At 50.7% G+C, this 115842-nt stretch overlaps 8 protein-coding genes and 2 pseudogenes across 25 annotated transcripts; 8 read left to right on the plus strand and 2 right to left on the minus strand.

Moving 5' to 3' along the window:
- Window positions 1-5275: 5275 nt before the first annotated feature.
- LOC144601102 (uncharacterized) lies at window positions 5276-12257 on the minus strand. 4 transcript variants are annotated; one of them, XM_078413045.1, is made up of 2 exons: window positions 8867-11063; window positions 5276-6128 (listed from the first exon to the last, which is right to left on the minus strand). In XM_078413045.1, exons 1-2 carry the CDS (start codon window positions 10046-10048, stop codon window positions 5364-5366), a joined length of 1947 nt encoding a protein of 648 aa, XP_078269171.1. In that variant the 5' UTR covers window positions 10049-11063; the 3' UTR covers window positions 5276-5363. The 4 variants fall into 4 exon arrangements, with proteins under 4 accessions (XP_078269171.1, XP_078269170.1, XP_078269169.1 ...); XM_078413044.1 differs by lacking the exon at window positions 8867-11063 and adding an exon at window positions 7529-7554 and having other exon boundaries at window positions 5276-6355; XM_078413043.1 differs by lacking the exon at window positions 8867-11063 and adding an exon at window positions 7051-7498 and having other exon boundaries at window positions 5276-6355.
- A 3031-nt stretch (window positions 12258-15288) lies between these two features.
- Window positions 15289-20410, minus strand: LOC144601133 (uncharacterized). Its single transcript, XM_078413085.1, has 3 exons — window positions 20366-20410; window positions 19333-19445; window positions 15289-16925 (listed from the first exon to the last, which is right to left on the minus strand). The coding sequence occupies exon 3, from the start codon at window positions 16907-16909 to the stop codon at window positions 16286-16288; it is 624 nt and encodes a 207-aa protein (XP_078269211.1). The 5' UTR covers window positions 16910-16925; window positions 19333-19445; window positions 20366-20410; the 3' UTR covers window positions 15289-16285.
- Window positions 20411-23361: 2951 nt separating this feature from the next.
- On the plus strand, window positions 23362-34945 carry LOC144601397 (uncharacterized). Its single transcript, XM_078413472.1, has 8 exons — window positions 23362-23569; window positions 24699-24765; window positions 25914-27008; window positions 27956-28172; window positions 30126-30222; window positions 32175-32309; window positions 32698-32817; window positions 33289-34945. Exons 1-8 carry the CDS (start codon window positions 23506-23508, stop codon window positions 34431-34433), a joined length of 2940 nt encoding a protein of 979 aa, XP_078269598.1. The 5' UTR covers window positions 23362-23505; the 3' UTR covers window positions 34434-34945.
- On the plus strand, window positions 26889-31805 carry LOC144601112 (uncharacterized). 6 transcript variants are annotated; one of them, XM_078413061.1, is made up of 2 exons: window positions 26889-27022; window positions 30126-31805. In XM_078413061.1, exon 2 carries the CDS (start codon window positions 30230-30232, stop codon window positions 31340-31342), a length of 1113 nt encoding a protein of 370 aa, XP_078269187.1. In that variant the 5' UTR covers window positions 26889-27022; window positions 30126-30229; the 3' UTR covers window positions 31343-31805. The 6 variants fall into 6 exon arrangements, with proteins under 6 accessions (XP_078269187.1, XP_078269189.1, XP_078269183.1 ...); XM_078413063.1 differs by lacking the exon at window positions 26889-27022 and adding an exon at window positions 28078-28172; XM_078413057.1 differs by lacking the exon at window positions 26889-27022 and adding an exon at window positions 28174-28276.
- Window positions 34946-35976: 1031 nt separating the features above from the next.
- LOC144601084 (uncharacterized) lies at window positions 35977-62688 on the plus strand. 4 transcript variants are annotated; one of them, XM_078413014.1, is made up of 4 exons: window positions 35977-36056; window positions 43366-43606; window positions 49298-49392; window positions 58762-62688. In XM_078413014.1, the coding sequence occupies exon 4, from the start codon at window positions 58884-58886 to the stop codon at window positions 62322-62324; it is 3441 nt and encodes a 1146-aa protein (XP_078269140.1). In that variant the 5' UTR covers window positions 35977-36056; window positions 43366-43606; window positions 49298-49392; window positions 58762-58883; the 3' UTR covers window positions 62325-62688. The 4 variants fall into 4 exon arrangements, with proteins under 4 accessions (XP_078269140.1, XP_078269141.1, XP_078269139.1 ...); XM_078413015.1 differs by lacking the exons at window positions 35977-36056; window positions 43366-43606 and having other exon boundaries at window positions 48410-49392; XM_078413013.1 differs by lacking the exons at window positions 35977-36056; window positions 43366-43606; window positions 49298-49392 and adding an exon at window positions 57050-57179.
- Window positions 62689-64792: 2104 nt separating this feature from the next.
- On the plus strand, window positions 64793-68059 carry LOC144601127 (uncharacterized; annotated as a pseudogene). Its single transcript, XR_013548244.1, has 2 exons — window positions 64793-64939; window positions 65961-68059. The product of XR_013548244.1 is annotated as an uncharacterized LOC144601127 (transcript).
- Window positions 68060-68918: 859 nt separating this feature from the next.
- LOC144601402 (uncharacterized) lies at window positions 68919-70222 on the plus strand (annotated as a pseudogene).
- Window positions 70223-79910: 9688 nt separating this feature from the next.
- LOC144601403 (uncharacterized) lies at window positions 79911-86669 on the plus strand. The gene is made up of 3 exons (XM_078413494.1): window positions 79911-79950; window positions 82939-86056; window positions 86156-86669. Exons 2-3 carry the CDS (start codon window positions 83061-83063, stop codon window positions 86667-86669), a joined length of 3510 nt encoding a protein of 1169 aa, XP_078269620.1. The 5' UTR covers window positions 79911-79950; window positions 82939-83060.
- Window positions 86670-90099: 3430 nt separating this feature from the next.
- Window positions 90100-93746, plus strand: LOC144601128 (uncharacterized). Its single transcript, XM_078413082.1, has 2 exons — window positions 90100-91509; window positions 92406-93746. Exon 2 carries the CDS (start codon window positions 92528-92530, stop codon window positions 93236-93238), a length of 711 nt encoding a protein of 236 aa, XP_078269208.1. The 5' UTR covers window positions 90100-91509; window positions 92406-92527; the 3' UTR covers window positions 93239-93746.
- Window positions 93747-97350: 3604 nt separating this feature from the next.
- LOC144601083 (uncharacterized) lies at window positions 97351-111317 on the plus strand. Of its 6 annotated transcripts, none has more exons than XM_078413009.1 (2): window positions 97351-97450; window positions 107105-111317. In XM_078413009.1, exon 2 carries the CDS (start codon window positions 107227-107229, stop codon window positions 110917-110919), a length of 3693 nt encoding a protein of 1230 aa, XP_078269135.1. In that variant the 5' UTR covers window positions 97351-97450; window positions 107105-107226; the 3' UTR covers window positions 110920-111317. The 6 variants fall into 6 exon arrangements, with proteins under 6 accessions (XP_078269135.1, XP_078269138.1, XP_078269132.1 ...); XM_078413012.1 differs by having other exon boundaries at window positions 97428-97450; window positions 107110-111317; XM_078413006.1 differs by lacking the exon at window positions 97351-97450 and adding an exon at window positions 105417-105548.
- The last annotated feature ends 4525 nt before the right edge of the window (window positions 111318-115842 follow it).

The raw sequence follows: 115842 nt of genomic DNA on the forward strand, positions 1-115842 counted from the left end.
CATGAACACTGCTTCTCACCCCACCCAGATGCTGCCCGACCCGCTGAGTGTTTGTGGAGTCCGTGGATTCCTGAGTGATCCACTGTCGGTTGGTGAAGAAAACGATCCCGTTATTTGGCTGCGAGAACAGAAACGCAGGACGTTGATGAGGAAAAGCAGAGATGAGGGAGTCCTTGCGTGTGGACGACAGAACGTGTGTAGGTTTTTAAAGTTTAGTTTAGAAATACAGCACAGAAACAGGCTCTTGCGGCCCACCGGGTCCGTGCCGACCAGCAATCCCCACACTATCCTACACCCACTAGACTGACAACTTTTACATTTGCCCAGCCAAATAACCTACAAACCAGCAGGCCTTTGGAGTGTGGGAGGAAACCGAAGATCTCGGAGAAAACCCATGCAGGTCACGGGGAGAACGTACAAACTCCGTACAGACAGCACCCGTAGTCGGGATCGAACCCGGGTCTCCGGCGCTGCATTCGCTGTAAGGCAGCAACTCTACCGCTGCGCCATTGTGCCGCCCTAATAATGAACCCTCATTTTTACAGATCTTTTTATAACGGATTTCGGTCATAGTGGACTGACCTTGTCAAGTGATTGAATGGCAGAGTAGACTCGATGGGCCGAATGGCCCAATTCTACACCTATAACTTGTGAACCAGCAGTTGCAGTTGTTTGTCCCCACTACTTATATGCAATGATAATCCTTTACTCGGTTATACCAGACGTAGCAATAATGGCCTTCCCACCCCCCTTCATCATCATCATCAGTGGTCACTCGAAACGAGTATGACTGTCCTCTTCATAGGGGTGGATTCCCTTTGTGGGAGGACGCCTGTGCGTGACTTTGTGTAAAGTGGGGAGACTGGTGCACAGACAGCCATCACACGGCCCTTGACAGATCTGGGTCAGGATCCAGTGGCATGGAGTCCCAAGACGACCGGGGACCCTTTTCTGCTGCAGCCTTCATCCGCCCTTCCCAGCCGTTGCGACGCTCCACTAAAGTCAGCCATTATCCTCCGCCTGTCCCACCGTTGAGGTCTTGGTTGGGTTGCTCTTTGTCAGGGACCTCCCCCTTGACCGTACCGCCATGGGTGACCCTACCAGGGGCATAGCTCCAGAACGACATCGCTCTCAGGACCACACAAGCTTCTCCGCCACGACAAGGTGACAATCCACCCCCCCCTGATGGTCTGTTATGATAAGGGTTTATGTATTGAATATCAGCACTCTTGCTCGTTTCAGAACACTTAACCCATGATCCCTGCAACCCAGTTGCTGTACATTGGCAGCAGAAAACAAGGCCTAGAGTGGACGTGGAGAGGATGTTTCCACCAGTAAGAGAGTCTAGGACCAGAGGGCACAGCCTCAGAATTGAAAGACCTACCTTTAGAAAGATGAGAAGTAATTTCTTTAGTTAGAGGGTGGTGAATCTGTGGGACTCACTGCCACAGAAGGCTGTGAAGGCCAAGTCAATGGATAATTTGAAGGCGGAGATTTTCAGATTTTTGACTAGTGCGGGCGTCAGGGGTTACGGGGAGAAGGCAGGAGAATGGGGTTGAAGGGGATACATCAGCCGTGGTTGAATGGCCGAGTAGACTAGATGGGCCGATGGGCCTTATTCTGCTCCTAGAACCTACGAACATACCAGACAGTCAAATCCTGGTGCAAATGAAGCTTTATTCTCACATATACAGTTTAGTTTAGTTAAGAGATACAGCGCGGGAACAGGCCCTTTTAACACTATCGCCGACCAGCGATCCCCGCACATTAACACTATCCTATACCCACTAGGGACAATTTTTATATTTACCAAGCCAATTAATTTACAAACCTGTGTGCCTTTGGAGTTAATCATGCAAGTTAACTTGAGCTCTTGCTCTCCGTGCGAGACCCGGTCACCATTGGCCTGAGACCCGGTCACCATCGGTCTGAATCCCGGTCACCATCAGGTTGAGTCCTTGCCAGTCACGGGCGAGACCCTAGAGTGATAACAGTGTGGAAACAGGCCCTTTGGCCCAACTTGCCCACACCGGCCAATAATGTCCCAGCTTCCCTAGTGCCACTTGGCTGCACTTGGTCCATAACCCTCCGATCCATGTATGTGTCCAACAGTTTATTAAACGTTGGGATAGTTCCAGTCTCAACTACCTCCTCTGGCAGCTTGTTCCACACACCCACCACTCTCTATGTGAAAAAGTTACCCCTTCAGATTCCTATTAAATCTTTTCCCCTTCACCTTGAACCTATGGCCTCTGGTCCTCGATTCCCCTACTCTGAGTAAAAGACTGTGCATCTACCAGATCTATTCCTCTCATGATTTTGTACATCTCCCCTCCAAGGCTCCATGGAACAGAGACCCAGCCTACTCTACCTCTCCCTGTAGCTCACATCCTCTCATCCTGGCAACATCCTCGTAAATATTTTCTGAACCCATTCAAGCTTGTGGGCTTAATGGGCTCCAGGGGGTTGGGGCCCTCAGCACTTTACGTAGGGTGGTCTCCTACCTCTGGTGGCAATGTGACCATTCTCACTCCCTTCGCCCGTCACCGGCTGCGGTCCTCGCCGGCCGCTGCCATGGTTCTGCACTGCCGACTGCCAGGCGGAGTCACCACTACTCTGGCCTTCCGGAAACTTCTCTCGGCCTGCCCAGTTGGATGACGAGGTGGGAGGGTCAGCAGTTGTCACTTCAAAGGTCAATACGTTTGGGCAAGGCTTTGAAAGCAATCCTCCAGATGAGATAGGGGCCGTAAACAGAGGGGCAAGCTCCATTATTTCTGTGTGTCTGTTGTCTCCCTTTCCTCGTACTGACATTTATGTTGGTTAATCACTGCACTGACATTTACAGTTAAAACATTATGACCCGATGAGGCAAAACATTATGACCACCTGCCTAATATGCTGTTGGTCCTCAGTGTGCAGCCCCACGCAGCAGGGTGTGATGCACTGTGTACTGTGACACATTCCTCCCTTGACCACTATTAAAATTTTCTGTGACTTGTGCCACAATAGACCATCTGTCGGTTCGGACCAGACGGGATAGCCTTCGTTGCCCTCGCGCATCGATGAGCCTTGGGCGCCCAACACCCTGTTGCCGGTTATTGGTTTGTTCCTCCTCGGACCACTGTTGGTAGGTACTCACCGCTGCTGACCGGGAGCACCCCACAAGCCTTGCCGGTTCAGAGATGCTCTGACCCAGTCGTCTGGCCATAACAATTTGGCCTTTGTCAAAGTCGCACAGGTCTTTACTCCTGCCCATTTCTCCTGCATCCAACACAACTTCAAGAACTGACTGTTCACTTGCTACCTAATATATCTCACCCCTTGACAGGTGCCATTGTAACAAGATAATCAATGTTATTCACTTCACCCGTCAGTGGTCATAATGTTTTGACTGATCGGCGCATATTTTTTAATCAATCAGTCTCCAGAGAAAGGAGAGAATAGCGACCAAAAATTAGCGTTAGTTTTTGGGGTGAAGGCAGGAGGATGGCGTTTGAGAGGGAACGGTAGATCGGCCATGATTGAATGGCGGAGTATACTTGATGGGCCGAATGGCCTAATTCAGCTCCTTGGCCTATGAACAAATGTACTGCAGATGCTGGTTTCCACCAAAGATAGGCCCAAAAATGCTGGAGTAACTCAGCGGGTCGGGCAGCATCGCTGTAGAGGAGTAGGTGAAGTTTCTGGTTGGGACACTACTTCAAACTGAAAGCAGAGGTGGGATGGGGATAAACTGGAGGCGAGAAAAAGGCCTCTCACCCTCAGGATGAGCTCCACGCTTCCCAAGTTGTGTAGACAGACCCCATCAGTCTGAAGAAGGGTCTCGACCCGAAACATCACCCATTCCTTCTCTCCTAGATGCTGCCTAACCTGCTGAGTTACTCCAGCATTTTGTGATATCCACACTTCCCAAGGTCACCTGTTGCTGGCCACGATTAGTTCTGGCCTTTTCTTGCCTCTAGTTTATTTATCCCCCCCCCCCCCCCCCACCCCAACCTCTGCTTTCAGTCTGAAGAAGGGTTCCGACCCAAAATATCATCTACTCCTTCTCTCTAGAGATGCTGCCTGACCTGTTGAGTTACTCCAGCACTTTGTGCCTATCTTAAATTGTTAATGTATGGGAATCGCTGGTCGGCGTGGATTCTGGTCCGAAGGGCCTGTTTCAGCGCTGTATCTCTAAAACTAAATAAACTGTATTTAAAGGTGCTTTCAACCCAGGATGTATCTTAAATGTATTTAAGATACATCCTGGGTTGAAAGCACCTTTAAATACAGTTTATTTAGTTTTAGAGATACAGCGCTGAAACAGGCCCTTCGGCCCAGAATCCACGCCGACCAGCGATTCCCATACATTAACAATATCCTACACACACTGAGGGAAAATTAACATTTTCTCCTGAATTTACACCTCCTGAAACACTGATTAACAAGCAAGTCTCTGAAAATGGCTTTAGGTTGTAGGCCTTGCTGCTGCTGTACGTACCCAAGGCTGAAGTCAAAGTACCCTGGAGATTTGAACTGGAGAACAACGGATCAGGTGGGACAACAGACGAGGCCCAAGACAAGGCCAAGATTTCACTGGGGAATAGACCTCGATATGGACCGTCGAGGCTGTTTGATTTGTTGTCATTTTCTCCTGATCCGATTCTCTCCTCAGGCTCTCCCAACCAACCGACTCCTCTCCACTCCTTGCCCAGAGACCAGGATCCAGTTCTAGGTGTGACGAACATCAGCACTACCCGCTGCGGCCAACACCTGCGGTCGCTTATGGACTGGATTCCGCGACGGTGATGGTCTGGCTTGGATTAGTTTAGAGATACCGTGCGGAAACAGGCCCTTCGGCCCAACAGGTCCGCGCCGACCAGCGATCCCCCCCACACCAACACTATCCTGCACCCACTGGGGACCATTTTTACATTTACCGAAGCCAATTAACCTACAAACCTGCACGTGTTTGGAGTGTGGGAGGAAACCGAAGATCTCGGAGAAAACCCACGCTGGTCACGGGGAGAACGTACAAACTCCGTACAGACAGCACCCCGTGGTCGGGATCGAACACGGGTCTCCGGCGCTGCATTCGCTGCGCCACTACCGCTGCGCCACCGTGAGAGTTAAGCTGAACAGACAAGCTTATTTAAACGTAGACACAAATTGCTGGAGCAACTCAGTGGGTCAGGCAGCATCTCGGGAGAGAAGGAATGAGTGACGTTTCCATCGGTCTGAAGAAGGGGCTCGACCCGAAACGTCACCCATTCCTTCTCTCCTGAGACGCTGCCTGACCCGCTGAGTTGCTAAAGCATTTTGTGCCCACCATCGATTTAAACCAGCATCTTTAGTTTTTTTTCCTTGCACACTGAGCTTATTTAAAGCTCATCCTCAGGGTGAACCTGTTGGTGCATCAGTAGCTGGGACGAGCGGGTGAAGCCCTTCCCGCACACGGTGCAGGTGAATGGCCTCTCCCCGGTGTGGGTGCGCCGGTGGGTCAACAGCTCCGACGACTGCGTGAACCCCTTGCCACACTCGGGGCAGCTGAAGGGCCTGACGCCGGTGTGGATCCGCTGGTGCGCCCTGAGGTTGGGCAGCAGGGTGAAGCCCTTCCCGCAGTCGGTGCATGTGAAGGGCCTCTCGCCAGTGTGGACCCGCTGGTGGGTGATCAGGTTGGACGACTGGGTGAACCGCTTCCCACACTCGCCGCAGCAGAACGGCCTCTCGCCCGTGTGCACCCGCTGGTGGATCAGCAGCTGGGACGTCCGTGTGAAGCCCTTCCCGCACTCGGGGCAGGTGAAGGGCCTCTCCCCGGTGTGGACCCGCTGGTGGGTCAGCAGCTCCGACGACTGAATGAACCCCTTCCCACACAGGGAGCAGCTGAAGGGTCTCTCCCCGGTGTGAATCCGCCGGTGGGTCCTCAGGTTGGACAGGAGAGTGAATCCCCGCCCACAGTCGGCACAGGTGAAGGGCCTCTCGCCGGTGTGCACCCGCTGGTGCGTGATCAGGTTGGACGACTGGGTGAACCTCTTCCCGCACTCGCCACAGGTGAACGGCCGCTCCCCCGTGTGTACCCGCTGGTGGATCAGCAGCTGGGACGTCCGAGCAAAGGCCTTCCCACAGTCGGAGCAGATGAATAATTTCTCCACGCCGCGGACTCTCCGGCGGGTCAACGCATCAGGAGGCGGGGAGAACCCCTCCCACGCTGGGACCGGCCCGTGTCCAGCCTCCTGCACCAGCGACGTGCTGGCGTGTCCCTCCTCCATGCTCAACGATCGATGACATTCAGGCACCAGAGAGCCCACGGACGCCGCAGATCCGATGGGAAGTTCCGGACATTCACGTACACAAATCCTCTGCTCGCTCTTCCCTGTAAAAGGAGTTCATAAAACACATTGAGGAGAGGCACAACTCTGTGGGTCACGCAGCATCTCTGGACAAAAGGAATAGGTGACATTTTAGGTTAAGGCCCTTCTTCTGTGAGTCTGGAGGGAAATTGGAGGCACGAGGAGGTACAAAAAAGAACAAAACGTAAGAAAAGAACAAATCAAGGCCAGCAAGGATGATCAAGGAAAGATAGAGACCATATTGGTCCATTGTTGTGTAAAAAGGAACTGCAGATGCTGGTTAAAACCAAAGGTAGACACAAAAAGCTGGAGTAACTCAGCGGGACAGGCAACATCTCTGGATAGAAGGAATGGGTGACATTTCGGGTCGAGACCCTTCCTCAGACACAAGAAATTGCAGATGCTGGAACCTTGAGCCAAGCACAAAGTGCTGGAGTAACTCAGCGGGCTAAAGGCAGCATCCCTGGGGAACATGGATGGGCATCGTTTCGGGTTGAGGTCCTTCTTGAGACTGATCAATAGTTATTGGAGCAGAATTCGGGAGGCAGAATAACGTTGAGAAAGAAAGATACATAGACAACATGTGCAGGAGAAGGCCATTTGGCCCTTCGAGCCATTCATTGTGATCATGACTGATCATCCACAATCAGCACCCGATCCCTTTTTTGCTCCCTATACCCCTTGATTCCGCGAGCCCTAAGAGCTCTATCTAACTCACTTGTGAATGCATCCAGTGAATCGGCCTCCACTGCCTTCTGAGGCAGAGAATTCCACAAATTCCCAACTCCCAGGGTGAGTTGCCTTGATTGAATGGCGGAGCAGACTTGATGGGCAGAATGGCTGAATTCCGCTCCTGTGACGTTATGATCAGTCCCAACAAGGATCTCATAGAGAAAAAAAAACAAATAGAAAATAGGTGCAGGAGGAGGCCATTTGGCCCTTCGAGCCAGCACCGCCCAACCCGGAATGTTGCCTGGCTATCCATGTTCCCCAGAGACGCTGCCTTTGGCCCGCTGAGTCTCTCCAACACTTGGCCCACTGTGAGCCGCATGGTGTTTCTGTGGTGGGACATTGCGGTCCCGGGGCCCGGAGGGGGAAGGACCGGCACCGTCCCCAGGTGGCGGGTCACCGTGTCACCGAGGGCCGCAGCCGGGGGGCCGCTCTCCTGACCCCGCGCCCCGGCTCACCGCTCCTACCTGCCGCAGATCCTCCGGAGCCTTTAGTCCGCGGACCGCATCACTACCGGGGCTCTCCGCGCCTGCGCGCTTGGCATCGCCTGCAACATAGGGCGAGTTCTGGGGCGCTGAGGTTTCTGGGTAAAGAGGACGCCATGGACATGACCTGAAATCACCGCCTCTGCGTTCCCCAATGGACAGCAGCCACTTGGTCCTTGTATCTGGAGAACAGTGACCTCTCGCAACCGACGTAGTCGTTTAGTTGTGAACATCATTACATTTACAAGTGTCGAAATTCAGACTTATCCATTAACCATTTTACCCTCCTGGAATTCAGAAATTCAGATTTATCCATTAACCATTTTACCCTCATGGAATAAACGGGCAAATGACTAACAAGAACATTCCGAAGAATGTTCCCAAAAAAAAGGCTGGCAGTGACTAGATGCACCAAAAGGCCTGCCTAGGTATATTGTATGCAGAGAGAGGCACAGAGGTTTACAACAGAACTTTATTTGTCACATATCCAAGACATTAAAGTCCAGCCCGGTTATATGAAGTGCTAACAACATTAGAACAAACCCCAAATGTAACCAAAAGTAGCCCTGGTTGTGATGAACATCAGGATTAACCACAGAGTCAAAAAATACAGTGCCTTGTGGACATGCGAGATATGTTAAACACAGAACTAAGATCTAATTTAAACCGTCTCCGAGTGTGATTGACCTTGTGTGCCATTACCTCAGATAATCAAGTGAAACTCTTCCCACACACTAAACAGGTGAATGCCCTTTCCCTAATGTGAATTCTCTGGTGGGTCACTAGGTTAGATTTACCAGTGAAACCCGACCCTCAGCTGGGAGAGGCAAATATTTTCTACACGGCAGGAACTCGCTGTTGGGTCTTCAGCTGCACAAGTTGTGTGAATCTCTTCTCACACTAAGAACAGATGAGCGGCCTCTCCCTGGTGCAAATTCTCTGGTGTGCCATGAATGCAGATGACTGAGTGAATTCTTAGTCAAACTCCACCCAAACTCAAACCCCCAACCGTGCCCAGTGAACCGTATTCAGTCCTCGATGTGATGAGCAGCAGCAGGCACCACAGACTCCAACACCAGCAGCCACTTGTGGACTTGCAACCAGATTCAGCAACTGTGAACAGAGCTTAGTTAAACAGCAAACGGATTCAGCAACTGTGATGGTTAACCCCCCAGTGTGAACTCACTCATGTGTCACTCGGTTGGAAGACTGAGTGAAACACTTCCCACACACAGAACAGGTGAACGGCCTCTACTCAGTGAGAATTTGCTGGTTGGTCACCACATCATCAGTGTTGACCTGCCCACAGTTGGGAGAGGCAAATGGTTTCCTCACAGCGTGAATTCGCTGGTGGGTCTTTAGCTGGGAAGACTGAATGAATCTCTTCCCACACTCAGAGCAGTTGTACGGCCTCTCTCCAGTGTGAATTCTCTGATGTCTCTGTAATGCACCTATGTTAGTAAACCCCTTCCCACACACAGAACAAATGAATGGCCTCTCCCCAGTGTGAATTCGCTGGTGTATTTGTAGCCCGTGTAATGTCCCAAACCCCTTGTCACACACAGAACAAGTGAACCGCTTTTCCCCAGTGTGAATCAGCTGGTGTGTCTGTAGGTGGGAAGGCTGTATAAATCCCTTCCCACACTCAGAGCAGGTGAACGGCCTCTCTCCAGTGTGAATCCGCTGGTGTGACTTTAGGTGAGATGGCTGTATAAATCCCTTCCCACACTCAGAGCAGGTGAATGGCCGCTCCCCGCTGTGCATCTGCTGGTGTCTCTGTAGCCCAGATACGTCAATAAATCCCTTTCCACACTCAGAACAAGTGAATGGCCTCTCTCCAGTGTGAATCCGCTGGTGTGTCTGTAGGTGAGATGACTGCGTAAATCCCTTCCCACACTCAGAGCAAGTGAACGGCCTCTCTCTAGTGTGAATCCGCTGGTGTAACTGTAGATGAGATGACCGCATAAATCGCTTCCCACACTCAGAGCAGGTGAACGGCTTCTCCCCGGTGTGAATTTGATAGTGTGTCCTGAGGTCTGCCAATCGAACAAATCCCTTCCCACACACAGAACAGGTGAACGGCTTCTCCCCAGTGTGAATCCGCTGGTGTGACTGTAGGTGAGATGACTGCATAAATCCCTTCCCACACTCAGAGCAGGTGAACGGCCTCTCCCCAGTGTGAATCCGCTGGTGTGTCTGTAGCCCAGATGATGCAGTAAATCCCTTGCCACACGCAGAGCAGGTGAATGGCTTATCCACTGTGTGAATTCTCTGGTGTCTCTTCAGTTTGTAGGCCTGAGAGAATAACTTCCCACAATCAGGACAGGGAAATGGTTTCTCTTCAGCGTGAACTCGCTGTTGGTGTTTCTTCAGATTCTTTGCTTGAATGAATTCCTTCCGACAATCGGGACAAGGAAATGGTTTCTCCAAAGTGTGGACTTGCTGCTGGGAAGATTGAGTGAGCCCCAGCTTACTCTCAGGGGTAATGAATAGTGTCTCCATGCTGCGGAATTTATGGCGCCTCGTCGGCTCGACTGACACAGTGAATCCCTCCCACGCGCTCAGGTGCTGGTTAACTGAAGGAGTTTGAGATTCCCAAGCATCAATCCTCTGCTTGTTCTATCCTGTAAAGAAAGGTTTACACTAAATTAACAGGCAAAGATCAGTGTTTCAGACAAGGTGATTTTAGTCTCCATGGGGAACTGGGACATGAAACCGTGACAGCGAGGCTGAAAGTAAACCGGCCAAGTGCTGAAATAATTCAGTGGGTCGGGCAACATCTCTCGGGAATGTGGCTAGGTGATACTTTGATTCAGGGCCCTTCAGATCTGGTGCGTTACGATAACACGATGAGTATATTTTTGTAAACAAGCACCCGTAGTTTCTTGCATCTACTGATCAGACTCCTTGGTGAGCACCATAGACCCATGCTTGTGTTTCCAAACACACTCAGCGGTTCAGCAGCAAAGCTGAAGGGATTAAAAGTACCATTAGCAAATTTGCAGATGATACAATGCTGGATGGTAGTGTGAACTGTGAGGAAGATGCTATGAGGTTGCAGGGTGACTTGGACAGGTTGTGTGTGTGGGCAGATGCATGGCAGATGCAGTTTAATATGGATAAGTGTGAGGTTATCCACTTTGGTGGTAAGAATAGGAAGGCAGAGTATTATCTGAATGGTGTCAAGTTAGGAAAAGGGGACGTACAACGAGATCTGCATGTCCTGGTGCATCAGTCACTGAAAGGAAGCATGCAGGTACAGCAGGCAGTGAAGAAATCCAATGGAATGTTGGCCTTCATAACAAGAGGAGTTGAGTATAGGAGCAAAGAGGTCCTTCTGCAGTTGTACAGGGCCCTAGTGAGACCGCACCTGGAGTACTGTGTGCAGTTTTGGTCTCCAAATTTGAGGATATTCTTGTTATTGAGGGCGTGCAGCGTAGGTTTACTAGGTTAATTCCCGGAATGGCGGGACTATCATATGTTGAAAGACTGGAGCGACTAGGCTTGTATACACTCGAATTTAGAAGGATGAGAGGGGATCTTATCGAAACGTATAAGATTATTAAGGGGTTGGACACGTTAGAGGCAAGAAACATGTTCCCAATGTTGGGGGAGTCCAGAACCAGTGGCCACAGTTTAAGAATAAGGGGTAGGCCATTTAGAATTGAGATGAGGAAAAACATTTTCAGTCAGAGAGTTGTGAATCTGTGGAATTCTCTGCCTCAGAAGGCAGTGGAGACCAATTCTCTGAATGCATTCAAGAGAGAGCTAGATAGAGCTCTTAAGGATAGCGGAGTCAGGGGGTATGGGGAGAAGGCAGGAACGGTCGGGGTACTGATTGAGAATGATCAGCCATGATCACATTGAATGGTGGTGCTGGCTCGAAGGGCTGAATGGCCTACTCCTGCACCTATCGTCTATAAATCGCTGGTGTGTTATCCATGGCCGCCATTTTCCCCACAACCCCCCGCGAGCCAGAAACAGGTCTATCCATCATGATGCAATCGATGCGCATGCGTCCACATGCTGCCAGCACCGACACTGACCGGAGGGAGAGGGGGAAGGACCGGCACCCTCCCCCCCACCAGAATCAGTCCCAACCCGAAACATGCTCCCCGACCCACTGAGTTGCGTCGATCTTTGGAATAAACTTGCATCTGCGCTTCCTTTGTATTATATTTATTATATCAAATCCCGGTGACGCAGCGGTAGAGCTACTGCCTTCCAGCGGTAGAGTTGCTACCTTACACCGCATTCAGCGCCGGAGACTCGGTTCGACCCCGACTGAGGGTTTCTTCCCACACACCAAAGACGCACAGGTTTGTAGGTTAATTGGCTTGGTGTAAATGTACATAAACTGTCCCTCGTGTGTGTAGGGTCGTGTTAACGTGCGGGGATCTTTCGAGTCAAGACCCTTTTTTTCTGACGGGCTGCGTTACTCCAGCGCTTTGTGTCCTTTTTTGTGAAGCCGCATCCGCAGTTCCCTGTGTCTACTGACCAGACTATCTAGGGGGCAGGGAATCCATGTTTGCGCTTCCAAACGCGCTGTGCGGATCGGAAGTAACTCTCCGGTGTGTTACCCATGGCCGCACCGTCCCCAGGTGGCGGGCCACCGTGTCCCCGAGGGCCGCACCGATTGTCCCCGCAGCCGGGGACGCTCCTCAGGCCGGACCTCGGTGCTGACTGACCCCGTGCCCGGCTCCCCGCTCCTACCTGCCGCCGATCCTCCGGAGTCTTTAGTCCGCGGACCGCATGCGCGCCTTGGCCGCACCCCACTTCCGAGGGGCTCTCCGCGCCTGCGCGCTTGGTATCGCCTGCAACATAGGGCGAGTTCTGTGGCGCGGAGGTTTCTGGGTAAAGAGGGCGCCATGGAAATGCATGGAAACATCGATACGTTGACAATAGGTGCAGGAGAAGGAGGCCATTCGGCCCTTCGAGCCAGCACCGCCATTCATCGTGATCATGGCTGATCATCCACAATCAGTGTAAGAAAATAACTGCAGATGCTGGTACAAATCGAAGGTATTTATTCACAAAATGCTAGAGTAACTCAGCAGGCCTGGCAGCATCTCAGGAGAGAAGGGTCTCGACCCGAAACGTCGCCCATTCATTCTCTCCCGAGATGCTGCCTGACCTGCTGAGTTACTCCAGCATTTTGTGTATAAAATCCACAATCAGTAATTCTCTGCCTCAGAAAGCAGTGGAGGCCAATTCTCTGGATGCTTTCAAGAGAGACCTGGACAGAGCTCTTAAAGATAGCGGAGTCAGGGGGTATGGGGAGAAGGCAGGAACAGGGTACTGATGAATGATCAGCCATGATCACATTGAATGGTGGTGCTGGCTTGAACGGCTGAATGGCCTACTCCTGCATCTATTGTCTATTGTAACCGTTCCTGCCTTCTCCCCATATCCCTTGATTCCACTAGCCCCTCGAGCTCTATTTAACTCTCTCTTGAAAGCATCCAGTGAATCGGCCTCCACTGCCTTCTGAGGCAGAGAATTCCACAAATTCACAACCCACTGGGTAAAAAAGTTCTTCCTCATCTCAGTTCTAAATGGCCTACCCCTTATTCTTAAACTGTGGCCCCTGGTTCTGGACTCCTCCAACATCAGGAACATGTTTCCTTCGTCTAGCCTGTCCAATCCCTTAATAATTTAATATGTTTCTATAAGATCCCCTCTCATCCTTCTAATTTCCAGTGAATACAAGCCCAGTCGCTCCATTCTTTCAACATATAACAGTCCCACCATCCCGGGGTTTAACCTGGTGAACCTACGATGCACTCCCTCAATAGCAAGAATGTCCTTCCTTGATCTGAAATCACCGGCTCGGTGTTTCCCAACTGTACTTGGGTACATGTGACAATAATGTGCCATCAAATATACTGCGGAATATTGGTGGTAGATCAAGGAAGGAGTGTAAAGAGTGGTCTCGATCCCAAACGTCACCTGTCCATGTCCTCCAGAGATGCTGCCTGACCCGCTCAGTTACTCCAGTATTTTGGAACGGAATCAAAGGGATATGGGGAGAAAGCAGGAACGGGGTACTGGCTTTGGATGATCAGCCATGATCATATTGAATGGCAGTGCTGGCTCGAAGGGCCAAATGGCCTACTCCTGCAACTTTTTTCTATGTTTGTGTTTCTTCTCCTTGTCTACTGTGTCTGCTTGTTTAATCCTTGAAATGCAACAGGTCCCGCTGGATCTCCCGATTGCTAACCATTTTAATTCCCTCCCCCCCCTCCTTTCCCACACTGATCTTTATATCCTGGGACTCAACCTTTGCCAGAATGAGATCATATGCAAACTGGAGAAAGAGCACCTCCTCTTAAACATAGAAAACATTGTGATCATGGCTAATCATCCACAATCAGTAACCCGTGCCTGCCCTATCGCCAAATCCCTTGGTTCCGCTAGCCCCCAAGAGCTCCATCTAACTCTCTTTCAAATTCGTCCAGTGAATTGAATCCGAAGGGCCTGTTTCCGTGCTGTGTCTCTAAACTGAACTAAACATGTACTGAGATACAGTGACATTCTTTTTTTCTGCCTATGGTTCAGTAAATTATTCCCATTCGCAAGCACACACCTAGATTAAGTACAAGGTGAATAGAAATAGCACACCAGAGCAGCGTGGGTCTAAATGCGGGGCTAGTGTGGAATAGACAATAGACAATAGGTGCAGGAGGAGGCCATTCAGCCCTTCGAGCCAGCACCGCCATTCAATGCGATCATGGCTGATCACTCTCAATCAGTACCCCGTTCCTGCCTTCTCCCCATACCCCCTCACTCCGCTATCCTTAAGAGCTCTATCCAGCTCTCTCTTGAAAGCATCCAACGAACTGGCCTCCACTGCCTTCTGAGGAAGAGAATTCCACACCTTCACCACTCTCTGACTGAAAAAGTTCTTCCTCATCTCCGTTCTAAATGGAACCTTTCTATGTTTCCTATGACTGATCCCGGCTCTCGGCTCCTACCTGTCACCGATCCTCCGGAGTCTTCTGCCTGCGCGCTTGGTATCGCCTGCAACACAGGGCGAATTCTGGAGCGCGGACGTTTCTGGGTAAAGTGAGCGCCTTGGAAATGATCCGAAATGAGCGTCTCATTGTCCGCCATTCAAACCCCCCCCCCCCACTTGGACTGACCATCGGAGCCGCTTCCTTTTCGCGGCCTGTGGACTTAAACATCGAGGAGCTCGCCGTCTCGGATGGAGACTGACGTCGGGAAGCTCCAAAGTCGCAGGCGCCGCCTTAGCGACTCTACCGCTGCGCCACCGTGCCAGCTTGGCGCGGAGTCGGTGGGGTAAAGGGCTTGTTTCCACGCCGAATCTTTCAATTGTATCGAGATGAACAACAAGGCGCGCGTTCAATGGGAAACCGAGGGAAAGGACGTGCAAGAATATTCCAACCGAGTGATAGGATCAACTCTCAAGGACCGGATGGGCTGAATGGCCTCCTCGTGCACATTGCATGCAGAGAGAGACACACGGGGTTCACAACAGAACAGATTTATTTGTCACAAACCCAGAATATTAAAGTCCAGCCCTGTTATAGGAATTACTAACAACAGCAGAACAAACTCCAAGCCTGCCCAGCGACCAGGGTCTTGCCCTGGGAGTGATGGGCATCAACAGTAACTGCAGAGACCAACACCAGCAGTCACTTGTGGGCTAGCAACTGGACTCAGCAACTACAATGTTTAAACACAGAACCAAAAACGTATTTAAACTATCCCCCCCCCCCACCCCCAGTGTGAACGAGCTGGTGTGTCAATAGCTGAGCTATTCGAGTAAATCCCAGCCCACGCACTGAACAGGTGAATGGCTTCTCCCCAGTGTGAATTCTCCAGTGGGTCACAGAGTTAGATTTACCAGTTTAGTTTAGAGAAACAGAGGTACAGCGCGGAAACAGGCCCTTTCGGCCCACCGGTTCCACGCCGCCCAGCGATCCCCGCACACTAATACCATCCTACACCCACGAGGGACAATTTTCACATTTGCCCAGCCAATTAACCTACAAACCTGCACGTCTTTGGAGTGTGAGAGGAAACCGAAGATCTCGGAGTAAACCCACGCGGGTCACGGGGAGAACGTACAAACTCCGTACAGACGGCGCCCGTGGTCCCAGTAAGGCAGCAACTCTACCAGCTGCACCACCGTGACCGCCCCTACCAGTGAAACCCGACCCACAGCTGGGAGAGGCAGATGTTTTCTCCACAGCGTTATTATTAAGGGATCGGACACGTTAGAGGCAGGAAACATGTTCCCGATGTTGGGGGAGTTCAGAACCAGGGGCCACACAGTCTAAGAATAAGGGGTAGGCCATTTTGAACGGAGATGAGGAAAAACCTTTTCAGACAGAGAGTTGTGAATCTGTGGAATTCTCTGCCTCAGAAGGCAGTGGAGGCCAATTCTATGAATGCATTCAAGGGAGAGTTCGATGGAGCTCTTAAAGATAACGGAGTCAGGGGGGTATGGGGGGGGGGGAGGGGAGGGACGGGGTACTGATTGAGAATGATCAGCCATGATCACATTGAATGGCGGTGCTGGCTCGAAGGGCCGAATGTCCTCCTCCTGCACCTATTGTCTATTGAATCCCTTTACCACACCCGGAGCAGGTGAAAGGCCTCTCCCCGGCGTGGGCTCTCTCGTGTGGTGGGAGAAATGAGTGAATTCCTTCCCGCACTCAAAAGCAGGTGAACCGACGGTCCCTGGTGTGAATCTGCCGGCCGGTCGGTGCCTGGTCAGGTTGCACCCTCAGGTGAACCGCTTCCTGCACACGGGGCAGGCGGAGGGCCGCTCACGGTGTGGACCAGCCGGTGCCTCCCCAGCTGGGCCGACCTGGAGAATCCCTTCCCGCAATCGGGGCAGGGAAAGGGTTTCTCCAGAGTGTGGACCCGCCGGTGGGTGACAAGGTGGGAGGATTGGGTGAATCCCCGCCCGCACACGGCGCAGGTGAACGGCCGCTCCCCGGTGTGGACCCGCCGGTGCGTTAACACGTTGGACCAGCGCGTGAACCCCCTCCCGCACACGGGGCAGGTGAAGGGCCGCTCCCCGGTGTGGACCCGCTGGTGCCTCAGCAGCTCGGACGACTCGATGAACGTCCTCCCGCAGTCCGAGCAGGTGAACGGCCGCTCCCCGCTGTGAATCTTCTGGTGCCTCCTCAGGTTGTACGCGTGGGTGAAACCCTTCCCACAGTCGGCACAGGTGAATGGTTTCCCCACAGCGTGAACTGGCTGGCCGGAGCCGGAGCACAACGTCTCCATACCGACCGTGACTCCCTCCCCCGCCTTCAGGTGCTGGTCAACCAAAGGACACTGCAGATCCGGTGGCTTGAGTTGGATGGAGATTCCCGTGCGCGCATCCATAGCCTGTTCCACCCCCCTGTTTAAAAAAAGAAAAAAGAGTTTACAATAAGCCCCGATTTTCCGTCTGGGCTCAACATCAAGTTCGCTGAAGACCGGATAGTTATATAGACTATAGACAATAGGCGCAGGAGGAGGCCATTCGGCCCTTCGAGCCAGCACCGCCATTCAATGTGATCATGGCTGATCATTCTCAATCAGTACCCCGTTCCTGCCTTCTCCCCATACCCCCTGACTCCGCTATCCTTAAGAGCTCTATCTAGCTCTCTCTTGAATGCATTCAGAGAATTGGCCTCCACTGCCTTCTGAGGCAGAGAATTCCACAGATTCACAACTCTCTGACTGAAAAAGTTTTTCCTCATCTCAGATCTAAATGGCCAACCCCTTATTCTTAAACTGTGGCCCCTTGTTCTGGACTCCCCCAACATTGGGAACATGTTTCCTGCCTCTAACGTGTCCAACCCCTTAAGAATCTTATACGTTTCGATAAGATCTCCTCTCATCCTTCTAAATTCCAGTGTATACAGTGTATTCCAGTGTATTGTTTCGGAGGTAGACTCAAAATGCCGGAGTAACGCAGGCAGCGGCGGGTCAGGCAGCATCTCTGGAAGACACGGATAGTTATTGTTTCGGAGGTAGACACAAAATGCTGGAGTAACTCAGCGGGACAGGCAGCATCTCTGGAGAGAAGGGATGGGTGACGTTTCAGGTCGAGACCCTTCTTCAGATTGCTTCTACCTTTGATTTGTGTCTACCTTCGATTTCAACCAGCATCTGCAGTTCCTTCCTATCCCAAGGGTCGGGACCCTTCTTCTGATCGGCTGCATTACTCCAGCACGTTGTCTATTTTTGTCAACCCGCATCTGCAGTTCCTTGTACCCACTGAACAGCCTCTCCGGGGGTTGGGGGGAGGGGGGGGGGGGGGTAGGGGATCCAGATCTGCGCTTCCAAACAAACACGCTCAGGGGACTCCCCCAACATTGGAAACATATTTCCTGCCTCTAACGTGTTCAACCCCTTAATAATCTTATACGTTTCGATAAGATCTCCACTCATCCTTCTAAATTCCAGTGTATACAAGCCCAGTCGCTCCAGTCTTTCAACATATGACAGTCCTGCCATTCCGGGAATTAACCTAGTAAACCTACGCTGCACGCCCTCAATAGCAAGAATTGCCCATCTTTCATACAGCCGGAACAACAGACCAGGAACTCGATTAAACCAACCCTTGAGTTATATCCAGACCAACAAAGACTGTTTCCGCTACTCGCTGTACCCCAGAACATATCCCTGTTTGGAATCCTTTGCCACCGCGTGTAAAATCTGCTGCTGATAGTAAATCTTTTGAACTGTTGCTTGCAAACACTAAATTTTACATCTGCAACTGCATGCATGCGGGACTGGAGTTGAAAGACTGGAGCGACTAGGCTTGTATACACCGGAATTTAGAAGGATGAGAGGGGGTCTTATCGAAACGTATAAGATTATTAAGGGGTTGGACACGTTAGAGGCAGGAAACATGTTCCCAATGTTGGGGGAGTCCAGAACCAGGGGCCACAGTTTAAGAATAAGGGGTAGGCCATTTAGAACAGAGATGAGGAAAAACTTTTTCAATCAGAGAGTTGTGAATCTGTGGAATTCTCTGCCTCAGAAGGCAGTGGAGGCCAATTCTCTGAATGCATTCGAGAGAGAGCTAGATAGAGCTCTTAAGGATAGCGGAGTCAGGGGGTATGGGGAGAAGGCAGGAACGGTCCCGGGTACTGATTGAGAATGATCAGCCGTGATCACATTGAATGGCGGTGCTGGCTCGAAGGGCCGATTGGCCTCCTCCTGCACCTATTGTCTATTTTCTATTGACTGCACGTTTATAGCCCAACAGCGGTGGCTGGTGCCGTATCAACAAGACTAGACCCCTATTCCAACTGATTGTACGGGGAGGGGGTGGGGGGTGGGAAGGAACGCGGTGAGAGAGGGTGGCCGGTAGCAACAGCTGAACCCGGGCGAAAAAGAAACAGCGTGAGCCCAAAAAGGATAAAGGGTTGCGACTTGTGTACCTTGTGGGCAGAATACACAAAAAGTTGTAAATGGTGAAGGAATATAGTGGAGGCAAACCAGTGCAAGGATTGCTAGTGTCAGGGGATAAATAAGGTGGGGGGGTGGGATGAGTGTAAGAGGAAAGAAAATGGATGGGGGTTGGGGGAGAAAGGGAGGGTACATTGGACTCGCTGAACGTCCCTATCCAGCTGTCCAACAAGCTAAACAATTGATCCAATAAAGACCAGTAGAGACGAGCTGTCGTTTGATGCTTTACTGTATTCAAATGTGAAACTGTAACGTTTAGGCACAAAAAGAAATAACATAGGGTTCAGTTACACTGTACGTTTAGTATAGGAACATATAAAGACGATGTCAATAAACATAATTACCTACTGACTCTACAGTCTAACAAACTCTGTGAGGAAGGATAGCGGCAGATTTCACCGTCTCCACCATGAGGTGATCCCTTTCTGAGCTGCACTGCCTTGTTTGTGACAACTTCCTGTCGATTAGGGAATGAAACTTAAAGCTGGTGTACCAGAACTTCCAGCAGGCGGCAAGAATGCATTTAAACAAAATACAGTCCGGTACAGAGGGGAATGATTCTTTTTTGTGGGAGTCACCCATAATTGGAGAATTCAACGAATATTGACAACAGACAATAGGTGCAGGAGGAGGCCATTTGGTCCTTCGAGCCTGTACGCACCGCCATTCAATGTGATCATGGCTGATCACTCTCAATCAGTACCCCGTTCCTGCCTTCTCCCCATACCCCCTGACTCCGCTATCCTTAAGAGCTCTATCTAGCTCTCTCTTGAATGCATTCAGAGAATTGGCCTCCACCTCCTTCTGAGGCAGAGAATTCCACAGATTCACAACTCTCTGACTGAAACAGTTTTTCCACATCTCCGTTCTAAATGGCCTACCCCTTATTCTTAAACTGTGGCCCCTGGTTCCGGACTCCCCCAACATTGGGAACATGTTTCCTGCCTCTAACGTGTCCAACCCCTTAATAATCTTATATGTTTCGATAAGATCCCCTCTCATCCTTCTAAATTCCAGCGTATACAAGCCTAGCCACTCCAGTCTTTCAACATATAACAGTCCCGCCATTCCGGGAATTGACCTAGTAAACCTATGCTGCACGCCCTCAATAGCAAGAATATCCTTCCTCAAATTTGGAGACCAAAACTGGACACAGTACTCCAGGTGCGGCCTCACTAGCGCCCTGTACAACTGCAGAAGGACCTCTTTGCTCCTATACTCAACTCCTCTTGTTATGAAGGCCAACATTCCATTGGCTTTCTTCACTGCCTGCTGTACCTGCATGCTTCCTTTCAGTAACTGATGCACTCGGACACCCAGATCTCGTTGTACGTCCCCTTTTCCTAACTTGACACCATTCTGCCTTCTTATTCTTACCACCAAAGTGGATAACCTTGTAATGTCCGCTGTAACACCCTGTTGTGACTAGCACAATGTATATATGCCCGACATCTTGTGAGAAGATTTTAATAACGATCCTTCACCAAGAAACTTCTAGAAGGTCACCTGACCTCAGTCACGAGGCACGAGCACATTTGCCAGCTTCTGCTCTTGGCCTTAAAGGGGCACTGGCATTTATATTACATATACATCACATCTCCCCCTTCAACGTTGGGGTCAAAACTAATAACTTGAAGCTTTAATCAATTTAATGTGGATGAAACACCACAAATAAAACAATGCCCTTCCAACTACAAAACTATCAATTTTACATAACAAGCCGTGCCGGGGGGTTTGACAATCGGCCACTTCTCGTGCAAGTCGTATCTCCAACCCGTTCTGCGTCGTATTTATGTTGTATGCAAGTGTGGCCTGGCGCACTTTGAGCCGGTTCCCCCACCACTGGCCCTTGCGATGCGGCCTGTGATAGTCCTCTTGAAACTGGGAGACCAGCTCCTTCTGGGAGAAGGGGGTCCTCCGTCTGGTTGACTCTCCGTCTCGTCTGGGAGACTAGCTCCTTCTGGGAGAGTTGTGGGAGAGTGCTCGCGCTCGTCTGCTGCTTGTCGCCAGGGCAATGCTCAGCTGCTTCGTGTGCAGGCCGTATGTCCTTCCTGTCTCTGCGGAACTCAGCATCGCTCGATGTAGAGATGACCTAGCTCCGAGGGGGAAAGGTTTTACGACAGTCCCGCCATTCCGGGAATTAAACTAGTAGACCTACGCCTACCTATGATGATGATGATGATGATGATTATTATTATTATTATTATTATTATTATTATTATTATTATTATTATTATTATTATTATTATTATTATTATTATTATTATTATTATTATTATTATTATTATTATTATTATTATTATTATTATTATTATTATTATTATTATTCTCCAGAGATGCTGCCTGTCCCGCTGAGGTACGCATTTAGTGTCTATCTTTTGGCAAAAATACAACTTAGGCAGATAATTTCTATTGCAAGGTACTAGTGTATGTTTGGAATAAGTGCTGGGGGATTCCACTTCTGTGTCTGTCGGACGCAAGCAGGTGGGGCTGGTGCAGATGGGCAGAAGGGCCTGCTTCCATACTGAATAGAATAGAATTGAATAAATGTTATTAGCCAAGTAGAAGGTATCACAAAATGCTGGAGTAACTCAACAGGTCAGGCAGCATCTCTGGAGAGAAGGGATGGGTGACTTTTCTGGTCAAGACCCTTCTTCAAGACTTAAATAGCGGCCGTTCCGCTCCGTTGAGTACTACACTTCAATAGACAATAGATAATAGGTGCAGGAGGAGGCCATTCGGCCCTTCGAGCCAGCACCGCCATTCAATGTGATCGTGGCTGATCATTCACAATCAGTACCCCGTTCCTGCCTTCTCCCCATATCCCCTGACTCCGCTATCTTTAAGAGTATCTAACTCTCTCTTGAAAACATTCCAGAGAATTGGCCTCCACTGCCTTCTGAGGCAGAGAATTTCACAGATTTACAAGTCTCTGAGTGAAAAAGTTCTTCCTCATCTCCGTTCTAAATGGCCTAAATTTTCCTGGTAGAATTATCAGTTGAGGTCCTTTATAAAAGAGATTGCCACAAAATTTTAATTCTATTCCAACAGGCATCAATTGATAAGTAAAATTAAACACCCAGATGAATCTTAATCTCACTTGAGTACACGGGATTTCGCAGGAGTGGTCTATCTTGCTCCTCTGTTATCTTTGCCTTGCAGTGCACAGTTCGTCAGTGGGGAGGATGGTTGCAGCCAACAACCTTTTCAGCTGATCGAACGATGCGCTGCAGCCTCCGGATGTCAGACTGTCTATCTCAGAACTCTTTAGTCCGAGTTCTGGGGCGTGAAATCTTTCAGGTGAAGAGGACGCCATGGAAATGATTTGAAACCAGCACTAGGTATCATTGCGAAAATATCAATTGAAGCCATGATCACAATGAATGGCGGTGCTGGCTCGAAGGGCCCAATGGCCTCCTCCTGCACCTATTTTTTATGTTTCTATGATTCTTGTTCATTCCAGTGGCTTCCCACGGTGAAACAGTTTTATTTCAGAGGTTGTGTATGGCGCATATCAAATCCTACACAAGCACGAACCAGGACCTTCTACAGTTTGGTGACCACCTCAACGTATCAAGGGGAGGGGGAGGGGGGGGGGGGTGCAATCTTGCTGGCTCTCCACTCCACTTTGAAGTCAGGGTGTTGTTCATCTTCGCACAGATGGCCTCCTCCTGAAACTATTTTCTATGTGCCCTCTGGTCCTGGACTCTCCCACTAGTGGAAAAATACAACCCCCTGTAGGAAAAAATGTTATTGCGAGTCATGTCCTCTCCAATCCTACTTTCCCCATCGATGCAATCTATATACTAAAACTCTCGTTTGTTTGTTTGTTCGTTCCTGAACTACAGCCAAAACGGTACACGATAGCGCGACAATGGTGCTGATGGAAGAAGTTTCTTTGAAATCGGTGTTGTTTTTAAAGTTATTCACATTTTAAAGTTAAGTTCGAAACGTCACCCATTCCTTCCCTCCCTAGATGCTGCCTGACACGCTGAGTTACTCCAGCATTGTGTGTCTACCTTCAATTTGAACCAGCATCTGCAGTTTATGTTCCTACACACTTGTGTTAGTGTACAGGTCGGCGCAAACTCAGTGGTCCGAAGGACCTTTTATCCGCGGCTGTATCTAAAAAAACAAAACGAAAAACTGACACGTTTGCTGTCAAATTGGGGAATATTGTAGCCGGTGATTTCAGGTCGTGTCCAATGGCGCCCTCTTTACCCAGAAACCTCCGCGCCTCAGAACTCGCCCTATGTTGCAGGCGATACCAAGCGCGCATGCGCGGAGAGCCCGCCGGAAGTTGTGCGGCCAAGGCGGTCCGCAGACAAAAGACTCCGGAGGATCGGTGGCAGGTAGGAGCGGGATCAGTCAGTACCGAGGCCCGGCCCCCACCCCGGCTGCGGGGGCCCTCGGGGGGACTCCTGTACCTCGGCCAGACCGAGCTGAACACCTTCGCTCAGCTCTGGTTCAGCTTCTGCTTCTGGTTCTGGTTGATTACTGCGCAAACACCTCATCAGATGCAATACCTGTCCCTTTACCTCCCCCCTCAACTCCATCCATGGACCCAAACAGTCTTTCCAGGTGAGACAGAGGTTCACCTGCACCTCCTCCAACCTCGTCTATTGTATCCGCTGCTCGAGATGTCAACTTCTCTACATCGGCGAAACCATATGCAGGCTCGGCGATCGTTTCGCTCAACACCTACGCTCAGTCCGCGTTAACCAATCTGATCTCCCGGTGGCTGAGCACTTCAACTCCCCCTCCCACTCCCAGTCTGACCTTTCTGTCATGGGCCTCCTCCAGTGCCATAGTGAGGCCCACCGGAAATTGCAGGAACAGTACCTCATATTTCGCCTGGGCAGCTTGCAGCCCAGCGGTATGAACATCGACTTCTCCAACTTTAGATAGTTCCTCTGTCCCTCTCTTCCCCTCCCTCTTCCCAGTTCTTCCTCTATCTTCCTGTCTCCTATATCCTTCCTTTGTCCCGCCCCCTGACATCAGTCTAAAGAAGGGTCTTGACCCGAAACGTCACCCATTCCTTCTCTCCTGAGATGCTGCCTGACCCGCTGAGTTACTCCAGCATTTTGTGAAATAAATACCTTTGATTTGTTCCAGCATCTGCAGTTATTTTCTTACACCATCAGTGAGTGGTCATCTCGCACAGGTCGGAATGAGTAGAGCAGTGATTAAATTTCAATGTGGGACCTTTTTGACCAGGTTGAGGGGATCTAGTTGCTCAATCCCCTTTTTTAATTGACTCAACATCGGGTGTGTTGGTTGGTTGGTAACATATTCCATTCCCTTATCGTCAATAGACAATAGGTGCAGGATTAGGCCATTTGGCCCTTCGAGCCAGCACCGCCATTCAATGTGATCATGGCTGATCATTCTCAATCAGTACCCCGTCCCTCCCGTCCCTGCCTTCTCCCCATACCCCCTGACTCCGCTATCCTTAAGAGCTCTATCTATCATCCTTGGGTAAAGGGAATATTGGTAGCAAAGTTTATTGAAATTCAGCGAGTTGACGATGTAGGGACCTGTATTGTATTTTGTCTTGTTTCATGGCGGTTGGTGCTCTGGGATGACGGAAGATTTGATGGTGTGATTTTGTGAAGAAGCATCCTGATCAAACTATCACCTGTCCATGTTCTCGAGAGATGTTGCCTGACCCGATGACTTACTTCAGAACTTTGTGGTTTTTCATCACCAGAGTATGATCACCTACCTGGCACCTCCAATGGAATTGCCATCGTCAGGTTCACCACCATCACCTATGGGTGAGTCGCCCGTGACCATAGTGTTTGCCAGACCCAGCCACGGAAATGCTGTGTTGCTCATAGTGGGGATGTGGGACCTGCGGGACCTGCCCAACGGGTGAGGAGTGAAAGGAATAGACAATAGACAATAGGTGCAGGAGGAGGCCATTCGGCCCTTCGAGCCAGCACCGCCATTCAATGTGATCATGGCTGATCATTCTCAATCAGTACCCCGTTCCTGCCTTCTCCCCATACCCCCTGACTCCGCTATCCTTAAGAGCTCTATCCAGCTCTCTCTTGAATGCATTCAGAGAATTGGCCTCCACTGCCTTCGGAGGCAGAGAATTCCACAGATTCACAACTCTCTGACTGAAAAGGTTTTTCCTCATCTCAGTTCTAAATGGCCTACCCCTTATTCTTAAACTGTGGCCCCTTGTTCTGGACTCCCCCAACATTGGGCACATGTTTCCTGCCTCTAACGTGTCCAACCCCTTAATAATCTTATACGTTTCGATAAGATCTCCTCTCATCCTTCTAAATTCCAGTGTATACAAGCCTAGTCGCCCCAGTCTTTCAACATATGATAGTCCCGCCATTCCGGGAATTAACGTAGTAAACCTACGCTGCACGCCTGGGCCAAAACCTGGGCCAAATCACTGCTGGGAGGAGTGGCACAAATGGCCCACTTCATTGCAGACAGAAAGAAAGTTGGTGACTTTGATGTTGAGCCCAAACAGACGATGAGGACTTAGTTTAGTTTAGCTTAGAGATGCAGCGCGGAAACAGGCCCTTTCGGCCCACCGGGTCCGCGCCAACCAACGATCTCCGCACATTATCACTATCCTATACCCACTAGGGACAATTTTTACATTTACCAAGCCAATTATCCTACAAACCCGCACGTCTTTGGAGTGTGGGAGGAAACCAAACATCTCGGAGAAAACCCACGCAGGTCACGGGGTAAAATGTACAAACTCCATACAGACAGGACCCATAGTGGGGATCGAACCCGGGTCTCCGGCGCTGCATTCGCTGTAAGGCAGCAGCTCCACCTCTGCGCCACCATGACCACCCAAGGACTTGTTCCCCCAGCTCACCTTCAGCCTCGATGTTAGTGTGAAATATTGATCTTTAGCTGTTAATGTTTATCGTGCTCTCTTTTTTTACAGGGGCGGGCAAGCAGAGGATATGTGTATTGGAATCTCAAACGTGCTGAGTTCACCAGCACCAGCACCTGTCCGTGAGAGATTCACTGTGTCAGCTGAGGCCCACTTGACCAACAGGATGACGCTTCAGCGAGTTCACAGTGGGGAGAGGCCCTTCGACTGTACTGAGTGTGGGAAGCGATTTGCTGTGTCATCTGCGTTACTGAGACACCAGAGGCTTCACTCTGGGGAGAGGCCCTTCACTTGCCATGAGTGCGGGAAGAGGTTCACTCAAAAATCTGTGTTACTGGAGCACCAGCGAGTTCACACTGGGGACAGGCCGTTCACCTGCACTGAGTGTGGGAAGGGATTTCCTCGTTCGTCTCCATTACTGAGGCACCAGAGAACGCACACCGGGGAGAGGCCGTTCGCCTGCTCCGAGTGTGGGAAGGGGTTCAGCCAATCTTCCCACCTGGTGTCCCACCAGCGGGTTCACAGCGTGGAGAGGCCGTTTGCCTGTCCCGATTGCGGGAAGGGATTCACGCAAGCGAGCAACCTGAAGACGCACCAGCGCATCCACACCGGGGACAGGCCGTTCACCTGCCCCGAGTGCGGGAAGGGGTTCACTCAATCAGCTGCCCTACAAAGGCATCTCGGCGTCCACACCGGGGAGAGGCCGTTCACCTGCCCCGAGTGCGGGAAGGACTTCACTCAGCTGTCTGCGTTACTGGGGCACCAGAGAATTCACACGGGGGTGAGGCCGTTCACCTGCTCCGACTGTGGCAAGGGCTTCACTCATTTCGCCAGCATGGTAACGCACCAGCGAGTTCACACCGGAGAGAAGCCGTTCAGCTGCGGCGAGTGTGGGAAGAGATTCACTCTGTCTTCCGCATTGCTGAAACACCAGAGGATTCACTCCGGGGAGAGGCCGTTCACCTGCTCCGAGTGCGGGAAGGGGTTCACTCAAAAGTCTGTGCTACTGGAACACCAGAGGATTCACACGGGGGAGAGGCCGTTCACCTGCTCCGAGTGTGGGAAGGGATTCACTCAATCTTCTCACCTGAAGACCCACCAGCGACTTCACGCCGTGGAGAAACCTTTTTCCTCTCCCAGCCATGGGTAGGGTTTCCCTGGTAAGTCTAACCAGGTGACCCACCAGAGAGTCCGCGCTGGGAAGAGGGGATTCACCTGTTCAGTGCGTGGGCTGGGATTTACTCGAATATCTGAGCTATTGACACGCCAGGGCGGTCACGGCGGCGCAGCGGTAGAGTTGTTGCCTTGCAGCGAATGCAGCGCCGGAGACCCAGCTACGATCCTGACAACGGGGTGCTGTCTGCACGGAATTTGCACGTTCTCCCCGTGACCAGCGTGGGTTTTCTCCGAGATCTTCTGTTTCCTCCCACACTCCAAAGACGTATAGGTTTGTAGGTTAATTGGCTTGGCAAATGTTAAAAAGCTAAAAAAAATTGACCCTAGTGGGTATAGGATAGTGTTAGTGTGCGGGGATCGTTGGTCAGCGTGGACCTGGTGGGCTGAAAGGGCCTGTTTCCGCGCTGTATCTCTGAACTAAAACTAAAAATAAACCAGCTCGTTCAAAAGTTTAAATGTTTTTGGTTTGGTGTTTAATTAAATTGAATTGAATAAATTGTATTAGCCAAGTATGTATACATACAAGGAATTTGCCTTATTTGTCAAATCCTGTTGTGTCCACAAGTGACTGCTGGTGTCTGTGGTTACTACTGATATACTACTACACATATCTTGGATATGTGACAAATAAATGAGTTCTGTTGTGAACCCCTTGTCTCCGCATGCCATGTAGGCCGCTCGGCCCATCTGGACCCTGCCAGTCTTTCTCTTCTAATGACTCTTTTGGAATGTTCTTGTATTCTCGTATCTCCTCTGTTTACTCTGGGGGAGGGAGGGTGAAAAACTGTCATCGTTTAACGAGTGACATAGTTGGAATTTCCCCCACTTGCATGTGTAGTGGTTTTCACAAGTAATCGCTCGCGTCGTTTGTGAGAGGTCGCTGCGGTTCAATTGACTGCACACCCTCCACATGCAAGGACCAAGTGGCCGCCGTTGTCCATTGGGGAGCGCCGAGCCGGCGATTTCAGGTCGTGTGTCCAATGGCGCCCTCTTTACCCAGAAACCTCCGCGCCCCAGAACTCGCCCTATGTTGCGGGCGGCGCCAAGCGCGCAGGCGCGGAGAGCCCCCGGAAGTGGTGCGGCCAAGGCGCGCAAGCGGTCCGCGGACAAAAGGCTCCGGAGGATCGGCGGGAGGTAGGAGTGGGGAGCCGGGCGCGGGATCAGTCAGCACCGAGGAGCGGCCCCCCGGCTGCGGGGACAATCGGTGCGGCCCTCGGACACACGGTATTTTGGCAAACGTGTGTAGGTCACGTTTCGTGTTAAGATCCTTCTTGAGACTGATTACGTTCATATGTTCTAGGAGCAGAATATGGCCATGCTGCCTAACAAGTCGTCATCATAATCATAACTTTATTAGCCAAGTATGTTTTGCAACATATGAGGAATTTCAGTTGCCATACAAGAAGACTTGAGGCTGTAATCGCTGCCCAAAGGTGCCTCAACAAAGTACTGAGTAAAGGGTCTGAATGTGATATTTCAGTTGTTTTTTAATTACTTTGCAAAAAATTCTAAACGCCTGTTATCGTTTTTTTTTCATCATTGGGTATTGTGTGTAGATTGATGATTTTTTAAAAAAGAATTTAATCCATTTTAAAATAAGGCTGTAACATAGCAAAATGTGGAAAAAGTGAAGGGGTCTGGATAGATTTTTTTTAGATATAGAGATACAGCGCGGAAACAGGCCCTTCGACCCACCGAGTCCGCGCTGCCCAGCGATCCCCGCACATTAACACTATCCTACACACACTAGGGACAATTTTTACATTTACTCAGTCAATTAATCTACATACCTATATGTCTTTGGAGGGTGGGAGGAAACCGAAGATCTCGGAGAAAACCCACGCAGGTCACGGGGAGAACGTACAAACTCCGTACAGACGGCGCCCGTAGTCAGGATCGAACCTGAGTCTCTGGCGCTGCATTCGCTGCAAGGCAGCAACTCTACCACTGCGCCACCGTGCTGCCCTAGTTTCTGAATGCACTGAATAGTTTCTGAATGCACTGTACCCCCTTGGTATCACCTCTCCCACAGCCAACAATTGGTCACGGACTTTTCCTTGATCATCCTTGCTGGCCTTGATTTGTTCTTTTAATACCATTCATTCTTTTGTTCTTAGTAGCTCCTCGTGCCTCCAATTAAGCTCTCCCGACTCAGTCAGATGACGGGTCTCAAGTTAGTCAAGTTTATTTGTCACATACCCATCCAAGATGTGCAGTGAAATGAAAGTGGCAATGCCTGTGGATTGTGCAAAAGAACTTACAATTGCAGCATAAAAATTAAAATTAATACAGAAAAAAAATGTAGTCTGTGGAGTTATAATAGTTAACAGTCCTGATGGCCTGTGGGAAGAAACTCCGTCTCATCCTCTCCGTTTCCACAGCATGACAGCGGAGGCGTTTGCCTGCCGTAGCAGCTGGAACAGTCCGTTGCTGGGGTGGTAGTGGTCCCCCATAATGTTGCTGGCTCTTGATCTGCACCTCCTGATGTATAGGTCCTGCAGGGGGGCGAGTGTAGTTCCCATGGTGCGTTCAGCCGAACGCATTACTCTCTGCAGGGCCTTCCTGTCCTGGGCAGAGCTGTTCCCAAACCAGACTGTGATGTTGCCGGACAGGATGCTCTCTACAGCCCCAGAGTAGAACTATTGAAGGATCCTCAGAGACACTGAATTTCTTCAGCTGTCTGAGGTGTTAAAGGCGTTGCCTTCCCTTACCCACCAGTACGGCAATGTGTGTTGTCCATGTCAGATCCTCTTTGATGTGGACTCCCAGGTATTTAAAGCTGCTCACCCTATCCACAGTAGACCCATTTATTTCCATTGGCGAGTACGTCCTCGGATGTTGAGCCCTTCTAAAGTCCACATTTAGCTCCTTAGTTTTTTTGACATTCAAGAGAAGGCTATTGTCCCGACACCAGAGTGCCAGATCAGCCACCTCCTCCCAGTAGGCCTTCTCCTCGTTGTCGGCGATCCGGCCCACCACCACGACTCGAAACATTACCTATTCCTTTTGTCCAGAGATGCTGCGTGACCCACAGAGTTACTCCGGCATGTTGTGTCTTTCGTCAATGTGTTTTGTGAACTTTTACAGGGAAGAGCGAGCGGAGGATTTGTGTACGGGAATGACAGGAACATCCCATCGGATCTGCGGCGTCCGTGGGCTCTCTGGTGCCTGAATGTCATCGATCGTTGAGCATGGAGGAGGGACACGCCAATACGTCGCTGGTGCAGGAGGCCGGACACGGGCCGGTCCCAGCTTGCGAGGGATTCTCCGCCTCTCCTGATGCTTTGACCCGCGGGAGAGTCCGCGGCGTGGAGAAATTATTTATCTGCTCCGACTGTGGGAAGGCGTTTGCGCGAACCTCCCTGCTGATCCACCAGCGGATCCACTCCGGGGAGGGGCCCTTCACCTGCTCCGAGTGCGGGAAGAGATTCCGCCATGCTTCCCGCCTGGCTACCCACCAGCAAGTTCACGCTGGGGAGAAACCAAATGCCTGTCCCGATTGTGGGAAGGGATTCCCTGAAGCAGGCCAGCTGAAGAGGCACCAGCATATTCACACTGGGGAGAGGCCGTTTGTCTGCTCAGAGTGCAGGAAGGGGTTCATTCAATCGAGTGAGCTGCTGAGACACCAGAGAATTCACACAGGGGAGAGGCCGTACACCTGTACCGAGTGCGGGAAGGCATTCACTCAGTCGCATTCGTTAAAGGCGCACCAGAGAGTTCACAGTGGGGAGAGGCCGTACCCCTGCTCTGTGTGTGGGAAGGCATTTACTCAGTCGTCCGTGTTACTGACACACCAGCGGATTCACACCGGGGAGAGGCCCTACACTTGCACTGAGTGTGGGAAGGGATTCACCAATTCATCAGCATTGGCAAGTCACCAGAGAATTCACACCGGGCAGAGGCCATTCACCTGTAGTGAGTGTGGGAAGGAATTTGCTCATTCATCAGCGTTGGCAAGACACCGGAGGATTCACACCGGGCAGAGGCCATTCACCTGTAGTGAGTGTGGGAAGGAATTTGCTCATTCATCAGCGTTGGCAAGACACCGGAGGATTCACACCGGGCAGAGGCCATTCACCTGTAGTGAGTGTGGGAAGGAATTTGCTCATTCATCAGCGTTGGCAAGACACCGGAGGATTCACACCGGGCAGAGGCCATTCACCTGTAGTGAGTGTGGGAAGGAATTTGCTCATTCATCAGCGTTGGCAAGACACCGGAGGATTCACACCGGGGAGAAGATGTCGCCCGGTTCTGGCGTGCAGAGGGGCTCAGCGAGCTGCGCAGGGCAGAAGGAATCGCGGTGAGCCGCCCGCCCGCGGCTGGCAGAACTAGAGCGGCACGGTGGCGCAGAGGTAGAGTTGCTGCCTTACAACGAAGGCAGCGCTGGAGACCCGGGGTTCGATCCCGACTACGGGTGCTGTCTGTACAGAGTTTGTATGTGCTCCCCTTGACCAGCACGGGTTTCCTCCGAGAACTTCGGTTTCCTCCCACACTCCAAAGACGTGCAGGTTTGTAGGTTAATTGGCTTGGTGAAATGTTTTAAAAAAATTGACCCTAGTGGGTATAGGATAGTGTTAATGTGCAGGGATCGCTGGTCTGCGTGGGAAATGTTCACATGTCACATTGCACCAGGCAATCATTGTAATACAATAGTGGCTTCTGTATCTGCAGTGCACTAGACTCCCAGAAAAAGACCTCTACTGGGGACCTTTGTGTTGCTGTTGTTTGTGATTCCTGGAACTGCCTGGAATTTAATATCTTGGATCTGTGACAAATAAATGAGTTCTGTTATAAACCCTGTGTATCTTTTGCATGCAATGTATATATAGAGGCCATTCGGCCACCTGGGGTGACTCCAATAGAATGTTCTTAATAATGCATTTTTTAAATTTATTCTTGTACTTCCTCTTCCTCTGTTTGCTCCGGGAAAGGTGGGTGGGTGAAACTTGTCATTGTTTTATGAGTCTGACAGTTCCAATATTCGGCACTTGTAAGTGTAATGATTTTCGCAAGTGATCGACCAGAGAGCTCGCTTGTACGTGGACTCTCCACAAACAAGGACCAAGTGGCTGCTGTCCATTGGGGAACGCTGAGCCGGTGATTTCAGGTCGTGTCCATGGCGCCCTCTGTACCCAGGAACCTCCGCGCCCCAGAACTCGCCCTATGTTGCGGGCGATACCCAAGCGCGCAGGCGCGGAGAGCCCCTGGAAGTGGTGCGGCCAAGGCGCGCATGCGGTCCGCGGACAAAAGACTCTGGAGGATCGGCGGCAGGTAGGAGCGGGGAGCCGGGGCGCGGGGTCAGTCAGCACCGAGGCCCGGCCTGAGGAGCGGCCCCCCGGCTGCGGGGAGATCGGTGCGGCCCTCGGTGACACGGTGACCCGCCACCTGGGGACGGTGCCGGTCCTTCCCCCTCCGGGCCCCGGGACCGCAATGTCCCCCCGTGGACCCACCACAGAAACACCATGCGGCTCACAGTGGGCCAAGTGTTGGAGAGACTCAGCGGGCCAAAGGCAGCGTCTCTGGGGAACATGGATAGCCAGGCAACATTTCGGGTTGAGCTGTGCTGGCTCGAAGGGCCAAATGGCCTCCTCCTGCACCTATTTTCTATTTGTTTTTTTTCTCTATGAGATCCTTGTTGAGACTGATCATAACGTCACAGGAGCGGAATTCAGCCATTCTGCCCATCAAGTCTGCTCCGCCATTCAATCAAGGCAACTCACCCTGGGAGTTGGGAATTTGTGGAATTCTCTGCCTCAGAAGGCGGTGGATGCATTCACAAGTGAGTTAGATAGAGCTCTTAGGGCTCGCGGTATCAAGGGTTCTTTTCATACCTTTTGTTCTTTTTTTTGTACCTTCTCATGCCTCCAATTTCCCTCCAGACTCACCGAAGAAGGGCCTCGACCCAAAATGACCCAGAACTGAGATGAGGAAAAACTTTTTCAGTCAGAGAGTTGTGAATCTGCGGAATTCTCTGCCTCGGAAGGCAGTGGAGGCCAATTCTCTGAATGCATTAGAGAGAGAGCTGGATAGAGGTCTTAAGGATAGCGGAGTCAGGGGGTATGGGGAGAAGGCAGGAACGGGGTACTGATTGAGAATGATCAGCCATGATCACATTGAATGGCGGTGCTGGCTCGAAGAGCCGAATGGCCTCCTCCTGCACCTATTGTCACCTATTCCTTTTGTCCAGAGATGCTGCGTGACCCACAGAGTTGTGCCTCTCCTCAATGTGTTTTATGAACTCTTTTTACAGGGAAGAGCGAGCAGAGTACGGGAATGTCAGGAACTTCCCATCAGATCTGCGGCGTCTGTGGGCTCACTGTGGCGCCTGAATGTCATCGATCGTTGAGCATGGAGGAGGGACACGCCAGCACGTCGCTGGTGCAGGAGGCCGGACACGGGCCGGTCCCAGCGGGGGAGGGGTTCTCCCCGCCTCCTGATGCGTTGACCTGCCGGAGAGTCCGCGGCGTGGAGAAATCATTCACCTGCTCCGACTGTGGGAAGGCCTTTGCTCGGACGTCCCAGCGGGTGCACACGGGGGAGCGGCCCTTCACCTGTGGCGAGTGCGGGAAGAGGTTCCGCCATGCTTCCCGCCTGCTGACCCAGCAGCAAGTTCACTCTGGGGAGAAACCAATTGCCTGTCCTGATTGTGCGAAGGGATTCCCTGAAGCAGGCCAGCTGAAGAGGCACCAGCATGTTCACACCGGGGAGAGGCCGTACTCCTGCTCTGAGTGCGGGAAGGGGTTCATTAGATCGTGTGCGCTGCTGACACACCGGAGAATGCACACAGGGGAGAGGCCATTCCCCTGTATTGAGTGTGGGAAGGCATTCACTCAGATGCATTCGTTAAAGGCGCACCAGAGGGTTCACAGCGGGGAGAAGCCGTACACCTGTGGTGAGTGCGGGGAGGCGTTCCCTCAGTCGTCTGCGTTACTGAAGCACCGGAGACTCCACACCGGGGAGAGGCCGTACACCTGCTCTGAGTGCGGGAAGGGGTTCATTGGATCAAGTGAGCTGCTGAGACACCGGAGAATCCACACAGGGGAGAGGCCGTTCCCCTGTACTGAGTGTGGGAAGGCATTCACGCAGTTGTCGGCGTTACTGACGCACCAGAGGATTCACAGCGGGGAGAAGCCGTACCCCTGTACTGAGTGCGGGAAGGCGTTCATTAGGTCGTCTGCGTTACTGACGCACTGGAGAATCCACACAGGGGAGAGGCCGTTCCACTGCTCTGTGTGCGGGAAGGCATTCGCGCAGTCGTCGACATTAACGACACACCAGCGGATTCACACCGGGGAGAGGCCCTACACCTGCACGGAGTGTGGGAAGGGATTCGCTTATGCAACTTCGTTACTGAAACACCAGAGGACTCACACCAGGCAGAGGCTGTTCAGCTGAGACGACACCAGCGAGTGCACACTGGGGAGAACCCGTTTGTCTGTCCCAATTGTGGCAAGGGATTCACTCAAGCAGGCAATCTGACGAAGTACCAGAAAATTCACACCGGGTAGAAGACGTCGCCCGGTTCTGGCGTGCAGAGGGGCTCAGCGAGCTGTGCAGGGCAAAAGGTATCGCGGTGAGCCGCCCGCGCGCGGCTGGCAGAACTAGGGCGGCACGGTGGCGCAGAGGTAGAGTTGCTGCCTTACAGCGAATGCAGCGCCGGAGACACGGGTTCGATCCTGACTACGGGCGCCGTCTGTACGGAGTTTGTACGTTCTCCCCGTGACCAGCACGGGTTTCCTCCGAGATCTTCGCTTTCCTCCCACGCTCCAAAGACGTGCACATATGTAGGTTAATTGGCTTGGTAAAATGTTTTTTTTAAACTGACTAGGTGTTGCACTCTAGCGGACAGGCCCTTTGGCACAGAGCCACCTGGATGTGATAGAGCCACCCAGGTTCTGTCCTGGGTGTGATAGATCCAGTTTATACCGGCTCTGCGCCAAGGGGCCTGTCCGCTACAGTGCAGCACCTAGTTAGTTTAAAGCGTGGATACAGGCGCTTTCGACCCACCTGGACCGCGCCGATCAGCGATCCCTGAATATTAACACTATCCTATACCCACCAAGGACAATTTTTTAAAAACATTTTACCAAGCCAATATGTTCAAATTTGTTATGCTATTTTTTTCCTTACTTTTTATCCTCCCAAGGACATTACTCAATAATTGCATATTACAGTTTACCAGAAGGTACAAAAACGTTCAAATGTCACATTGTATCAAGCAATCATTGTAATACAATAGTGGCTTCTGTATCTGCAATGCACTCGACTCCCTGAAAGAGACCTCCACTGGGGAACTTTGTGATGCTGTTGTTTGTAATTCCTGTAACTGCCTGGAATTTAATATCTTGGATCTGTGACAAATATATGAGTTCTGTTGTAAACCCTGCGTATCTTTTGCATGCAATGTATATACAGAGGGCATTCGGCCACATGGGGTGACTCCAATAGAATGTTCTTGTACTTCCTCTTCCTCTGTTTGCTCCGGGGAGGGTGAGAGGGTGAAACTTGTCTTTGGTTCTTGAGTCTGACAGTTCCAATATTCGGCATTTGTAAGTGTAATGATTTTCACAAGTGATCGACCAGAGAGGTCGCTTGTACGTGGACTCTCCACAAACAGGACCAAGTGGCTGCTGCCCATTTGGGAAGGCTGAGCCGGTGATTTCAGGTCATGTCCATGGCGCCCTCTTTACCCAGAAGCCTCCGCGACCCAGAACTCGCCCTATGTTGCAGGCGATACCAAGCGCGCAGAGCCCCCAATGCTGCCAAGGCGCGCATGCGGTCCGCGGACAAAAGACTCCGGAGGATCGGCGGCAGGTAGGAGCGGGGAGCCGGGCGCGGGGTCAGTCAGCACCGAGGAGCGGCCCCCGGCTGCGGGGACAATCGGTGCGGCCCTCGGGGACACTGTGGCCCGCCACCTGGGGACGGTGCGGCCATGGGTAACACACCGGAGAGTTACTTCCGATCCGCAGAGCCCGTTTGGAAGCGCAAACATGGATTCCCTGCCCCCTAGATAGTCTGGTCAGTAGACACAGGGAACTGCGGATGCGGCTTCACAAAAAAGGACACAAAGCGCTGGAGTAACGCAGCCGGTCAGAAAAAAAAGAGTCACGACTCGAAAGATCCCCGCACGTTAACACGACCCGACACACACGAGGGACAGTTTATGTACATTTACATCAGGTCAATTAACCTGCACACCTGTACGTCTTTGCTGTGTTGAAAGAAACCCTCAGTGGGGGTGGAATCCGAGTCTCCGGCGCTGAATGCGGTGTAAGGTAGCAACTCTACCGCTGGAAGGCAGTAGCTCTACCGCTGCGTCACCGGGATTCTATATAATAAATATAATACAAAGGAAGCGCAGATGCAAGTCTATTCCGAAGATCGACGCAACTCAGTGGGTCGGGGAGCATGTTTCGGGTTGGGACTGATTCTGGTGGGGGGAGGGTGCCGGTCCTTCCCCCTCTCCCTCCGGTCAGTGCAGGTGCTGGCAGCATGTGAACGCATGCGCATCGATTGCACCGTGATGGATAGACCTGTTTCTGGCTCGCGGGGGGTTGTGGGTAAAAGGCGGCCATGGGGAACACACGAGCGCTTTACTGCTGAACCGCTGAGCGTATTTGGAAACACAAGCATGGGTCACTGCCCACCAAGGAGTCTGATCAGTAGATGCAAGAAACTACGGGTGCTGGTTTACAAAAATATGCACATCGTGTTATCGTAAAGCATCAGATCTGAAGGGCCCTGAATCAAAGTATAACCTATCCACGTTCCTGAGGGATGCTGCCTGACCCACTGAGGTATATCAGCACTTGGCCAGTTTACTTTCAGCCTCGCTGTCACGGTTTGACGTTTTATAGAGTTCATCATGGAGACTCATGTTGTCGACGGTTATTGGTTCATAAGTCTGAATTGCGACACTTGTAAACGTAATGGTTTTCACAACTAAACGACTAGGTCGTTTGTGAGAGGTCACTTGTTCTCCAGATACAAGGACCAAGTGTCTGTTGTCCATTGGGGAAGGCTGAGCCGGTGATTTCAGGTCCATGTCCATGGCGCCCGCTTTACCCAGAAACCTCCGCGCCCCAGAACCCGCCCTATGTTGCAGGCGATACCAGGCGCGGAGAGCCCCCCGGAAGTGGTGCGGCGCTTACGGTCTGCGGACAAAAGACTCCGGAGTGTGAGAGAGAGGTAAAAAGGGATAATTGATTTAGACTAAGGACCCTGAGAAATAGCTGACCCGACTGTGCTCGGCTAGATAAGAACCGCAAGAACAAATGGTGACATTCCAAGGATAAGGGCAAGATAACCAAAGAACTAGGAGATAGGCAATAGACAATAGACAATAGGTGCAGGAGTAGGCCATTCAGCCCTTTGAGCCAGCACCGCCATTCAATGCGATCATGGCTGATCACTCTCAATCAGTACCCCGTTCCTGCCTTCTCCCCATACCCCCTCACTCCGCTATCCTTAAGAGCTCTATCCAGCTCTCTCTTGAAAGCATCCAACGAACTGGCCTCCACTGCCTTCTGAGGCAGAGAATTCCACACCTTCACCACACTCATGACCGAAAAAGTACTTCATCATCTCCGTTCTAAAAAAATTTCTTCCTCATCTCCGTTCTAAGTCCAGTTTATACCGGCTCTGCGCCAAGGGGCCTGTCCGCTACAGTGCAGCACCTAGTTAGTTTAAAGCGTGGATACAGGCGCTCTCGGCCCACCTGGACCGCGCCGATCAGCGATCCCTGAATATTAACACTATCCAATACCCACCAAGGACAATTTTAAAAAAACATTTTACCAAGCCAATATGTTCAAATTTGTTATGCTATTTTGTTTCCTTACTTTTTATCCTCCCAAGGACATTACTCAATAATTGCATATTACAGTTTACCAGAAGGTACAAAAACGTTCAAATGTCACATTGTATCAGGCAATCATTGTAATACAATAGTGGCTTCTGTATCTGCAATGCACTCGACTCCCTGAAAGAGACCTCCACTGGGGAACTTTGTGATGCTGTTGTTTGTAATTCCTGTAACTGCCTGGAATTTAATATCTTGGATCTGTGACAAATAAATGAGTTCTGTTGTAAACCCTGCGTATCTTTTGCATGCAATGTATATACAGAGGGCATTCGGCCACATGGGGTGACTCCAATAGAATGTTCTTGTACTTCCTCTTCCTCTGTTTGCTCCGGGGAGGGTGAGAGGGTGAAACTTGTCTTTGGTTCTTGAGTCTGACAGTTCCAATATTCGGCATTTGTAAGTGTAATGATTTTCACAAGTGATCGACCAGAGAGGTCGCTTGTACGTGGACTCTCCACAAACAAGGACCAAGTGGCTGCTGCCCATTGGGGAAGGCTGAGCCGGTGATTTCAGGTCATGTCCATGGCGCCCTCTTTACCCAGAAGCCTCCGCGACCCAGAACTCGCCCTATGTTGCAGGCGATACCAGGCGCGGAGAGCCCCCGGAAGTGGTGCTGCCAAGGCGCGCATGCGGTCCGCGGACAAAAGACTCCGGAGGATCGGCGGCAGGTAGGAGTGGGGAGCCGGGCACGGGGTCAGTCAGCACCGAGGAGCGGCCCCCGGCTGCGGGGACAATCGGTGCGGCCCTCGGGGACACTGTGGCCCGCCACCTGGGGACGGTGCGGCCATGGGTAACACACCGGAGAGTTACTTCCGATCCGCACAGCGCGTTTGGAAGCGCAAACATGGATTCCCTGCCCCCTAGATAGTCTGGTCAGTAGACACAGGGAACTGCGGATGCGGCTTCTCAAAAAAGGACACAAAGCGCTGGAGTAACGCAGCCCGTCAGAAAAAAAGGGCCCCGGCTCGAAAGATCCCCGCACGTTAACACGACCCGACACACACGAGGGACAGTTTATGTACATTTACACCGTCAATTAACCTACGTCTTTGCTGTGTTGAAAGAAACCGTCAGTGGGTGTGGAATCCGAGTCTCCGGCGCTGAACTAGTACGGTTGGGGGGAGGGACTCAAACACAGATAGCTAATAGGCAGTGTGTGAGGCAGGAGGCAGAAAAGGGAAACACTCAGACCCAATATGTAGGAGAGAAAGAAGGGAAAAGAAATAAACTGAGAATAAGAAATGATGGGTCCCTTAAATGTGTATATTTTAATGCTAGGAGCATTGTAAGAAAGGTGGATGAGCTTAGAGCCTGGATTGACATCTGGAAGTATGATGTTGTGGCGATCAGTGAAACATGGTTGCAGGAGGGTTGCGATTGGCAATTAAATATTCCAGGATTTCATTGTTTCAGATGTGATAGAATCGGAGGGGCAAGAGGTGGGGGTGTTGCATTGCTTGTCAGGGAGGATATCACAGCAGTGCTTTGGCAGGACAGACTAGAAGGCTCGATTAAGGAGGCTGTTTGGGTGGAACTCAGAAATGAGAAAGGTTTAGCAACACTTATAGGGGTGTATTATAGACCGCCAAATAGGGAACGAGAATTGGAAGAGCAAATATGTAAGGAGATAGCAGATATTAGTAGTAAGCACAGAGTAGCGATTGTGGGTGATTTCAATTTTCCGTATATAGACTGGGAATCACATTCTGTTAAAGGGCTGGATGGTTTGCAGTTTGTAAAATGTGTGCAGGATAGTTTTTTGCAGCAATACGTAGAGGTGCCTACCAGAGATGGGGCAGTGTTGGACCTCCTGTTGGGAAATGAGACGGGTCAGGTGACGGAGGTATGTGTTGAGGAGCACTTTGGGTCTAGTGATCACAATGCCATTAGTTTCAATATAATTATGGAGAAGGTCAAATCTGGACCAAGGGTTGAGATTTTGGATTGGAGAAAGGCTAATTTTGAGGAGATGACAAAGGATTTAAAAGGAGTGAAATGGGACATTTTGTTTTATGAGAAGGATATAATAGAGAAATGGAGGATATTTAAAGGTGAAATTTTGAGAGTACAGAGTCTTTATGTCCCTGTTCGGTGGAAAGGAAAGAATAATAATTTGAAAGAGCCGTGGTTTTCCAGGGAAATTGGACACTTGGTTCGGAAAAAGAGGGAGATATACAATAAATATAAGCGGCAGGGAGTAAATTAGGTTCTTGAGGAATATAAAGAATGTAAAAGGAATCTTAAGAAGGAAATTAGAAAAGCGAAAAAAAGATATGAGGTTGCTTTGGCAAGTAATGTAAAAGTAAACCCCAAGGGGTTCTACAGATATGTCAATAGCAAAAGGATAGCGAGGGTTAAAATTGGTCCATTAGAGAGTCAGAGTGGACAGCTATGTGCTGAGCCGGAAGAAATGGGGGAGATATTAAACAATTTCTTTTCTTCGGTATTCACCGAGGTTAAGTGTGGTAAGCGAAACAAGTAGAGTAGTGATGGAAATTATGAGGATTAAAGAAGAGGAGGTACGGACACTTTTGAAAAATATAAAAGTGGATAAGTCTCCAGGTCCTGATACGATATTCCCTAGGACATTGAGGGAAGTTAGTGCAGAAATAGCAGGGGCTATGACGGAAATATTTCAAACGTCATTAGAAACGGGGATGGTGCCGGAAGATTGGCGCATTGCGCATGTTGTGCCTTTGTTTAAAAAAGGTTCTAAAAGTAAACCTAGCAATTATAGACCTGTTAGTTTGACGTCTGTGGTGGGAAAATTAATGGAAAAGATACTTAGGGACAATATATATAATTATATGGATAAACAAGGCCTGATTAGAAACAGTCAACATGGATTTGTGCCTGGAAGGTCATGTTTGACTAATCTTCTTGAATTTTTTGAAGAGGTTACCAGGGAAATTGATAAGGGCAAGGCTGTGGATGTTGTCTATATGGACTTCAGTAAGGCATTTGACAAGGTTCCACATGGTAGGTTGATTAAGAAGGTTAAATCGTTGGGTATTAATAGTGAGGTTGCAAGATGGATTCAACAATGGCTGAATGGGAGATACCAGAGGGTAATGGTTGACAACCGTATGTCAGGTTGGCGGCCAGTGTCTAGTGGAGTACCCCAAGGATCTGTGTTGGGTCCACTGTTGTTTGTCATTTACATTAATGATCTGGATGATGGTGTGGCAAATTGGATTAGTAAATATGCAGATGATACTAAGATAGGTGGTGTAGTTAATAATGAAGTAGAGTTTCAAAGTCTACAGAGAGACTTGGGCCTTTTGGAAGGGTGGGCTGAAAGATGGCAGATGGAGTTTAATGCTGATAAGTGTGAGGTGCTGCATTTTGGTAGGACAAATCAAAATAGGACGTACAGGGTAAATGGGAGGGAATTGAGGAATGCAGTGGAACAGAGGGATCTGGGAATAACTGTGCATTGTTCCCTGAAGGTGGAATCTCATGTGGATAGGGTGGTGAAGAAGGCGTTTGGTATGCTTGCCTTTATAAATCAGAGCATCGAATATAGAAGTTGGGATGTAATGTTAAAATTGTACAGGGCATTGGTGAGGCCGAATCTGGAGTATGGTGTGCAGTTTTGGTCGCCAAATTATAGGAAGGATGTCGACAAAATGGAGAGGGTACAGAGAAGATTTACTAGAATGTTGCCTGGGTTTCAGCACTTAAGCTACAGAGAAAGGTTGAACAGGTTGGGTCTTTATTCTTTGGAGCGTAGAAGGTTGAGGGGGGACTTGATAGATGTTTTTTAAATTTTAAGAGGGACGGACAGAGTTGACGTGGGTAGGCTTTTCCCCTTGAGAGTGGGGAAGATTCCAACAAGGGGACATAACTTTAGAATTGAGGGACAAAAGTTTAGGGGTAACATGAGGGGTAATTTCTTTACTCAGAGGGTGGTGGCTGTGTGGAATGAGCTTCCGGTGGAAGTGGTGGAGGCAGGCTCGATTTTATTATTTAAGAGTAAATTTTATTATTTAAGAGTAAATTGGATAGGTATATGGATGAGATGTTTCCGTGCTGTAGTTGTTATATGGTTTATATGGTTATATGAATGCGGTGTAAGGTAGCAACTCTACCGCTGGAAGGCAGTAGCTCTACCGCTGCGTCACCGGGATTCTATATAATAAATATAATACAAAGGAAGCGCAGATGCAAGTCTATTCCGAAGATCGACGCAACTCAGTGGGTCGGGGAGCATGTTTCGGGTTGGGACTGATTCTGGTGGGGGGAGGGTGCCGGTCCTTCCCCCTCTCCCTCCGGTCAGTGTAGGTGCTGGCAGCATGTGAACGCATGCGCATCGATTGCACCGTGATGGATAGACCTGTTTCTGGCTCGCGGGGGGTTGTGGGTAAAAGGCGGCCATGGGGAACACACGAGCGCTTTGCTGCTGAACCGCTGAGCGTATTTGGAAACACAAGCATGGGTCACTGCCCACCAAGGAGTCTGATCAGTAGATGCAAGAAACTACGGGTGCTGGTTTACAAAAATATGCACATCGTGTTATCGTAAAGCATCAGATCTGAAGGGCCCTGAATCAAAGTATAACCTATCCACGTTCCTGAGGGATGCTGCCTGACCCACTGAGGTATATCAGCACTTGGCCAGTTTACTTTCAGCCTCGCTGTCACGGTTTGACGTTTTATGGAGTTCATCATGGAGACTCATGTTGTCGACGGTTATTGGTTCATAAGTCTGAATTGCGACACTTGTAAACGTAATGGTTTTCACAACTAAACGACTAGGTCGTTTGCGAGAGGTCACTGTTGTTCTCCAGATACAAGGACCAAGTGTCTGTTGTCCATTGGGGAAGGCTGAGCCGGTGATTTCAGGTCCATGTCCATGGCGCCCTCTTTACCCAGAAACCTCCGCGCCCCAGAACCCGCCCTATGTTGCAGGCGATACCAGGCGCGGAGAGCCCCCCGGAAGTGGTGCGGCGCTTACGGTCCGCGGACAAAAGACCGGAGTGTGAGAGAGAGGTAAAAAGGGATAATTGATTTAGACTAAGGACCCTGAGAAATAGCTGACCCGACTGTGCTCGGCTAGATAACAACCGCAAGAACAAATGGTGACATTCCAAGGATAAGGGCAAGATATCCAAAGAACTAGGAGAGAGGGCAAGATAGCCAGAGAACAAGGGGGAAGGGCATGAACTACTCTGTACTGCGCCTGCCTAATAAGATAAATGAATATTGCAAAAACGCCCAGCATGACAAGATGCCTAATTTAAATGCACATGGGATGTATGATGTGGGAGGCAACAGGGGCGGTGTCGGTAGATTGGGCACCTCAGTGCTCCGATTGGAAGGAGCCCAAAGGGGAGGAATTAAAGGTGTGACAATTGTAAATTGATGTGAATAAAAAGAAGGGATTTTCCCGACCTCGGTGTGTCTCGACAGGGGAGGCACCCAACTCTGCAGACTTGCAAATAAAATATACTTGTTTCTCTAGATTTGCCTCGAGCATCGTGATTGTGAGCACTCACATTTGCATCTCACAAGCTTGGGGGCTCGTCCGGGATCGCCACTCCGGCCGGCTGACGGGAGTATACGGAAGAAAGGACGGTGCACCCCCGCTGAGTTCAGCGGTCTCAGACTCCTTGCTTGCCGTCAGCGGTTTGAGCGAGAAACAAGTGGGAGTAGCAGGAAATCGCGAGGAGCCAAATCGAGTGATTCTTGTGCACAGGACCCGGGTAAGAAAACTGACTATTAAGTACTACTCGGGCGATTACAGCTAAGATCGGAGGGGAATTCCGATCGGGAGCATAAAAGATCGGAGGGGAATTCCGATCGGGAGGATGGGCAGTGAAAACGGAAAGCCCAAAAGGGAGGGGAAGGGCGGTAAGTCCAACCCCCGCATTCCGCCTGATAGTCCGTTGGGGCGAATGCTGAGCCATTGGGGGCAGGGAAAAACCCAGGGATTGGAGAAGACAAAAATGATTCAATTCTGTTATTTTGAGTGGCAGAAATACCCGATCAAAGGGAGTTCAGTCTGGTGGCCACGACTGGGCTCCGATGAGGATTGAGTACGGCAGGCATTAAATGTGTTTGTTAATTCAAAAGCTTCCCCTAATCTGGAGGAAAGTTGTTATGCTTGTAAGGGGAAAGCGAAGAATAAATCCTGAAAGAATCGCGGGAATCACAGGCTTGCCGATGCCTCGGAATAAATATTCAAGGAATATAGTAGAACTATAGAAGATAGAAATGGCGTAATAGGTAGCACAGTGACTATAGAGACGGAACGGAGTGAGAACAAGGACTGCATTTAAACTGACTGACCAAGTGCACTAACATAAGACAAAGAGTGGGGATAAATGGGTCCCTTTCAGAATGGCAGGCAGTGACTAGTGGGGTACCGCAAGGCTCGGTGTTGGGACCGCAGCTATTTACAATATACATCAATGACTTGGATGAAGGGATTAAAAGTACCATTAGCAAATTTGCCGATGATACAAAGCTAGGTGGCAGTGTGAACTGAGGAAGATGCTATGAGGTTGCAGGGTGACTTGGACAAGTTGTGTGAGTGGGCGGATGCATGGCAGATGCAGTTTAATGTGGATAAGTGTGAGGTTATCCACTTTGGTGGTAAGAATGGGAAGGCAGATTATTATTTGAATGGTGTCAAGTTAGGAAAAGGGGACGTACAACGTGATCTGGGTGTCTTAGTGCATCAGTCACTGAAAGGAAGCATGCAGGTACAGCAGGCACTGAAGAAAGCCAATGGAATGTTGGCCTTCATAACAAGAGGAGTTGAGTATAGGAGCAAAGAGGTCCTTCTGCAGTTGTACAGGGCCCGAGTGAGACCGCACCTGTAGTACTGTGTGCAGTTTTGGTCTCCAAATTTGAGGAAGGATATTCTTGCTATTGAGGGCATGCAGCGTAGGTTTACTAGGTTAATTCCCGGAATGGCGGGACTGTCATATGTTGAAAGACTGGAGCGACTAGGTTTGTATACACTGGAATTTAGAAGGATGAGAGGGGATCTTATCGAAACGTATAAGATTATTAAGGGGTTGGACATGTTAGAGGCAGGAAACATGTTCCCAATGTTGGGGGAGTCCAGAACCAGGGGCCACAGTTTAAGAATAAGGGGTAGGCCATTTAGAACAGAGATGAGGAAAAACTTTTTTAGTCAGAGAGTTGTGAATCTGTGGAATTCTCTGCCTCAGAGGGCAGTGGAGGCCAATTCTCTGAATACATTCAAGAGAGAGCTAGATAGAGCTCTTAAGGATAGCGGAGTCAGGGGGTATGGGGAGAAGGCGGGAACGGGGTACTGATTGAGAATGATCAGCCATGATCACATTGAATGGCGGTGCTGGCTCGAAGGGCTGAATGGCCTCCTCCTGCACCTATTGTCTATTAAGACGAATACAATGAATAAAATAACTGCAGTTGAACTACTAAGTAGGAAGTTCCCCGTATCCAAAGAGGATATTAAAAAAACACTGAGAAATGGGAAAAAAGGACAAAAAATTGGTTACGAAATGGCCCACGGAATGATATAAATATGATATAAATTTTGATATATTTATATTTTGATATAAATATGTGTGATGAAATGGGAGTGTTAATTAAGAACTATAAGTCTAAGGATAAATCAGAAACCCGAGTTAAAAAAAAAAGAACTGGACGTACTTAAATTGTTTAGAATAGGAGAAAGGCTGCAGGACCTCAGGGACCTCAGGGACAGAAAGATTTATGGGCCCCGTCAGGCAGCAAATGAGGAGTATGAGGGAGACAGCAACACAGAAACACAGGCGAGTAATCAGCAGGCATCAGAGAGAAGGCAAAACTGTGAGAATGAAGCAGAATTAGAAAGTGATGGGGAAAGAACAAGGGAGTGTAGAAGGGAAATAGAGGCATCCATAAAGTGCTTAGAGATAGAGATAAGGGAGGTGGAAAAAGATATGGAAAGAAAAATAAAGGAAAGCCAGGGGTACGCCCAGAGAAGAATGAGGTGGGAAAGTATACAGATAGAACCACAACAGGAGATGGAGAAGGATACGGCAGGGGCCGGGGAAATACGGGTACGGGACAAGGTTGGAGGACAGGGCCTTCAAGATGTTATTTTTGTAATAAGGAAGGACACTTCAAAAGGGAGTGCCCTGAGCTTGTAGCGGAGTCCCGCACGTACAGTATGATGGAAAATGAATAGGGGGGTCAGGGGTTCCTGTCCTTGGGGTCGAGAGACTATAGAAGGGAGCCCCTGGTAAATGTAAAAATAGGACCCCAAGGAGAAGATACGGTGTTCATGGTAGATTCAGGAGCGGAGCGATCAAGTGTGACCAAAGTACCAACAGGTACGGAGGAAGGACAAGGGAGAGTAAAAATAACCGGGGTAGGGGGAACTGTGATGGTAGCTCCCGAGATAGGAGGAGTGAATGTAAGGTATGGAAACCGGGAGGCGGTAGAGGACCTGATCTTAGTACCCCAGGCTGGCGTAAATTTAATGGGCAGAGATTTACAAATACAATTGGGAATAGATTTACGGACAAAAAGTAGAGAAGACTTGGAAGAACAGCCTCTGGCTGAGGGCAGCCGGTGGTTTATAGACGGGTCCTCCAGATGTATAGATGGAAAAAGACATAGTGGATATGGTATAGTGAATGGGGAAACTATGGAGGAAATTGAAAGTGGCAATCTGCCTGGTAGTTGGTCAGCCCAATCTTGTGAATTATACGCATTAATGAGAGCTTTGGAACTATTGGAGGGAAAGGAAGGAACAGTGTATACCGACTCAAAATACACCTTTGGGGTAGTACACACCTTTGGGAAGATCTGGAAAGAGCGAGGAATGATAACAGCTCGGGGGGGGGGGAAAGAATTAGCGCATGAGCAATTGATAGGACAGACACTGGAGGCCTTGCAGAAACCAGAACGGGTAGCCATAGCACATATCATATCATATATATACAGCCGGAAACAGGCCTTTTCGGCCCTCCAAGTCCGTGCCGCCCAGCGATCCCCGTACATTAACACTATCCTACACCCACTAGGGACAATTTTTACATTTACCCAGCCAATTAACCTACATACCTGTACGTCTTTGGAGTGTGGGAGGAAACCGAAGATCTCGGAGAAAACCCACGCAGGTCACGGGGAGAACGTACAAACTCCTTACAGTGCAGCACCCGTAGTCAGGATCGAACCTGAGTCTCCGGCGCTGCATTCGCTGTAAAGCAGCAACTCTACCGCTGCGCAGTGAATCAGAAGGGTAACACCCTGGAAGCCCGAGGAAATAGGGCAGCGGATGAGGTGGCAAAGAGAGCGGCCACAGATCAGACGGTAGAAATGATGTCACTGAGACCTTTAAGGGAACCAGAGGAAAAGATACCTATCTTTGGTGAAAAAGAACAGGAACACATGAGAGAAATGGGAGCCCAGCGTACCCCAAATGGGAAATGGTGGACACCGGATGGAAAGCAGCTATTGAGCAAAGAAATTATAAGTGAGTTATTAGGGAGGCTGCATGGGCAAAGCCATTGGGGAACCCAAGCCCTCTGTGATACCATCCTCAGGACCTACGCTTGCCATGGGATGTATACCATGGCCAAACAAGTCATAGGGGGTTGTGTAATATGTCAGCGAATCAACAAGAAAATCATGAGAGCAGTCCCAGGAGGAGGACAACCATTGGCAATAAGGCCCTTCCAAAGAATACAGATAGACTTCACCGAGTTGCTCCGACTACAGAGATGGAAATACCTGTTAGTGGTAGTGGACCATTTCACTAGATGGGTAGAGGCATTCCCTACAGCAACTGCCACCTCACAGTCGGTAGCCAAGGTATTATTGGAGCAAATTATACCCAGATATGGGATTGTGGAAACAATAGACTCGGATAGAGGGACCCATTTTGCCTCCGAAACACATAAAATGATATGTGAAGCATTAGGAATTGAATGGAAATTGCATACACCATGGCATCCCCAGAGTTTCGGAAAGGTGGAAAGAATGAATGGCACCTTGAAGACCCAAATCACCAAGTTAGTAGAGGAAACGAGACTCCCCTGGACCGTGCCTTCCGATAGCCTTGTTAAGAATCCGAACGGCACCTCGGAAAGACATAGGGGTATCACCATATGAGATGTTATTCGGGCTCCCGTACTTAGGAAAGATAGAAGGGGTCCCAACAATACCAGGGAACGACGTGTTCCTAAGGAACTATTTACTGGCAGTATCCCAATCTCTTGCAGAACTAAAAAACTAAAGGATTACGGACCCAGAGCCCGCTACTGGATTTTCCGATTCACTCAGTCGAGGCTGGAGACTGGGTACTAATAAAAATGTGGACTGGATCAACTACCTATACTACAATCAACTACACTTTATAAATTACACTCGAGATGCGGTTGAAGGATTAGCGGAACAACTGACAGCTACCAGCCTAATGGCCTGGCAAAATCGCATGGCCTTGGACATGCTACTGGATGAGAAAGGGGGGGTGTGTGTGATGTTTGGGGAACAATGTTGCACCTACATCCCCAACAACACTGCTCCTGATGGGTCCGTGTCAAGGGCCCTAGCAAGTCTCACCTCCCTGTCTATCGAATTGACCGAGAACTCTGGAGTAGACACCTCCTGGACCGGGTTTCTAGACTCCTGGTTTGGGAAATGGAAGCACATCTTTACATCAGCCCTAACATCAGTGGTAGTTGTGATGGGTTGATGTGTCTATTCGGATGTTGTATCATTCCCTGCATACGGGGGTTGTCTCAGCGATTGATAGAGACAGCCCTGACAAAGAACGACATCGCCATGATGGCCTGTAGAATACAGTATGACCAGCAGGAGGAATATAGAGAGGCAAAGACTCTGCTGCTAGCACTAGAAAAGGAGGAAATAGTATAAATCAAAGTAGCGTGGCATAAGAAAAAGGGTGGATTGTGAGAGAGAGGTAAAAAGGGATCATTGATTTAGACTAAGGACCCTGAGAAATAGCTGACTCGACTGTGCTCGGCTAGATAACAACCGCAAGAACAAATGGTGACATTCCAAGGATAAGGGCAAGATATCCAAAGAACTAGGAGAGAGGGCAAGATAACCAGAGAACAAGGGGGAAGGGCATGAACTACTCTGTACTGCGCCTGCCTAATAAGATAAATGAATATTGCAAAAACGCCCAGCATGACAAGATGCCTAATTTAAATGCACATGCGATGTATGATGTGGGAGGCAACAGGGGCGGTGTCGGTAGATTGGGCACCTCAGTGCTCCGATTGGAAGGAGCCCAAAGGGGAGGAATTAAAGGTGTGACAATTGTAAATTGATGTTAATAAAAAGAAGGGATTTTCCCGACCTCGGTGTGTCTCGAGAGGGGAGGCACCCAACTCTGCAGACTTGCAAATAAAATATACTTCTTTCTCTACATTTGCAACTCACAGGAGGATCGGCGGCAGGTAGGAGCGGGGTGCCGGGCGCGGGGCCAGTCAACACTGAGGAACGGCCCGAGATAAATGGTTATCTCGCACAGGTCGGAGTGAGTCGTGTAGTTATTAAATTTTGAAGTGATTCTTAGTACCTGAACTGATGTACAGCACTTTGGTCAACGTGGGTTGTTTTTAAATGTGATATCTATCTTCTATCTTATACTATTAAAACTCAGATCTTGTGAATGTGTGTTATGTATATTTGTTTCATATTTATATCTGTGATTTCGCTGATTTCGGCAAAACGGTGAACCGTAGCGCCACGATTTTTGCACCGCCTTAATCACCACGCGGTTCGCTGCTGGAAAATGATATTTTTATTTAATTCGGTCGCATATTTTTAAAGTTACAGAGGTTTTAAAGCGCTGCACCCCCCCCCCTTTTCAGGGGGGCGCTGTGGTGCGGATTTAGTCTTCAGCGTGTGACGTCACAATGCCCCTGTGAGATGAGCTCGAGCTGACCCCCCTTCCCCCCCCCCCCCCCCCCCGCGGCATTCAGCGTGTGACGTCACAATGGACAAGCAGCTGCTATTGGGTGTCTACTCTTTACAGAGGTTTTAAATTTAAATATTTTTATTTCTAACCTTTATTTTCAAGGTCTTCAGCTTGTGACCTCACAATGCTTGTGTGAGATGGGTGCTACATTGTTTCGAAAAGCACTTACATATCGCCGTGAGAAGCACTAAGTAACCGCGAATGTTTCAAAAAAAGCACTAATTGTTTTAAAGTAGTGTTTTTTGTCATTGCAAGTCACTTAACATACACAGATCAGCATGGGGCGGTTGGAGCAGCGTCCGGGCGGTAGGTTTAAAAACCCAGCGCGGGGCTTGTTCACACAGAGGCCCAGGAGCTGTTGGAGGCGGTTGGAGCAGCGTCCGGGCGGTAGGTTTAAAAACCCAGCGCGGGGCTTTGTTCACCCAGAGGCCCAGTTGGAGCGTTGGCGTAAAAACGTTCCCACACACTTTAAAAGAAGTGTTCTGGAGGAAGCCGCTGATTGGTGGAAGCGGACTAGAGGAAGCAGCTGATTGGGCGTTGTAATTCTGCTTTTTATTCGTACTTTTAGTTAAGGGTTCGGTGAGTTCAGGGTTCAGGAAGTTAAGGGTTCAGTGAGTTAAGGGTTCAGTGCTTTTTAGTAAAGGTACAGTTTAAAAGATTAAGAGGGATTTGATTTAATTTGGGGGTAAGACATGTCAGATGAGATCGGCCCCGTGGAATGCTCATCCTGCAACATGTGGGAGATCAAGGATATTGTCGGTGTCCCTGATGACTACGTGTGCAGGAAGTGTGTCCAGCTGCAGCTCCTGGCAAACCGCATTGAACGGTTGGAGCTGCGGTTGGACTCATTCTGGAGCATCCACGATGCTGAGAAGGTCGTGGATCGCACGTATAGTGAGTTGGCCACACCACAAGTAAAAGATAAGAGGACAGAAAGGAAACGGGTGGCCACTAGCCAGCGTAGCAGTAGGCAGGTAATGCAGGAGTCCCCTGCGGTCATCTCCCTCCTAAACAGATATGCCATTTTGGATACTGTTGGGGGAGATGCCTCATCAGGGGAAGGCAGCAGCAGCCAAGTTCATGGGACCATGGGTGGCTCTGCGGCAAAAGAGGTGAGGAAAAAGAGTGGAAGTGATAGGGGATTCAATTGTAAGGGGAATAGATAGGCGTTTCTGCGGCCGCAAACGAGACTCCAGGATGGTATGTTGCCTCCCTGGTGCAAGGGTCAGGGATATCTCTGAGCGGCTGCAGGACATTCTGAAGGGGGAGGGTGAGCAGCCAGTTGTCGTGGTGCACGTTGGCACCAACGATTTAGGTAAAAAGCGGGATGAGGTCCTACAAGGTGAATTTAGAGAGCTAAGAGATAAACTAAAAAGTAGGACCTCAAAGGTAATAATCTCTGGATTACTACCAGTGCCACGTGCTAGTCAGAGTAGGAATAGGAGGATATTTCATATGAATACGTGGCTTGAAAAATGGTGCAAGGGGGAGGGATTGAAAATTTTAGGACATTGGAACCAGTTCTGGGAGAGGTGGGACCAGTACAAACAGGACGGTCTGCACCTGAGCTGGAATGGAACCAATGTCCTAGGGGGAGTGTTTGCTAGTGCTGTCGGGGAGAATTTAAACTAATGTGGCAGGGGGATGGGAGCTGGAGCAGAGAGATAGAGGGGAGTAAAATGAGGGTAGAAGCAACAGGTAGCAAGGTGAAAAGTAAAAGTGGCAGGCAGACAAATCCAGGGCAAAAATCAAAAAGGGCCACTTTTCAACATAATGGTACAAGGGGTAAGAGAGTTGTAAAAACAAGCCTGAAGGTTTTGTGTCTCAATGCAAGGAGTATACGTAATAAGGTGGATGAATTAAATGTGGAGATAGTTATTAATGATTATGATATAGTTGGGATTACGGAGACATGGCTCCAGGGTGACCAAGGCTGGGAGCTCAACATCCAGGGATATTCTATATTCAGGCGGGATAGACAGAAAGGAAAAGGAGGTGGGGTAGCGTTACTGGTTAGAGAGGAGATTAAAGCAGTGGAAAGGAAGGACATTAGCTTGGAGGAAGTGGAATCGATATGGGTAGAGCTACGAAACACTAAGGGGCAGAAAACGCCAGTGGGAGTTGTGTACAGGCCACCTAACAGCAGTAGGGAGGTTGGGGATGGCATCAAGCAGGAAATTAGAAATGCATGCACTAAAGGCGCAGCAGTTATAATGGGTGACTTCAATCTACATATAGATTGGTTGAACCAAACTGGCAGGGGTGCTGAGGAAGAGGATTTCTTGGAATGTTTGAGAGATGGTTTTCTAAACCAACATGTCGAGGAACCAACGAGAGAACAGGCCATTCTAGACTGGGTATTGAGTAATGAGGAAGGGTTAGTTAGCAGTCTTGTTGTGCGAGGCCCCTTGGGCAAGAGTGATCATAATATGGTAGAGTTCTTCATTAGGATGGAGAGTGACAAAGTCGATACAGAAACAAGTGTTCTGAACTTAAAGAAAGGTAACTTTGAGGGTATGAGGCGTGAATTGTCCAAGATAGACTGGCGATTGATGCTGAAAGGGTTGACGGTGGACATGCAATGGAAGGCATTTAAAGGTCGCATGGATGAACTACAACAAGTGTTCATCCCAGTTTGGCAAAAAAACAAACCAGGAAAGGTAGTGCATCCGTGGCTAACAAGGGAAATCAAGGATAGTATTAAAACAAAAGAAGAAGCATACAGATTAGCCAGAAAAAAGTAGCATACCAGAGGACTGGGAGAAATTCAGAGTCCAGCAGAGGAGGACAAACGGCTTAATTAGGAAAGGGAAAATAGATTATGAGGGAAAACTGGCAAGGAACATAAAAACAGACTGCAAAAGCTTTTATAGATATGTCAAGAGAAAAAGATTAGTTAAGGCAAATGTAGGTCCCTTGCAGTCGGAAACAGGTGAATTGATCATAGGGAACAAGGAGATGGCAGACAAATTGAACAAATACTTTGGTTCTGTCTTCACTAAGGATGACATAAACCGTCTGCCGGAAATAGCAGGGGACCGGGGGTCTAAAGAGATGGAGGAACTGAGGGAAATCCAGGTTAGTCGGGAAGTGGTGTTAGGTAAATTAAATGGATTAAAGGCAGATAAATCCCCAGGGCCAGATAGGCTGCATCCCAGAGTGCTTAAGGAAATAGCCTCAGAAATAGTGGATGCATTAGTGATAATTTTTCAAAACTCTTTAGATTCTGGAGTAGTTCCTGAGGACTGGAGGGTAGCTAATGTAACCCCACTTTTTAAAAAGGGAGGGAGAGAGAAAACGGGGAATTATAGACCAGTTAGCCTAACATCGGTAGTGAGGAAAATGCTAGAGTCAGTTATTAAAGATGTGATTGCATTACATTTGGAAAGTGGTGAAATCATCGGACAAAGTCAGCATGGATTTACCAAAGGCAAATCATGTCTGACGAATCTTATAGAATTTTTCGAGGATGTAACTAGTAGAGTGGATAAGGGAAAACCAGTCGATGTGTTATATCTGGACTTTCAGAAGGCCTTCGACAAGGTCCCACATAGGAGATTGGTGTACAAACTTAAAGCACACGGTATTGAGGGTTCAGTGTTGAGGTGGATAGAAAATTGGTTGGCGGACAGGAAGCAAAGAGTAGGAATAAACGGGACCTTTTCGGAATGGCAGGCAGTGACTAGTGGGATACCGCAAGGCTCAGTGCTGGGACCCCAGTTATTTACAGTGTATATTAATGATTTGGACGAGGGAATTGAATGCAACATCTCTAAGTTTGCGGATGACACGAAGCTGGGTGGCAGTGTTAGCTGCGAGGAGGATGCTAGGAGGCTGCAGAGTGACTTGGATAGATTAGGCGAGTGGGCAAATGCATGGCAGATGCAATATAATGTGGATAAATGTGAGGTTATCCACTTTGGCGGCAAGAACAGGAAAGCAGAGTATTACCTGAATGGTGACCGATTGGGAGAAGGGGAGATGCAACGTGACCTGGGTGTCATGGTGCACCAGTCATTGAAAGCAAGCATGCAGGTGCAGCAGGCAGTGAAGAAAGCGAATGGTATGTTGGCATTCATAGCAAGAGGATTTGAGTTTAGGAGCAGGGAGGTTCTGCTGCAGTTGTACAGGGCCTTGGTGAGACCGCACCTGGAGTATTGTGTGCAGTTTTGGTCTCCTAACCTGAGGAAAGACGTTCTTGCCTTAGAGGGAGTACAGAGAAGGTTCACCAGATTGATCCCTGGGATGGCGGGACTTACATATGAGGAAAGACTAGATAGACTGGGCTTGTACTCGCTGGAATTTAGAAGACTGAGGGAGGATCTTATAGAAACATATAAAATTCTTAAGGGGTTGGAGAGGCTAGATGCGGGAAGATTGTTCCCGATGTTGGGGGAGTCCAGAACCAGGGATCACAGCTTAAGGATAAGGGGGAAGTCTTTTAGGACCGAGATGAGAAAACATTTTTTCACACAGAGAGTGGTGAGTCTGTGGAATTCTCTGCCACAGAAGGTAGTTGAGGCCAGTTCATTGGCTATATTTAAGAGGGAGTTAGATGTGGCCCTTTTTGCTAAAGGGATCAGGGGGTATGGAGAGAAGGCAGGTACAGGTTACTGAGCTGGATGATCAGCCATGATCATATTGAATGGCGGTGCAGGCTCGAAGGGCCGAATGGCCTACTCCTGCACCTATTTTCTATGTTTCTATGGGGCCCCTATGCTCGTGGGCCACCGGGGCAAGTGTTTCGAAAAAAGCACTTAGAGTGTGTCTGGGGAGAGAGAGAATGGGGGGTCTGAGAATGGGGACGGGAGGGGGACAACAGGGGTCGTTGTGGAGGGGGCTTGGTGGTGGGAAAAGAGGGGTACTGGGAAAAGAGGAGGTCCCCCTTCCCCCCTCAACCCCTTCCTCCCCCCTCCTTCCCACCTCCATCCCCACTCCCTCCTCCCCCTCCCTCCCCAACTCCCTCCCCACCTCCCTCACCCCTCCCCCCCCTAACTCCCCCCTCCCCTACTCCCTCCCCCCCTCCCTTCACCCATCCCTCTCCCCCTCCCCCCTCCTTCCACCCTCCCTCCCCCCCCCTCCCGGGGAGGTCCCCCTCCCTCCCCCTTCCCCCTCCCCCTTCCCCCCTCCCCTCCTCCCTCCACACCTCCCTCCCTCCCCCTTCCCTCCCTCCGCTCCTCCCGGTTACAATGGAAACCCTACGAGGATGGGCCCAACGGGGAAAGAGGGGTACTGGGAAAAGGGGAGGTCCCCCTCCCTCCCCCCTACCCTTCCCCCCCTCCCCTCCCCCCTCCCTCCCCCTCCCCTCCTCCCTCCACACCTCCCTCCTCCCTCCCTCCCCCTTCCCTCCCTCCCCTCCTCCCGGTTACAATGGAAACCCTACGAGGACGGGCCCAACGGGGAAAGAGAGGTACTGGGAAAAGGGGAGGTCTTCCCCCCTCCCCCTACTCCCTCCCCCCTACCCCCCCTCCCCCCATACCCCTCTCCCCTTCCCCCCTCCCTCCCCCTCCCCTCCACACCTCCCTCCTCCCTCCCTCCCCCTTCCCTGCCCCCCACTCCCCTCCCGGTTACAATGGAAACCCTACGAGGACGGGCCCAATGGGCACACTTGTGCTAGTATACAAATAAAGTTGACTTGACTTTTTGATCAAGTCGTGGAGATCTAGTTTGTGTCTTCACATGATTTTTTAAAAAAAATCAAAATAGGCTTTATTCGAGAAATAAATATATACAATGCCTGATCTTTACAAAACTCCGTCCGGCGGCTACACGTACATTCAATACTGCTTACACAAATCACACAATGTTTACCCCACACCCTTACCACTCACGATTCACGCTGTGGAGAAACCGTTTGCCTGTCTCCATTGTGGGAAGAGATTCGTTGAATCATCTGCGTTACAGGTACACCAGAGAATTCACACTGGGCAGAGGCCATTCACCGGCTCTGAGTGTGAGAAGGGATTCAACTGAGCTTTCCAACTGGTGACCCACTAGCAAGTTCATGCTGTGAAAGAAACATTTCTCTGCCCCGATTGTGGGAAGGGGTAAACTCAGGCAGACAGCCTGGAGAAACACCAGCTTATTCACAACGAAGGAGAGGCCACTCACCTGCACTGTGGGAAGGGATTCACTCATTCATCTGCGTTACAAATACACTGGAGAATTCACACTGGGGAGAGGCCGTTCGTCTGTTCAGAGTGTAGGACAGGATGCAAACAATCTTCTCACTGAACAGACACCAGCTCCCTAGTAGTGCAGGCCGAATGGTGTTAAAAGCACTGGAGAAGTAGTAAAAACATGACTCTCACAATGCTTCCCGGCTTCCCTGATGATTCCAATGGAATGTTCTAGTACTCCCTCTTCCTCTGTTTAGTCCGGGGAGGGTGAGTGGGTGAAACTTGTATCTGGTTCATGAGTCTGACAGTTTCAATATTCGGCAATAGACAATAGGTGCAGGAGTAGGCCATTCTGAAAAAATTACTTATAACTTAAGGAACAAATATGATACGTTTTAAAATATTTGGCGCCCTTATTTACAAAAAATGGGTCTATACACATAGAAGAGTTGCTGATATTCTCGTTGGTCCTTTTGGGGGAGAAGTACATATACATAAATAGTTTATTCTGATTGGAACTCCACGGAGCGTGTTCAGAACTTCCACCACCCAGGCAATCTTTCTGTTTTCTTTATCTTTCCTTTCTTTTTCTTATTAAGGATTAATACAAGGGGAGGGATCTGGGAGGGGGGTTGGGAGGGATGACTTGTTTAAAAAAGTTCTGCAAAACTTAAAATAAAATATTTTAAAAACATTTTTTTTTAAAGGAGTAGGCCATTCAATGTGATCATGGCTTATCATTCTCAATCAGTATCCCGTTCCTGCCTTCTCCCCAAACCCCCTGACTCCGCTCTCCTTAAGAGCTCTATCTAGCTCTCTCTTGAATGCATTCAGAGAATTAGCCTCCACTGCCTTCTGAGGCACTTGTAAGTGTAATCATTTTCACAAGTGATCGACCAGACTCTCCACATACAAGGACCAAGTGGCTGCTGTCCATTGGGGAGCGGTGATTTCAGGTCATGTCCATGGCGCCCTCTTTACCCAGAAACCTCCGCGCCCCAGAACTCGCCCTATGTTGCAGGCGATACCAAGCGCGTAGGCGCGGAGAGCCCCCGGAAGCGATGCTGTCCGCGGACAAAAGACTCCGGAGGATCGGCGGCAGGGAGGAGCGGGGAGCCGGGCGCGGGGGTCAGTCAGCACTGAGGAGCGGCCCCCCGGCTGCGGGGACGATCGGTGCGGCCCTCGGGGACACGGTGGGAGCGCATTGAATGCACGGACAGAGCGGTGAGAGGAAGCGTCCCGACCCGGACCACGACCCGCGCACCTTCCCCACCCACCCATGAGTCTGTAGGAAGGGTCTCGACCCGAAATGTCACCCGCCCCTTCTCTCCAGAGATGCTGCCTGACCCAGGGCCGTCTTTACAGCATTATGGGCCCCGGGCAAAGCAGTGTACTGGGGCCCCTCCTCCTCCTCCTCCCACTCTCCCCGTCGCCCCCACCGTTACTCTCCCCCACCCCCCTTTCCCTACCAGCCCCCCCTGTCGTGCCGGCGAAAAGCACTTACCGGAAAGCACTTAGGGATGGACTTAGGGTGCTACATTGTGGTGAAAAGCACTTACAGATCGCTGTGAGAAGCACTTAGGTATGGAAAAGCAAAGCACTTAGGGAGCTAATTGTTGCGAAACAGATCGCTGTGAGAAGCACTTAGGGATGGAAAATGTTGCGAAAAAAAACACTTATTGAACCTACATTTTTAAAGTAGTATTTATTTATTGCAAGTCTCTTAACATACACAGATCAGCATGAGGCCCCTATGCTCGTGGGGCCCCGGGCAAGTGCCCATCAGGCCCATGCGTTAAGACGGCCCTGTCTGAGGGGTCGCTACTTGTGACGTTCAATGACATTGCCGTTGTCATGTTCACCACCGACAAGCCACACTGGGACAGGGCCACCAAGGACCAGAATGTCCACTAGACCAGCCACAGATACACCGTGTTGCTCATTGTGGGGACATGGGACTTGCCCAACAGGTGAGGAGTGAAAACCTGGGCCAAATCCCGGATGGAGGAGTGGCTGAAATGGACCGCTGTGGTGCAGACAGAAAGAAATTTGGCAGCTGGACACAAAATGCTGGAGGAACTCAGCTGGACAGACATCATCTCTGGATAGAAGGAAAGGTGTGACAGTTTGGGTCGAGACCGTCCTTCAGGCTGAGAGTCAGGGGAGATGGAGATGAGGAAGTGTAAGGTGTGTGAACGAGGCAAAGGTAATGGAGATCTAGGAAAATGTAGAATAGATCATTGTTAGCTAGGAGTAGGTCACAACAAAGCAAACATAGATAAAATGTAATCGGGGACAGTCAGACTGGTCAGAGAACAGGGAAAGGGGCGGGTTGTTGAAAGAGGGAAAAGCAAGGGTGACTTGAAGATAAAGAAGTCAATATTCATAATGGCAAAAGTCAGCCAATTTGCTGTTGAGCCCAGACAGAAAATGGGGGCTTGTTCCTCCACCTTACTTTCAGGCTCACTGTCACAGTGTGATGTCACAGTTCACCTCAGATATAGAAGTTGTCTGAAACACTGATCTTTACCTGTTAATCGTTTACCTGTCCGGGGTATGACTGCGGATGGTCATACAGCCCTGAAGTGAACAAAGAGAAAGATGATTGAACCTTATTACTTTCCATCTCAGTGAGGAATATGGAATCTGCTGTGGTGGATGTTTATGTTAAATTTTATGTGCATGCAGTCTTGTTGCTTTTCACTTAGTATGGCTGTATGGTAACTCAAATTTCACTGTACCTTAATTGGTACATGTGATAATAAATTGATCTTGAAATCTAATTTACTCTAAACTCTTTTTCCAGGGTAGAAGAAGCAGAGGATTGATGTCCGGGAATCTCAAACTCATTCATTTCACCGGCACCTGAATGCGTGGGAGGGATTCGCTGTGTCAGTTGATCCGACCAGAGGCCAGAGAGTTCACAGCATGGAGAAATTACGCGCCGGCTCTGAGTGTGAGCACGGATTACAACAATCTTCCCACCTCGTGACCCAACGGCAAGTTCACACCGTGGAGAAGCCATTTACCTGCCCCGATTGTGGGAAGGGATTCCCTGAAGCGGACAGCCTGAGGAGGCACCAACAAATCCACACTGGGGAGAGGCCGTTTGTCTGCTCCATGTGTGGAAAGGGATTCGCTCGTTCATTTTCGTTGTTGATGCACCAGCGAATTCACACCGGCGAGAGGCCGTTTATCTGCTCTGAGTGTGGGAAGGGGTTCAAACAAGCCTGCCACCTGGTGGTCCACTGGCAAGTTCACGCTGTGAAGAAACCATTTCCCTGTCCGGCTTGCGGGAAGGGATTCACTCAGGCAGTCAACCTGGAGCGGCACCAGCTTATTCACACCAAGGAGAGGCCACACACCTGCGCTGAATGTGGGAAGGGTTTTTTAAATTTGTCTGCGTTGCAGATCCACCGGAGAACTCACACCGGCGAGAGGCCCTTCGTCTGCTCCGAGTGTGGGAAGGGATTCAGCCAATCTTCTCACCTGAAGGGACACCACCGGCAAGTTCACGCTGTGGAGAAACCGTTTGCCTGTCCCGATTGTGGGAAGGGATTCTCTCGAGCGACCCAGCTGACGTGGCACCAGCAGATTCACACCGGCCAGAGGCCGTTCGCCTGCCTCGAGTGCGGAAAGGGGTTCATTGAATCGTCTCAGTTGCTGATCCACCAGAGAATTCACACGGGGGAGAAGCCGTTCGTCTGCTCTGAGTGCGGGAAGAGATTCATTGAATCAGCTGCGTTAGAGATACACCAGAAAATTCACACCGGAGAGAGGCCGCTCACCTGCTCTGAGCGCGGGAAGGGGTTCAACCAAGCTTCCCACCTAGTGACCCACCAGCAGGTTCACGCTGTGGACAAACCACTTGCCTGTCCCGATTGTGGGAAGGGATTCCCTGAAGCGGAGAGCCTGAGGAGGCACCAACAAATCCACACTGGGGAGAGGCCGTTTGTCTGCTCCGTGTGTGGAAAGGGATTCGCTCGTTCGTTTTCGTTGTTGATGCACCAGCGAATTCACACCGGCCAGAGGCCGTTCATCTGCTCTGAGTGTGGGAAGGGGTTCAACCAAGCCTCCCACCTGGTGGTCCACCGGCAAGTTCACGCTGTGAAGAAACCATTTCCCTGTCCGGCTTGCGGGAAGGGATTCACTCAGGCAGTCAACCTGGAGAGGCATCAGCTTATTCACACCAAGGAGAGGCCACACACCTGCGCTGAATGTGGGAAGGTTTTTTTTCATTCGTCTGAGTTGCAGATCCACCGGAGAACTCACACCGGGGAGAGGCCCTTCATCTGCTCTGAGTGCGGGAAGGGATTTACTAGTTTCTCTGTCATGACAACACACCAGAGAGTTCACACTGGGGAGAGGCCATTCACCTGTAGTGAGTGTGGGAAGGGATTCGCTCATTCATCGACGTTGGCAAGACACCAGAGTATTCACACCAGGCAGATGCCGTACAGCTGCTCTGAGTGTGCGAAGGGCTTTGCTCACTTTGATCAGCTGAGAATCCACCAGCGCGTGCACACTGGAGAGAAACCGTTTGCCTGTCCCGATTGTGGCAAGAGATTCACTCAAGCGGGCAGTCTGAAGAAGCACCAGCGAATTCACACCGGCGAGAGGCCGTTCATCTGCTCTGAGTGCGGGAAGGGGTTCAACCAAGCTTCCCACCTAGTGACCCACCAGCAACTTCACGCTGTGGACAAACCACTTGCCTGCCCCGATTGTGGGAAGGGATTCCCTGAAGCGGACAGCCTGAGGAGGCACCAACAAATCCACACTGGGGAGAGGCCGTTTGTCTGCTCCGTGTGTGGAAAGGGATTCGCTCGTTCATTTACGTTGTTGAGGCACCAGCGAATTCACACCGGCGAGAGGCCGTTCATCTGCTCTGAGTGTGGGAAGGGGTTCAAACAAGCCTGCACCCTGGTGGTCCACCGGCAAGTTCACGCTGTGAAGAAACCATTTCCCTGTCCGGCTTGTGGGAAAGGATTCACTCAGGCAGTCAACCTGGAGAGGCACCAGCTTATTCACACCAAGGAGAGGCCACTCACCTGTGCTGAATGTGGGAAGGGTTTTTTTAAATCGTCTGAGTTGCAGATCCACCGGAGAACTCACACCGGGGAGAGGCCCTTCGTCTGCCCCGAGTGTGGGAAAGGATTCAGCCAATCTTCTCACCTGAAGGTACACCACCGGCAAGTTCACGCTGGGGAGAAACCGTTTGCCTGTCCCGATTGTGGGAAGGAGTTCATTGGATCGTCTCAGTTGCTGATCCACCAGAGAATTCACACGGGGGAGAAGCCGTTCGTCTGCTCTGGGTGCGGGAAGAGATTCATTGGATCAGCTGCGTTAGAGATACACCAGAGAATTCACACCGGAGAGAGGCCACACACCTGTGCTGAATGTGGGAAGGGTTTTTTTTATTCGTCTCAGTTGCAGATCCACCAGAGAATTCACACCGGAGAGAGGCCACACACCTGCGCTGAGTGCGGGAAGAGATTTACTCGTTTGTCTGACATGACAACACACCAGAGAGTTCACACTGGTGAGAGGCCGTTCACTTGTAGTGTGTGTGGGAAGGGATTCGCTCATTCATCGTCGTTGGCAAGACACCAGAGTATTCACACCGGGCAGAAGCCACACACCTGCGCTGAATGTGGAGGAGGTTTTTTTCATTCGTCTGAGTTGCAGATCCACCGGAGAACTCACACCGGGGAGAGGCCCTTCGTCTGCCCAGAGTGTGGGAAGGGATTTATTAGTTTGTCTGTCATGACAACACACCAGAGAGTTCACACTGGGGAGAGGCCATTCACCTGTAGTGAGTGTGGGAAGGGATTCGCTCATTCATCGACGTTGGTAAGACACCAGAGTATTCACACCGGGCAGAAGCCGTACAGCTGCTCTGAGTGTGCGAAGGGCTTTGCTCACTTTGATAATCTGAGAATCCACCAGCGCGTGCACACTGGAGAGAAACCGTTTGCCTGTCCCGATTGTGGCAAGAGATTCACTCGAGTGGGCATTATGAAGAAGCACCGGCAAATTCACACCGAGGAGAGGCCGTTAACCGGTTCTGGGTGTGTGGAGGGGCTCAGCGAGCCGCGCACGGCAGAAGGGATCGTGGTGAGGCGGGGGCGCGTCCCGCAGAAACGGAAACCCGCCTGGGCAGGGAGCTCGCGCCGGGCGCCGCACAGCCTCGCTGCAGCAGACCCGGTCACAGATGCAGAGCCGGTCAAGTCCGGACCCCGTTGCCGGTCGCCACGAACAAAGACGGGCGCGGCAGCCAGAGAGACCACCCAGGACGAGCACGGCTGCCAAAGAGACCACCTGTCGTTGGAGTCTGCAGTTACCACTGCTGTTCATCACACCCAGGACTGAGCCCATATTCTCAATTAGTTTGGTTTAGTTTTTAGTTTAGAGAAACAGTGCAGAAAACGGCCCTTTTTGGCCCACCTGGTCGCTGTAAGGCAGCAACTCTGCCACTGCGCACAAGGATTGTATTATAGTTATTTAAAAATTCAGTGTCTTAGATAATTTGGTACAATTGTATTGTGGTGGGTGCGTTACCACGGTTTTGATTTGTAAGTATTATTTTGTATCGTAGTCGAATAGATTATTTTTGATTTTTTAAACCTGGTCACTGGCCACTGTTGGAGTTTGTTTTGTTGTTGTGAGTATCTATAGTATCATTTTACTGTTTGGAACTTCATGTCTTGGATATGTGACAAATAAATTAGGTCTGTTGTGAACCCTGTGTTTCTCTTGCATGCAATGTATATTTGGCCACCTGGGATGACTCCAATAAAATGATCTTGTATTTCCTCTCCTCTGTGCGCTCCGGGAAGGGAGGGGGGGATGACACCTGTCAATGCTGCACGAGTTCAAATATTCGGCACTTGTAAGTGTAGTGATTTCCACGAAGGAAGACATAAACCGTCTGCCGGAAATAGCGGGGGACCGGGGGTCTAATGAGATGGAGGAACTGAGGGAAATCCAGGTTAGTCGGGAAGTGGTGTTAGGTAAATTAAATGGATTAAGGAAGTAGCCTCAGAGTGCTTAAGGAAGTAGCCTCAGAAATAGTGGATGCATTAGTGATAATTTTTCAAAACTCCTTAGATTCTGGAGTAGTTCCTGAGGACTGGAGGGTAGCTAATGTAACCCCACTTTTCAAAAAGGGAGGGAGAGAGAAAACGGGGAATTATAGACCAGTTAGCCTAACATCGGTAGTGGGGAAAATGCTAGAGTCAGTTATTAAAGATGTGATTGCATTACATTTGTAAAGTGGTGAAATCATCGGACAAAGTCAGCATGGATTTACAAAAGGCAAATCGTGTCTGACGAATCTTATAGAATTTTTCGAGGATGTAACTAGTAGAGTGGATAAGGGAGAACCAGTCGATGTGTTATATCTGGACTTTCAGAAGGCCTTCGACAAGGTCCCACATAGGAGATTGGTGTACAAACTTAAAGCACACGGTATTGAGGGTTCAGTGTTAAGGTGGATAGAAAATTGGTTGGCGGACAGGAAACAAAGAGTAGGAATAAACGGGTCCTTTTCGGAATGGCAGGCAGTGACTAGTGGGGTACCGCAAGGCTCAGTTATTTACAGTGTATATTAATGATTTGGACGAGGGAATTGAATGCAACATCTCTAAGTTTGCGGATGACACGAAGCTGGGTGGCAGTGTTAGCTGCGAGGAGGATGCTAGGAGGCTGCAGAGTGACTTGGATAGATTAGGCGAGTGGGCAAATGCATGGCAGATGCAATATAATGTGGATAAATGTGAGGTTATCCACTTTGGCGGCAAGAACAGGAAAGCAGAGTATTACCTGAATGGTGAACGATTAGGAGAAGGGGAGATGCAACATGACCTGGGTGTCATGGTGCACCAGTCATTGAAAGCAAGCGTGCAGGTGCAGCAGGCAGTGAAGAAAGCGAATGGTATGTTGGCATTCATAGCAAGAGGATTTGAGTTTAGGAGCAGGGAGGTTCTACTGTAGTTGTCCAGGGCCTTGGTGAGACCGCACCTGGAGTATTGTGTGCAGTTTTGGTCTCCTAATCTGAGGAAAGACGTTCTTGCCTTAGAGGGAGTACAGAGAAGGTTCACTAGATTGATCCCTGGGATGGCGGGACTTTCATATGAAGAAAGACTGGATAGACTAGGCTTGTACTTGCTGGAATTTAGAAGACTGAGGGGGGATCTTATAGAAACATATAAAATTCTTAAGGGGTTAGAGAGGCAAGATGCGGGAAGATTGTTCCCGATGTTGGGGGAGTCCAGAACCAGGGGTCACAGCTTAAGGATAAGGGGGAAGTCTTTTAGGACCGAGATGAGCAAACATTTCTTCACACAGAGAGTGGTGAGTCTGTGGAATTCTCTGCCACAGAAGGTAGTTGAGGCCAGTTCCTTGGCTATATTTAAGAGGGAGTTAGATGTGGCCCTTTTTGCTAAAGGGATCAGGGGGTATGGAGAGAAGGCAGGTACAGGTTACTGAGCTGGATGATCAGCCATGATCATATTGAATGGCGGTGCAGGCTCGAAGGGCCGAATGGCCTACTCCTGCACCTATTTTCTATGTTTCTATGATCAGAGAGGTCGTTGTGTTAAATCGACTGCAGACTCTCCACCCAAAAGGACAAAGTGGATCTTATCCATTGGGGAACGCTGAGCCGGTGATTTCAGGTCATGTCCATGGCGCTCTCTTTACCCAGAAACCTTCGCGACCCAGAATTCGCCCTATGTTGCAGGCGATACCTAGAGGGCAGGCGCGAAGAGCGCAGGATGTGGTGAGGTCAAGGCGCGCATGCGGTCCGCGGACTAAAGACTCCGGAGGATCGGCGGCAGGTAGGAGCGGGGAGCCGGCCCTCGGGGACACGGTGGCCCGCCACCTGGGGACGGTGCGGCCATGGGTAACACACCGGAGAGTTACTTCCGATCCGCAGAGCGCGTTTGGAAGCGCAAACATGGATTCCCTGCCCCCTAGATAGTCTGGTCAGTAGACACAGGGAACTGCGGATGCGGCTTCTCAAAAAAAGGACACAAAGCGCTGGAGTAACGCAGCCGGTCAGAAAAAAAGGGTCCTGACTCGAAAGATCCCCGCACGTTAACACGACCCGACACACAGTTTGTGTACATTTGCACCAAGTCAATTAACCTGCACACCTGTACGTCTTTGGTGTGTGGGAAGAAACCCTCAGTGGGGGTGCAATCCGAGTCTCCGGCGCTGAATGCGGTGTAAGGTAGCAACTCTACCGCTGGAAGGCAGTAGCTCTACCGGGATTTGATATAATAAATATAATACAAAGGAAGCGCAGATGCAAGTTTATTCCAAAGATCGACGCAACTCAGTGGGTCGGGGAGCATGTTTCGGGTTGGGACTGATTCTGATGGGGGGGAGGGTGCCGGTCCTTCCCCCTCCCTCCGTTCAGTGTAGGTGCTGGCAGCATGTGGACGCATGCGCATCGATTGCACCGTGATGGATAGACCTGTTTCTAGTTAGGTGGGGGGTTGTGGGTAAAAGGGTGGGCATGGGGAACACACGAGCGCTTTGCTGCTGAACCGCTGGACGTATTTGGAAACACAAGCAGGGGTTCCTGCCCACCAAGGAGTCTGATCAGTAGATGCAAGAAACTACGGGTGCTGGTTTACAAAAATATTCACATCGTGTTATCGTAAAGCATCAGATCTGAAGGGCCCTGAATCAAAGTATCACCTATCCACGTTCCTGAGGGATGCTGCCTGACCCACTGAGGTATATCAGCACTTGGCCAGTTTACTTTCAGCCTCGCTGTCACGGTTTGACGTCTTAGTTCATCATGGAGACTCATGTTGTTGACCTCCCCGTGGTGAGCCCTGTCAACTGACCTCAGTCAGGCGAACGACAACAAACACAGCAGAAGCACAAGCAGCTTCATAACTTCTGCTGCCTCAAACGCAAGAAGAAGAGGAGGATGGAGACTAAAATCACCTCATCTGAAACACTGATCTTTACCTGTAATCTTTTTTTTTGCAGGATAGAACAAGCACAGAATTGATGTTCGGGAATCTCAAACTCCTTCAGTTAACCAGCACCTGAAGGTGTGGGAGGGATTCACTGTGTCAACTGAGCCGACGTGGCTCCATAAATTACGCAGCATGGAGACATTATTCATTAGCTCTGAGAGTGAGCTGGGATTCACTCAATCTTCCCAGCAGCAAGATCACGCTGTGGAGAAACCATTTCCTTGTCCTGATTGTTGGAAGGAATTCACTCAAGCAAACAATCTGAACAGGCACCAACAGCATGTTCACGCTGGAGAGAAACCATTTCCCTGTCCCGATTGTGGGAAGGGATTCTCTCAGGCCTACAAACTGAAGAGGCACTAGAGAATTTACACAGTGGAGAAGCCATTCACCTGCTCTGCGTGTGGGAAGGGATTTACTGCATCATCTGGGCTACAGACACACCAGTGGATTCACACCGGGGAGAGGCCGTTCACCTGGTCTGAATGTGGGAAGGGATTTATGCAGTCATCTCACCTACAGTCACACCAGCGGTTTCACACTGGGGAGAAGCCGTTCACTTGTTCTGTGTGTGACAAGGGGTTTGGTAAATTACACGGGCTACAAGTACACCAGCGAATTCACACTGGGGAGAGGCCGTTCATTTGTTCTGTGTGGGAAGGGGTTTACTAACATAGGTGCATTACAGAGACACCAGAGAATTCAGACCGGGGTGAGGCCGTTCACCTGCTCTGAGTGTGGGAAGAGATTCATTCAGTCTTCCCAGCTGAAGACCCACCAGCGACTTCACACTGTGAGGAAACCATTTGCCTCTCCCAACTGTGGGCAGGTCAACACTGATGACCTGGTGACCAACCAGCAAATTCACACTGAGTAGAGGCCGTTCACCTGTTCTGTGTGTGGGAAGTGTTTCACTCAGTCTTCCAACCGAGTAACCCATGAGTGAGTTTACACTGGGGGGAGGGGAGGGGAGGGGTGGAGTTTAACCATCACAGTTGCTGAATCTGTTTGCTGTTTAACTAAGCTCTGTTCACAGTTGCTGAATCTGGCTGCAAGTCCACAAGTGTCTACTGGTGTTGGAGTCTGCAGTATCTGCTGCTGCTCATCACATCTAGGACTGAATACTGTTCACTGGGCACCATTGGGGGTTTGAGTTTGGGTGGATTTTGACTGAGAATTCACTCAGTCATCTGCGTTACTCACACACCAGAGAATTCCCACTGGGGAGAGGCCACTCATCTACTCTTAGTGTGAGAAGAGATTCATACAACTTGCTCAGCTGAAGATCCAACAACGAATTCATGCTGTGTGGAAAACATTTGCTTCTCCCTGCTGAGGGTCGGGTTTCACTGGTAAATCTAACCTGGTGACACACCATAGAATTCACATCAATGAGAGGACATTCACCAGTTTAGTGTGCGGGAAGGGTTTCACTGAGATAATGGCACACCAGCTCGTTCACACTCGGAGAAGGTTTAACTCAGATCTTGGTTCAGTGTTTAACACCTCTTGCAAGTCCACAAGCGACTGCATTTTTTGTCTCTGTGGTTATTCCTGATGTTCATCACAACCAGGGCTAATTTGGGTTACATTTAGAGTTTATTCTTATGTTGTTAGTACTTCATATAACCGGGCTGGATTTTAATATCTTGGATATGTAGCAAATAAAGTTCTGTTGTAAAACATCTGTGACTCTCTCTGCAAACAATATACCTAGGCAGGTCATTTGGCGCATCTGGTCACTCAGTCTTTCTCCTCTGTTATCTTCTTTGGAATGTACTTGTTCGTCTTTTACCTGTTTATTCGGGGAAGGTAAAACGGTTATTGGTTCATAAGTCTGAATTGCGACACTTGTAAACGTAATAGTTTTCACAACTAAACGACTACGTCGTTTGCGGGAGGTCACTGTTCTCCAGATACAAGGACCAAGTGTCTGTTGTCTACTGGGGAACGCTGAGCCGGTGATTTCATGTCCATGACGCCCTCTTTACCCAGAAACCTCCGCGCCCCAGAACTCGCCCTATGTTGCAGGCGATACCAAGCGCGCAGGCGCAGAGTGCCCCGGAGTGAGTAGTGTAGTGATTAAATTTTGAAGTGATCCTTAGTACCTGAACTGATGTACAGCACTTTGGTCAACGTGGGTTGTTTTTAAATGTGATATCTACAAATAAAATTGACTTGAATTTTTGACCAAGTCGAGGAGATCTAGTTTGTGTCTTCACGTGATTTTTAAAAAAAAATCAAAATAGGCTTTATTCGAGAAATAAATATATACAATGCATGATCCTTACAAAACTCCGTCCGGAGGCTACACGTACATTCAATACTGCTTACACAAATCACACAATTTTTACCCCACACCCTTGCCACTCACGATTACAATCAGGCCGACCACAGTCTCAGAGGAACAGGAGAGAAGGAATTATTCACAAAAAGCTGGAGTAACTCAGCAGGTCAGGCAGCATCTCGGGAGAGAAGGAATGGGTGACGTTTCGGGTCGAGACCCTTCAGGAGAGAAGGAATGACGTTCAGTGCAAGATAAGGTCCGTTTAAAGATAGTCCGAGGGTCCTCTCCCTGTGGCACCCCATGGCATTGCCATCGTCATGTTTATCACCATCAATCCTCTGGGGGTGGGTGACCAGTGAGCAGAATGTTCACTGGACCAGCCAGTGAAACACCGTGTTGCTCACAGTGGGGACCTGGCACTTGTCCAACAGGGGAGGAGTGAAAACCTGGGCCAAATTCCAGGTGAAGGAGTGGCAGAAACGGCCCACTCTAACGAAGGCAGAAATTAAGTTGATGAACTTGATGTTGAGCCCAGACAGAAAATGAGGCGCTTGTTCCCCCAATTTACTTTCAGCCTCTCTGTCACAGTGTGACGTATTTCACCGCAGAGACAAAAATTACCTCGTCTGTAACACTGGTCTTTACCTGTTAATTTATTGTAATCTCTTTTTCCAGGGTAGAACAAGCAGAGGATCGATGTTCAGGAATCTGAAACTCATTCATTTCACCAGCACCTGAACGCGTGGGAGGGATTCACTGTGTCAGTTAATCTGACGAGATGCCAGTGAGTTCACAGCATGGAAAAATTACTCACCAGCTCTGAGTGTGGCGAGGGATTCACTCAATCTTCACACCTGGTGACCCAGCAGCAAGTTCACGCTGTGGAGAAACCGTTTGCCTGCCCCCATTGTGGGAAGGGATTCTCTCGAGCTAGCCAGCTAAAGGGGCACCAGCAGATTCACACTGAGGGGAGGCCGTTCGTCTGCCCTGAGTGTGGGAAGGGATTAACGCGTGCCCACACACTGAGGATTCACCAGCAAGTTCACGTCGGGGAGAAACCGTTTACCTGCCCCGATTGCGGGAAGGGATTCGCTGAGCCGTGCCAGCTGAAGAGGCACCTGCACGTTCACGCTGGGGGGATGCCGTTCACCTGCCCAGAGTGTGGCAAGGGGTTCATCGGGTCATCTCATCTGCAGGCGCACCGGAGAATTCACACTGGGGAGAGGCCGTTCATCTGCTGTCAGTGCGGGAAGGGCTTCATTTGTTCATCCGCGTTGCTGAGACACCAGCGAACTCACACCGGGGAGAGGCCGTTCATCTGCCCTGAGTGCAGGAAGAGGTTCTCGTGTTCTTACGCACTGAGGATTCACCAGCAAGTTCACGTCGGGGAGGAACCGTTTACCTGCCCCGATTGCGGGAAGGGATTCACGCGTTCCGACACGCTGAGGGTTCACAAGCAGCTTCACGTCGGGGAGAAACCGTTCGGCTGTGCAGATTGTGGGAAGTGATTCACTCAATCGTGCCAACTGAAGAAACACCAGCATCTTCACAGTGGGCAGAAGCCGTTCACCTGCCCAGAGTGTGGCAAGGGGTTCTGTGGATCGTCCATGTTGCTGGTACACCTGCGAACTCACACTGGGGAGAAGCCGTTCACCTGTTCTGACTGTGGGAAGGGGTTTAATGTGTCGTCTCAGCTGCAGATCCACCGGAGAACTCACACCGGGGAGAGGCCGTTCACCTGCCCCGAGTGCGGGAAAGGTCTCATTTCTTCATCCGCGTTGCAGATACACCGGAGAACCCACAACGTGGAGCGGCCGTTCGTCTGTTCTGAGTGCGGCAAGGGGTTCAGCCAATCTTCTCACCTGAAGAGTCACCGGCGAGTTCACGCGGTGGAGAAGCCGTTTGCCTGTCCCGTCGGCGGGAAGCGATTCCTTCGAGCTGGGCGGCCGAAGTGGCAACAGCAGGTTGACTCCGGGGAGAGGTGACCGACAGGTCCGCGGGTTCAGACCGGGAAGAGGTCGTTCACCTGCTCCGAGTGTGGGGGGGGGGGTGGGGGGTCGTGCGTTCTCACGCACTGAGGGTTCACACTGGGGTAAATGTAAAAAATGTCCCTGGTTTGTGTAGGATAGTGCTAGTGCGTTACCTGATGGGTGAGCCGATAGCTCAAATATTCAAGTGAGTCCCACCTTTTGCTCGCACTGAACAGGTGAATAACTCCAAGGGGTGGAGTCTGGTGTAAGGGTTAAGCAGACAATTTCAGCTGTAGTAAACGCAACATGGAGTTATTAACTAAATCAACAGCTCTGCATTCCAAAGCGCCTCGCAAACAAGATTCAGACGCGTTATCTCCGAGAATTGACCTTGCAGCTGTGGTCAGGGTGTCTCGGAATTCCCTGGGAAAGCATAGCATTGGTGAGGAAAGCAAGACAGCAGGATCTACTGTATCTGCTTTTCCAGGTGTCAACTTCTCTACATCGGCGAGACCAGGCGCAGGCTCGGCGATCGTTTCGCTGAACACCTCCGCTCAGTCGGTCTTAACCTACTTGCTCTCCCGGTGGCTCAGCACTTCAACCGCCCCCCCCCCACTCCCACTCCCAATCTGACCTCCTCTATTGCCAGAGTGAGGCCCAGCGCAAATTGGAAGAACAGCACGTCCTATTTCGCTTGGGCAGCCTGCATCCCAGCGGTATGGACATTGCCTAATACGGGACAAGGGCGGTCCCGTACAGGACAAACCAATTTAGCCCAAAATACGGGATGCCCCAGCTAATACGGGACAGTTGGTAACCCCAGGCAGTGGCATGGTCTGATATGAAATGCCGTAAAGGATGGTGTCAGGCGCCCTTTCGGTCAAGAGAGCCCCAGCTTTGGACTGTGTTGCGAACGGTGCCAGGTGATCGAGGACAGGAACATCCAGCAGCGTGCTCTGCTGCGTACTCAGGGTTTGTGAGCGCGTGCAGAGACACCTGAGTTTATGTGCCTTATTTAGCAATGTAATAAATTGCTTGGTGAATCAAACTCTGTTGTCTGAACCTAGTGATTTGTCGAACACAAAAATACTCACATGCCAGGGGGAATTACGGAGGCATATTAATCTACAAACCTGCATGTACCTCTTTGGGATGTGGGAGGAAACAGGAGCATGCGGAGGAAACCAACAAGGTCACGGGGAGATTGTGCAAACTCCACACAGAGAGCACCACAGGAGGGGAGTGAACCTGGGTCTCTGGTACTGTCAGGCAGCGGACCCTGCCATTGTGGAGAACATCAGGGGTCCCTCTACGCAGGGATTCTGCCCATCGGGGAGGAGGGTATTGCACCGAGGAGTGCCCTGCAACCTGTTTCTCTCGCGGTTCACAGACTCGCCAGCCACCCGCCACTTTTGTAGGGTGGAAGAGTCTGTGTACCACGTGTACATGGAGTGGTGAGGCTGCAGCCCCCTGTTCCAATATCTAAAGGGGCTGCTACTTGCCTTCTGGCTGCACTTCTCACCTGCCATCCTCATCTTTGGACACCCTGTAGGGGAGAGGGTCGGAGGGGGGGGGGGCAACCTTCCCCCTCATCGACGAACTGTGCACTGCAAGGGCCAGGAAGCGAGCGGGCAAGATCAACTCTGACCCCTCTCACCCTGGCCACCCAAACTCTTTGAAGCTCTCCCCTCTGGAAGGCGACTCCGGACTGTCAAAGCCGCCACAGACATAAAAACAGTTTTTTCCCCGCTAGTAGTAACTCTACTCAATAACCAAAAGTCCGTAGTCTCTTTTCGCTCTAGTTTATTTCATTCACATGTTTAAACTAAAATGTTGTATTCTTAATGTTTTCTGCTTTATTCTTAATTGTTTACTGGGTGTTCATGTTGTTGCTTGCGAGTGGAGCACCAAGGCACATTCCTTGTATGTGTACATACTTGGCCAATAAATTTATTCATTCATTCATTTGGTGTCCAAACATGATTACAATCAGGCAAACCACAGTGTAGAGGAACAGGGAATAACGTTCAGTTCACCACCATTAATCTCTCGCAGGGTGGGTGACCCGTGAGCAGAATGTCCATCAGACCAGCCACGAAAACACCGTGTTGCTCACAATGGGGACGTGGGACTTGCCCAACAGGTGAGGAGTGAAAACCTGGCCCAAATCACAAGTGGAGGAGTGGCAGAAATGGCCCACCCAGATAGAAGATGAGAGCTTGTTCCCCCAATTTACTCTCAGCCTCTCTGTCACAGTGTTGATGTCGTCTTTCACCGTAGAGACAAAATTAATTACCTTGTCTGATACATTGGTCTTTACCTGTTAATTTATTGTAAACTCTTTTTCCAGCGTAGAACAAGCAGAGGATTGATGTTCGGGAATCTCAAACACATATATTTTATCCAGCACCTGTACAAGATACCAGTGAGTTCACAGCATGGAAAAATTACTCACCAGCTCTGAGTGTGCGCAGGGATTCACTCAATCTTCACACCTGGTGACCCAGCAGCAAGTTCACGCTGTGGAGAAACCGTTTGCCTGTTCCCATTGTGGGAAGAGATTCATTGAATCATCTGCGTTACAGGTACACCAGAGAATTCACACCGGAGAGAGGCCGTTCACCGGCTCTGAGTGTGAGAAGGAATTCAACCGAGCTTTCCAACTGGTGACCCACTAGCAAGTTCATGCTGTGAAAGAAACATATCCCTGCCGCGATTGTGGGAAGGGATAAACTCAGGCAGACAGCCTGGAGAAACACCAGCTTATTCAGAACAAAGGAGAGGCCACTCACCTGCACTGTGGGAAGGGATTCACTCATTCATCTGCGTTACAAATACACTGGAGAATTCACACTGGGGAGAGGCTGTTCGTCTGTTCAGAGTGTAGGACAGGACGCAAACAATCTTCTCACTGAACAGATACCAGCGCCCTAGTAGTGCAGGCCGAATGGTGTTAAAAGCACTGGAGAAGTAGTAAAAACATGACTCTCACAATGCTTCCCGGTTTCCCTGATGACTCCAATGGAATGTTCTAGTACTCCCTCTTCCTCTGTTTAGTCCGGGGAGGGTGAGTGGGTGAAACTTGTATTTGGTTCATGAGTCTGACAGTTTCAATATTCGGCAATAGACAATAGGGGGAGGAGTAGGCCATTCGGCCCTTCGAGCCAGCACCACCATTCAATGTGATCATGGCTGATCATTCTCAATCAGTACCCCGTTCCTGCCTTCTCCCCATACCCCCTGACTCCGCTATCCTTAAGAGCTCTATCTAGCTCTCTCTTGAATGCATTCAGAGAATTGGCCTTCACTGCCTTTTGAGGCACTTGTAAGTGTAATGATTTTCACAAGTGATCGACCAGGCTTTCCACATACAAGGACCAAGTGGCTGCTGCCCTTTAGGGGACGCTGATCCGGTGATTTCAGCTCATGTCCATGGCGCCCTCTTTACCCAGAAACCTCCGCACCCCAGAACTAGCCCGATGTTGCAGGCGATACCAAGCGCGCAGGCGCAGAGAGCCCCGGAAGTGGTGCGGCCATGCGGTCCGCGGACAAAAGACTCCGGAGGATCGGCGGCAGGGAGGAGCGGGGGTCAGTCAGCACCGAGGCGCGGCCTGAGGAGCGCCCCCCCCGGCTGCGGGGACAATCGGTGCGGCTCTCGGGGACACGGTGGGAGCGCATCGAATGCACGGACAGCGGTGAGAGGAAGCGTCCCGACCCGGACCACGACCCGCGCACCTTCCCCACCCACCCATGAGTCTGTAGGAAGGGTCTCGACCCGAAATGTCACCCGCTCCTTCTCTCCAGAGATGCTGCCTGACCCAGGGCCGTCTTTACAGCATTATGGGCCCCGGGCAAAGCAGTGTACTGGGGCCCCTCCTCCTCCTCCCACCCTTCCCGTCGCAGCTGGACACAAAATGCTGGAGGAACTCAGCTGGACAGACATCATCTCTGGATAGAAGGAAAGGTGTGACAGTTTGGGTCGAGACCGTCCTTCAGGCTGAGAGTCAGGGGAGAGGGAGATATGGAGATGAGGAAGTGCAAGGTGTGTGAACGAGGCAAAGGTAATGGAGTTCTAGGAAAATGTAGAATAGATCATTGTTAGCTAGGAGTAGGTCACAACAATGCAAACAGAGAGAGGCCCAGAAGCGGTTGGAAGCGGTTGGAGCAGCGTCCGGGCGGTAGGTTTAAAAACCCAGCGCGGGGCTTTGTTCACCCAGAGGCCCAGAAGCGGTTGGAAGCGGTTGGAGCAGCGTCCGGGCGGTAGGTTTAAAAACCCAGCGCGAGGCTTTGTTCACCCAGAGGCCCAGAAGCGGTTGGAGCAGCGTCCGGGCGGTAGGTTTAAAAACCCAGCGCGGGGCTTTGTTCACCCAGAGGCGGTTGGAAGCGGTTGGAGCAGCGTCCGGGCGGTAGGTTTAAAAACCCAGCGCGGGGCTTTGTTCACCCAGAGGCCCAGTTGGAGCGTTGGCGTATAAACGTCCCCACACACTTTAAAAGAAGTGTTCTGGAGGAAGCCGCTGATTGGTGGAAGCGGACTAGAGGAAGCAGCTGATTGGGCGTTGTAATTCTGCTTTTTATTCGTACTTTTAGTTAAGGGTTCGGTGAGTTCAGGGTTCAATGAGTTAAGGGTTCGGTGAGTTCAGGGTTCAATGAGTTAAGGGTTCGGTGAGTTCAGGGTTCAGTGAGTTAAGGGTTCGGTGAGTTCAGGGTTCAGTGAGTTAAGGGTTCGGTGAGTTCAGGGTTCAGTGAGTTAAGGGTTCAGTGCTTTTTAGTAAAGGTACAGTTTAAAAAATTAAGAGGGATTTGATTTAATTTGGGGGTAAGACATGTCAGATGAGATCGGCCCCGTGGAATGCTGATCCCGCAACATGTGGGAGATCAGGGATTTTGTCGGTGTCCCTGATGACTACGTGTGCAGGAAGTGTGTCCAGCTGCAGCTCCTGGCAAACCGCATTGAACGGTTGAAGCTGCGGTTGGACTCATTCTGGAGCATCCAAGAGGCTGAGAAGGTCGTGGATAGCACGTATAGCGAGTTGGCCACACCACAAGTAAAAGATAGGCGGACAGAAAGGAAACGGGTGGCCACTAGCCAGCGTAGCAGTAGGCGGGTAATGCAGGAGTCCCCTGCGGTCATCTCCCTCCTAAACAGATATGCCATTTTGGATACTGTTGGGGGAGATGCCTCATCAGGGGAAGGCAGCAGCAGCCAAGTTCATGGCAACGTGGGTGGCTCTGCGGCAAAAGAGGGGAGGAAAAAGAGTGGAAGGGCTATAGTGATAGGGGATTCAATTGTAAGGGGAATAGATAGGCGTTTCTGCGGCCGCAAACGAGACTCCAGGATGGTATGTTGCCTCCCTGGTGCAAGGGTCAGGGATATCTCTGAGCAGCTGCAGGACATTCTGAAGGGGGAGGGTGAGCAGCCAGTTGTCGTGGTGCACGTTGGCACCAACGATTTAGGTAAAAAACGGGATGAGGACCTACAAGGTGAATTTAGAGAGCTAAGAGATAAACTAAAAAGTAGGACCTCAAAGGTAATAATCTCTGGATTACTACCAGTGCCACGTGCTAGTCAGAGTAGGAATAGGAGGATATTTTATATGAATACGTGGCTTGAAAAATGGTGCATGGGGGAGGGATTCAAATTTTTAGGACATTGGAACCAGTTCTGGGAGAGGTGGGACCAGTACAAACAGGACGGTCTGCACCTGAGCTGGAATGGAACCAATGTCCTAGGGGGAGTGTCTGCTAGTGCTGTCGGGGAGGATTTAAACTAATGTGGCAGGGGGGTGGGAGCTGGAGCAGAGAGACAGAGGGGTGTAAAATGAGGGTAGAAGCAACAGGTAGCAAGGTGAAAAGTAAAAGTGACAGGCAGACAAATCCAGGGCAAAAATCAAAAAGGGCCACTTTTCAACATAATCGTACAAGGGGTAAGAGAGTTGTAAAAACAAGCCTGAACGCTTTGTGTCTCAATGCAAGGAGTATACGTAATAAGGTGGATGAATTAAATGTGGAGATAGTTATTAATGACTATGATATAGTTGGGATTACGGAGACATGGCTCCAGGGTGACCAAGGCTGGGAGCTCAACATCCAGGGATATTCTATATTCAGGCGGGATAGACAGAAAGGAAAAGGAGGTGGGGTAGCGTTACTGGTTAGAGAGGAGATTAAAGCAGTGGAAAGGAAGGACATTAGCTTTGAGGAAGTGGAATCGATATGGGTAGAGCTACGAAACACTAAGGGGCAGAAAACGGGACCTTTTCGGAATGGCAGGCAGTGACTAGTGGGGTACCGCAAGGCTCAGTGCTGGGACCCCAGTTATTTACAGTGTATATTAATGATTTGGACGAGGGAATTGAATGCAACATCTCTAAGTTTGCGGATGACACGAAGCTGGGTGGTAGTGTTAGCTGCGAGGAGGATGCTCGGAGGCTGCTGAGTGACTTGGATAGATTAGGCGAGTGGGCAAATGCATGGCAGATGCAATATAATGTGGATAAATGAGGTTATCCACTTTGGCGGCAAGAACAGGAAAGCAGAGTATTACCTGAATGGTGACCGATTGGGAGAAGGGGAGATGCAACGTGACCTGGGTGTCATGGTGCACCAGTCATTGAAAGCAAGCATGCAGGTGCAGCAGGCAGTGAAGAAAGCGAATGGTATGTTGGCATTCATAGCAAGAGGATTTGAGTTTAGGAGCAGGGAGGTTCTGCTGCAGTTGTACAGGGCCTTGGTGAGACCGCACCTGGAGTATTGTGTGCAGTTTTGGTCTCCTAACCGGAGGAAAGACGTTCTTGCCTTAGAGGGAGTACAGAGAAGGTTCACCAGATTGATCCCTGGGATGGCGGGACTTACATATGAGGAAAGACTAGATAGACTGGGCTTGTACTCGCTGGAATTTAGAAGACTGAGGGAGGATCTTATAGAAACATATAAAATTCTTAAGGGGTTGGAGAGGCTAGATGCGGGAAGATTGTTCCCGATGTTGGGGGAGTCCAGAACCAGGGGTCACAGCTTAAGGATAAGGGGGAAGTCTTTTAGGACCGAGATGAGAAAACATTTCTTCACACAGAGAGTGGTGAGTCTGTGGAATTCTCTGCCACAGAAGGTAGTTGAGGACAGTTCATTGGCTATATTTAAGAGGGAGTTAGATGTGGCCCTTTTTGCTTAAGGGATCAGGGGGTATGGAGAGAAGGCAGGTACAGGCTACTGAGCTGAATGATCAGCCATGATCATATTGAATGGCGGTGCAGGCTCGAAGGGCCGAATGGCCTACTCCTGCACCTATTTTCTATGTTTCTATGGGGCCCCTATGCTCGTGGGCCACCGGGGCAAGTGTTTCGAAAAAAGCACTTAGAGTGTGTCTGGGTGAGAGAGAGAATGGGGGGGTCTGAGAATGGGGACTGGGGAGGGGGACAACAGGGGTCGTTGCGGAGGGGGCTTGGTGGTGGGGAAAGAGGGGTACTGGGAAAAGAGGAGGTCCCCCTTCCCCCCTCAACCCCTTCCTCCCCCTTCCTTCCCACCTCCATCCCCACTCCCTCCTCCCCCTCCCTCCCCAACTCCCTCCCCACCTAACTCCCCCCTCCATCCCTCCCTCCCCTACTCCCTCCCCCCCTCCCTCCACCCATCCCTCTCCCCCTCCCCCCTCCTTCCACCCTCCCTCCCCCCCCTCCCGGGGAGGTCCTCCCCCTTCCCCCCTCCCTCCCTCTCCCCTCCTCCCTCCCCCTCCCCACCTCCCTCCTTCCCTCCCTCCCCTCCTCCCGGTTACAATGGAAACCCTACGAGGACGGGCCCAACGGGGAAAGAGGGGTACTGGTAAAAGGGGAGGTCCCCCTCCCTCACCCCTCCCCCCCTAACTCCCCCCTCCCTCCTTCCCTCCATCCCTCTGTCCCCTACTCCCTCCCCCCCTCCCCTACTCCCTCCACCCATCCCTCTCCCCCTCCCCCCTCCTTCCACCCTCCCTCCCCCCCCCTCCCGGTTACAATGGAAACACTACGAGGACGGGCCCAACGGGGAAAGAGGGGTACTGGGAAAAGGGGAGGTCCCCCTCCCTCCCCCCTTCTCCCCTACCCCCCCTCCCTCCCCTCTCCCTCCCCCCCTCCCTCCCCCTCCCCTCCTCCCTCCACACCTCCCTCCCCCTTCCCTCCCTCCCCTCCTCCCAGTTACAATGGAAACCCTACGAGGACGGGCCCAACGGGGAAAGAGGAGTACTGGGAAAAGGGGAGGTCCCCCTCCCTCCCCCTTCCCCCCTCCCCTCCTCCCTCCACACCTCCCTCCTCCCTCCCTCCCCCTTTCCTCCCTCCCCTACTCCCGGTTACAATGGAAACCTTACGAGGACGGGCCCAACGGGGAAAGAGGGGTACTGGGAGAAGGGGAGGTCCCCCTCCCTCCCCCCTACCCCCTCCCTCCCCTCTCCCTCCCCCCTTCCCCCCTCCCCTCCCCCTCCCCTCCTCCCTCCACACCTCCCTCCTCCCTCCCTCCCCCTTCCCTCCCTCCCCTCCTCCCGGTTACAATGGAAAGCCTACGAGGACGGGCCCAACGGGGAAAGAGGGGTACTGGGAAAAGGGGAGGTCTTCCCCCTCCCCCTACCCCCTCTCCCTCCCCCCCTTCCCCCTCCCCTCCCCCCCTCCTCCTCTCCCCTCCCCCTCTACCCTTCCCCCCTCTCTCCCCCTCCCCTCCACACCTCCCTCCTCCCTCCCTCCCCCTTCCCTGCCCCCCACTCCCCTCCCGGTTACAATGGAAACCCTACGAGGACGGGCCCAACGGGCACACTTGTGCTAGTATACAAATAAAATTGACTTGACTTTTTGATCAAGTCGAGGAGATCTAGTTTGTGTCTTCACATGATTTTTTAAAAAAAATCAAAATAGGCTTTATTCGAGAAATAAATACCTGATCTTTACAAAACTCCGTCCGGTGGCTACACGTACATTCAATACTGCTTACACAAATCACACAATGTTTACCCCACACCCTTACCACTCACGATTACAATCAGGCCGACCACAGTCTCAGAGGAACAGGAGAGAAGGAATGACGTTCAGTGCAAGATAAGGTCCGTTTAAAGATAGTCCGAGGGTCCTCTCCCTGTGGCACCCCATGGCATTGCCATCATCATGTTTATCACCATCAATCCTCTGGGGGTGGGTGACCAGTGAGCAGAATGTGCACTGGACCAGCCAGTGAAACACTGTGTTGCTCACAGTGGGAACCTGGGACTTGTCCAACAGGCGAGGAGAGAAAACCTGGGCCAAATCCCAGGTGAAGGAGTGGAAGAAATGGCCCACTCTAACAAAGAAAGAACGTAGGTGAATTTGATGTTGAGCCCAGACAGAAGATGAGGCGCTTGTTCCCCCAATTTACTCTCAGCCTCTCTGTCACAGTGAGACGTCGTATTTCACCGCAGAGACAAAATTAATTACCTTGTCTGATACACTGGTCTTTACCTGTTAATTTATTGTAAACTCTTTTTCCAGGGTAGAACAAGCAGAGTATTGATGTTCGGGAATCTCACACACATTCATTTTATCCAGCACCTGTACGCGTGGGAGGGATTCACTGTGTCAGTTGATCTGACGAGATACCAGTGAGTTCACAGCATTGAGAAACTACTCACCAGCTCTGAGTGTGAACAGGGATTCACTCAATCTTCACACCTGGTGACCCAGCAGCAAGTTCACGCTGTGGAGAAACCGTTTGCCTGTCTCCATTGTGGGAAGAGATTCGTTGAATCATCTGCGTTACAGGTACACCAGAGAATTCACACCGGGGAGAGGCCATTCACCGGCTCTGAGTGTGAGAAGGGATTCAACCGAGCTTTCCAACTGGTGACCCACTAGCAAGTTCATGCTGTGAAAGAAACATTTCCCTGCCCCGATTGTGGGAAGGGATAAACTCAGGCAGACAGCCTGGAGAAACACCAGCTTATTCACAACGAAGGAGAGGCCACTCACCTGCACTGTGGGAAGGGATTCACTCATTCATCTGCGTTACAAATACACTGGAGAATTCACACTGGGGAGAGGCCGTTCGTCTGTTCAGAGTGTAGGACAGGATGCAAACAATCTTCTCACTGAACAGACACCAGCTCCCTAGTAGTGCAGGCCGAATGGTGTTAAAAGCACTGGAGAAGTAGTAAAAACATGACTCTCACAATGCTTCCCGGCTTCCCTGATGATCCCAATGGAATGTTCTAGTACTCCCTCTTCCTCTGTTTAGTCCGGGGAGGGTGAGTGGGTGAAACTTGTATCTGGTTCATGAGTCTGACAGTTTCAATATTCGGCAATATGTGCAGGAGTAGGCCATTCTGAAAAAATTACTTATAACTTAAGGAACAAATATGATACGTTTTAAAATGTTTGGCGCCCTTATTTACAAAAAATGGGTCGATACACATAGAAGAGTTGCTGATATTCTCGTTGGTCCTTTTGGGGGAGAAGTACATATACATAAATAGTTTATTCTGATTGGAACTCCATGGAGCGTGTTCAGAACTTCCATCACCCAGGCAATCTTTCTGTTTTCTTTATCTTTCCTTTCTTTTTCTTATTAAGGATTAATATAAGGGGAGGGATCTGGGAGGGGGGTTGGGAGGAATGACTTGTTTAAAAAAGTTCTGCAAAACTTAAAAAAATATATTAAAATTTTTTTTTTTTTTAAAGGAGTAGGCCATTCAATGTGATCATGGCTTATCATTCTCAATCAGTATCCCGTTCATGCCTTCTCCCCAAACCCCCTGACTCCGCTCTCCTTAAGAGCTCTATCTAGCTCTCTCTTAAATGCATTCAGAGAATTTGCCTCCACTGCCTTCTGAGGCACTTGTAAGTGTAATCATTTTCACAAGTGATCGACCAGACTCTCCACATACAAGGACCAAGTGGCTGCTGCCCATTGGGGAGCGGTGATTTCAGGTCATGTCCATGGCGCCCTCTTTACCCAGAAACCTCCGCACCCCTGAACTCGCCCTATGTTGCAGGCGATACCAAGCGCGCAGGCGCGGAGAGCCCCCGGAAGCGATGCTGTCCGCAGGGAGGAGCGAGGAGCCGGGCGCGGGGGTCAGTCAGCACTGAGGAGCGGCCCCCCGGCTGCGGGGGGGATCGGTGCGGCCCTCGGGGACACGGTGGGAGCGCATTGAATGCACGGACAGAGCGGTGAGAGGAAGCGTCCCGACCCGGACCACGACCCGCGCACCTTCCCCACCCACCCATGAGTCTGTAGGAAGGGTCTCGACCCGAAATGTCACCCGCCCCTTCTCTCCAGAGATGCTGCCTGACCCAGGGCCGTCTTTACAGCATTATGGGCCCTGGGCAAAGCAGTGTACTGGGGCTCCTCCTCCTCCCACCCTCCCCGTCGCCCCCACCGTTACTCTCCCCCACCCCCCTTTCCCTACCAGCCCCCCCTGTCGTGCCGGCGAAAAGCACTTACCGAAAAGCACTTAGGGATGGACTTAGGGTGCCACATTGTGGCGAAAAGCACTTACAGAACGCTGTGAGAAGCACTTAGGTATGGAAAAGCAAAGCACTTAGGGAGCTAATTGTTGCGAAACAGATCGCTGTGAGAAGCACTTAGGGATGGAAAATGTTGCGAAAAAAAACACTTATTGAACCTACATTTTTAAAGTAGTATTTATTTATTGCAAGTCTCTTAACATACACAGATCAGCATGGGGCCCCTATGCTCGTGGGGCCCCGGGCAAGTGCCCATCAGGCCCATGCGTTAAGACGGCCCTGTCTGAGGGGTCTCTACCTGTGACGTTCAATGACATTGCCGTTGTCATGTTCACCACCAACAATCCACACTGGGACAGGGCCACCAAGGACCAGAATGTCCACTAGACCAGCCACAGATACACCGTGTTGCTCATTGTGGGGACATGGGACTTGCCCAACAGGTGAGGAGTGAAAACCTGGGCCAAATCCCGGATGGAGGAATGGCTGAAATGGACCGCTGTGGTGCAGACAGAAAGAAATTTGGCAGCTGGACACAAAATGCTGGAGGAACTCAGCTGGACAGACATCATCTCTGGATAGAAGGAAAGGTGTGACAGTTTGGGTCGAGACCGTCCTTCAGGCTGAGAGTCAGGGGAGAGGGAGATATGGAGATGAGGAAGTGTAAGGTGTGTGGACGAGGCAAAGGTAATGGAGATCTAGGAAAATGTAGAATAGATCATTGTTAGCTAGGAGTAGGTCACAACAAAGCAAACATAGATAAAATGTAATCGGGGACAGTCAGACTGGTCAGAGAACAGGGAAGGGGGCGGGTTGTTGAAAGAGGGAAAAGCAAGGGTGACTTGAAGATAAAGAAGTCAATATTCATAATGGCAAAAGTCAGCCAATTTGCTGTTGAGCCCAGACAGAAAATGGGGGCTTGTTCCTCCACCTTACTTTCAGGCTCACTGTCACAGTGTGATGTCACAGTTCACCTCAGATATAGAAGTTGTCTGAAACACTGATCTTTACCTGTTAATCGTTTACCTGTCCGGGGTATGACTGCGGATGGTCATACAGCCCTGAAGTGAACAAAGAGAAAGATGATTGAACCTTATTACTTTCCATCTCAGTGAGGAATATGGAATCTGCTGTGGTGGATGTTTATGTTAAATTTTATGTGCATGCAGTCTTGTTGCTTTTCACTTAGTATGGCTGTATGGTAACTCAAATTTCACTGTACCTTAATTGGTACATGTGATAATAAATTGATCTTGAAATCTAATTTACTCTAAACTCTTTTTCCAGGGTAGAAGAAGCAGAGGATTAATGTCCGGGAATCTCAAACTCATTCATTTCACCGGCACCTGAATGCGTGGGAGGGATTCGCTGTGTCAGTTGATCCGACCAGAGGCCAGAGAGTTCACAGCATGGAGAAATTACTCGCCGGCTCTGAGTGTGAGCACGGATTACAACAATCTTCCCACCTCGTGACCCAACGGCAAGTTCACACCGTGGAGAAGCCATTTACCTGCCCCGATTGTGGGAAGGGATTCCCTGAAGCGGACAGCCTGAGGAGGCACCAACAAATCCACACTGGGGAGAGGCCGTTTGTCTGCTCCGTGTGTGGAAAGGGATTCGCTCGTTCATTTTCGTTGTTGATGCACCAGCGAATTCACACCGGCGAGAGGCCGTTCATCTGCTCTGAGTGTGGGAAGGGGTTCAAACAAGCCTGCCACCTGGTGGTCCACTGGCAAGTTCACGCTGTGAAGAAACCATTTCCCTGTCCGGCTTGCGGGAAGGGATTCACTCAGGCAGTCAACCTGGAGCGGCACCAGCTTATTCACACCAAGGAGAGGCCACACACCTGCGCTGAATGTGGGAAGGGTTTTTTTAATTTGTCTGCGTTGCAGATCCACCGGAGAACTCACACCGGCGAGAGGCCCTTCGTCTGCTCCGAGTGTGGGAAGGGATTCAGCCAATCTTCTTACCTGAAGGTACACCACCGGCAAGTTCACGCTGGGGAGAAACCGTTTGCCTGTCCCGATTGTGGGAAGGGATTCTCTCGAGCGACCCAGCTGACGTGGCACCAGCAGATTCACACCGGCCAGAGGCCGTTCGCCTGCCTCGAGTGCGGAAAGGGGTTCATTGAATCGTCTCAGTTGCTGATCCACCAGAGAATTCACACGGGGGAGAAGCCGTTCGTCTGCTCTGAGTGCGGGAAGAGATTCATTGAATCAGCTGCGTTAGAGATACACCAGAGAATTCACACCGGAGAGAGGCCGCTCACCTGCTCTGAGTGCGGGAAGGGGTTCAACCAAGCTTCCCACCTGGTGACCCACCAGCAGGTTCACGCTGTGGACAAACCACTTGCCTGTCCCGATTGTGGGAAGGGATTCCCTGAAGCGGAGAGCCTGAGGAGGCACCAACAAATCCACACTGGGGAGAGGCCGTTTGTCTGCTCCGTGTGTGGAAAGGGATTCGCTCGTTCATTTTCGTTGTTGATGCACCAGCGAATTCACACCGGCCAGAGGCCGTTCATCTGCTCTGAGTGTGGAAAGGGGTTCAACCAAGCCTCCCACCTGGTGGTCCACCGGCAAGTTCACGCTGTGAAGAAACCATTTCCCTGTCCGGCTTGCGGGAAGGGATTCACTCAGGCAGTCAACCTGGAGAGGCATCAGCTTATTCACACCAAGGAGAGGCCACACACCTGCGCTGAATGTGGGAAGGTTTTTTTTCATTCGTCTGAGTTGCAGATCCACCGGAGAACTCACACTGGGGAGCGGCCATTCACCTGTAGTGAGTGTGGGAAGGGATTCGCTCATTCATCGACGTTGGCAAGACACCAGAGTATTCACACCAGGCAGATGCCGTACAGCTGCTCTGAGTGTGCGAAGGGCTTTGCTCACTTTGATCAGCTGAGAATCCACCAGCGCGTGCACACTGGAGAGAAACCGTTTGCCTGTCCCGATTGTGGCAAGAGATTCACTCAAGCGGGCAGTCTGAAGAAGCACCAGCGAATTCACACCGGCGAGAGGCCGTTCATCTGCTCTGAGTGCGGGAAGGGGTTCAACCAAGCTTCCCACCTAGTGACCCACCAGCAACTTCACGCTGTGGACAAACCACTTGCCTGCCCCGATTGTGGGAAGGGATTCCCTGAAGCGGACAGCCTGAGGAGGCACCAACAAATCCACACTGGGGAGAGGCCGTTTGTCTGCTCCGTGTGTGGAAAGGGATTCGCTCGTTCATTTACGTTGTTGAGGCACGAGCGAATTCACACCGGCGAGAGGCCGTTCATCTGCTCTGAGTGTGGGAAGGGGTTCAAACAAGCCTGCACCCTGGTGGTCCACCGGCAAGTTCACACTGTGAAGAAACCATTTCCCTGTCCGGCTTGCGGGAAGGGATTCACTCAGGCAGTCAACCTGGAGAGGCACCAGCTTATTCACACCAAGGAGAGGCCACTCACCTGTGCTGAATGTGGGAAGGGTTTTTTTAAATCGTCTGAGTTGCAGATCCACCGGAGAACTCACACCGGGGAGAGGCCCTTCGTCTGCTCCGAGTGTGGGAAGGGATTCAGCCAATCTTCTCACCTGAAGGTACACCACCGGCAAGTTCACGCTGGGGAGAAACCGTTTGCCTGTCCCGATTGTGGGAAGGAATTCTCTCGAGGGACCCAGCTGACGTGGCACCAGCAGATTCACACCGGCCAGAGGCCGTTCGCCTGCCTCGAGTGCGGAAAGGAGTTCATTGGATCGTCTCAGCTGCTGATCCACCAGAGAATTCACACGGTGGAGAAGCCGTTCGTCTGCTCTGGGTGCGGGAAGAGATTCATTGAATCAGCTGCGTTAGAGATACACCAGAGAATTCACACCGGAGAGAGGCCACACACCTGTGCTGAATGTGGGAAGGGTTTTTTTTATTCGTCTCAGTTGCTGATCCACCAGAGAATTCACACGGTGGAGAAGCCGTTCGTCTGCTTTGAGTGCGGGAAGAGATTCATTGAATCAGCTGCGTTAGAGATACACCAGAGAATTCACACCGGAGAGAGGCCACACACCTGTGCTGAATGTGGGAAGGGTTTTTTGTATTCGTCTCAGTTGCAGATCCACCAGAGAATTCACACCGGAGAGAGGCCACACACCTGCGCTGAGTGCGGGAAGAGATTTACTCGTTTGTCTGACATGACAATACACCAGAGAGTTCACACTGGTGAGAGGCCGTTCACTTGTAGTGAGTGTGGGAAGGGATTCGCTCATTCATCGTCGATGGCAAGACACCAGAGTATTCACACCGGGCAGAAGCCACACACCTGCGCTGAATGTGGGGGAGGTTTTTTTCATTCGTCTGAGTTGCAGATCCACCGGAGAACTCACACCGGGGAGAGGCCCTTCGTCTGCCCCGAGTGTGGGAAGGGATTTATTAGTTTGTCTGTCATGACAACACACCAGAGAGTTCACACTGGGGAGAGGCCATTCACCTGTAGTGAGTGTGGGAAGGGATTCGCTCATTCATCGACGTTGGTAAGACACCAGAGTATTCACACCGGGCAGAAGCCGTACAGCTGCTCTGAGTGTGCGAAGGGCTTTGCTCACTTTGATAGTCTGAGAATCCACCAGCGCGTGCACACTGGAGAGAAACCGTTTGCCTGTCCCGATTGTGGCAAGAGATTCACTCGAGTGGGCATTCTGAAGAAGCACCGGCAAATTCACACCGAGGAGAGGCCGTTAGCCGGTTCTGGGTGTGTGGAGGGGCTCAGCGAGCCGCGCACGGCAGAAGGGATCGCGGTGAGGCGGGGGAGCGTCCCGCAGAGACGGAAACCCGCCTGGGCAGGGAGCTCGCGCCGGGCGCCGCACAGCCTCGCTGCAGCAGACCCGGTCACAGATGCAGAGCCGGTCAAGTCCGGACCCCGTTGCCGGTCGCCACGAACAAAGACGGGCGCGGCAGCCAGAGAGACCACCCAGGACGAGCACGGCTGCCAAAGAGACCACCTGTCGTTGGAGTCTGCAGTTACCACTGCTGTTCATCACACCCAGGACTGAGCCCATATTCTCAATTAGTTTGGTTTAGTTTTTAGTTTAGAGAAACAGTGCAGAAACAGGCTCTTTTTGGCCCACCTGGTCGCTGTAAGGCAGCAACTCTGCCACTGCGCACAAGGATTGTATTATAGTTATTTAAAAATTCAGTGTCTTAGATAATATGGTACATTTGTATTGTGGTGGGTGCGTTACCACGGTTTTGATTTGTAAGTATTATTTTGTATCGTAGTCGAATAGATTATTTTTGATTTTTTAAACCTGGTCACTGGCCACTGTTGGAGTTTGTTTTGTTGTTGTGAGTATCTATAGTATCATTTTACTGTTTGGAACTTCATGTCTTGGATATGTGACAAATAAATTAGGTCTGTTGTGAACCCTGTGTTTCTCTTGCATGCAATGTATATTTGGCCACCTGGGATGACTCCAATAAAATGATCTTGTATTTCCTCTCCTCTGTGCGCTCCGGGAAGGGATGGGGGGATGACACCTGTCAATGCTGCACGAGTTCAAATATTCGGCACTTGTAAGTGTAGTGATTTCCACTAAGGAAGACATAAACCGTCTGCCGGAAATAGCGGGGGACCGGGGGTCTAATGAGATGGAGGAACTGAGGGAAATCCAGGTTAGTCGGGAAGTGGTGTTAGGTAAATTAAATGGATTAAGGAAGTAGTCTCAGAGTGCTTAAGGAAGTAGCCTCAGAAATAGTGGATGCATTAGTGATAATTTTTCAAAACTCCTTAGATTCTGGAGTAGTTCCTGAGGACTGGAGGGTAGCTAATGTAACCCCACTTTTCAAAAAGGGAGGGAGAGAGAAAACGGCGAATTATAGACCAGTTAGCCTAACATCGGTAGTGGGGAAAATGCTAGAGTCAGTTATTAAAGATGTGATTGCATTACATTTGGAAAGTGGTGAAATCATCGGACAAAGTCAGCATGGATTTACAAAAGGCAAATCATGTCTGACGAATCTTATAGAATTTTTCGAGGATGTAACTAGTAGAGTGGATAAGGGAGAACCAGTCGATGTGTTATATCTGGAGTTTCAGAAGGCCTTCGACAAGGTCCCACATAGGAGATTGGTGTACAAACTTAAAGCACACGGTATTGAGGGTTCAGTGTTAAGGTGGATAGAAAATTGGTTGGCGGACAGGAAACAAAGAGTAGGAATAAACGGGTCCTTTTCGGAATGGCAGGCAGTGACTAGTGGGGTACCGCAAGGCTCAGTTATTTACAGTGTATATTAATGATTTGGACGAGGGAATTGAATGCAACATCTCTAAGTTTGCGGATGACACGAAGCTGGGTGGCAGTGTTAGCTGCGAGGAGGATGCTAGGAGGCTGCAGAGTGACTTGGATAGATTAGGCGAGTGGGCAAATGCATGGCAGATGCAATATAATGTGGATAAATGTGAGGTTATTCACTTTGGCGGCAAGAACAGGAAAGCAGAGTATTACCTGAATGGTGAACGATTAGGAGAAGGGTAGATGCAACGTGACCTGGGTGTCATGGTGCACCAGTCATTGAAAGCAAGCGTGCAGGTGCAGCAGGCAGTGAAGAAAGCGAATGGTATGTTGGCATTCATAGCAAGAGGATTTGAGTTTAGGAGCAGGGAGGTTCTACTGTAGTTGTACAGGGCCTTGGTGAGACCGCACCTGGAGTATTGTGTGCAGTTTTGGTCTCCTAATCTGAGGAAAGACGTTCTTGCCTTAGAGGGAGTACAGAGAAGGTTCACTAGATTGATCCCTGGGATGGCGGGACTTTCATATGAAGAAAGACTGGATAGACTAGGCTTGTACTTGCTGGAATTTAGAAGACTGAGGGGGGATCTTATAGAAACATATAAAATTCTTAAGGGGTTAGAGAGGCAAGATGCGGGAAGATTGTTCCCGATGTTGGGGGAGTCCAGAACCAGGGGTCACAGCTTAAGGATAAGGGGGAAGTCTTTTAGGACCGAGATGAGCAAACATTTCTTCACACAGAGAGTGGTGAGTCTGTGGAATTCTCTGCCACAGAAGGTAGTTGAGGCCAGTTCCTTGGCTATATTTAAGAGGGAGTTAGATGTGGCCCTTTTTGCTAAAGGGATCAGGGGGTATGGAGAGAAGGCAGGTACAGGTTACTGAGCTGGATGATCAGCCATGATCATATTGAATGGCGGTGCGTACAGGCTCGAAGGGCCGAATGGCCTACTCCTGCACCTATTTTCTATGTTTCTCTGATCAGAGAGGTCGTTGTGTTAAATCGACTGCAGACTCTCCACCCAAAAGGACAAAGTGGATCTTATCCATTGGGGAACGCTGAGCCGGTGATTTCAGGTGAATCAAAGTATTACCTATCCACGTTCCTGAGGGATGCTGCCTGACCCACTGAGGTATATCAGCACTTGGCCAGTTTACTTTCAGCCTCGCTGTCACGGTTTGACGTCTTAGTTCATCATGGAGACTCATGTTGTTGACCTCCCCGTGGTGAGCCCTGTCAACTGACCTCAGGCAGGCGAACGACAACAAACACAGCAGAAGCACAAGCAGCTTCATAACTTCTGCTGCCTCAAACGCAAGAAGAAGAGGAGGATGGAGACTAAAATCACCTCATCTGAAACACTGATCTTTACCTGTAATCTTTTTTTTTGCAGGATAGAACAAGCACAGAATTGATGTTCGGGAATCTCAAACTCCTTCAGTTAACCAGCACCTGAAGGTGTGGGAGGGATTCACTGTGTCAACTGAGCCGACGTGGCTCCATAAATTCCGCAGCACGGAGACATTATTCATTAGCTCTGAGAGTGAGCTGGGATTCACTCAATCTTCCCAGCAGCAAGATCACGCTGTGGAGAAACCATTTCCTTGTCCTGATTGTTGGAAGGAATTCACTCAAGCAAACAATCTGAAGAGACACCAACAGCATGTTCACGCTGGAGAGAAACCATTTCCCTGTCCCGATTGTGGGAAGGGATTCTCTCAGGCCTACAAACTGAAGAGGCACTAGAGAATTTACACAGTGGAGAAGCCATTCACCTGCTCTGCGTGTGGGAAGGGATTTACTGCATCATCTGGGCTACAGACACACCAGTGGATTCACACCGGGGAGAGGCCGTTCACCTGGTCTGAATGTGGGAAGGGATTTATGCAGTCATCTCACCTACAGTCACACCAGCGGTTTCACACTGGGGAGAAGCCGTTCACTTGTTCTGTGTGTGACAAGGGGTTTGGTAAATTACACGGGCTACAAGTACACCAGCGAATTCACACTGGGGAGAGGCCGTTCATTTGTTCTGTGTGGGAAGGGGTTTACTAACATAGGTGCATTACAGAGACACCAGAGAATTCAGACCGGGGTGAGGCCGTTCACCTGCTCTGAGTGTGGGAAGAGATTCATTCAGTCTTCCCAGCTGAAGACCCACCAGCGACTTCACACTGTGAGGAAACCATTTGCCTCTCCCAACTGTGGGCAGGTCAACACTGATTACCTGGTGACCAACCAGCAAATTCACACTGAGTAGAGGCCGTTCACCTGTTCTGTGTGTGGGAAGTGTTTCACTCAGTCTTCCAACCGAGTAACCCATGAGTGAGTTTACACTGGGGGGAGGGGAGGGGAGGGGTGGAGTTTAACCATCACAGTTGCTGAATCTGTTTGCTGTTTAACTAAGCTCTGTTCACAGTTGCTGAATCTGGCTGCAAGTCCACAAGTGTCTACTGGTGTTGGAGTCTGCAGTATCTGCTGCTGCTCATCACATCTAGGACTGAATACTGTTCACTGGGCACCATTGGGGGTTTGAGTTTGGGTGGATTTTGACTGAGATTTCACTCAGTCATCTGCGTTACTCACACACCAGAGAATTCCCACTGGGGAGAGGCCACTCATCTACTCTTAGTGTGAGAAGAGATTCATACAACTTGCTCAGCTGAAGATCCAACAACGAATTCATGCTGTGTGGAAAACATTTGCTTCTCCCTGCTGAGGGTCGGGTTTCACTGGTAAATCTAACCTGGTGACCCACCATAGAATTCACATCAATGAGAGGACATTCACCAGTTTAGTGTGCGGGAAGGGTTTCACTGAGATAATGGCACACCAGCTCGTTCACACTCGGAGAAGGTTTAACTCAGATCTTGGTTCAGTGTTTAACACCTCTTGCAAGTCCACAAGCGACTGCATTTTTTGTCTCTGTGGTTATTCCTGATGTTCATCACAACCAGGGCTAATTTGGGTTACATTTAGAGTTTATTCTTATGTTGTTAGTACTTCATATAACCAGGCTGGATTTTAATATCTTGGATATGTAGCAAATAAAGTTCTGTTGTAAAACCTCTGTGACTCTCTCTGCAAACAATATACCTAGGCAGGTCATTTGGCGCATCTGGTCACTCAGTCTTTCTCCTCTGATATCTTCTTTGGAATGTACTTGTTCGTCTTTTAACTGTTTATTCGGGGAAGGTAAAACGGTTATTGGTTCATAAGTCTGAATTGCGACACTTGTAAACGTAATAGTTTTCACAACTAAACGACTACGTCGTTTGCGGGAGGTCACTGTTCTCCAGATACAAGGACCAAGTGTCTGTTGTCTACTGGGGAACGCTGAGCCGGTGATTTCATGTCCATGACGCCCTCTTTACCCAGAAACCTCCGCGCCCCAGAACTCGCCCTATGTTGCAGGCGATACCAAGCGTGCAGGCGCGGAGAGCCCCCCGGAAGTGGTGCGGCCAAAGGGACGCTTACGGTCCGCGGACAAAAGACTCCGGAGGATCGGCGGCAGGTAGGAGCGGGGTACCGGGCACGGGGTCAGTCAACACCGAGTCCCGGCCTGAGGAGCGGCCCGAGATAAATGGTTATCTCGCACAGGTCGGAGTGAGTAGTGTAGTGATTAAATTTTGAAGTGATTCTTAGTACCTGAACTGATGTACAGCACTTTGGTCAACGTGGGTTGTTTTTAAATGTGATATCTACAAATAAAATTGACTTGAATTTTTGACCAAGTCGAGGAGATCTAGTTTGTGTCTTCACGTGATTTTTAAAAAAAAATCAAAATAGGCTTTATTCGAGAAATAAATATATACAATGCATGATCCTTACAAAACTCCGTCCGGAGGCTACACGTACATTCAATACTGCTTACACAAATCACACAATTTTTACCCCAAACCCTTGCCACTCACGATTACAATCAGGCCGACCACAGTCTCAGAGGAACAGGAGAGAAGGAATTATTCACAAAAAGCTGGAGTAACTCAGCAGGTCAGGCAGCATCTCGGGAGAGAAGGAATGGGTGACGTTTCGGGTCGAGACCCTTCAGGAGAGAAGGAATGACGTTCAGTGCAAGATAAGGTCCGTTTAAAGATAGTCCGAGGATCCTCTCCCTGTGGCACCCCATGGCATTGCCATCGTCATGTTTATCACCATCAATCCTCTGGGGGTGGGTGACCAGTGAGCAGAATGTTCACTGGACCAGCCAGTGAAACACCGTGTTGCTCACAGTGGGGACCTGGGACTTGTCCACCAGGGGAGGATTGAAAACCTGGGCCAAACTGCAGGTGAAGGAGTGGCAGAAACGGCCCACTCTAACAAAGGCAGAAATTAAGTTGGTGAACCTGATGTTGAGCCCAGACAGAAAATGAGGCGCTTGTTCCCCCAATTTACTTTCAGCCTCTCTGTCACAGTGTGACGTATTTCACCGCAGAGACAAAAATTACCTCGTCTGTAACACTGGTCTTTACCTGTTAATTTATTGTAATCTCTTTTTCCAGGGTAGAACAAGCAGAGGATCGATGTTCAGGAATCTGAAACTCATTCATTTCACCAGCACCTGAACGCGTGGGAGGGATTCACTGTGTCAGTTAATCTGACGAGATGCCAGTGAGTTCACAGCATGGAAAAATTACTCACCAGCTCTGAGTGTGGCCAGGGATTCACTCAATCTTCACACCTGGTGACCCAGCAGCAAGTTCACGCTGTGGAGAAACCGTTTGCCTGCCCCCATTGTGGGAAGGGATTCTCTCGAGCTAGCCAGCTAAAGGGGCACCAGCAGATTAACACTGAGGGGAGGCCGTTCGTATGCCCTGAATGTGGGAAGGGATTCACGCGTGCCCACACACTGAGGATTCACCAGCAAGTTCACGTCGGGGAGAAACCGTTTAGCTGCCCCGATTGCGGGAAGGGATTCGCTGAGCCGTGCCAGCTGAAGAGGCACCTGCACGTTCACGCTGGGGGGAGGCCGTTCACCTGCCCAGAGTGTGGCAAGGGGTTCATCGGGTCATCTCATCTGCAGGCGCACCGGAGAATTCACACTGGGGAGAGGCCGTTCATCTGCTGTCAGTGCGGGAAGGGCTTAATTTGTTCATCCGCGTTGCTGAGACACCAGCGAACTCACACCGGGGAGAGGCCGTTCATCTGCCCTGAGTGCAGGAAGAGGTTCTCGTGTTCTTACGCACTGAGGATTCACCAGCAAGTTCACGTCGGGGAGAAACCGTTTACCTGCCCCGATTGCGGGAAGGGATTCACGCGTTCCGACACGCTGAGGGTTCACAAGCAGCTTCACGTCGGGGAGAAACCGTTCGGCTGTGCAGATTGTGGGAAGTGATTCACTCAATCGTGCCAACTGAAGAAACACCAGCATCTTCACAGTGGGCAGAAGCCGTTCACCTGCCCAGAGTGTGGCAAGGGGTTCTGTGGATCGTCCACGTTGCTGGTACACCTGCGAACTCACACTGGGGAGAAGCCGTTCACCTGTTCTGACTGTGGGAAGGGGTTTAATGTGTCGTCTCAGCTGCAGATCCACCGGAGAACTCACACCGGGGAGAGGCCGTTCACCTGCCCCGAGTGCGGGAAAGGTCTCATTTCTTCGTCCGCGTTGCAGATACACCGGAGAACCCACAACGGGGAGCGGCCGTTCGTCTGCTCTGAGTGCGGCAAGGGGTTCAGCCAATCTTCTCACCTGAAGAGTCACCGGCGAGTTCACGCGGTGGAGAAGCCGTTTGCCTGTCCCGTCGGCGGGAAGCGATTCCTTCGAGCTGGGCGGCCGAAGTGGCACCAGCAGGTTGACTCCGGGGAGAGGTGACCGACAGGTCCGCGGGTTCAGACCGGGAAGAGGCCGTTCACCTGCTCCGAGTGTGGGGGGGGGGTGGGGGGTCGTGCGTTCTCACGCACTGAGGGTTCACACTGGGGTAAATGTAAAAAATGTCCCTGGTTTGTGTAGGATAGTGCTAGTGCGCTACCTGATGGGTGAGCCGATAGCTCAAATATTCAAGTGAGTCCCACCCTTTGCTCGCACTGAACAGGTGAATGACTCCAAGGGGTGGAGTCTGGTGTAAGGGTTAAGCAGACAATTTCAGCTGTAGTAAACGCAACATGGAGTTATTAACTAAATCAACAGCTCTGCATTCCAAAGCGCCTCGCAAACAAGATTCAGACGCGTTATCTCCGAGAATTGACCTTGCAGCTGTGGTCAGGGTGTCTCGGAATTCCCTGGGAAAGCATAGCATTGGTGAGGAAAGCAAGACAGCAGGATCTACTGTATCTGCTTTTCCAGGTGTCAACTTCTCTACATCGGCGAGACCAGGCGCAGGCTCGGCGATCGTTTCGCTGAACACCTCCGCTCAGTCGGTCTTAACCTACTTGAACTCCCGGTGGCTCAGCACTTCAACCCCCCCCCCCCCACTCCCACTCCCAATCTGACCTCCTCTATTGCCAGAGTGAGGCCCAGCGCAAATTGGAAGAACAGCACGTCCTATTTCGCTTGGGCAGCCTGCATCCCAGCGGTATGGACATTGCCTAATACGGGACAAGAGCGGTCCCGTACAGGACAAACCAATTTAGCCCAAAATACGGGATGCCCCAGCTAATACGGGACAGTTGGTAACCCCAGGCAGTGGCATGGTCTGATATGAAATGCCGTAAAGGATGGTGTCAGGCGCCCTTTCGGTCAAGAGAGCCCCAGCTTTGGACTGTGTTGCGAACGGTGCCAGGTGATCGAGGACAGGAACATCCAGCAGCGTGCTCTGCTGCGTACTCAGGGTTTGTGAGCACGTGCAGAGACACCTGAGTTTATGTGCCTTATTTAGCAATGTAATAAATTGCTTGGTGAATCAAACTCTGTTGTCTGAACCTAGTGATTTGTCGAACACAAAAATACTCACATGCCAGGGGGAATTACGGAAGCATATTAATCTACAAACCTGCACGTACCTCTTTGGGATGTGGGAGGAAACAGGAGCATGCGGAGGAAACCAACAAGGTCACGGGGTGATTGTGCAAACTCCACACAGAGAGCACCACAGGAGGGGAGTGAACCTGGGTCTCTGGTACTGTGAGGCAGCGGACCCTGCCATTGTGGAGAACATCAGGGGTCCCTCCACGCAGGGATTCTGCCCATCGGGGAGGAGGGTATTGCACCGAGGAGTGCCCTGCAACCTGTTTCTCTCGCGGTTCACAGACTCGCCAGCCACCCGCCACTTTTGTAGGCTGGAAGAGTCTGTGTACCACGTGTACATGGAGTGTGTGAGGCTGCAGCCCCCTGTTCCAATATCTAAAGGGGCTGCTACTTGCCTTCTGGCTGCACTTCTCACCTGCCATCCTCATCTTTGGACACCCTGTAGGGGAGAAGGTCGGAGGGGGGGGGGGGGGGGGGGGGGGGGGTGGGCAACCTTCCCCCTCATCGACGAACTGTGCACTGCAAGGGCCAGGAAGCGAGCGGGCAAGATCATCTCTGACCCCTCTCACGCTGGCCACCCAAACTCTTTGAAGCTCTACCCTCTGGAAGGCGACTCCGGACTGTCAAAGCCGCCACAGACATAAAAACAGTTTTTTCCCCGTTAGTAGTAACTCTACTTAATAACCAAAAGTCCGTAGTCTCTTTTCGCTCTGGTTTATTTCATTCACATGTTTAAACTAAAATGTTGTATTCTTAATGTTTTCTGCTTTATTCTTAATTGTTTACTGGGTGTTCATGTTGTTGCTTGCGAGTGGAGCACCAAGGCACATTCCTTGTATGTGTACATACTTGGCCAATAAATTTATTCATTCATTCATTCATTCATTTGGTGTCCAAACATGATTACAATCAGGCAAACCACAGTGTAGAGGAACAGGGAAGAGGAAATAACGTTCAGTTCACCACCATTAATCTCTCGCAGGGTGGGTGACCCGTGAGCAGAATGTCCATCAGACCAGCCACGGAAACACCGTGTTGCTCACAATGGGGACGTGGGACTTGCCCAACAGGTGAGGAGTGAAAACCTGGCCCAAATCACAGGTGGAGGAGTGGCAGAAATGGCCCACCCAGATAGAAGATGAGAGCTTGTTCCCCCAATTTACTCTCAGCCTCTCTGTTACAGTGTTGATGTCGTCTTTCACCGTAGAGACAAAATTAATTACCTTGTCTGATACATTGGTCTTTACCTGTTAATTTATTGTAAACTCTTTTTCCAGGGTAGAACAAGCAGAGGATTGATGTTCGGGAATCTCAAACACATATATTTTATCCAGCACCTGTACAAGATACCAGTGAGTTCACAGCATGGAAAAATTACTCACCAGCTCTGAGTGTGCGCAGAGATTCACTCAATCTTCACACCTGGTGACCCAGCAGCAAGTTCACGCTGTGGAGAAACCGTTTGCCTGTTCCCATTGTGGGAAGAGATTCATTGAATCATCTGCGTTACAGGTACACCAGAGAATTCACACCGGGGAGAGGCCGTTCACCGGCTCTGAGTGTGAGAAGGGATTCAACCGAGCTTTCCAACTGGTGACCCACTAGCAAGTTCATGCTGTGAAAGAAACATATCCCTGCCGCGATTGTGGGAAGGGATAAACTCAGGCAGACAGCCTGGAGAAACACCAGCTTATTCACAACGAAGGAGAGGCCACTCACCTGCACTGAGTGTGGAAAAGGATTCACTCATTCATCTGCGTTACAAATACACTGGAGAATTCACAATGGGGAGAGGCTGTTCGTCTGTTCAGAGTGTAGGACAGGACGCAAACAATCTTCTCACTGAACAGACACCAGCGCCCTAGTAGTGCAGGCCGAATGGTGTTAAAAGCACTGGAGAAGTAGTAAAAACATGACTCTCACAATGCTTCCCGGTTTCCCTGATGACTCCAATGGAATGTTCTAGTACTCCCTCTTCCTCTGTTTAGTCCGGGGAGGGTGAGTGGGTGAAACTTGTATTTGGTTCATGAGTCTGACAGTTTCAATATTCGGCAATAGACAATAGGGGGAGGAGTAGGCCATTCGGCCCTTCGAGCCAGCACCACCATTCAATGTGATCATGGCTGATCATTCTCAATCAGTACCCCGTTCCTGCCTTCTCCCCATACCCCCTGACTCCGCTATCCTTAAGAGCTCTATCTTGCTCTCTCTTGAATGCATTCAGAGAATTGGCCTCCACTGCCTTTTGAGGCACTTGTAAGTGTAATGATTTTCACAAGTGATCGACCAGGCTCTCCACATACAAGGACCAAGTGGCTGCTGCCCTTTAGGGGACGCTGATCCGGTGATTTCAGCTCATGTCCATGGCGCCCTCTTTACCCAGAAACCTCCGCGCCCCAGAACTCGCCCGATGTTGCAGGCGATACCAAGCGCGCAGGCGCAGAGAGCCCCGGAAGTGGTGCGGCCATGCGGTCCGCGGACAAAAGACTCCGGAGGATCGGCGGCAGGGAGGAGCGGGTAGCCGGGCGCGGGGGTCAGTCAGCACCGAGGCGCGGCCTGAGGAGCGCCCCCCCCCCCGGCTGCGGGGACGATCGGTGCGGCTCTCGGGGACACGGTGGGAGCGCATCGAATGCACGGACAGCGGTGAGAGGAAGCGTCCCGACCCGGACCACGACCCGCGCACCTTCCCCACCCACCCATGAGTCTGTAGGAAGGGTCTCGACCCGAAATGTCACCCGCTCCTTCTCTCCAGAGATGCTGCCTGACCCAGGGCCGTCTTTACAGCATTATGGGCCCCGGGCAAAGCAGTGTACTGGGGCCCCTCCTCCTCCTCCCACCCTTCCCGTCGCAGCTGGACACAAAATGCTGGAGGAACTCAGCTGGACAGACATCATCTCTGGATAGAAGGAAAGGTGTGACAGTTTGGGTCGAGACCGTCCTTCAGGCTGAGAGTCAGGGGAGAGGGAGATATGGAGATGAGGAAGTGTAAGGTGTGTGAACGAGGCAAAGGTAATGGAGATCTAGGAAAATGTAGAATGGATCATTGTTAGCTAGGAGTAGGTCACAACAATGCAAACAGAGAGAGGCCCAGAAGCGGTTGGAGCAGCGTCCGGGCGGTAGGTTTAAAAACCCAGCGCGAGGCTTTGTTCACCCAGAGGCCCAGAAGCGGTTGGAAGCGGTTGGAGCAGCGTCCGGGCGGTAGGTTTAAAAACCCAGCGCGGGGCTTTGTTCACCCAGAGGCCCAGTTGGAGCGTTGGCGTAAAAACGTCCCCACACACTTTAAAAGAAGTGTTCTGGAGGAAGCCGCTGATTGGTGGAAGCGGACTAGAGGAAGCAGCTGATTGGGCGTTGTAATTCTGCTTTTTATTCGTACTTTTAGTTAAGGGTTCGGTGAGTTCAGGGTTCAATGAGTTAAGGGTTCGGTGAGTTCAGGGTTCAGTGAGTTAAGGGTTCGGTGAGTTCAGGGTTCAGTGAGTTAAGGGTTCGGTGAGTTCAGGGTTCGGTGAGTTCAGGGTTCAGTGAGTTAAGGGTTCAGTGCTTTTTAGTAAAGGTACAGTTTAAAAAATTAAGAGGGATTTGATTTAATTTGGGGGTAAGACATGTCAGATGAGATCGGCCCCGTGGAATGCTGATCCTGCAACATGTGGGAGATCAGGGATTTTGTCGGTGTCCCTGATGACTACGTGTGCAGGAAGTGTGTCCAGCTGCAGCTCCTGGCAAACCGCATTGAACGGTTGAAGCTGCGGTTGGACTCATTCTGGAGCATCCACGAGGCTGAGAAGGTCGTGGATAGCACGTATAGCGAGTTGGCCACACCACAAGTAAAAGATAAGCGGACAGAAAGGAAACGGGTGGCCACTAGCCAGCGTAGCAGTAGGCGGGTAATGCAGGAGTCCCCTGCGGTCATCTCCCTCCTAAACAGATATGCCATTTTGGATACTGTTGGGGGAGATGCCTCATCAGGGGAAGGCAGCAGCAGCCAAGTTCATGGCAACGTGGGTGGCTCTGCGGCATAAGAGGGGAGGAAAAAGAGTGGAAGGGCTATAGTGATAGGGGATTCAATTGTAAGGGGAATAGATAAGCGTTTCTGCGGCCGCAAACGAGACTCCAGGATGGTATGTTGCCTCCCTGGTGCAAGGGTCAGGGATATCTCTGAGCGGCTGCAGGACATTCTGAAGGGGGAGGGTGAGCAGCCAGTTGTCGTGGTGCACGTTGGCAGCAACGATTTAGGTAAAAAACGGGAGGAGGACCTACAAGGTGAATTTAGAGAGCTAAGAGATAAACTAAAAAGTAGGACCTCAAAGGTAATAATCTCTGGATTACTACCAGTGCCACGTGCTAGTCAGAGTAGGAATAGGAGGATATTTTATATGAATACGTAGCTTGAAAAATGGTGCATGGGGGAGGGATTCAAATTTTTAGGACATTGGAACCAGTTCTGGGAGAGGTGGGACCAGTACAAACAGGACGGTCTGCACCTGAGCTGGAATGGAACCAATGTCCTAGGGGGAGTGTCTGCTAGTGCTGTCGGGGAGGATTTAAACTAATGTGGCAGGGGGATGGGAGCTGGAGCAGAGAGACAGAGGGGTGTAAAATGAGGGTAGAAGCAACAGGTAGCAAGGTGAAAAGTAAAAGTGACAGGCAGACAAATCCAGGGCAAAAATCAAAAAGGGCCACTTTTCAACATAATCGTACAAGGGGTAAGAGAGTTGTAAAAACAAGCCTGAACGCTTTGTGTCTCAATGCAAGGAGTATACGTAATAAGGTGGATGAATTAAATGTGGAGATAGTTATTAATGATTATGATATAGTTGGGATTACGGAGACATGGCTCCAGGGTGACCAAGGCTGGGAGCTCAACATCCAGGGATATTCTATATTCAGGCGGGATAGACAGAAAGGAAAAGGAGGTGGGGTAGCGTTACTGGTTAGAGAGGAGATTAAAGCAGTGGAAAGGAAGGACATTAGCTTGGAGGAAGTGGAATCGATATGGGTAGAGCTACGAAACACTAAGGGGCAGAAAACGTTAGTGGGAGTTGTGTACAGGCCACCTAACAGCAGTAGGATGGAGAGTGACAAAGTCGATACAGAAACAAGTGTTCTGAACTTAAAGAAAGGTAACTTTGAGGGTATGAGGGTATGAGGCGTCAATTGTCCAAGATAGACTGGCGATTGATGCTGAAAGGGTTGACGGTGGACATGCAATGGAAGGCATTTAAAGGTCGCATGGATGAACTACAACAAGTGTTTATCCCAGTTTGGCAAAAGAACAAACCAGGAAAGATAGTGCATCCGTGGCTAACAAGGGAAATCAAGGATAGTATTAAAACAAAAGAAGAAGCATACAGATTAGCCAGAAAAAGTAGCATACCAGAGGACTGGGAGAAATTCAGAGTCCAGCAGAGGAGGACAAATGGCTTAATTAGGAAAGGGAAAATAGATTATGAGGAAAACTGGCAAGGAACATAAAAACAGACTGCAAAAGCTTTTATAGATATGTCAAGAGAAAAAGATTAGTTAAGGCAAATGTAGGTCCCTTGCAGTCGGAAACAGGTGAATTGATCATAGGGAACAAGGAGATGGCAGACCAATTGAACAAATACTTTGGTTCTGTCTTCACTAAGGAAGACATAAACCGTCTGCCGGAAATAGCGGGGGACCGGGGGTCTAAAGAGATGGAGGAACTGAGGGAAATCCAGGTTAGTCGGGAAGTGGTCTTAGGTAAATTAAATGGATTAAAGGCAGATAAATCCCCAGGGCCAGATAGGCTGCATCCCAGAGTGCTTAAGGAAGTAGCCTCAGAAATAGTGGATGCATTAGTGATAATTTTTCAAAACTCTTTAGATTCTGGAGTAGTTCCTGAGGACTGGAGGGTAGCTAATGTAACTCCACTTTTTAAAAAGGGAGGGAGAGAGAAAACGGGGAATTATAGACCAGTTAGCCTAACATCGGTAGTGGGGAAAATGCTAGAGTCAGTTATTAAAGATGTGATTGCATTACATTTGGAAAGTGGTGAAATCATCGGACAAAGTCAGCATGGATTTACCAAAGGCAAATCATGTCTGACGAATCTTATAGAATTTTTCGAGGATGTAACTAGTAGAGTAGATAAGGGAGAACCAGTCGATGTGTTATATCTGGACTTTCAGAAGGCCTTCGACAAGGTCCCACATAGGAGATTGATGTACAAACTAAAAGCACACGGTATTGAGGGTTCAGTGATGAGGTGGATAGAAAATTGGTTGGCGGACAGGAAGCAAAGAGTAGGAATAAACGGGACCTTTTCGGAATGGCAGGCAGTGACTAGTGGGGTACCGCAAGGCTCAGTGCTGGGACCCCAGTTATTTACAGTGTATATTAATGATTTGGACGAGGGAATTGAATGCAACATCTCTAAGTTTGCGGATGACACGAAGCTGGGTGGTAGTGTTAGCTGCGAGGAGGATGCTAGGAGGCTGCAGAGTGACTTGGATAGATTAGGAGAGTGGGCAAATGCATGGCAGATGCAATATAATGTGGATAAATGAGGTTATCCACTTTGGCGGCAAGAACAGGAAAGCAGAGTATTACCTGAATGGTGACCGATTGGGGGAAGGGGAGATGCAACGTGACCTGGGTGTCATGGTGCACCAGTCATTGAAAGCAAGCATGCAGGTGCAGCAGGCAGTGAAGAAAGCGAATGGTATGTTGGCATTCATAGCAAGAGGATTTGAGTTTAGGAGCAGGGAGGTTCTGCTGCAGTTGTACAGGGCCTTGGTGAGACCGCACCTGGAGTATTGTGTGCAGTTTTGGTCTCCTAACCGGAGGAAAGACGTTCTTGCCTTAGAGGGAGTACAGAGAAGGTTCACCAGATTGATCCCTGGGATGGCGGGACTTACATATGAGGAAAGACTAGATAGACTGGGCTTGTACTCGCTGGAATTTAGAAGACTGAGGGAGGATCTTATAGAAACATATAAAATTCTTAAGGGGTTGGAGAGGCTAGATGCGGGAAGATTGTTCCCGATGTTGGGGGAGTCCAGAACCAGGGGTCACAGCTTAAGGATAAGGGGGAAGTCTTTTAGGACCGAGATGAGAAAACATTTCTTCACACAGAGAGTGGTGAGTCTGTGGAATTCTCTGCCACAGAAGGTAGTTGAGGCCAGTTCATTGGCTATATTTAAGAGGGAGTTAGATGTGGCCCTTTTTGCTAAAGGGATCAGGGGGTATGGAGAGAAGGCAGGTACAGGCTACTGAGCTGAATGATCAGCCATGATCATATTGAATGGCGGTGCAGGCTCGAAGGGCCGAATGGCCTACTCCTGCACCTATTTTCTATGTTTCTATGGGGCCCCTATGCTCATGGGCCACCGGGGCAAGTGTTTCGAAAAAAGCACTTAGAGTGTGTCTGGGTGAGAGAGAGAATGGGGGGGTCTGAGAATGGGGACTGGGGAGGGGGACAACAGGGGTCGTTGCGGAGGGGGCTTGGTGGTGGGGAAAGAGGGGTACTGGGAAAAGAGGAGGTCCCCCTTCCCCCCTCAACCCCTTCCTCCCCCTTCCTTCCCACCTCCATCCCCACTCCCTCCTCCCCCTCCCTCCCCACCTCCCTCACCCCTCCCCCCCTAACTCCCCCCTCCATCCCTCCCTCCCCTACTCCCTCCACCCATCCCTCTCCCCCTCCCCCCTCCTTCCACCCTCCCTCCCCCTCCTCCCGGGGAGGTCCCTCTCCCCTCCTCCCTCCCCCTCCCCACCTCCCTCCCTCCCCCTCCCCACCTCCCTCCCTCCCCCTTCCCTCCCTCCCCTCCTCCCGGTTACAATGGAAACCCTACGAGGACGGGCCCAACGGGGAAAGAGGGGTACTGGGAAAAGGGGAGGTCCCCCTGCCTCCCCCTTTCCCCCTCCCCTCCTCCCTCCACACCTCCCTCCCTCCCCCTTTCCTCCCTCCCCTCCTCCCGGTTACAATGGAAACCCTACGAGGACGGGCCCAACGGGGAAAGAGGGGTAATGGGAGAAGGGGAGGTCCCCCTACCCCCTCCCTCCCCCCTCCCCTCCCCCCTCCCTCCCTCTCCCCTCCTCCCTCCACACCTCGCTCCTCCCTCCCTCCCCCTTCCCTCCCTCCCCTCCTCCCGGTTACAATGGAAACCCTACGAGGACGGGCCCAACAGGGAATGAGGGGTACTGGGAAAAGGGGAGGTCTTCCCCCCTACCCCCTCTCCCTCCCCCCCTTCCCCCCTCCCCTCCCCCCCCTCCTCCTCTCCCCTCCCCCCCTACCCTTCCCCCCTCTCTCCCCCTCCACACCTCCCTCCTCCCTCCCTCCCCCTTCCCTGCCCCCCACTCCCCTCCCGGTTACAATGGAAACCCTACGAGGACGGGCCCAACGGGCACACTTGTGCTAGTATACAAATAAAATTGACTTGACTTTTTGATCAAGTCGAGGAGATCTAGTTTGTGTCTTCACGTGATTTTAAAAAAAAAATCAAAATAGGCTTTATTCGAGAAATAAATAAATACAATGCCTGATCTTTACAAAACTCCGTCCGGTGGCTACACGTACATTCAATACTGCTTACACAAATCACACAATTTTTACCCCACACCCTTACCACTCACGATTACAATCAGGCCGACCACAGTCTCAGAGGAACAGGAGAGAAGGAATGACGTTCAGTGCAAGATAAGGTCCGTTTAAAGATAGTCCGAGGGTCCTCTCCCTGTGGCACCCCATGGCATTGCCATCGTCATGTTTATCACCATCAATCCTCTGGGGGTGGGTGACCAGTGAGCAGAATGTGCACTGGACCAGCCAGTGAAACACTGTGTTGCTCACAGTGGGAACCTGGGACTTGTCCAACAGGCGAGGAGAGAAAACCTGGGCCAAATCCCAGGTGAAGGAGTGGAAGAAATGGCCCACTCTAACGAAGAAAGAACGTAGGTGAACTTGATGTTGAGGCTCTCTGTCACAGTGAGACGTCGTATTTCACCGCAGAGACAAAATTAATTACCTTGTCTGATACACTGGTCTTTACCTGTTAATTTATTGTAAACTCTTTTTCCAGGGTAGAACAAGCAGAGTATTGATGTTCGGGAATCTCACACACATTCATTTTATCCAGCACCTGTACGCGTGGGAGGGATTCACTGTGTCAGTTGATCTGACGAGATACCAGTGAGTTCACAGCATTGAGAAATTACTCACCAGCTCTGAGTGTGAGCAGGGATTCACTCAATCTTCACACCTGGTGACCCAGCAGCAAGTTCATGCTGTGGAGAAACCGTTTGCCTGTCTCCATTGTGGGAAGAGATTCGTTGAATCATCTGCGTTACAGGTACACCAGAGAATTCACACCGGGGAGAGGCCATTCACCGGCTCTGAGTGTGAGAAGGGATTCAACCGAGCTTTCCAACTGGTGACCCACTAGCAAGTTCATGCTGTGAAAGAAACATTTCCCTGCCCCGATTGTGGGAAGGGGTAAACTCAGGCAGACAGCCTGGAGAAACACCAGCTTATTCACAACGAAGGAGAGGCCACTCACCTGCACTGTGGGAAGGGATTCACTCATTCATCTGTGTTACAAATACACTGGAGAATTCACACTGGGGAGAGGCCGTTCGTCTGTTCAGAGTGTAGGACAGGATGCAAACAATCTTCTCACTGAACAGACACCAGCTCCCTAGTAGTGCAGGCCGAATGGTGTTAAAAGCACTGGAGAAGTAGTAAAAACATGACTCTCACAATGCTTCCCGGCTTCCCTGATGATTCCAATGGAATGTTCTAGTACTCCCTCTTCCTCTGTTTAGTCCGGGGAGGGTGAGTGGGTGAAACTTGTATCTGGTTCATGAGTCTGACAGTTTCAATATTCGGCAATAGACAATATGTGCAGGAGTAGGCCATTCTGAAAAAATTACTTATAACTTAAGGAACAAATATGATACGTTTTAAAATATTTGGCGCCCTTATTTACAAAAAATGGGTCTATACACATAGAAGAGTTGCTGATATTCTCGTTGGTCCTTTTGGGGGAGAAGTACATATACATAAATAGTTTATTCTGATTGGAACTCCATGGAGCGTGTTCAGAACTTCCATCACCCAGGCAATCTTTCTGTTTTCTTTATCTTTCCTTTCTTTTTCTTATTAAGGATTAATACAAGGGGAGGGATCTGGGAGGGGGGTTGGGAGGGATGACTTGTTTAAAAAAGTTCTGCAAAACTTTTTAAAAAAAATTTAATTTTTTTTTTTTTAAAGGAGTAGGCCATTCAATGTGATCATGGCTTATCATTCTCAATCAGTATCCCGTTCATGCCTTCTCCCCAAACCCCCTGACTCCGCTCTCCTTAAGAGCTCTATCTAGCTCTCTCTTAAATGCATTCAGAGAATTAGCCTCCACTGCCTTCTGAGGCACTTGTAAGTGTAATCATTTCACAAGTGATCGACCAGACTCTCCACATACAAGGACCAAGTGGCTGCTGCCCATTGGGGAGCGGTGATTTCAGGTCATGTCCATGGCGCCCTCTTTACCCAGAAACCTCCGCACCCCAGAACTCGCCCTATGTTGCAGGCGATACCAAGCGCGCAGGCGCGGAGAGCCCCCGGAAGCGATGCGGTCCGCGGACAAAAGACTCCGGAGGATCGGCGGCAGGGAGGAGCGGGGAGCCGGGCGCGGGGGTCAGTCAGCACCGAGGCCCGGCCCCCCGGCTGCGGGGGGGATCGGTGCGGCCCTCGGGGACACGGTGGGAGCGCATTGAATGCACGGACAGAGCGGTGAGAGGAAGCGTCCCGACCCGGACCACGACCCGCGCACCTTCCCCACCCACCCATGAGTCTGTAGGAAGGGTCTCGACCCGAAATGTCACCCGCCCCTTCTCTCCAGAGATGCTGCCTGACCCAGGGCCGTCTTTACAGCATTATGGGCCCCGGGCAAAGCAGTGTACTGGGGCCCCTCCTCCTCCCCCCACCCTCCCCGTCGCCCCCACCGTTACTCTCCCCCACCCCCCTTTCCCTACCAGCCCCCCCTGTCGTGCCGGCGAAAAGCACTTACCGAAAAGCACTTAGGGATGGACTTAGGGTGCTACATTGTGGCGAAAAGCACTTACAGATCGCTGTGAGAAGCACTTAGGTATGGAAAAGCAAAGCACTTAGGGAGCTAATTGTTGCGAAACAGATCGCTGTGAGAAGCACTTAGGGATGGAAAATGTTGCGGAAAAAAACACTTATTGAACCTACATTTTTAAAGTAGTATTTATTTATTGCAAGTCTCTTAACATACACAGATCAACAAGGGGCCCCTATGCTCGTGGGGCCCCGGGCAAGTGCCCATCAGGCCCATGCGTTAAGACGGCCCTGTCTGATGGGTCTCTACCTGTGACGTTCAATGATATTGCCGTTGTCATGTTCACCACTGACAATCCACACTGGGACAGGGCCACCAAGGACCAGAATGTCCACTAGACCAGCCACAGATACACCGTGTTGCTCATTGTGGGGACATGGGACTTGCCCAACAGGTGAGGAGTGAAAACCTGGGCCAAATCACGGATGGAGGAGTGGCTGAAATGGACCGCTGTGGTGCAGACAGAAAGAAATTTGGCAGCTGGACACAAAATGCTGGAGGAACTCAGCTGGACAGACATCATCTCTGGATAGAAGGAAAGGTGTGACAGTTTGGGTCGAGACCGTCCTTCAGGCTGAGAGTCAGGGGAGAGGGAGATATGGAGATGAGGAAGTGTAAGGTGTGTGAACGAGGCAAAGGTAATGGAGATCTAGGAAAATGTAGAATAGATCATTGTTAGCTAGGAGTAGGTCACAACAAAGCAAACAGATAAAATGTAATCGGGGACAGTCAGACTGGTCAGAGAACAGGGAAGGGGGCGGGTTGTTGAAAGAGGGAAAAGCAAGGGTGACTTGAAGATAAAGAAGTCAATATTCATAATGGCAAAAGTCAGCCAATTTGCTGTTGAGCACCTTACTTTCAGGCTCACTGTCACAGTGTGATGTCACAGTTCACCTCAGATATAGAAGTTGTCTGAAACACTGATCTTTACCTGTTAATCGTTTACCTGTCCGGGGTATGACTGCGGATGGTCATACAGCCCTGAAGTGAACAAAGAGAAAGATGATTGAACCTTATTACTTTCCATCTCAGTGAGGAATATGGAATCTGCTATGGTGGATGTTTATGTTAAATTTTATGTGCATGCAGTCTTGTTGCTTTTCACTTAGTATGGCTGTATGGTAACTCAAATATCACTGTACCTTAATTGGTACATGTGATAATAAATTGATCTTGAAATCTAATTTACTCTAAACTCTTTTTCCAGGGTAGAAGAAGCAGAGGATTGATGTCCAGGAATCTCAAACTCATTCATTTCACCGGCACCTGAATGCGTGGGAGGGATTCGCTGTGTCAGTTGATCCGACCAGAGGCCAGAGAGTTCACAGCATGGAGAAATTACTCGCCGGCTCTGAGTGTGAGCACGGATTACAACAATCTTCCCACCTCGTGACCCAACGGCAAGTTCACACCGTGGAGAAGCCATTTACCTGCCCCGATTGTGGGAAGGGATTCCCTGAAGCGGACAGCCTGAGGAGGCACCAACAAATCCACACTGGGGAGAGGCCGTTTGTCTGCTCCGTGTGTGGAAAGGGATTCCCTCGTTCATTTTCGTTGTTGATGCACCAGCGAATTCACACCGGCGAGAGGCCGTTCATCTGCTCTGAGTGTGGGAAGGGGTTCAAACAAGCCTGCCACCTGGTGGTCCACTGGCATGTTCACGCTGTGAAGAAACCATTTCCCTGTCCGGCTTGCGGGAAGGGATTCACTCAGGCAGTCAACCTGGAGCGGCACCAGCTTATTCACACCAAGGAGAGGCCACACACCTGCACTGAATGTGGGAAGGGTTTTTTAAATTTGTCTGCGTTGCAGATCCACCGGAGAACTCACACCGGCGAGAGGCCCTTCGTCTGCTCCGAGTGTGGGAAGGGATTCAGCCAATCTTCTCACCTGAAGGGACACCACCGGCAAGTTCACGCTGTGGAGAAACCGTTTGCCTGTCCCGATTGTGGGAAGGGATTCTCTCGAGCGACCCAGCTGACGTGGCACCAGCAGATTCACACCGGCCAGAGGCCGTTCGCCTGCCTCGAGTGCGGAAAGGGGTTCATTGAATCGTCTCAGTTGCTGATCCACCAGAGAATTCACACGGGGGAGAAGCCGTTCGTCTGCTCTGAGTGCGGGAAGAGATTCATTGAATCAGCTGCGTTAGAGATACACCAGAGAATTCACACCGGAGAGAGGCCACACACCTGCGCTGAGTGTGGGAAGGGGTTCAACCAAGCTTCCCACCTAGTGACCCACCAGCAGGTTCACGCTGTGGACAAACCACTTGCCTGTCCCGATTGTGGGAAGGGATTCCCTGAAGCGGAGAGCCTGAGGAGGCACCAACAAATCCACACTGGGGAGAGGCCGTTTGTCTGCTCCGTGTGTGGAAAGGGATTCGCTCGTTCATTTTCGTTGTTGATGCACCAGCGAATTCACACCGGCCAGAGGCCGTTCATCTGCTCTGAGTGTGGGAAGGGGTTCAACCAAGCCTCCCACCTGGTGGTCCACCGGCAAGTTCACGCTGTGAAGAAACCATTTCCCTGTCCGGCTTGCGGGAAGGGATTCACTCAGGCAGTCAACCTGGAGAGGCATCAGCTTATTCACACCAAGGAGAGGCCACACACCTGCGCTGAATGTGGGAAGGTTTTTTTTCATTCGTCTGAGTTGCAGATCCACCGGAGAACTCACACCGGGGAGAGGCCCTTCATCTGCTCTGAGTGCGGGAAGGGATTTACTAGTTTCTCTGTCATGACAACACACCAGAGAGTTCACACTGGGGAGAGGCCATTCACCTGTAGTGAGTGTGGGAAGGGATTCGCTCATTCATCGACGTTGGCAAGACACCAGAGTATTCACACCAGGCAGATGCCGTACAGCTGCTCTGAGTGTGCGAAGGGCTTTGCTCACTTTGATCAGCTGAGAATCCACCAGCGCGTGCACACTGGAGAGAAACCGTTTGCCTGTCCCGATTGTGGCAAGAGATTCACTCAAGCGGGCAGTCTGAAGAAGCACCAGCGAATTCACACCCGAGAGAGGCCGTTCATCTGCTCTGAGTGTGGGAAGGGATTCAACCAAGCTTCCCACCTAGTGACCCACCAGCAACTTCACGCTGTGGACAAACCACTTGCCTGCCCCGATTGTGGGAAGGGATTCCCTGAAGCGGACAGCCTGAGGAGGCACCAACAAATCCACACTGGGGAGAGGCCGTTTGTCTGCTCCGTGTGTGGAAAGGGATTCGCTCGTTCATTTACGTTGTTGAGGCACCAGCGAATTCACACCGGCGAGAGGCCGTTCATCTGCTCTGAGTGTGGGAAGGGGTTCAAACAAGCCTGCACCCTGGTGGTCCACCGGCAAGTTCACGCTGTGAAGAAACCATTTCCCTGTCCGGCTTGCGGGAAGGGATTCACTCAGGCAGTCAACCTGGAGAGGCACCAGCTTATTCACACCAAGGAGAGGCCACTCACCTGTGCTGAATGTGGGAAGGGTTTTTTTAAATCGTCTGAGTTGCAGATCCACCGAAGAACTCACACCGGGGAGAGGCCCTTCGTCTGCTCCGAGTGTGGGAAGGGATTCAGCCAATCTTCTCACCTGAAGGTACACCACCGGCAAGTTCACGCTGGGGAGAAACCGTTTGCCTGTCCCGATTGTGGGAAGGAATTCTCTCGAGGGACCCAGCTGACGTGGCACCAGCTGATTCACACCGGCCAGAGGCCGTTCGCCTGCCTCGAGTGCGGAAAGGAGTTCATTGGATCGTCTCAGTTGCTGATCCACCAGAGAATTCACACGGGGGAGAAGCCGTTCGTCTGCTCTGGGTGCGGGAAGAGATTCATTGAATCAGCTGCATTAGAGATACACCAGAGAATTCACACCGGAGAGAGGCCACACACCTGTGCTGAATGTGGGAAGGGTTTTTTTTATTCGTCTCAGTTGCTGATCCACCAGAGAATTCACACGGTGGAGAAGCCGTTCGTCTGCTTTGAGTGCGGGAAGAGATTCATTGAATCAGCTGCGTTAGAGATACACCAGAGAATTCACACCGGAGAGAGGCCACACACCTGTGCTGAATGTGGGAAGGGTTTTTTTTATTCGTCTCAGTTGCAGATCCACCAGAGAATTCACACCGGAGAGAGGCCACACACCTGCGCTGAGTGCGGGAAGAGATTTACTCGTTTGTCTGACATGACAATACACCAGAGAGTTCACACTGGTGAGAGGCCGTTCACTTGTAGTGAGTGTGGGAAGGGATTCGCTCATTCATCGTCGATGGCAAGACACCAGAGTATTCACACCGGGCAGAAGCCACACACCTGCGCTGAATGTGGGGGAGGTTTTTTTCATTCGTCTGAGTTGCAGATCCACCAGAGAACTCACACCGGGGAGAGGCCCTTCGTCTGCTCCGAGTGTGGGAAGGCATTTATTAGTTTGTCTGTCATGACAACACACCAGAGAGTTCACACTGGGGAGAGGCCATTCACCTGTAGTGAGTGTGGGAAGGGATTCGCTCAGTCATCGACGTTGGTAAGACACCAGAGTATTCACACCGGGCAGAAGCCGTACAGCTGCTCTGAGTGTGCGAAGGGCTTTGCTCACTTTGATCAGCTGAGAATCCACCAGCGCGTGCACACTGGAGAGAAACCGTTTGCCTGTCCCGATTGTGGCAAGAGATTCACTCGAGTGGGCATTCTGAAGAAGCACCGGCAAATTCACACCGAGGAGAGGCCGTTAACCGGTTCTGGGTGTGTGGAGGGGCTCAGCGAGCCGCGCACGGCAGAAGGGATCGTGGTGAGGCGGGGGCGCGTCCCGCAGAGACGGAAACCCGCCTGGGCAGGGAGCTCGCGCCGGGCGCCGCACAGCCGCACTGCAGCAGACCCGGTCACAGATGCAGAGCCGGTCAAGTCCGGACCCCGTTGCCGGTCGCCACGAACAAAGACGGGCGCGGCAGCCAGAGAGACCACCCAGGACGAGCACGGCTGCCAAAGAGACCACCTGTCGTTGGAGTCTGCAGTTACCACTGCTGTTCATCACACCCAGGACTGAGCCCATATTCTCAATTAGTTTGGTTTAGTTTTTAGTTTAGAGAAACAGTGCAGAAACAGGCCCTTTTTGACCCACCTGGTCGCTGTAAGGCAGCAACTCTGCCACTACGCACAAGGATTGTATTATAGTTATTTAAAAATTCAGTGTCTTAGATAATTTGGTACATTTGTATTGTGGTGGGTGCGTTACCACGGTTTTGATTTGTAAGTATTATTTTGTATCGTAGTCGAATAGATTATTTTTGATTTTTTAAACCTGGTCACTGGCCACTGTTGGAGTTTGTTTTGTTGTTGTGAGTATCTATAGTATCATTTTACTGTTTGGAACTTCATGTCTTGGATATGTGACAAATAAATTAGGTCTGTTGTGAACCCTGTGTATCTCTTGCATGCAATGTATATTTGGCCACCTGGGATGACTCCAATAAAATGATCTTGTATTTCCTCTCCTCTGTGCGCTCCGGGAAGGGAGGGGGGGATGACACCTGTCAATGCTGCACGAGTTCAAATATTCGGCACTTGTAAGTGTAGTGATTTCCACTAAGGAAGACATAAACCGTCTGCCGGAAATAGCGGGGGACCGGGGGTCTAATGAGATGGAGGAACTGAGGGAAATCCAGGTTAGTCGGGAAGTGGTGTTAGGTAAATTAAATGGATTAAGGAAGTAGCCTCAGAGTGCTTAAGGAAGTAGCCTCAGAAATAGTGGATGCATTAGTGATAATTTTTCAAAACTCCTTAGATTCTGGAGTAGTTCCTGAGGACTGGAGGGTAGCTAATGTAACCCCACTTTTCAAAAAGGGAGGGAGAGAGAAAACGGGGAATTATAGACCAGTTAGCCTAACATCGGTAGTGGGGAAAATGCTAGAGTCAGTTATTAAAGATGTGATTGCATTACATTTGGAAAGTGGTGAAATCATCGGACAAAGTCAGCATGGATTTACAAAAGGTGGCAAGAACAGGAAAGCAGAGTATTACCTGAATGGTGAACGATTAGGAGAAGGGGAGATGCAACGTGACCTGGGTGTCATGGTGCACCAGTCATTGAAAGCAAGCGTGCAGGTGCAGCAGGCAGTGAAGAAAGCGAATGGTATGTTGGCATTCATAGCAAGAGGATTTGAGTTTAGGAGCAGGGAGGTTCTACTGTAGTTGTACAGGGCCTTGGTGAGACCGCACCTGGAGTATTGTGTGCAGTTTTGGTCTCCTAATCTGAGGAAAGACGTTCTTGCCTTAGAGGGAGTACAGAGAAGGTTCACTAGATTGATCCCTGGGATGGCGGGACTTTCATATGAAGAAAGACTGGATAGACTAGGCTTGTACTTGCTGGAATTTAGAAGACTGAGGGGGGATCTTATAGAAACATATAAAATTCTTAAGGGGTTAGAGAGGCAAGATGCGGGAAGATTGTTCCCGATGTTGGGGGAGTCCAGAACCAGGGGTCACAGCTTAAGGATAAGGGGGAAGTCTTTTAGGACCGAGATGAGCAAACATTTCTTCACACAGAGAGTGGTGAGTCTGTGGAATTCTCTGCCACAGAAGGTAGTTGAGGCCAGTTCCTTGGCTATATTTAAGAGGGAGTTAGATGTGGCCCTTTTTACTAAAGGGATCAGGGGGTATGGAGAGAAGGCAGGTACAGGTTACTGAGCTGGATGATCAGCCATGATCATATTGAATGGTGGTGCAGGCTCGAAGGGCCGAATGGCCTACTCCTGCACCTATTTTCTATGTTTCTACGATCAGAGAGGTCGTTGTGTTAAATCGACTGCAGACTCTCCACCCAAAAGGACAAAGTGGATCTTATCCATTGGGGAACGCTGAGCCGGTGATTTCAGGTCATGTCCATGGCGCTCTCTTTACCCAGAAACCTTCGCGACCCAGAATTCGCCCTATGTTGCAGGCGATACCTAGAGCGCAGGATGTGGTGAGGTCAAGGCGCGCATGCGGTCCGCGGACTAAAGACTCCGGAGGATCGGCGGCAGGTAGGAGCGGGGAGCCGGCCCTCGGGGACACGGTGGCCCGCCACCTGGGGACGGTGCGGCCGTGGGTAACACACCGGAGAGTTACTTCCGATCCGCAGAGCGCGTTTGGAAGCGCAAACATGGATTCCCTGCCCCCTAGATAGTCTGGTCAGTAGACACAGGGAACTGCGGATGCGGCTTCACAAAAAAAGGCACAAAGCGCTGGAGTAACGCAGCCGGTCAGAAAAAAAGGGTCATGACTCGAAAGATCCCCGCACGTTAACACGACCCGACACACAGTTTGTGTACATTTGCACCAAGTCAATTAACCTGCACACCTGTACGTCTTTGGTGTGTGGGAAGAAACCCTCAGTGGGGGTGCAATCCGAGTCTCCGGCGCTGAATGCGGTGTAAGGTAGCAACTCTACCGCTGGAAGGCAGTAGCTCTACCGGGATTTGATATAATAAATATAATACAAAGGAAGCACAGATGCAAGTTTATTCCAAAGATCGACGCAACTCAGTGGGTCGGGGAGCATGTTTCGGGTTGGGACTGATTCTGATGGGGGGAGGGTGCCGGTCCTTCCCCCTCTCCCTCCGTTCAGTGTAGGTGCTGGCAGCATGTGGACGCATGCGCATCGATTGCACCTTGATGGATAGACCTGTTTCTAGTTAGGTGGGGGGTTGTGGGTAAAAAGGCGGCCATGGGAACACACGAGCGCTTTGCTGCTGAACCGCTGGACGTATTTGGAAACACAAGCAGGGGTTCCTGCCCACCAAGGAGTCTGATCAGTAGATGCAAGAAACTACGGGTGCTGGTTTACAAAAATATTCACATCGTGTTATCGTAAAGCATCAGATCTGAAGGGCCCTGAATCAAAGTATCACCTATCCACGTTCCTGAGGGATGCTGCCTGACCCACTGAGGTATACGGGAGGAGTTGGCTGCGCCTAACGGCTGCGGCTCTCTGGCAGTCTGTTGTCTTTTTTTTTTTTTTTTTTGTTTGTGTCGGTGTTGGGATGGTTTTTGTTTCTGTTTTTGGCTGTGTATGTGTGGTGGGGGTGTGGGGTGGGGTGGGGGGGTGTGGGGTGGGGTGGGGGGGGTGGGGCGGGGGGAAACCTTTATTTTATTAGGTCTCTTCCCCGGGGCGCGGCTCGGCTGCGGGCCTTAACATTGCCGGCGCAGCTCGGCTGCGGGACGTTTCAGTGCCCGGTGCGGCTCGGCTGCGGGCCTTAACATTGCCGGCGCAGCTCGGCTGCGGGACGTTTCAGTGCCCGGTGCGGCTCGGCTGCGGGCCTTAACATTGCCGGCGCAGCTCGGCTGCGGGACGTTTCAGTGCCCGGTGCGGCTCGGCTGCGGGCCTTAACATTGCCGGCGCAGCTCGGCCGCGGGACGTTTCAGTGCCCGGTGCGGCTCGGCCGCTGGACTTAACATCGCCCGGTGCGGCCGCGGGACGTTTCAGTGCCCGGTGCGGCTCGGCCGCGGGACGTTTCAGTGTCCGGTGCGGCTCGGCCGCTGGACTTAACATCGCCCGGTGCGGCCGCGGGACGTTTCAGTGCCCGGTGCGGCTCGGCCGCGGGACGTTTCAGTGCCCGGTGCGGCTCGGCCGCTGGACTTAACATCGCCCGGTGTGGCCGCGGGACGTTTCAGTGCCCGGTGTGGCCGCGGGACGTTTCAGTGCCCGGTGCGGCTCGGCCGCGGGACGTTTCAATGCCCGGTGCGGCTTGGCCGCTGGACTTAACATCGCCCGGTGTGGCCGCGGGACGTTTCAGTGCCCGGCGCGGCTTGGCCGCTGGACTTAACATCGTCAGCGCTGTTCGGCCGCGGGACGTTTCAGTGCCCGGTGCGGCTCGGCCGTTGGACTTAACATCGCCCGGTGTGGCCGCGGGACGTTTCGGTGCCCGGGGCGGCTCGGCCGGGGGGGCCTTCCATCCCCTTGCGGGGGCTGTGCGTGTCGTTTGCCTCGGTAGGGGTCGAGCTGCCTGTCCGTGGGTGCGGGGGGAAGAGAGGGGAAGTTTTGTTGCCTCCATCACAGTGAGGGGGTGTTTGGAGTCACTGTGATGGATGTTTGTGTTGGGGTCGGGTGTCCTGTGTTCTTTTCTTTTTGCTGTATTTTGTGACTGCTGAAATTTCGCTCGGGTGTGCCGAGTGACAATAAAGTGTTGTTATGTTATGTTATGTTATGTTGTTATGTTATGTTATGTTATATCAGCACTTGGCCAGTTTACTTTCAGCCTCGCTGTCACGGTTTGACGTCTTAGTTCATCATGGAGACTCATGTTGTTGACCTCCCCGTGGTGAGCCCTGTCAACTGTACCTCAGTCAGGCGAACGACAACAAACACAGCAGAAGCACAAGCAGCTTCATAACTTCTGCTGCCTCAAACGCAATAAGAAGAGGAAGATGGAGACTAAAATCACCTCATCTGAAACACTGATCTTTACCTGTAATCTTTTTTTTTGCAGGATAGAACAAGCAGAGAATTGATGTTCGGGAATCTCAAACTCCTTCAGTTAACCAGCACCTGAAGGTGTGGGAGGGATTCACTGTGTCAACTGAGCCGACGAGGCTCCATAAATTCCGCAGCATGGAGACATTATTCATTAGCTCTGAGAGTGAGCTGGGATTCACTCAATCTTCCCAGCAGCAAGATCACGCTGTGGAGAAACCATTTCCTTGTCCTGATTGTTGGAAGGAATTCACTCAAGCAAACAATCTGAAGAGACACCAACAGCATGTTCACGCTGCAGAGAAACCATTTCCCTGTCCCAATTGTGGGAAGGGATTCTCTCAGGCCTACAAACTGAAGAGGCACTAGAGAATTTACACAGTGGAGAAGCCATATCACCTGTTCTGCGTGTGGGAAGCGATTTACTGCATCATCTGGGCTACAGACACACCAGTGGATTCACACCGGGGAAAGGCCGTTCACCTGGTCTGAATGTGGGAAGGGATTTATGCAGTCATC

This window comes from Rhinoraja longicauda, chromosome 16, assembly GCF_053455715.1.
Source record: "Rhinoraja longicauda isolate Sanriku21f chromosome 16, sRhiLon1.1, whole genome shotgun sequence".
Classification (NCBI taxonomy): domain Eukaryota; kingdom Metazoa; phylum Chordata; class Chondrichthyes; order Rajiformes; family Arhynchobatidae; genus Rhinoraja; species Rhinoraja longicauda.

Excerpts from the sequence above, each read along its gene's own strand:
- LOC144601102 (XM_078413045.1), bottom strand. The coding sequence starts at position 10,048 with ATGGAGACACTATTCATTACCCCTGAGAGTAAGCTGGGGCTCACTCAA. Across the intron at positions 6,129-8,866 it reads ACGCTGTGAGGAAACCATTT|AAATTATTCATCTGCTCCGA; the intron begins GCCTCTCCCAAC and ends CGCGGCGTGGAG.
- LOC144601133 (XM_078413085.1), bottom strand. The coding sequence starts at position 16,909 with ATGGATGCGCGCACGGGAATCTCCATCCAACTCAAGCCACCGGATCTG.
- LOC144601397 (XM_078413472.1), top strand. The coding sequence starts at position 23,506 with ATGCAATACCTGTCCCTTTACCTCCCCCCTCAACTCCATCCATGGACC. Across the intron at positions 27,009-27,955 it reads TTTTCCTCTCCCAGCCATGG|GACCAAGTGGCCGCCGTTGT; the intron begins GTAGGGTTTCCC and ends TCCACATGCAAG. Across the intron at positions 28,173-30,125 it reads CTCCGGAGGATCGGCGGGAG|GGAAGAGCGAGCGGAGGATT; the intron begins GTAGGAGTGGGG and ends GAACTTTTACAG.
- LOC144601112 (XM_078413061.1), top strand. The coding sequence starts at position 30,230 with ATGGAGGAGGGACACGCCAATACGTCGCTGGTGCAGGAGGCCGGACAC.
- LOC144601084 (XM_078413014.1), top strand. The coding sequence starts at position 58,884 with ATGGAGAAATTACGCGCCGGCTCTGAGTGTGAGCACGGATTACAACAA.
- LOC144601403 (XM_078413494.1), top strand. The coding sequence starts at position 83,061 with ATGGAGAAATTACTCGCCGGCTCTGAGTGTGAGCACGGATTACAACAA. Across the intron at positions 86,057-86,155 it reads GGGAAGGGATTTATTAGTTT|ACACCAGAGTATTCACACCG; the intron begins GTCTGTCATGAC and ends GACGTTGGTAAG.
- LOC144601128 (XM_078413082.1), top strand. The coding sequence starts at position 92,528 with ATGGAAAAATTACTCACCAGCTCTGAGTGTGGCCAGGGATTCACTCAA.
- LOC144601083 (XM_078413009.1), top strand. The coding sequence starts at position 107,227 with ATGGAGAAATTACTCGCCGGCTCTGAGTGTGAGCACGGATTACAACAA.